Here is a 134,471-nt window from a genome sequence, read left to right as displayed (position 1 = left end):
ACTACTTCTATAACATCATTTTGATTTGTTTTGCACATGATTTCTGTTGGTGTATAATGTAGTGAATAGAAATAACTTCATGGGATACATTAACGCTTTTCACTTCGTCCCTTAGAGAGACTGGCTTTCGGAATGGTTTTATTTACATTCTACAGTATTCTGTAGGTTATGCAGAGCCGGAGTTAGGTATAGTGCCGCTCCTAGGCAGTGCTAGATTTTGCCGTCCCCAAATCCCACAAACAGTTTATGGACAGCTATTATACAGGTGACGTTCAGTTAAAGTTATTTTTAAATTAAATGTTACAATTCAGAAAACAAAATGTTAAATGTTATGATTTATTTAACGACGCTCGCAACTGCAGAGGTTATATCAGCGTCGCCGGATGTGCCGGAATTTTGTCCCGCAGGAGTTCTTTTACATGCCAGTATATCTACTGACATGAGCCTGTCGCATTTAAGCACACTTAAATGCCAACGACCTGGCCCGGGATCGAACACGCAACTTAGGGCATAGAAGGCCAGCGCTATACCAACTCGCCAACCAGGTCGACTCCAGAAAACAGTAAATTACTGAAATCAAAATACATGCATCTTACTTGTGAATTATAAAGACTTTCTTCGGACTTTCTTCACAGAGAAAGCAATGATGGTATTATCAAAGTCGATCTGACGAAGCATATCAGACTCGAAGCAAAGAAACATAATACTCAAACTTATTCATTGTTGAAACAAAATTTATTTTTGAAAGGCAGGCTGTGGTTTTTTTAAGCATGGTTTCTGTTGGTGTATAATTTTTACGAGTATTTCTTACTTCGACAGGAGTATAAAATAAATTGAAAAATAAACTCCAACTCTTTACAGAATAAACCTTTCAAATCGAATTATATAGTAAACATACTGAAAAGTGATTAAATAGCATTGTTGATGATATAGGCCAGTGTTTCTTAAACTTTTTTGAAGTGGGGACCACTTTTTTAAGTCAGAAGAGTTCCGAGGACCACCTTACTCTTGTTCCCTTTGAAAGCAAAGCATATTTTAATACCAATATATTTTAAAATTAAATTAATTAATTAAAATTAATTTACTTCGTTTAACACTATATTAGTATTAACTAATTAAGTTAATGTTAATAGAAAAAAATTCATTTTAGATTTTTAATAAATCAAGGTATTAGAGTTTGGACAGTCTTTAACTTATTAACTAAACAAAATAAATAAATAAATGAATGAATGAATAAATAAATGAATAAATAAGTCAATAAATAAATACATAAATAAATATATGTTGGTATTCTCATTAATGAGATGGATAAGCCTGCCGATTCTTGCGCAGTTGTTCTATATTTTGATATATGCTGGTAAGCTTAAGTCAGAGATCGTTACATACATAGAGTCGATTTCGGTACTTTGGTTTTATTAGAGTTAGTGATGAAAACCCTTTCTCACACAGATACGTAAAAGCAAACTGAATTATAATCTGTAAAGCACCACTGTACAGTTCAATATATTCTCTTTTTACTTGTGTTGAGGTCCAGAAATTAACCATACTTTCTGCTTGGAATTTCATTTTAAGTCGAGAGTTCAATTAACTGTCCTCTTTCACTCAACGAAAGTTTGTTATTTTCAATATCAAGGGATCGCGAACCCATGAAAATTCGTCATATTTACATGGAAAATAAGTTTCAAATTGTGACCTCAGAGTTTCGAGATGCGAACGTGTGTCATTGCATAATTTTCTTTCCAATAACGAAATCATTTTCAATCAAAGAAGACTCTAGGGTTGGAAATAGTGAAAAAACCTCTGTTTTACGGATCTGACCCACAAACCAAGTATCCTCCCGAACACTTTTTTCTCATACAGTCAAAGAATTACCTTGTAGAGAGAGATTTAGTTTGTTTAGTTTTGAGAATATATCTGGAAGATATTCCAATGTACTTAGCCACATGTCGTCAGCTGATGTGCAGGGAAAAGATGGCGAGAAACACCATGTTCATAGTGCTTTAAATCCCTCTTTTTTTTGCTGAGAGTAGAGTGGGAATTCGGTAGACAGGTAGGGTAATAAATTTCATAAAATGTCAGTACTGGGAGTAAAAGTGAAAGGTGACTGTCATGTGTCATTTCCAAACTCTGAAATTTTCAGATTGTGTGATAAGCAATTCGTTTGAATTTGATTTTTTCTTCTTTCTTTTTGAAGAACCACAAGGGCAGACCTCGGGGACACAGGTGGTCCAAGGACCATAGTTTGAGAAACGCTGATATAGGCTATTATATTGTGAATGTAACTGAGAGTTATGGTTATTATTCATAGCGATAAATACCTAATAAACAACAATATGCAATTTGATTTTCAACACTGCATTCTTGTTCATACAAGCAGTTAAATTTAAGCAGTTTCATAGTATAATAATGTGATACCGGCATTATAATATAACTATGCAGCTGCACACTTTCCTTTCACTCTTGCCACGACCGCGACAATGTGATAACAGAACAATATCTGACTTCCACAAGGTGTTCAAGAAGAAACTTCAGAAAAAGATTTACCAACATGTGTTTTAAAAATAAATTTCATTGTAAAATAAAAATGAAAAAGGGAGGGAAAGAGAGAGAGAAAATGCCGCCCCCTGGAAATTGCCGCCCTAGGCAACTGTCTAAGTTACCTAGGCCTGAATCCGGCATTGAGCCTATGTGTATATTTGCAACGTTTGTTGTGTTTTAGTCAACATACAGAAAGTTGTTTTGCCATTGATTTTGCCATTGCGGGTATGAGGAATGTTGTTAATGTTATTTTCATCCCCTCTGTTCGTCTCTCTTCACTCTACAGACATACTATGTTTATGGTTTATGACTACTGTATATTTCGTGTTCTTTCTAGAGTCCTAGGCACGTGACCCTTTCCAGCCCTACTAACAGAATTTGTCTATAAATAGCCACAACCACTACGAAAATCATCATTAGTATTTCAGTTCCATAGATATGGACGTCAAAGCCAAAGTAATTGCACTGATCGAGGAAGGCCGATTTAGCACGGCTCGAGCTGGAGAACGCTATAGAGTTGCGACTAGAACAGCGTCCAGGTGGTGGGCGCACTATCAAAAGCGAGGTTACATAACTCGTAAAGCTGGTAGTTGAAGACCTAAGGCATCAACACCACAACAAGATCTTATGTTAATAGAACGTTCGAGGCGCTTTCATTTTATACTTCTAAAATATTTGTGGCTGGCAGGGAATTTCCTGCTTCCAACAGAACGCTAGTAAAAGGCTCAATAGTGCCAACGTTGTGCTGAGAAGAACAGCGGTGAAGGAAGTTCTGACTGAAGACCATCGAATTGATCGTGTCACATTTTGTCGAATTCATTCAACTATCCATGGAAAGAGATCATCTTTTTGGATGATGTGTTTATGAACTATAGCAGGCCAGTGCACGCATATCGACCGAAACAATCAAAGAGATTTGACCCTGAATATGTGGTCCAGAGACAACGCAGTAGTCGTTTGTCCGTGTCGGTGTGGTACGGATTTCTGGTTATTGTGGCGGTGCACTATGGAGGATTCATGGGCATATGAATGAGCATCAGTACACCAATAAACTGGAAAATGTGATGCTACCTAGTGTTCGTGTGTTTAAGCCTGAAAACAAAATAAAATTCCAACATGGCTTGTCTTCGGTACACACATGCGTCGCAGTGCAGCAGTGGTTCAACATTCACAGGGACGATATCGAGAGGTTCCATGGGTGCCAAGAAGTCCTGACTTAAATTCCATACAAAATGTGTGTACGGAAGTGCAACGCAATGTTAATGTGTAACTACAGAGTCGGTGTCCTAGGATTGCAGATGAATTGTGGAATCTCATTGCAGATGTTTGGGATGATGTTGCATTGTCAGATAGATACAGTAGGTCTATATCCAAAGCCTTGTTAATTCTGTAAGTAGAAGAATGGATGCAGTGATCAATGTCAACGGTTTGTGGACAGGTTATTAAGTCCAGAAGAGAACTGTTGTATATAACTAGAACTACATAGGTAGAAGAACATTTTAATTTGTGATATAAAGAACATTCAGTATTAATTATTTTACTTCAGGAATGTATTTTTCTTTTCTTTTTTTAAAACAAAAATAAACACTGTGGGCCGTATTCATAGACATTCTTAGCGCGGGCTTTCAGTGGATGATCAGCGAACTAACGTTTTTCGTATTCATAAACCAGTGTCAGCGGTATGATATGATATGATATGATATGATATGATATGATATGATATGATATGATATGATATGATATATGATATATGATATATGATATATGATATGATACGATACGATACGATACGATACGATACGATATATGATATGATATGATATGATATGATATGATATGATATGATATGATATGATATGATATGATATGATATGATATATGATATGATATATGATATGATATATGATATGATATGATATGATATGATATTATATATGATATATGATATATGATATATGATATATGATATGATATGATATGATATGATATGATATGATATGATATGATATGATATGATATGATATGATATGATATGATATGATATGATATGATATGATATGATATGATATGATAATATATCATATGATATGATATGATAATATATCATATGATATGATATGATATGATATGATATGATATATGATATGATATATGATATGATATGATATGATATGATATGATATGATATGATATGATATGATATGCATCCTGTTTAGCACGCTCGTAGCCCGGGCTAGCGAAATGTCTATGAATAGGACCCTGTAGCTTTAATAATAGAATAAATAAATAGGTTCTAGTAAACACTAGAATCACTTATAGGTTTTCCTAAATTGCACGAAAATTATTTCTAACTAACAAATCTATTTGTGTTTCTCTTCCCTCATTACTAATTGTTTACCGAAAGTAATTTATAGGTATTTATTTATTTCAATTTAACTGAATGTTCACTTATATAATTTGTATTGGATTACCTTAATCAATTTATATTTATTCTACTTTAACTAACTGTTCACGTTTATATCATCTTACCATTAAGTTCGTATGTATTGTATCTATCTCAATTTTGTTTACTCTTCGTCGTATGTTTTGCCAGGAAGATATTAAAATTAAAAAAAAAAGAACATAAATAAATGAAGTACCGTATGTCTATAGAGTAAAGAGAGACGAACAGAGGAGTTGATAATGAAATCAATAACATTCCTCGTACTGGTAAAAACAATTAAATAACAAATTTCTGTACATCGACAAAAACACGTGAGTTTCAACCTTATAGAATGTTAACAGAAACAGTACGAAAGCCTTTCTCTCCTAGCCCAGCAACTTCGAGTAAACAGCACTCTGTACTGTGATAATCACAACAAAACCGGCATAAGTAACGTTACGAGTTTTGCTGTTCATCGGCCAGTTTTTTCTTTCGTAACTCTACTACTGTGAAAGTAAACTCTACGCGGTACACTTTTATGATCAACAATATTTTGGCACCAAGACTCAATGCGCTGCAGATTGACCAGGTATGGTTTCAGCAGGACGGAGCCACCTCTCACACAACTCAGATTTCTCTCCAAGTCCTGGGACAGATGTTTCCCGGACGCTTAATTTCTTCGCTTGGCGACGTCTCCTGGCCATCACGATCACCAGACTTTGCACCCTGCAATGTTTTTCTCTGGGGCATTTTAAGGCTGAGGTGTTCAAACATCCGCCGAGAACTTTTCCAGACTTAAGAAATGCAATACAGGAAGAAATTATTCTTATTCCTCAAGAAATGCTAGTTAGAGTCATGCAGAATTTCCCAAGTCGCATCCAACAATGCATTGATAGCGAAGGACACTACTTGAGAGACACGTTATTCAAAAAATGAAAAATTCACACTGTTAAGATGCCATTCATATTAGTAATGTTTCCTTATTTTGATCCATCTGCTTTTTATTTAAACTTTAAATTAGGGAGAATGTTTTGCCGCATCCTTTATATGATTGAAGGATTTGATCGCAGAATAGACAGTGAAAAGATTTCGGCCGTAAGCATTATATCGCAATTGGGTTTCATGACATTTACTGGAAAAAAATCCAAGTGGTTGCCATAGGCTACACGTGTTCCAGCTAAACTGCGCCGATTACCTGTCTTAGAGGCGTCGGTTCTGAAAGTGAGTGGAGCTTCAGTGCAAGGATGTGAGAATAATACGGCTTCTGAAAGATATTTTTACAGTCCTCAAGATATTTTTCACTTTCTGGGCTCAAATAAATTCGTCTCTCGTCATTTTTCTTCTCGTCTTTTAAATATTCAAGTAATGGAGATCGAGTTTCTGAAGCACTTTTAATAAAATGATTATATAAATTAGTCAAGAAGAGGAATCTGTGAATATTTGCTTTAGTTTGAGGTTTCTTTTATTATAAAATAATTCTGACTTTGTCAGATAATGGATGTCTTAAATCAACGGTCAAACACTGCACCCTCGGGCTAGCGTCTCTTACCCGCGGACAAGACACTGCCCTAGCGTGCATTTCGTGGCTGCTGATGGGTATGCTGTCTCCCTATCTCTTGTGCACGACGGAACATTTTTGAACTCGTATTAATGTGTGTAATCAATGTAACATGATTAAAGTATGTAGTGCTATTTGAAAAATTGATGATGCCACGTGTATCTTGTACCATAATGTAGTTACATGGACCAAATCTCCACATTCATATTAGCCCCTCGTTCTAACATAACGCTCAAAAACAAAAATTCCAGTACCTATCCAAACAAAAAAGTTATAGTATTTTATATTTATTTATTTAACCTGGTAGAGATAAGGCCGTCAGGCCTTCTCTGCCCGACTACCAGGAGATTCCAACTATAATATGAACAATAAAATTACAATTAGTGTTAACTTTACAATTACAATTACAATAAAATCAAAGTACGAAAAGATTACCTGACTAATGAAAGCTAGATAATTTATCATAGAAAAACAAAGAATATTTTATATTTACTGAATTACAAACTAAACCTAGAATAACAAAATTGTATAGTGATGAAATTACCAGATATTGAAATATTTTGTGATAGATTAAGGAAACTACTTACAAGAAACCATGTCTAAACGAGTTTCAATCACTGACCAAGTGCCTAGTAAATTTGCGTTTGAATTCAATTTTAATTCGACAGTCCCTGATGTGAGCAGGTAGCGAATTCCAGAGTCTTGGCAGGGCTATTGTGAAAGAGGATGAGTATGAGGAGGTGCGATGGGATGGTATCGTTAGTATTGTTTCATGACGAGAGCGTGTGTTCAGATTGCGGTGGGAAAAAAGGTAAGTGAAGCGAGACGACAGGTACGAAGGAATAGAAGAATTCAAGATTTCGAAGAGAAGGAGAAGTGAATGTAAATTTCTTTTCTTATCTAGTTTAAGCCAACCTATTGTTTCCAGGGATGGGGTAATATGATCATATTTACGAACATTGCTTACTAAACATACACACTAATTATGAGCACGTTGAAGTTTCGTTTTGTTGTCGCTGGAAAGGTCAGTCAGTAAAATGTCAGCATAGTCAAAATAGGGAAATACAAGCGTCTGCACAAGGGACTTTTTTAAGCAAGAGGGGAGATGAATATTTATCCTTTTTAGCACATGGATAATAGAATATACTTTTGTGCGAGATCGTGCGTATTTGCTTGGTTTCCGCACAAAACCAATCCGCGGAAAGTGTGAAATTCCACATTCAGTATTCCCAACGTAACACACATAACAATTTCCCTCTTCTTACCGCTTAAGTGACATATTGATTTTACTGCTTTAGGCTTTTAACATTTTATTTTTAGAGACGTTCAATATAGTAATAATTATAAATTGGACACTTACCACTGCAATTTCACCTAAATTGCACTGTTAATTATTTTTTTTAAATATTTGCAAAAATTAGGCTAAGTAAACTCTACAACTCCACTAAAGTTACTGCATTAGTGATGCAAGTAACATTAAGGAAGCCGTGAAAAAAATCAACAAGACTCCAGACGCCGATGTTATTACTGCAATATGTTATATAAATAATATTGTTAAAATATTAAAATGAAAAATAAATCATTACATAACCTTACCGTTTCTTTAAGTTCGCATTTATAGACTGGGGGGAAAAAAAGACAGACGTATATCACGGCCTGCCGGAGTATAGTAAACACAGAAAACATTTTATAGCAACAATGTTGAAGATAGATATTTTTGTTTTGCAAATTTGCCGTCATTGAACAGAAACCAAGATGGAGATTTTATTGCAACTAATTAGAAATTCCTCTTTCAGGTATGTAATAAACGATCATCGCACAAAATAATGTACGATACACGAGCGGTATGTTTTCTTTCAATTCTCGGAAATTAAAAAAGCTCAACTACGTTTCGCTTCTTCAGTCTTTTCCTCGTACATGAAAACTTCAACATACCGCTCTTGTAACGCATATTACTATTCTGCAGGTTTCACTGATTTGCATGTCCCAGTTGAGATTATTATCCATTTGAATGCCAAGATTTTTTACCGAAGAACTGAAAGGGATATGCTTATAATAGGTGGACAAGATAAATAGGATTCCTGTATACAAAAACACATTTTAATACAGTTAATTCAGAATAAAATAATTAGTTTTATTTTCGTAAAATCATTACAAATGTAGACTATTGAAAAAAAATTATATGAGTACGTTATACCTTACAATGCATTACTTTTAGAATAATTCACATCTGGTGCTAAACCAGAGTAGTTACTGCTGACGACAGTACGAACAACAGTTACAGTCGGAATAGGCAGGGACAAACACCTGTGAACCTGTGCATTCAACCACTACATCTGGACACAACACAAGTTTACATTTCTCCAAGCACGGTGCTACGTAGCCAGAAGCAGAGTCACATATCGGCAGTAAGAGAACTCCAGACACGAGCAGAAAGGCTCCAATCTGTGGAGAGAAGAAAGTATTATAAGGGGTAGAAAATCAATTTGTCAATGTAGACCAGAGACCAGGCATGGTTCTGTTAGTTTCCGGCAGCTTATCAACAGCCGAATTAAGAATGATTTAAAGAAGAAAAAGCGCTATGAGATAGAATTTCTTACAATCATTTCAGTTTCTTACACCTTTTTAATTCCGCCAGTCTATATAAGTAATTACTTTTTAAGTGGAAAGTAGAAGTTTATTTATTTATTTACTTATTTATTTATTTATTTATTTATTTATTTATTTATTTATTTATTTATTTATTTATTTATTTATTTATTTATTTATTTATTTATTTATTTATTTATTTATTTATTTATTTTATGCTCGACCATGCCGAAATGTAGTAATTATACACCTGGTAGCAGTCCTTTAATGCATGTCATTAAAGTACAGGTGTTCAGCCAATGACAAGTCAGCTTGTACCGTTATAAAACCGCAATTATCGATTATTCTCGGATATGCAATCGAAAGAGAATTAGCGAAAAGTCACGGAGGCTGGAAATCCAATACCGTCGCAGAAGGTTATGTTCTGTTACTATAATAATTAGAGTTAATTGTAAATGATATTCAAATAAATTCAATTTGTCATCTCGTTTTTCAATTCTAAATCAATTTTCACGTTATACCAGAGTAATCTTCATCTTATTCTGTGCCAAGGTCAATGAAATTCGGCCTCGGAAAAAAATCAATACTTTCGCGTCTGCGAACATCTCACAATTCAGGTCAGTTCGCACATAACCATAATTTTGAATACTTTCAAGTTAGAAATATGGTCGAGCATAACAAGTCGCATGAAACTTGCCTATAATGGTAATTAAGACGCTCGTATGAAAATTATGAAACTCGCTTGCGCTCGTTTCATAAACAATCATAATCGCATCTTAATTACTACCATTATAGGCTCGTTGCATAACGTACTATAAATCCACCACCAACAGAAGCAGGCTTCCAATTACAGGTGGCTTATATAGATACATACACAAAATACATAATAAGAAAAAAAAAACAAACAACACAAACGAAAGAAAGAAAATACATGACGGTAATAGATGCTAGAATAAAATATTGCAGTTAATATAGTGCCAAATGTCAATATAATGATGCAAAATTATTTAAAAACTAGAGTAAAAACATTATAATACACTTCTTCATAATTTAAATATCTAAGGAAATACAATTTTTTTTTCATCTGTTAAACTGAATGTAATTGAGAATCACAGTTTAAAGATAGAGAGTTGTATTACACAGCATAACAAACAATGGAGAGTTCTTGAAGAAAACAGTTCTAGGAGTGGGAATAACAAAAGGTTGCCTATGACGTAATTTTGTTTTTACATTGAACTGAAGGAATTTAAGAAAATCACAGTTATTCAATATACCGTTAACAGTCTCATAGAGTAAAATTTGACTAGTTATTAATCGTCGAGATTTTAAAGTTTTATAATTAAATTAAAAAAGTAACTGATTATATGAAATTCGCTTGTCATAAGACGACACGTGATGTTTTTTAAAATATAAATAACGTAAAACTCTTTTCTGCATCCTTTCTATTTGCATCTGATGGGACTGGAACTGAGGTGACCATATTACAGACGCATACTCTAGCTTACTCCTAACTAGAGTTTTATATAGAGTATCAATAGTATTTATATTTTTTAATTCTTTTTTATTTCTGATTATAAATCCTAATTTTCTATATGCATCAATTACCACGTGATTTAAGTGCATTTTAAAATATAAGTTGTATGTAAAATAAATACCCAAATCCTTAAATGATTCTACTCTAGGTAACTTCACACCATTAATTTCATACAAATTTTGAGTAACTGTCTTATTTTTAGAATGCGTCATAAAGCAACATTTATTAAGATTTAACAAAAGAAAATTATCGATACACCATCTATATAGTCTGTCCAAATCATGCTGTAGATCAAAAACGTCTTGTTGTTTGTCAATGACTTTATACAATTTAACATCATAAGGATATAGTAAACATTTAGAGTGCAAAATCTGTTTATGTAAGTCATTGACATAAAGTAAAAAGAACAAGGGACCAAGATTGGATCCTTGGGTACACCTGAAGTTACCGTTGCGTGAAGAATAACCGTTATACCTTCTATTGTTAAGGTTTATTTTCAAGAGAACTTCAAGAAATTCAATACAGCACAGTCTTACACATTTATACCAGTCAAATTCCACTTAAATTCGCCGGTAATGAAACTAGTATGATGTGGATAAGAACGGAAACTTGCACTTCTATAAACTCCTTGGTATAGTTAAAGGCGTTTTATTCATACAAAAATAAAATATTAGAGTATATGTGTATGATAAAGAACCGAGAAATCTACACTTCCTACAAAGCAGTGACCAGCGTCGGAAAAAATATTTCGAAATTAAATTCATTGTGTTGTAAACAACATTACTTTATTTCTAGTCTGCTTGTTTGTTACACAAGTGGCTTCTTATTGATGAATGGCGAAGAGTCAAGCGGCCATTAGCAAAACAAAAAGAAAGGTTTCCTTTCTGAAAGACATAAATTGACAATTGTTTGAATTTTTTATGGAAACGTGTTCTTCAATTAATAGTTCATGCAGTATATCGTCTACATTGTACATTTGTGGTTCTTTAATCGATAAACCAGTGAGTCTTTAGTCATGACTATTTGACATGTCTCATTTGAAGAGCAGATTTCCAATGCAGCTTTTCGCTCATCTGCTGGTTTTAATAATTATTATTCACACGAGTAGTCCTTTAGAAAAATCATTCTAGACCAGCATGTCAGAAATCAGACTCTAAATGTGCAGTTATGTGCGCGGATCGCCGGTCTGTGCAGGTTGCATCAATCAAGCGTTGCTCTTACCCGTTCTTAGCTGGAGGGGTGTACAATAATCTATTCTGCGCTTCTAGGGTTGGATTAAATAGACAGTTGGACATTATAAATATAGTTAGCAGAACGAAAAAACACAGTTATTATCAGTGTCTATATTTGACTTTAGAAACTTTAGGCTTACTCAGTTATACTTCACAAAGTAGTGGTTTGTAAAGCATAATTTATTAATATGATTTTTATACAGTATTTGAAGAAAAAAAATTTCAGTAATTTTCGAAACGACAAGAAACGAGCAAGTATTTCATTTTACGTAGTAAGTACTAATTATTTTAAAGTAATAGACCCTACTCTTTCATTGTTCGTCAAGCATTATTATTTACTGTGACCATTGGTGCATAAATGTTGAAGAAAATATTATACTCCCAATTAATTACATGCAGTAGCACATTCTGAAGTTTTTACACTGAAATCATTTCTTTACTGTATGTCAATATAAATTAATACTAATATTAATATTAATAAATATAAATTAAGTTTAGAATTTAAATTCACATATAGTTTATTTGAAAACGTTGAGAGCAAGTATCGAAAAGTTGGGAGCGTTACTCAAAGAAATTAAAAGTGTAGTTCATAAGCTGTGAAGCGACGATATTCTCTTTATGTCAGAGTTAAAGATTTAATATTGCCATTATATATTTTTCCAGAAAAATTTTCCGCCTTGCAAATAGTTGTTTTCTTCTCTCCTTACAACCTCAAGAGCCTCACATGTATTCCTCACTATATTCTCATCACTTACCACTTTATGAAATGAAAGTCGTAAGTCGTCTAACCTTTGATGGCTGTGTTAGTACAGACTCCAAAAAACGCCATTGTCAAGTACGTTTTGCCGTCAGAGTACTGATTAAGAAATAAGCGCTGGCAATATCATAATTTGAGAACTTTACTAATCTGATCTAAATTGTCACCTCACAACACTATTACCTCGACATAGGCTGATGAAAGCCTTCCATTTTAAAATAATTATTATTGTTGGCTGAGGAAAACTTTATAACAATTATGTTATATGATTCGTAATTTCTCTTCTCCGTTATCTGTGAATTCCCCACTTTATTTATCATAACTCATTCACAGACACAGCCAAATCGGCACTCGTACTGAAACTGTGTTACTGAAACAAAAGCTGCTGCAGGTATTGTACAGCCCTGTCGCGTTCCCCTCCAAGGCGATTCACTCCCTCCAGGTAGGGGAATAGAGAGTGCACATCGCACAGAGACAGTTGCACAATGTGCAGGGTTTTGACATGCCTGTTCTAAACGCTGGCTCTAGTTCCATCCCTCTTCTTCTAGAGATTCTGTCATTTGAGTCGATTAGAATCATAACTCACTTGTTCAAAAATGAAAATTTTCGCAAATGAGGGAAAACATATTTGTAATACTTGGAGTCCATTTTCTTCACAGTGAAGGTTAATAAATGAAAGAGTAATGATTAAAAACTACTATTCAGATTTGTAACCGTATTTATTTATACAGGAGTAAAAGTTATTTAGCTTTGAAAATTATGGATCATACGAGTTTTGACAACGACCTTTGGATCAGGAGTGTTCTGAGAATGCTCCGTTTGGAACATGTGAGTTTAGAAAGTGATCAGTTGGGATCATGTGGGATTTGACAGTAACAAATTAAAATATTACACAATAACATTACCTGAAGCATATTTTTAAATTCTATGTAAAATAATAGGCCTAGGTGTCCAATTATTAAATTCTTCAGATGAGTACCTACATTTTACAAAATAATATAGTACAATATAAATTGAGGGATCCAGTCAGAGAGAAGCATAAGTCACAAATCTTGGAATAGAAAAATTAGGTATTCTCATAACAGAGTGTGAATTTATGGTAGAAATTTAAATTCCAGTGGGCTAAGCTATTTCCAGAGTTATTGCAATTATGATACAACATTCTAGAGACGAGAAAAAAAACTAAATTTTCTTAGAAAAGCGGGTTCTCTCCTTATTTGAGTAGACCCCTGAATTTGCAACCTACATAATAAATACTGATTATAAATTTTATCAGAACTCAAATTTTTTTACTACGTTCCTTTATATCACAAGACTAACATCTGTTTCCATCAATTCGCACATATCTTCAGTATTGTCCAATTGATTATTATTCACGGCACCACCAATGACATACTGTAGAACTTGAATATATATTGCAATTGTGATAAAACACTTGGCCCTGCTTAATTTACCAACACATCAGTAGGAGCCAAGCAGAATCAGAAAAGAATAATTAACCTTGTTAATTTGGCCTGGTTTCTTTTCGTTATTTCTGGAGCTGCTATACATTTCCGTGGTCGTCCTCTCTCTCCAACCGGTGATACGTTCTCTTCCATAATATTACGCTTACAAAATGCTCTATTACAGCCGTTAAATTCACTGATATTTATAAAAAATAACAAGGCACATTCAAGATATTCATCCACAACCCTATTCTACACAACAAGAAGTAGAGAAGCGGGAGGGAAATACTTATCGGTGATTGGTCGAGAAGTGCTATACAGCAGAACTCACAAGATCCAGTGGATCATGATACTTTTGACACAAACCGGGAGGTTTGTAGCCCGTTTAACTAGCATCATGTAATAAATATGAAAAAATAACCTCTGAATCGAGTTCTACGCAGATAACCGCACGGGAATATAACGGTATCTCAATTTTTCATTTTTTGGAGCACGTGAGTTCTGACTCTAACCGACTCATTTGCTTTCCTACAACTTCCTTTATGTCCAGAAACCCATGAAAAATCGCTGAAACTATTGTCTTTCAGCGTTCCTAACGCCATTACTGTATGGAACTATTGATAAGATTGTTTTAGTACATTTTTCGGTTCTCTCGTCCTCAAGATATACAGATATTTTGTGGGATTATCGTAACAACCAGTGGATTCGACACTGAGCCTTGAAAACATACTAGCATACACGATTGAAACTCACGATCTCGACATTAATACGGCGTTAAAATCGTGTCTTAATTACTGGATAATTCGAAATCGATCATGACTAGTACTCACCATACCGTCCGTGGGTTTTTCTTTCTGCGACTTTATCGATGTTCTTCGGTGGCTTGCAATGAAAACTCTATTTCATAATATTTCAACTTTACAGTGAGGATAAGATTAGACATGACAGGAACTATCCTTTCAGATCCGGTTTCAACTTGCGTATCTTCCAAACATGACGTGAACAAAAACATTGTATTTACATATCTCAAAATATAAATCTAAACTACTATACAGTTCATGTGAAATGGCGCACTTTCTTCCATTACATACTCTACCGGTCAAAAGTTTTCGATCACTTATCACAACTATGGATTTGTGGTTAAAACAGGGATTTCGTTTTGAATATTCTATCATATCTTAATGCTAGAGAGAGAAAATATTTATTTTGTTGGTCTATTTAGTTTTTCCGATGTGTTTGTATATTGAAATAAAGTGTTCAGTTGTTTTCATAGCTGATCGAAAACTTTTGACCGGTAGTGTACTTCAGGTAGTAACTGACGTACAGCTACTATAATTAAATTAGTTTAAAATTAACTTTCTCATCTATTTTTACCCAGAGCACTCCCTTAGGACAAAAATTACATCTCACATCTTAAGGGGAGAGGATGGTATGTTTTGGTGAAAAATGAGTAAATTTTCAAAAAAAAAAATCTTTAAAATACTCTGTGATATGTGTAGAATGCATAGCATAACATTTTGTGGGTATTTGTGCCCTTATCGGATGTTGAGTCGCCATTTTTAAACTCGCCCAATTTTATTGTTGTTTCCAGTAAATTAAATTTTGAAAAAAAAAAATTTCTTTAAAATACCCTTTGATATGCGTGGAATGCATTGCATAACATTTTGTGGGTATTTGTGCCCTTATCAGATGTTGAGACGTCATTTTTAAACTTCCTGCGCTATGGATTTTTAAATCATATGCCCGCTTTTATCGGTTTCCAGTAACTTCATTTTTTTTTTTTGCTACATTGCCAGACAAAAATGGATATAATTTCTGAACTATTAAAGATACATGCATGATATTTAGAACACATATTCTTTAGACTATTAGGAAACTTTTCTCTGCAACAGAATTTTGTTAATTTATTTCATTTTAAAAATACGTCCGTTTGTTTGCAAGAAAGGAAATCAGAAAATTGTTATTAAATTTTAATTGTTTATTTTACAAACGTAGGGCTAATATCAAAATTCTGTTACGGACAGTTTGTAGAACATGCTTTTGCAAATACATTGCAAAAAACTGTTTGAATCTATCTTTAAAAACAGTTTAGATATATCAGTTTTAGTACAATCCTGCATTGGGTGTATTTTTTTCAAATTTGGGCCGCAAAATTTTTTTTTTTTTATATTTTTATTTGGTTGAGTTGCCACAGCTATGAGCCCTGTACATACAAAAAAATTAACATTTTACACCAAATAGGAAAAAAGTTTAAAAAAATACCATCCTATTATCTAATATAATTTGAAATATATTAACATTCTATGTATTTTAGTTTAATTCTGCTACCCAGTTTATTTCAGTGTTTAATTAATAGTTCATAGTATTTTGTTGTTTAATTCGTAAATAACTCTTGTATACATGTAACTCTCATCTAAATCAAATTGTTGAATTCTTTGTAAGTTCATGCATATGTATATACACTTTTTGCTGGTTGTGTGGAAGAGAAGGCCTTACGGCCTTAACTCTGCCAGCTAAAATAAATCATTATTATTATTATTATTATTATTATTATTATCCTCTCCCCTTAAATATTGTCCATCTCCTTTGTAGAATAAGGTAGTAATGTTAATTTCGTGTGAATGGTATTACTCGATCGAGACCAGTGGAGTCCTGCAGCCCGCAGCGCCACTTGTACTGCTCCTGCTTTCGTATAGCGTCATCGCGATAGTTCACATTATGCGCGCGTTTCCACTCGCCTTAGTCGAGTAATAAATGTGATTTGTAAAAGTAAATAGGTGTAATTAAACTTAAATATGACAAAACTCTATAAGAATTTCAACAACTCATTGTAACATGTCTGATATCTATAAGGAAACGAAAAACTAACTTCAGTAAATATATTGTAGAAACACATGTATGATTTGTTTATATTGAAAAGGATTTATTCTAAATAATAAATAATATTTATTCCTACAAGAAGTTGTGGTACTGTTCTGTAGTACACGAAGAGAGTTTTTTCTTTGAAAGATAGCAGACACGGCACCTGAAAAGAATAAAAAAGAATTAAATAGATACAAACTAACGGATTAAGCCGAACTAGAAAACCTTTCAAAATACTACTGGATGAGGCCAGAGCTTACATCAGTAAAATTTTTGGAAATATTCAATATTTTTTTCCTCTATTACTGTATCTTGTACAATAATGAAAATTGGTATATGTAAAACACTGTCTTTCTGCTATAATATACGATTTAAAAAGATTATATATATTTTTTTTTTCAAAATTCAAAATGGTGGCAGTTCACTGTGCAGTGATGAAGCTTTTCCCTCATAATTCATAAACTTATTAACTTTTTCATGTTCTCTCTCTCTATTATTTTGTTGCTGAAACTCGTGTTTGCAATATCATGCTGTTTCAACTACATTTCTTAATAAATAATTTTTTTTTTATTTTATGTTAAAAGAAATACTGATATTTGACCATTTTTTTTTAATTTATTTTTATGAGACAATCTATCAAAGGTAGAGAAGTGATCTTGCATCATATTGTAGATTTGGCATACATAAATACACACAAAAAATTTAATCACGGAATGTTGGATAGTTTTTGAGTTATTACGTGGGAAACTCTTTATCACTGCACAGTGAATTGAATTTTGAAAAAAAAAAATGTAAATCATTTTTTTAAATCGTAAAAATATTTTTTCGTATAGCAGAAGGACATTGTTTTACACATACCAATTTTCATTATTGTACTAGGTACAATAATGGAGGGAAAAAATGTTGAATATTTCCAAAATTTTACTGCTGTAAGCTGTACCTAACCCCTTAAATATTGCTCAATTCCTGATTGGTGATGAAAGTGATAAGGAAAACGAAAATAGATATAATAGAATCGGCCATACTAATAATAATGATGATTTATACTTGCCTCAGCTTCAGTCCATTGAAGAAAAACTGAATTTATTCACGGATTATTAAATTTAAGGGATGCGTATATACTCAACACTGCTATTTTTCTACAATACGGGCTGAATTTGCATCATCAACTAGCCTACTAGAGAACGACCAACCTTTGCAAGTCGTTCCACTCCGTATTGAACAGAATATTTTCAATCCGCACATCCAAAGAACTGCTAAAAGAAATATTCAAAAGTATACTTATACTGCCTTGCGAAGTGCAACGCCGAAAACAAGAAAGAAGGCTGTGGAGAAAGAACGGTTCTTACCCTACGAAATTATAAAGTAATATAACTTCAAAAACAATACGTGTACTAGGATTAAATTTGTAAAGGCCGTACGATATCACATAAGTTCCAATCCATTGTTTGTAGTGATAACTGCATTATAACCTATAAAATATTCAGCAGTTATGGTAAGATAAACTAAAATGCCATCTAATAAGTATAGCAAGCTTCGTCACTGCTCATATGTCAAGAGTGTAAACATTCTCTTAAAAAAACTGCATTTCCTGGTGATTTAGTCAGACTCGTCATTTCGTTTATGCAGCAGCCATAATTGGAAACTGTGACCTATCCACTGGGTGACCAATAAGATAAGTGAAAAGTTCAGTAGGCTACACGAAACGGTGTCAAACAAGATGATCTGCTTTCAGCTACATTATTTAGTTTGGTTATAGACTTTATGCTCGACCATGCCGAAATGTAGTAATTATACACCTGGTAGCAGCCCTTTAATGGACCTCATTAAAGTACACCTATTCATTAAAGTTCAGGTGTTCCACCAATCAGAAAATACCATTGTAGCAATATGAAAGCGCAAGTATCGATTATTCTCGGATATGCAATCGAAAGACAACAATAAATCAATAAATCACCTATATTTGAAATAAAGTCAGTTCTATTACTATAATAATTAGCGTTAATTGTAAATAATATTCAAATAAATTCAATTCGTCATCTCGTTTTTCAATGTCAAGTCAATGTCGACATCTGTTTCTCGGAAAAAATCAATACTTTCGCGTCTGCGCACATCTCACAATTTACGAGGTATTGCACAAGGTCAGTTCCGCTCCTTAGTCAGATGAGAATAACATGAATATGAATAATTTCAAGTTAGAAATATGGTCGAGCATAAAAAGTCGTGTGAAACTTGACTATAAAGGCTGGTTCACAATAAAGCGGAAACGGAAACGAGAACGGAAATATTGTTGAAATAAATGTATTTAAATGTGAGCATTCACAATTAACTATTGTGAATGCTCACATTTAAAGACATTTATTTTAACATTATTTCCGTTCTCGTTGTCGTTTCCGTTCCCGGTTTATTGTGAACCATCCTTAATGGTAATTAAGACGCTCGTATGAAAATTATTACCATTATAGGCTCGTTGCATAATGTACTATTATATTGAAGAAACTGGAGATGAGGGGAAACATTACAACAAAACTAAGGCAATGTATAGCTTATGCTGATGACATAATAACTGCAAGAACAATATCGGCTTTGATAGAAACATTGAAGAATTTAAAATAATAGGCAATGAAATTTGGATTGATAATTAATGAGAAAAAAAAACAAAATTCTTAAAAAGTAGCACAAAGAGAGAAACTTTAGGAGATTTTAAAATAAATGATATAATGATTCAACAAGTTCCAAGTTTCAAATATCTTGGATCAACTGTTAATAACAACACCATTGAGGAAGAAATAAGAGAAAGAATTGTAATGGGAAACAAAGCATACCATGCCAACCTGCAGTTATTTAGAAGTAAATTGATATGTAAACAGTCCAAATTTAAGCTATACTGTACTGCAATAAGACCTGTAGTAACTTATGCCAGCGAAACATGGGTCCTTAAAAACTCCATAAAACATAGACTGCTAATTTTTGAAAGGCAATACTAAGAAAAATTTTTGGTCCAACTAAAATGAATGATGGTACATGGAGAATTAAATATAACAGTGAACTGAATGAGGTGATAAAGAATAGGAACATAATAAATCATATAAAATCGCTGAGCTTAGGATGGTTTGGTCATATAAATAGAATGGAGAATAATAGACTGGTCAAATATACAAATGGAAACCAATAGTTAACAGAAAGCAGGGTAGACCAAAAAACAGATGGGAGGATGATGTCCTGAATAATTTGAAATTGATGAAGGTGGAAAACTGGACAAAGATAGTTGGAAGCCATAAGGAATGGAAGAAAGTTGTTGAGAAGGCCAAAACTTTCATCTGAGAGTTGCAGAGCCTGATGAAGAAGAAGAAGACCTATCCACTGGAGCAGTTCATGAAAAAAGTGTGCACTCACACTTTTTGTTTCGTTCGAGAGTTTATTAAGACATTATATAATAGTTCTTTATGCAAAAAGTGGATAATCTTGATCCACGAGTTTGGTACAACACTTTATGGCATCTTAGCATTATAAATTATAGGAAATAAATTGTGAAATAAATTTGGAATGTATAGTTGACAAAGTCTTCATATGTTCGTATCGATTAGTTTCGCCTGGCATTGGCATTGAATAAAGAGAAATGAATGACCTTGCAGGTTATGTTACAAATGTTCCTTTATTTTGTTAATATAGTTTCTCTGAACCGCAGAACTGTTTTTTTTTTGTGATATTACAAAAGTGATACAAAATTATAAAATACATTAAAAGAGATATGTTACAGTTACATGAGCTTACTCATAGAGGTGCTCATATAACTGTAACATATCTCCTTTAATATAGTTTATCGATTTTATTTCAACAGTGTAATATTGACAAAAATATGTATTTTATCATATGATACAAAATTGTTAAAGATCGGAAATACGTTACCTTCTGTCCTGCATTTCATCTTTTTATTACGTCGCGCGAGATAGCAAGCGTTCCGGCATTACGTCATAGTGAATACGTCATTGCTTTTATTGGCACGCGTGCTATAATAAGCCAGTTACGAATGATATCGGATGTAGTAACAACCTGTTTATAATGCTAGGATGGCATAAAGAATCATTTGAAATCTGGATTTGGGGAAGAATGGAGCATGTGACATCAACAGACAGAATAAGAAATAGACCTGTGTTGGAAAGATTGGGTGAAGAAAAAGTGATGCTGAAACCGACCAGGAAGAGAAAATGGAATTGGTTGGGTCACTGGCTGAGAAAAAACTGCCTACTGAAGGATGCACTGGAAGGAATGGTGGACGGGAGAACAGTTCGGAGCAGAAGATAGACAACATTAAGATATACAGGGACATCACTTTATTTTTACCAACATTTTCAAAATTAACGTGGCTATACTCGGAAAGACTGTTGCCCCCTTCCATTACAGGATTTTGGAGTTGGTAGTGCAATATGTAAACAAATCATTTTACTAGCTATAGGAGAGAGAAAAGTAGTGTATCCATTTATGTTACAGGGAAATACAGTATTACGATTTTCAGTTTGATCATTACTTTTACTGTATTTTATCAAAGAACAGTAGAATAGTAATTTTTTTTTTCACAAACTCAACTCTTCAGGCGGTTATATTCATTATGTAATGTCTACTTCATTCAGCATATTACTAACCTAATTTATTCCTGAGAATTTTGTGAGCACTTCCGTAAGAAACCCCAATTTCTACAGCTAACTTCTTGACCGACTTATTAGGACATCACTGCATCCTTTCCCCTCTACAGCATCTTCTATCACCTTTGTTGGTCATATTACACTTTTCTTCCTCTCTGTACATTCTTTGGTCTAAATTTATCTACCAGATTAATGACATTTCTACGAAAATATTCCGTAATGATATAATCAGGAAATTGTGAAAAAAACTGTAGTTCACATTCGGTTATATTGTAATTTCAGTTTCCGTCATCGTCCTTCATACCTACAAACAGTAAAACAAAACTATTGTTTAAATAATGCTGTTAAGTACCGCACCATATTATAGGGTAACGTACTTTCGGTAACTCTAATCTTCACTTGTGCTCAGTCCACACAGATAAATTCAGTTATGCTACACACGATACCTGTGTGAAAATAAACTTCAATAATAAAAGCTTTTTCTTCTATAGAAAATGCAACATATTTCTGAAACACACTGTACTATGTACTGTTTATTTCACTGCTAGCAACAGCGGCCGTAAGTTTGTGTGACTGACGTTAGCAAGGACAATAGTAAAAGGGGTGGGAGTCAAGTACATTTAGAAACGCAGGTACAATAAAAATTGAAGTAAAAATAAAATGATGTCCCTGTATTATGGATCATACGCGGAGACAAAGATGAAGGCAGAAAATAGGAAAGATTTGAGAATGCTGGGTTTGCAGTGAAATGAATTAATGTCATTGCTTACCAGCTGCTATCCACACTTCGAGCAACAATTGCAATCAGTGTGGGCAGGGATGTACTTCAGGGGTGGCACACATTCCGCCGGTTCTACGTCGTTACACGGCAGGAAGCGGCAGGTGAAGAGGCACACTGGGAAAAATCCATCGATGGGGCTGTAGGTCGGGGCACAGAAAGCTACAAAGAGCATGCACCCCAGAAGAATGATCAACACACTGACCTGAAATGATGTGCTGTCTTAAATTCTTTTTAGCTCAGGTTCTTTTCTCTGACAATAGTTTCTTGAGGCATGTGGACGTGAAGTCAGCAGCCAGCTGGTCCGCCTTGGCTCTTCATGGTTTTTAGCGCCACGTATTGCATACGTATAGTAATTTTAAATTCTGGGAACTCTCACTGTATTTGGCTTAGCAACATGTCATTATTGCTGAAAGAGTCACGGAATCGGATCCTCACAGGATGTGAGTACACTAGGGATAAACAAAACTAACTGCCGCTCTCGCTCGCTATGTTCTTTCGAGTCTCGTCTCGTAACTTTCGTGAGCTTCGAGTCTCGCTCATCATTCTCGAAATAGCATTTGGTCGGCTGGAAAGATTTCGTAACTTTGAATAACATACAGCATTGAAATAAATAACATTAGAGATATTTAGTTGGTACAAAAAGACAAAACAAAACAGTATCATAGTTGTCAAAATGTTCTGGTCCTATTATCAGATATTACCTATGGTTATATAAATAGAAAAGAAATTCTCAAATAAATTTGCATTTTTAAGAAACATAAAACATAACGTTAAATAAAGCGTTAATACTTTTTACTTGAGATTGTAGACTTGATCTCAGACATACGGAAAAAAAATCCTAGCTTTTTAATAAGGACCTATTACTTAAATAAAGACTGGGGAACGGATTATTATACACTGAAAGGTAAAGATGATGTTTCAAATAGGCTACTTGAGTCTTTATACATATATAACAGTTGTTGAAAAAGATTAAAAGTTCAGTCTGGTATAAACAACTGTGACGATTCAAGCTGCTTGACATTCGAGAGTTGACCACTCCTGATGTCTTGAACGTTCGCTTGATTCACTCACAAGCAGTCAACGACGTAGGCAATATTGTCGTGCGGGTTTTCGGCTTTGCGGGCGCTGTTAGTTTTGCTATCTCGATCGTTGTTCAACTCTAGAGTACACTAAGTTAGAGTTGCATAAAAGTTCATCCACATATTATATGTACGGAAGTGAAGACGGCATGACCAATTTGCGTGCGAATAAGAAAAAGGAGACTAATTCATTAATAAATTTCATTTCTAAAATTGAAACACAATGACGATTTACTCATATATTCATCTTTATTTTGTTCATCATTATTATCTTCATCAGATCACCATTATAATCATCTATCTTCAATCATTAAGTCCATTATTTCATACAATTCTCATGCATGTATAGATGTTTCGTTTCGGTTTATCTTTTATTATATATTTTTTATGAATCACCACTATGTATTTACTACCAATGGAACTTCTTGATCATATGGTTAAAATGATTTAGAAATCAGTATATATGGAAGAGAACTAGATCTGGATTTATATTTAATTTATTGTGCATGTCACCCTGTTATTTGAAGAGATATGTCTCAATGAGTTCGAGCTCGTGAACGACAAGTCCAATGACAAGTACATTTTATTGATAACTAAAGCTTCGAAAGGACAGGGAATTTTTTCTCCCACCGTCCTGATGAATTTGGGGAATCCGGTTACAAAACTTAGCCATAACGGCTGCGAATCATCGTGCTACCCACACCAAACCTCCGTTCTTGTTTGATGATGTGATGATGATGATGATTATTATTATTATTGTCATTATTATTATTATTGTTATTATTATTATTATTATTAGTAGTAGTAGTAGTAGTAGTAGTAGTAGTAGTAGTAGTATTGTCATTATTATTATTATTATTAGGAAAATATTTGGGGCTAAGCGGGATGAAGTTACAGGAGAATGGAGAAAGTTATACAACGCAGAACTGCACGCATTGTATTCTTCACCTAACATAATTAGGAACATTAAATCCAGACGTTTGAGATGGGCAGGGCATGTAGCACGTATAGGCGAATCCAGAAATGCATATAGAGTGTTAGTTGGGAGACCGGAGGGAAAAAGACCTTTAGGGAGGCCGAGACGTAGATGGGAGGATAATATTAAAATGGGTTTGAGGGAGGTGGGATATGATGATAGAGACTGGATTAATCTTGCACAGGATAGGGACCGATGGCGGGCTTATGTGAGGGCGGCAATGAACCTTCGGGTTCCTTAAAAGCCATTTGTAAGTAAGTGTTATTATTATTATTATTATTATTATTATTATTATTATTATTATTATTATTATTGGTGGTGGTGGTGGTGATATTGGTGGTGGTGGTGGTGGTGACGGTGGTAGAAGTAGTGGTAGTAGCAGTAGTACGATTCAGAACTACCATGACGAAACGCAATGCAATTTTATTGAAACTTTCCAATACAAGATTTGAGAAAACAGGAATAAATAAATCAGACTTCATAATGAAAGTTAACGTCAAATTTTTACAATCTATACTGTTAACAAATAATGAAGAATGAAGCTGAATTCCTGCTGAGATATTCGTACCCTAAAATAAAATATGACGGATTTGGAAAATGCAAGCTACCAATACACTCATTAATCATCATCATCATCATCATCATCATCGTCATCCTGGCATGTATTGGGCCTAGTGGCCCGGTACGGTCTCTTGCCAACGCTTGAACGGTCTGCCCAAGGATTTCTTGCCCACGGGATGGTAATTTAAAATTTGGCGTGGAATTCTAGAACGAGGCATTCTGATGACATGTGATCTCCAGGTTTGTCTGTATTTCTGTAGGTATTCCGTAATCGGTTCAATCTGCAGTTCTTTCATAATGTCAAAATGTTTAATGTGATCCATTCTCGTGTATCCCGCTGTACGACGCATAAATCTCATTTCTGCCGCCGTTAATCTTTGTGAATCGATATTACGAATCGTCCAAGCTTCACTACCAAAACAGAGTATAGGTCTGGCCAATGTTTTATAAATTCTGGTGCGCGTGTGTTTTTGTACTAAGGTTGGTTTGAATATCTGATTAATTATCCCCATTGCTCTGTTGAATTTAATAATTTTCTCATTCAAATCTTTTTCTTCTTCATATAAAATTTGGTAGCCGAGATAACTAAAATTTTTAACTTGTTCGATGATCTTGTTATTGATGCAAATTTTGCTACGGACACTCATTAATATTCTACGAAATGCTACAAACATCCCTATACTAGGTATTCCAGCAGCCCTAGATATCAGAATATTGTACGTAATGTCAAATTACCAAGAATCTTGATTGGCATCGTAATCTATCTAACTGTAACCATAAGAATGTGCTCTCCAACACTTTTATTGTGGTCCTGCCATCTATCCGCAATATGCGGAACCCGAATCACGCAAGTGAAGTGAGTAGGCATTAGTTACACAACACACATTTTCATTTCTGAATAATAATAATAATAATAATAATAATAATAATAGCCATAATAATATCCCTAATAATAATAATAATAATAATAATAATAATACTAATAATCTGTGGCAAACCAAACATGTAGGCCTAAATATGATGATGAAATAGAAGATTCCTAAATACGATAAAGTAAGTCTATATTAGAGTGAACGTGTATGATTTCATTAATCTTGCACTACTTACGACTTTCAGAGCCATTTTCTCCTGTTCTCAGTAATTTCGAAGCTGTATTCTCGTATATATTGCAATGGCAATAGTTTTACGAAGTTCAGCTAGTCCTTATTTATGCTCAGGGGTTAAGAAACGCAAGCGTCCGTGCGATATTGTCACATAAACTTCAAGGAAACACATGATACAGCTCTTCAGATTGTGTATGTGGTTTAAGCGTGGGCAGACGACGCAGCTCAGCTATCTCATTAACAATGTAAATTACCGTTTGTGGTAATTTGGTGTCTGCCGTCAACGATAGCGTTACACTTACTCGTAAACCACAATATCAGTTTAGTGAAGTCCCAGTTATGTCGTGTCCAGCTTAAAACACCAATAAAAGAAATGGTTATAACTGAAAAAGTTAGCGGCAAACAGAAATAAATGTACGGAATGTTTATAGTGCATCTCTTGCAATTTATGTAACAATGGTGTGGTTGCAATGAAGTTGTAACTATTTAGATTTACAAATAAATTAGTATTAATGCTAGTTTTATGAACGCTTCACGAGAAAATTTCGTGTCTTCCTTGATTAGCAGAAGCGAAGTCTGTGAAGTATATACTCTTTGATACGAAGAATAATCGCTCTCCTGCAGCGTGAATTTGTCGTTCGGATTAACGTGGGATTCACACGGGAAAATATAAAGCAGGGGTCGTCAACACAGAGCACGCTGGGACTAGTCTCCCTTATCCGCGGAAAACACAGTGCACTAGGGTGAACTCCGTAGCTGCTAGCGGGTATGCTCTCTATCTCTCCCTGTTGCACGACAGTGCACACGGGACAGCACCGCATACCCTTTGCACATTTCAGCGAGTGCTGACGATCATTGATATAAAGCATCGAGGTCCGATGATGAAGTCAAGTCATAGAAGCGGCATATCTGTATATCAAGAAACGACATATTCCCTACGAATCCTCTATAGCTTAGCGACAGAGATGTTTCTTTTCGTTATAAAGACCGGACTTCGATTCTCTCTATGTAAAACGCATTCCTGTAAACTCAGCGCATACGATGATTCCCGAGCTATTCCAAGGTGGGACAGTCTCTGAACAGCAACCAATTTCCGTGTCAAAGGGTATACAGTGTCGGATTCGTGAGACGTTCAGCCTTCCAAGACAGGATCCTATTCCTGGCTATAAGAGAATAATGACCTGGGATACAAAGTTCCATCAAATAGGAAGCTGGTGCCTAAAACTGGCAAGCATTTCAAGCGAAAGTTTTCTTTGTATGTATTTATTTACACTGCAAGTGGGCAAGCACCCGGTGGCAGTGGTATACACAATATAAACAATACACAATAAAATTGCAATACACAATACAATTATATACACAATACAATAAGAATACACAATACAGTTTAATACAATAATTACAATTAATAATAAAATATAAAATACCTAATTTTACAATACAACCTACATACATGTATAGGCCCTACATAAGTTTCAATAGTCTTTCACTTTACTCTCATCTCACTCACTGTAGTGGCACTATGACGCATTTCACTGACACTTTAGGACACATTTCACTGACACTATAGAACACATTTCATTGACTCTATAAATTATCACTGATCGGAACTATTCACTGCACTGTAAAACCATAACTTCACTGACTCACCTCGCTTCACTGATACAACAGTTCAAATAAGTCAAATAATTACACCCTTATGCATACTTATAAACAGAACTACATTTAAGCTAAACATTTGTTGTCTAAGGCCCTCTTACACGCTACTTTTAAATAATTTACAATTCAAACTAAGGAAGTAACTCGTCAGGCTAAATAAATACATGTCACCTTAAAATATTAAATGTTAAATGTCACCTTAATTTTAATTTGCACTTTATACACAACTTTTTAAGTTATTCTTGAATCTCCTTAAGGAAGGACAGCCCTTAAAGATCGCTGCAGGTAGGTCATTCCAATCATTTATAGTTCTATTTAAAAATGAGAATTTACCTACTTCCTCATTTACAAAAAGTCCAAGAGAATCAATTCGACAAGCAAGTTGTGCAACTACAACTTCCTCGCAGTAAGATTCACAGAGTTTTGCACAAAAGTCTATGTCTGCGAATATACAAAATTCAAGTATCAGAGAGGATCACGGACGAATATAAAGTTAAAAGACTGGCTTTTGCCTTGAGAGTCTTGGCAAAAGTAGACAAAGATAACTCGTACTTAAATCATGCGACTTTCTTCCACAAAGGCAAATTTCCATGTATCAACAAAAGTCGAGAAACTTATTTTTATTGCACAGAATTTAGTGAAGTGGAAAATCAGCATTCTCTCTTTTCGAACATGAATATGATTCACTCAAAATGAATACTTGGTGCGGTTTGAAGAAATATTGTGTGAGAGGTCCCTTCTGTTCCGCTGATACGTGACTGGCAAGTACCGAAGGCAATATGCGAAAACCGAGGCTTTAGTTTAGAAAAATTCCGAAATTGTGTGGGAAGGGAGATGTAAGTCCGTAGTCCATTTCTTTTAGAGCTCATCTCGACATTCGTCTTAGCGCCTTAGAAAAACCACAGGCAAGATGACTTGTCTCAATTTAGGAGACTAGCCAATTGGTTCTGAAGTCCAGTCAACCCTGAGAGCATTATTTGGGAAGAGTTATTTTTATTGTAATAGTCTAATTTGAATTTCACCACGAGGAAGAAATGTGGGGTTTTTCTGACACAAAATAGCTGGGGATGAGTCTTGATCACCTTGATCCTGAACTCCTGTCCTTCTGCCAGACAAAAGACGCTTGGCAAAGGCTCAGGATCGAGACCCAACCCTATATTATATGCACAAGAGAATGAGACGGACCATGTAGAAAACCACTTACAATACATTTGCAGTTCTGTTTCCATGGTACCATGACTAACATCATATTACAAGAAAATGAAACAATTTTAACTTTATTTGCACGTTTAAATTTGTTGACAGGTTGAGGTACTTTAATATTGTTTATTTCCAAAATACGTCAAGAACTCATTTCTTATTCAGCTGTTTATCTCTGTTGTGAAGTCTGTAATATCAGTATATCCGTTTCAGCTTTCATATCTCTTTTACTTCGCGGAAAAGGGATTTTCCTTCACAACTGAGGAAGCGTAGGAGTACTGACAACTTGCCACGTACCCGACGTGTACGGGGATCACTCCAAAAGTAATGCACAACATTTATTTAAAAATTACATTTTTATCCTACAGCTTTACTATTTTCACAGAATGTTTAATAGATACAGCCTTTAGGAACAAAAGTCGCTTCTTCACATAATCCCCGTCCCTTTCAACTGACTTACGCCACCTTGGAACGAGGGTCTGTATACCTGCACGGTAGAAGTCTAGACCAACACGTCTGAGCCACTCTTTAGCAGCCTGCACGAGGGGGTCGTCATCTTCAAACCTCGTTCTGCGAAGGGATTCCTTCAGTATACCGAAGAGATGGTAATCGCATGGTGCGAGATTAGGACTGTAAGGCGGATGTACAGCAACCATCTTGAAGGAGTACTATCGTGGCGCCACTCACGGGAACGATTTAAATTAAATTTGAATATAAGCGGGAAGGATGTATCTATAACCTCCATAAATTGCAAAGGTATAGAATAAAAAATAAATTTAAAAAAAAGTTGTGCATTACTTTTGGAGTGACCCTTGTAGTTAACATTACATTTTAATTAACTGAAGACATCTCACCAGAAAGAACAAAGTTCGATTCTTCCCACAATTTCTAAGACATGTTATCGCCATTGCGCCCAGAAGGCAGTTTTCGTCAAGAATGCCTATTGCACCGGTAAAATAATTGAGTATTTTTAAAGCATACTACAGAGTGATGCATTTGGGAAGATATAAAATAAAAACGCTGTTACTACTTCTTTTCCAGTAGTTTGTAAATACATTCCAGTGGGGAGGGTGTTTTGCCCATATTAGACTTTCACGTGCCACAATCATGTACACAACACAATTAACATCGTGAGTCTAATCCCTCTCATGTGATCTTATATCTCATGTTTTTTTCAAAAGCTGAGATAGAATTTTTGTTTAGAGATCATTAATATCCCAGGATTGCTGTGCATAGATATCTTTAATTACAAAATATCAAACAAAGAAATTGGGTAGTAAATTATCATATCTGAAGAATTTGAAAGCCACGTAATTGGCCTACCACAATCGCTTCAGTTGATATCAAATGTTATTCAGAAAATCACGAACTTCTTTTCATCAATGATATACTGCTGAAATACCGTGTCCTGTCGCACCTGTAGTTTGAATATCTAATGTCATCTATTTCTGCAGATCGCGTAATGCCTAAACACGGTCCATGCGGTAGGGTTAAGTTTTAGATAATATGTTGACAAGTGTAAGGAATAGCTATCTCTACGGAGATAGACTCTTCTTCAGATTTTGTCATAGCTGCGCTAACAACAGCTTCAGTTTCGATAACATGCCTACGTTCACCAATGTGTGGCATGTTAACAGATCAACTTTCTTTAAATGTGCGACACCATAACATTATCGACTTGTAATAATTCGGAGTTCTCCGAACACAATATTCAAGGCGAAAACAACGTTGAACTGATATTACACTTTAACATTCCGCAAAAAAAAAAATACCTGTAATAGGCATTTAAGCATGGGCGGCTTTTGGGGCAGTGCCAGTGTGCCATGGCACCACCAATGAAAGAAACAAAAAATCATATCCTAAAAAGGAGTTGTAATTGTTTATTTGTACACATTTTATTCGTATTTCATCTGAATGAGCGCGTGCACAGATCGGGACGCACTCTTGCAGCGTTTCTCCGCACGTTGGAGCCAGTTCGGTGTGGCACTGTCTGCGTCCGTATAACACTGTACAAAAGGCTACTGATTCTGTAGTTATATGCGTTTCTTATGGTAGACTCTGAGCCGAATTAAATTTGACTCAGTAGTTAATATTCCGCCCGCTAGATCGTAGTAATGCAGAAATGTCGCTAGATGGCAGGTTTGTTGGAGACGTTAGGCAGGGAACCATCAAGCGCAGACTTTCACGAACACACAAGTTAAAGTTCCGCGCCAAATCTTAATGTAAAGTTACTAATTCAAAACTAATGCACACAACTTTGATTTGAATGTGTAACTGATTATCCATTTAACTATATTGAATGCAGAGATAGTCATGGTTTTTCTTAGGAAGATAATTTTTTTTTTCATATTATGTAACACTATTTGTTAATTTTGTGTAATATTTGTTTTATTTCGCGGCAACTAAATATCGCTACACTGTTGCTAGTATTGATGCTTTTGTTAACAATACATGAGATCTGTGCAGGACATGAACATGTGTTATTCAGGCTGCTGCCTTGGATTCATGGACCTGTTTAAATAAAGTGCAAACATGTTCATTTATTATCTGTATCATTGTTCGTCTCGTATGTTTTTGCCAGTAATTTTACTAGTTATAAAAGTTATTTGTATTCGACTTAACAATACTGAGAAAGTTTTGCATTATCTGTATTTGTAAATTTCGTTATTAGTTTCGGAAATGTTAGCCTATTGTAACTGTTACTAGGTGCATTATTAATTGCACACCTAGTAAAATAGCTGGTTTAATTAATGTGTTTTATTGAACATAATGTAAACGTGAGCTGTGATTTTCACCTTTCATTTGGGTGATTTGCGTGCAACTTTTTTTTTGGCACCATCACCAGAATGCCTCACCGGCCGCCACTGCGATTTAAGTGTAGAACATAGTGCTCTAGACGGAACAGAAATATGTAAAGTGTCTACCATACTCTAAACGGACATCATAACCGTTTTATTATTGCTTTTACTCCATAAACGTACTTACAATTTGAATATTTTACCATATTTACATCTGACATAGCAGTACATCATCTGTTTTGTTCCAGCAAATGCATAAATATGAGTGCCAATAACTTACCATGGCATTTGAGTCACTTCCTCAATAAATTTGTAGATAATACACATCATGAAAACCAAACTTGTAAGTAACTTCAAGCATTTGTGTGTGTTTCAATGTATTCAAGTTCTTGTTTCAGACGTGTAAATGCTTTCGACATTTCATAACATTTTTTTTTTCTAATCTTGTCTCCAAGGATATGAGTATTTGAAGCAATTATTGTAAGTACTATTCTTCACATATTATAGTCCCTTGATTAAGTAATAATGACTATTTAGGAGTGCTAATGATAATGATAAAGAGATAATGAGTAATGAAATAGAAATGAAAAGATATACTAAATAGTCGGAAAAAAACTCGCAGCATAATCTAAACTATTAGCCCTAATTGCACCAAATTTTGCACAGATGATATTATTATAGATCTGTTTATATAGTTTAAATTTTACACATTTTGCCCGAAAATTGTGGAAGTTCTAAAAATCATACATATCCCCTTAAATGATTGACCCCAAAAATTACGATAGCTCTCAATATCTTAATTTAATCAATTTGTTTTTTTCGTGTTACGTGCATCTCACAAATCACTCTAAGAAAACTCATTACATAATCACGACTGGAGAGTAAGGACTACATTTTCACAATCATGCAATCAATATAGTCTATTTCAATCAATATTGTTATTATTTTTTCAACAAATACTCAAAAGTACTTAGAGATCACACACGTCGAACAGGTAGACCCTATTAGTTTCTCCTAACCAATGAAGTAAAGTATTTACATAATAAATAATTGCTTTTAACAAGAAAATGGTTTACATAGAACTAACTTTTCCTATTTCTCTTTTTGTTCCTAAAAAACCCTTCCCTTTGCGATTTGTTTATATATGTACATGTATATTAAACAACTGAATAATTAGCCCTATTACATAGCTAGAAATTTAGTAACGCAAGTTATTGTAATAATCTTTATTCACTACATGTGCATGTACATCCCTGATGTCTACGTTACGACGCTATGTAGTGGATGCGCTATGCGCTCGTGATCAAGATCGAGCTACCGTGATTGGGAGCTAATATCGTCTCATCCCTGTGACTAACCTGTGTAGTACCAGGTACCATGTTTTCCATTGGATTAGAAGCTCAAACGTGGCTAAAAAGGTGGATTTTAAGAGAGTGATGATATCTTGGTATTATACATATATATATTTTTTTGAAGTGAAGAAAAGCTGCGAGTCTCGTGTCTTCAGAGTTGAGTGAGTGAGTGAGTGAGTGAGTGAGTGAGTGAGTGAGTGAGTGAGTGAGTGAGTGAGTGAGTGAATCTTTCAATTTAATGTAAAAGTACAATCTTCTCTAAATGGCGTAGTTAGTTGAAAAATTTAATTAATAAATTATTAATTGCTACTGTAATATTTATTTACGTCATTCAATGGAACCACAAACAAGGAATCAATTTAAGTATAGATTGACAAATCGAACTGAAACCCTGACCGAGTTACTACGTGAGCGCTGGCTGTCTTGGGGAGGAGCAAGTGAGAAAGCAAGGGGGGAAGGGAGAGAGCACTATGCACTATGTACTTGCAGGTCCACTTACAGTTTGTCAAACCTGCTAACAAAAGCATTAAAAGGTTGACTAGTTGCCTACAACTAATGGAACCTTCCAAGCCGACAGTCGAGGCAAAAATGAAGATTCCGTTATTGTGGTAATACTGGAGAGAGGTTCTTCTATTGGTCGCGATGCCGACACACACCCTCTCAGATATTTACGTGGTGATTGGTGACTGAATGACGAGGAGCGAGGGGGAGAGAAGAAAGAAAGAGAGAGATTCCAGAAGTTGGCGTGTTTTATGGGGTTTCACTTGAAGTTGTCAAACTATAGTCATTTTGCTTGTGGCTCAGAGTTTTTTCAGAAGGACCGAGTCTCTTGCAGAATATTTCTTCCAGTTGTCCCTGGCTCAATCGATAATTCGCACTGCAACATGTTTTCTTTGAAAGTAATGCACCTATACACCTGTTTTTGCAGATTTTTGCATTGTTCCTCTTGTGCGCTTGCGCAGTTGTCCTGGTGCCAGTCGCATCTGGTCAAGCGACGCCGGTGTGCCGCATAGCCTGTGTGCCTTCGATCTGCCAGTCTGTGGATGTAGCCACTTGCAACCCCACCGCCAACAACTGTAACTGCTGCGCGTACTGCGTCTCTCTCGCTGGTGAGGTCAATCCGTCTTTGATTTTGAGGGCTCCAAACAAAGTTCACCGCCCAGTTGTCCTCACTTCACCAAATTTCTTGCGTTATGATGACAGAGTTAAGGCCCATTCACAATGAAAATTAAACATAAACATAACGTAAGCATAAAACCTTGTGTCCATGTTATTTAATGAAAGCATTCACAATGAATTACATAAGCATAAACTTAATCTTAATCATAAGACGTTAACATGAAAGTTTGCAAACTCCAAACTTTCATGCTTATGTTTATGCGATTTGGAAACAGTACACAAGCGGAGAGCGTGTTTTCACTTTTTCTTTAACATCTCATGGGCTTTGCCTACAGGCAATATTTTGATCTATTGGCCGTGATGATAGCTAGGCGCGCAACATGGAATCATAGGACGAAAAGTTGATTATTTTAAATCTCCGTTTATTTGATTTCAAGTGTTGAAAGCCATATACTGATGCCATTGTAGTTATTAGAAACATAGATTGAATAGCTACATCGTCAGTCATTGTGCAATTCTCCATTTTTATGTAATATATTCTGTAGTTTTGTTGATTCGGTATGTTTCTTTCCACTCACGTGTTATGTTTACGTTATGTTTAATTTTCATTGTGAATGGGCCTTTATGCACGATAACGTACAAGGTGGGGCATGTGAACCAAGTGTTTTTTGAATGGCTTGTACTCAGTTATTATGAAAGGGAGAGACGTGCGGTATGTGACATTCCATTCCATGGCTCATAGCATTTTTCCTGCAGTCGGAATCGTGTAGCAGTGGACGCATGTTTTCGTATGATCCTTTTGTTAGGAATGACGAGTCGGTGACCATGGTACGGCGTGAGTTTTGCTACAGATTCAATATTAATCGCAATGATTCTGTTGCCGTGCGTGACACAATCTTATGTTGGGTTAACAATCTTTGAACAAAAGGTGCAATACTGAAGAATAAACCGCCCAGTCAGCAACGCAGAGTGCGTACTCCAGAAAATGTTGAGTCAGACAAGTGACACTGCGCATCCCAGGCCGCTCTGCTCGAAGACGTTCATCTGCACTAGGAATAGCAATCATATGACGAATTTTGCATGACTATTTACATTTACACCCATACAAGATGGGTGGCTGTTTACTGTAGAAATTCTATATAATTCAACGATGAATTTCGCACAGGAAATCCTTGCACTCCACGAGCAGTATAAAAACATGATGGTTACAATGAGTGATGAAGCTATTTCCACCTTAATGTAGCCGTTAACAGACAAAATTTTCGGTATTGGGCTGCTGAATTAAAGGACGCGACATGTCAACACATCACTCAAATCAACAGAGATCTCCTGGGAAGAGTAGATGTCAATTTTCGTCACCACCTTCAACAATGCGTCAACGCAGACGGACATCACATTCCAGATGTAATTTTCCGCTCATAATTGAAATGGTATGTTCTCACAAATATTGTTCTACCAATAATTTGTGTTGAAAACAAAAACTGACTATTTTATGATTATTTTAAAAACACTTGGTTGCTATGCCCCACCCTGTAGTTGGGTCATTCCATGCAAAAAAAGTGTGTTTTTTAACCATGACGTCTCAAAAGTTAAAAATATTGTAGTAGATTATTTTTTATGTTCTAAATATGAATTTCCAGCAATACTATATTTAGGCTATAACTTTCATAGTTTGACAGCAATCAGAATTTAAAATATTGGTTTAACAAAGAACACGGTTTCATTTATTGAAGTTTTCTTACTATGTAAAGGAAGATGAAAATGATTTCAATGCAATTCGAAAAAGGAGAGCCTTGTTTATAAATGCCCTTAAAATGAAAAACATATATAATTTTTTTAAATAATTGCCCACCGTAAAATAATTTTAAAAAATGTAGAACACAAAATGCAATTCATTTTTACAGACGAAAAAACATGTATTCTATTCTTTAGAGTATATTGATTCCACTGTGAAATTTTCAGGATGGTGACTTAAGTATCATGTCAGCTTTTAACAAAAATAACTCACCGGAACAAAGGCGCTCAGCAGGTAGGCTCTCCCGTCGTACAGAATGTTACGCGATCAAGGTCAGGGAGACGGTCGTTTGAGATTACTCATCGTTACGAAGTCTCGCGAACGCTGCAACCGCCACACATAGCAAAGCGATTTTCGACCGTCGGAACAAAAATTAATAATTTTATTCATTTAATTATTCACAGGTTTTTTGAGATAAAGTCATAAAACTTGGGAGATGGATTAGGAATAAGATTTTCTTTAATACGAATGAATTTCGAAGGAATTTATTTTGTTGCATTCGAATATAAAAATATTTCTTTTTTTTTTTTCAATGAGGTGTTTTTATGAGTTTGCCTCAATATTATTCGAATTAGTCTTTGTATTAAATATGGTTATTAAGGTTTACAATGGCGTCTGTTTAGTTTCGATGACACTTCATATAGAGTGTCTAGAATATTTTAAATGATGCACAGCATGTAACTGCGACTCATTTGTCAGTCATCCCTATGACTAAAATAAAATTCATGACATCGCTGACATATTCTTAAAATTTTTAATGGAATGACCGAGTTATAAATTTATTCAGCAATTCCATATTTATAAATTGGTTTAATATATTGAAGATACGTTAAATGTTTCGTAGAAAGTACAACTTTGAGCCGATTTTTAGGGGGAAAAGTTAAGATATGCAGTATGATAACTGAAACTGAATGTCACATTATCACACTACCATTGAGACTTAAGAACCTATCTTGACGAGATACGGCAGTTCGATGAATAGGACGAAGAATACGGTTTACCTTTCACACTCACCTTCTCGAATTTTACTTATGAGGGATCTTAAAAGCTATATTGGAGAATATATTCCTAGAAAGTGAAACGGCGTGTGAAACCATCGCATTGGATACAATGGTCAACTTTGCTCGTGGAGTAGTTCACCGAACAGAGAAGTGTCTGATATTACCACGTGTTGTAATACAGATAGTTATGGTTAAATAAATGTGTTAACCGCCCCATAATGTGTGCATGAATTTTGTAATAAGTTTTCACGCAGATACTTTGTGCATTGAAATGTATATTTATACATTTTTTGTTTGCATTTCGTAGGTTTAGAAATCATAACCGTGTGTTATGTGTGTGATTTCAAAAGTCTGCAATACTGTTAAGTGATACCTACGCTATTTTCTCCCTATAGTCTCTGTTTCAGAATGCTTATTCGGAAGACATCGCATTCAATATTTGTTTCTGACTACATCTAGGCCTATAGAAGGAATGATTGTATCTACGAGTCATAATAGTTTGCACAAACCACCACCTTTATGATTTCTGTGTATATGATGGAGGTTCGGATGATTGTGTGTGTGTTCACTTACAATATATCGATAATAGTAAAATTTTGGTAGACCTCTGCGGTGGCTCAATGGCCAGACATCCAGACTGTCACGCAGGCGGCCCGGGTTCGATTTCCGGTCATTCTGGGATTTTTTTCATTGAAAAAATCCATAGTGACACTTGTGGCGGACAAGGTCGCAGTTGGGGTTTTTCCCGGGGTTCTCCGTTTTTCCCAAAATAAGGCATCTACACCATTCCGTCCCATTTCTCCATTTCGCTATCATTCCGTAGCATTCCTCAAACGCCGGCTGGCGACGCATGGAGGGTGCTGACCTAGGGATGAGTGGGGTTGCCTGCTCGAAACCTGGGCACACAGAGAACCTTAGCATGGTCAGCCGGTGTGGGTTTGGGAATACGTCACCAGAGAGTCAGCGCAATAGATCATAACAGGTCGAAGTGCTGGACCATAGTACCCCCTTCTGTTAAATTCAATTCAAAAAATTTTGGTTAACAGTCTGTTTTAACTTGTGGACATCGGTATATTTTATTTTGCGAAGTATACATACGTACTTTAGCTTTGAAATGTATTTGTTTTTCTCTATTTCAGGACGTTGAAGTTCTGCAGACGTAGAAGCGTTCAAAACTTTCGCCGGAAACCATGTTTGGCTAAAGAAATAAAGTGTTCTATTTCAATTCACATTGATAATTACGGAATATCGAGTCCTGTTGTAACACTGTAAATATATATTCTCTCAATAAAACAGGCCTATATTAATTCGCTCCTTTCCTGTATAGAATTACATCTCCAAGCCCTATTCCTACTGTACAAGAAAGTTTTACTCTGGAACCATCTTCATTGTTAACTATACACGAATTGAGAACGTTGAAATGTTTGAATGTTTCACCATATGGAAATCTGGTCAGTATTGACAGATTATTTGAAGTAAAAGTGGACATAAATTCCGAATCCTATGCTTTTTTTATGTGCAATTGCTCTCCCACAAAGTTGAATGTAAACCTATTAATATTTATTTTGCTCCTCCTCTCCTTGTATCTTTTACTGACCTTCACTTTATAATCCTATTGTTTATTCTCCTTTTTCTTCTTTAACTTCTACCTCTTCCCATATTCTTTTCTTCTTTAACCATTCCTTCTTTATTCTTACCTGTATAAAACTATGAATAATGATCTATTTTATAATCAAAATGTATATTGCTTACATCAGATTGCATATACATTATATTGCTTTAATTGTGCCATCTTGTACTACTTTCTTAGGCCTATATTGGATTTTTCATATAAATGCATATTAGATTAAAATGTCTTGAATTCGCGCTTTCTATTTCTATGTGATAAGACACATATTTCCTTTTATCCATTTTTAAATTCACGTCCATTAAAAAAAGCGGCATAAGCCTACTGTTTCGATGTTGTTCTAGGACATTATATTTTAAAACAACTTTCTGAATTAATGATTACATTTGGAGGTGTAAGAAATCCTTTAAAAATACGCTGGCTAACTTGTGCTAAGGTATAATACACCTTCTTTGTGACTCCCGACTATAAGCTCGGTCATACTAAATCAAAGAGATATTCAGCTGAATATATTAACTACATAAAGACAGAAATCGCTGAACTAAGTTAAGGATAATTTAAGAAAGTAATTCCTCATGGAATGCACAAGCTCTTACGATCAATGAGAGACATAAAAGGAATGGTAGTTGATTGCTCCCCGGCTACCAATATCTATGGTTGACGCTTATCCTTTACTCTCTATTGAAGAAACTTTTGAAGATTGCTAAATATAGTGTTTTCAATACAATAGATTTAAGTAACGAGTATTACCAAATACCTATACAAGACAAGGGCAAACTTTTATACTTCATCTGAATCAAACGGATCTTTGTCTCAATTTCGTCATGTAACATTTGGTGTAACTAATGGGGTAGCCTGCTTTCAAAGAGATTAATTACTGATGAAAATTTGACAAATTTTTTTCCATACCTCTGATTTAGAGTATGTGGAAAGAATCAAGAAGAACGTGATAAACGTTTATCTAGATTTAAGTGGCGAAAAAGTATAACAACAAGAAATTTAAAAAGTCCAAGTTTGCTCTATGAAAAGTGACTTCATTAGGTTATTTTAATGAAGTTCAAGGTCTTATAAAAGAGCTTTAATGGACGGCATGCAACATACATTATAAACATTATAACATAACTTTAAATAGTACCTACATCAATAAATAACAGTGAAGTTTCTGAGCAACATGATAACTGAACATCAGTTAAAACGAGTTGTATCATTATTTGTGCTATTATCACAGTCTAGTACAATAGTGGCAAAAAACGGACCGACCCTTGTAGCTGATTTCAGAGTCACAGATTCAAATTTTGCTAGTCACAAAACACATCCATTTTGTATAATTTATTGTAACAATGAAATTTATTGCATTTGTTCGATTCTTACTGTTTTTGTCTCCTTAGTGCCTCAAACTTACACACGAAAAAAACTTTGAGAGTTTTATTTTCATCTTGCATCAATATTACCTTTCAACCTCTATTCGGCAAAGATATCTGCAAATTTTTACATTAAATAGCAGTATATACCTCTGGCTTCACTATCCATATTTAAATTACCACAGTTTGACACAATACACAGCATAGGATTCTTTTGTATCAGCTACAAGAGTGGGCCCGGTTTTTTTTTTTTTTTTGCCACTACAGTGCATACAGTCATGAAGCTCAATACGTGTGGAATATGCATCCATTGACACTTGAACTTACTAGCCAATAGGATCGCTACTATCGCTACATCACAGACCCCTTCCCTAGCAGACAACAAAATGTATTGTACTCTCGTTATCGTGTTCTTTTGGAAAAATTAACACCTTTCGTTATTGAAATATTAAATACATAAGGTTTATTTTTTTTTTCATGAAGTATATATAGTAGTATGTTTTATAAACTCACCTTGCTGGATCTTTCGGAAGAAGGATAGGGGCCTTTTCTCTTACAATTTATAGCACTACAAACGTCTCCTCCTTGTCTCATATTATTATTTCAGTTATTGTATTTTAGCTTACTTACTTACTTACTTACTTACAAATGGCTTTTAAGGAACCCGAAGGTTCATTGCCGCCCTCACATAAGCCCACCAGCGGTCCCTATCCTGTGCAAGATTAATCCAGTCTCTATCATCATATCCCACCTCCCTCAAATCCATTTTAATATTATCCTTCCATCTACGTCTCGGCTCCGCAAAGGTCTTTTTCCCTCCGGTCTCCCAACTAACACTCTATATGCATTTCTGGATTCGCCCATACGTGCTACATGCCCTGCCCATCTCAAACGTCTGAATTTAATGTTCCTAATTATGTCAGGTGAAGAATACAATGCGTGCAGTTCTGCTTTGTGTAACTTTCTCCATTCTCCTGCAACTTCATCCCTCTTAGCCCCAAATATTTTCCTAAGCACCTTATTCTCAAACACCCTTAACATATGTTCCTCTCTCAGAGTGAGAGTCCAAGTTTCACAACCACACAGAACAACCGGTAATATAACTGTTTTATAAATTCTAACTTTCAGATTTTTTGACAGCAGACTAGATGATAAAAGCTTCTCAACCGAATAATAACACGCATTTCCCATATTTATTCTGCGTTTAATTTCCTCCCGAGTGTCATTTATATTTGTTACTGTTGCTCCAAGATATTTGAATTTTTCCACCCCTTCGAAGGATAAATGTTCAATTTTTAAATTTCCATTTCGTACAATATTCTGGTCACGAGACATAATCATATACTTTGTCTTTTCAGGATTTACTTCCAAACCGATCGCTTTTTAGCTATTAACATTTATTACAACCGCTAACGAACATTTCACAGTTCACACAACTTTTCCTTTTCTTCACAACAATGCGAAATACGGCACAGTCTGTTATTCCCATAGACATATTTCATGTCTATGGTTATTCCTAATACTATTAATTGCTAGTCGCTTGGAGCGCTGTATCGCAAGAAATGCAAAACGTCACTTCAAGTTTCGTGACTGTTTGTACTAGACTGTGCTATTTATTATATTTTACATACCTGGTACATAGTATTTTATTATTCTAATTTATGTGAAAGATACAAGTTTCAACTCCATTCGTACTGTACCTGCGAATGAAGGCACAAATGTTTACATTTACATTTTTTGTAAGAAATCTGTACTGGATTTATGCTCAAAATAAAATATGTTCATGTCTAAAAAAAAGTCTACAAGAAAATATTTTTCCAAATTAATTTATCATATCTTCGCCTTTCAATTTAACGAAAGCTTTCTTAATACTAATCTTGTGCAGGACTTCATAGCGTGATATTTTAAGTCGCAATACAATTTTTAATACGACTTTTAAAAGTCAATTTCTTTGACGCAAGTTTCCCTTGTCTACCTTTCATGTATAATTCATAGAAAAGAGTCTACCTTGCAATTAACATTCCGCCTTTCGCATACACATCCCAATGGCCTCGGAAGTTCCCATAGGCCGTCCTACAACTCTCCTTATCGGTCGCAATGCTTATAAAAAGAATTAACATTCACAGGAACAGCATAACGACAGCAACTTGATAGAGAACTGCTTAAAAATGAACTACAAACTGGTAAGTAACCTTCACATTATTGTTGTAAGAATTTAATCTTTTTTTCTCATTTTCTTATTTTATAAAACATATCTATAAAAGATAAATTATGATTCAGTATCAATCCATTTCGAGATATTCACCAAAACATTGCTTTTCATTTCTCACATACCGAAGAATAATTACATTTTGGCATGCTATTCTTCTGCCTGTGTACAGCGATTTTCCTGCACTATTGGACAGATTTTTTTTGGTATTCAGTATGTAGAAGTCAGTTCAAGTGAAAATGATCCACATTAGTGAGTAAAGTATTGAACCTTGACTTAAAATATTAAATAACTCTTTACTCAAAATCAACACTGAATATTTCCTTCTTGAATACTTTTCTTGCATAAAGCCGAGAAACATTAGTACATTATGCAACGAGCCTATAATGGTAGTAATCAAGACGCGAGTATGTTTGTTTATGAAACGAGCGCAAGTGAGTTTCATAATTTTCATACGAGCGTCTTTATTACCATTATACGCAAGTTTCATACGACTTTTTATGCTCGACCATATTTCTAACTTGAAATTATTCATAAGTATTCATGTTATGGTTATGTAAGTGAGGAGCGGAACTGACTTGAATTGTGAGATGTACGCAGACGCGAAAGTATTGATTTTTTCCGAGGCACGAATGTCATTGACCTTGATATAATCTAGAGAATAACCTGAAGATTATTCTTGATATAACCTGGAAATTGATTTAGAATTGAAAAACGAGATGACAAATTGAATTTATTTGAATATTATTTACAATTAACGCTAATTATTATAGTAACAGAATATAACCTTCTGCGACAGTATTGGATTTCCAGCCTCTGTGACTTTTCTCTAATTGTCTTTCGATTGCATATCCGAGAATAATCGATACTTGCGGTTTTATAATGGTACAATGGTGATTTCTCGTTGGCTCAACAACTGAATTATAATGAATAGGTGTACTTTAATGAGGTGCATTAAAGGGCTACTACCAGATGTATAATTACTACATTTCGGCATGGTCGAGCATAAAATATATAACGATACAGACAATAGATACTTCTAAATATTGCTTTACTTACAGGAGTTTGTAGCTCAGTTACTGAAAAACTAGTTCAAATATTCAAATCTTGGCGATCGGGAATTGTGTTTGTGGTGGACCAAGCTAAAGGTCGTTACCGTTTATCTCGGAATTCTCCCGTTTTTTCCTCCTCATTGCAGCAACACTGTCCACAAATCCCCTTTCATTAATATCTCACCTCGAAAAATAAGGCCCCATTTGTATTTGCGTGATGCCAAATCGATCATCCCTCGTGACAGGTGTTGCCCACGGTTTGTCCGAAGACTGATAGATGTCAATGGTGGTGGATTCTCGACGACTCGTAGATTTATTCAAGAGGCATCGTAGCCCACCAGGTTCTTTTATCCACCTGAATGGGATGTAACGACTCGTGTATATCTGTGGGGCACGGCAGACCACTAAAATAATTATTGTATACGAACTGGAGAGGAATGCTTGTTGTGGCGGGTGGTGGAGCTGACTTAGCAGAACAGCATAATCGGCACTCAACTCATTCCATTATAAGTGCACACAAAGCCTACCAGTATTTGGGCTGAAGTGCTTAGATATGCTCCATGTCCCACTTGATAAGCACTTCCATACTTCTGTAAATCTGAAGTCAAAAACTTCTTTAAAAAATTTTAAGACTTAAGAAGTTGCGTATTAGTTACTTTGAAAAAATAAATTTTGTTCTAGCCTATTCATTAAGATATTATGATTTTATTGTATTTTTATTTTTGTATTTATGCAACTAATTTCTTTTTTGCAATTCATTTTGAATGTTCAGATAAGCAATTCTAACATTATTACTTAATACTTACTTATTACATACATATATGTTCGTAATGTAAACTATATTGTAGATTACATTAAATTGATAAGTCACATGACTGAATTCACAACATTTTTAAGTAATAATAATTAATTTCCTTACCAGTTACTACAAAACGTTTTTTTTTCTCGATTACCTGTTGCATTAGTAAACTTTTTCTTGTGGCTATGGAACGGGAGAGGCAGAAAGCACATCTTATTGTTATTTTGTTACTTTGTAAAATTTTCTAGAGCTCCTTCAGTGGAGCAGCGTAACCCGGAGTGAGACAAGTGGCCAACAGGCTTCGAGCTCACTTACTCAGTTTCTTTCAGCCCCGAACCCTTTGTAAGGACGCGTTTTGCGTGCCTTTTAAATTTCTCCTCCCACTTCTCCTCTTTCAATTCAATTCACTAGGATATTTAACTATTTAACGACGCTACATCAACTGCTACTGCCGAGCACGAGCATATGCTCATCTCGCGTATCTATTCATATGTATTCATTTCAAATGTAAATTGTAAATTTAGCGTCGATGAAACTGGTGATAGCGAGATGGTATTTGGCGAGATGAGGCCGAGGATTCACCATAAATTACTTGACATTTAAGTTAAGCTCGGGGAAAAATAAGGAATAGGTCCTTCTCCCCGTTATGAACATTGATCAAAATAAACTTGCAAAACCTGTGCCTAAAAACTTGATCACTTGGTCTTAATTCATACGTCACTCTATCTATAGGTATATAGAGTTTGTCTTCTTCGTCTTCTTCTTCTTCTTCTTCTTCTTCTGCAAGGCTAGGCTACAAAACCTGAACGACGCAAAGACATCTTCCCATCTCACCCTAGGACGGCCGATCGAACGTCTGCCATCTGGTTTATATAGGAATGCTTGTTTTGTTATTCTGCTGTTGTCCATTCTATCTATTTGTCGAAACTACTGCCATTTCATATTATCTTAATTTATCTTAATTTTTTCTTCTAATTTGTAAATGTTTAGCTCTTCTCCAGTGGCGGCTCGTGGGTATTGAATTCAGGGGGGCTGCATACAAAAATAAACCATGCAACTTATCTTATTTAAAGATTAGTTCCATGCGCCTTGTCTTGTAGGTTGCAAACTTTTGAATCATCATCTTATTAAAATCCGATATGTCGTTTAACATAGTCTTTACAATGGAAAACACAGCTAATGCGGTCAGTCTCTCTTCTCTCATCGTATTTCTAAGATAGGATTTCACTCTTTTCAAACACGAAAAGCAACGTTCTGGTTCGGAAGTAGTCATTGGTATGGTGATATCTATGCGTAGTAGTTTCACAACTTCTGAAAACGAGGCCTGTAAGTTCTCAGATAGAAGAAACTGCAAGAGCTTGACTGCGTCACTGATATTTCTGAATTCTTGTCTCTGATACAACACAGTGAGTTCCGTCTTTATTTTGTCTTTATTGAACATTTGAAAAAGCTTCACACATACATTTAGGTCATTTTCAGGAAATGAGCTTTTGTAGCATTCAAATTTTTCTTGACACAGAAGAGAAGATAATATCAGATGATCTATGAACTGGAATCGGTTGTTAGCTTGTGTGATAATGAGGTCACATACTTCCTTAGTTGCCGCAACCCTTGTCTGAATCCCTTCGACCTTACGACGCTTTTTAGAGTTTTCATTTTCACAGATCTCGCTGCTCAACTATGCACTGTTCCATATTATTGTCTGTATGGTGTTAACAAAGCTTGATATGCAGAGTCGGCCTCGGTAGCATAGTCGTTGCGGGTTCGATCCCGGCCCAGGTCGATGGCATTTAAGTGTGTTTAAATGAGAAAGGCTCATGTCAGTAGATTTACTGGCATTTAAAAGAATCCTGCGAGACAAAATTCCGGGACACCGGCAACGCTGATATAATCCCTGCAGTTGTGAGTGTCGTTAAATAAACCATAATTTAATTATTATAAATGCAGATTTGGACCTTAGAAATATCTAACTGGCGATGTTGTAGTTGGTTGTATAATATATCTACATGATACATCAATAAAAAAAAAACTGAGCCAGAAATTGAATTCAGGATCTCCAAGAGCACGCACCAGGGCGCTTGCCTCATTTATTGTGATGTTGTTAGATGTTTCAGATTCCATTATGGTTTGAAAACATTCTAGCAATTGCTCCTTCTTCTCATGAACAACATTTACTGTTCTTATTTTAAAACTCCATCTTGTTGCTCCAGCTGATGGAATTGTCTTTAAAACTCATTAATCTAATACAGACTGAGTGGAGATCAAGAGAAGAAGGCAGGGATATTGGATAAATCAGCAAAAAATATGCGAGCCTTTGCATTTTGTTTAGCGGCTCTTTCCATTTTGAGATTCAACTGATGGGTACTTAATTTCACATTTCTCCTGAACTGTTAAGGTTCTGAACTGAATAGACTGTAAATATTGTACAGAATTAAACACTGTTACACTTCTTATACTCACAACATTAAAGAAAATGTATTTAAAACTGCGCGCTACTGACAAGCTGCTGCAAATTTTGCAGCGCCTGGTGACTCTTGATTCATGGCCAGGGAGAGCAGGGTGAGGGGTAAAACTAACGCGCAAAGCATCCGAGAAGAGACTGGTAGCTCCAGGGGAGGAAGTGGGTTCATCCATAGTCCTTGTCTCTGGCTTCGCTCTGGCAGCACCAGGGGAGGAAGTGACTTCACTTACGATTGCGTGCATGTCAATGAGAGCGGAATTTTAAAAAATTGGAGCCGCTAAATAGAGACTGTATAAGAAATGTACTTCACAACATAAAACGAGACAAGAGTCACAAATGTCTGGGGGTGCTGCAGCTCCGCAGCCCCTCTTCGAAAGCCGCCCCTGCTCTTCTCGTATTTGAACATTGTAAGTATGAATTTATTAAAGATTTTTTTATTTTTGTCCTACAGAATAATTGTACCATAACAGATATTATTCTGTAGGACCAAAAATAAAATCTTTAGTAAATTCTTCTAGCTACAGTGCATATTTCTGTACAGATTGCTGTGCACTTTACTGTGGAATCCCGGCCATTAGTCACTCAGCTGAGTGCGCTCCTTGTATAATGGCAGTTGACTTGAATATAAACGTCAACATATATGCCCAACTTGGAGTCAGGCCACTAAGGGAAATATCACTGGAGGTAGGGGAGTTCGATGCGGTGCTGTGGATTGGACTTTGGCGTAGCTCAATGGTGAGAGCGCTTGGTACCTACGTAGAACCAAGGACCCGGGTTCGATCTCCAGCACCGGAGCGAATTTTTCTCCTCAAATATTAATTATAAATATGGTCTTGTAATGTATACACTGAGATACGTCTGAGAAAATGCATTTCGGATATTTCAATCTTCCTCTTAATTGATCTACTGAGGACCCAATTTTCATTCCCATATATAACAATAGAGGGACTGCCAGTACTTCGTAACATCTAATTATAGTATATTTCCTAATTTTATTTCCTAAGGTTCTTTATGTAGTACCGCACATATGTCGAAATTGATTCAATTTATGTCCTATTGTATTTGTATTTCTGGTGGTGTGGAAGAGAAGGCCTGATGGCCTTAACTACACCAGAATAAATAAATAAAATAAATAAATATGTCTCTTTCTTGTTCATATGAGATCCAGCATCCCAAGTACAGTATTTAAAATTAGGCCTACTCGCTTGTTCCACTATTTCATTATCCAAAGTTATTTTAGATCTTATCGGAAATTTGCCTTCAAATGCCATAACTTTTGATTTTTGAATAGATATTTCCATACTGTAATTCTTAAGGGTCGTATTCATAGACGAGACTTTGGACCAAAGCTGACTTTGGAAAGTACAAAGTCGCCATTTTCCTACTCACAGTCGACACTTTGACGAAAGTAAACTTCAATCGTGACTTTACTTTGAAGTCGCCGAAAATCTAGACTTTGACTTTGACTTTCGTTCGTGGACATAAGAAAAATGGCTAATATTTGGGAAATTATCATATTTGCCGAGAAGATTGATAACATCCAGGAAATTATTGAAGCTCCTCATGTTTCTCGGCGTATTATTAGACATGTACAAAATGTATTGAATTTTATAGAGATAATGAATTCAAATCAAGATACAGATTTGAAAAATAGACCGTATTAAATAATATTCACATGTTTCAACATTCACTGATGAATAATAGAATAATAAAAAAGGATTACCTGTTCCATTAATAATACTCCTATTTCACTTCGATACAAATTAAAGAAACAAATGCTCTATGGGTATAAGGATTAATGGTTTACTATTGATTTTGTATATTTAATTGTATTCTTTATACGTCTTCACCAGTTCTAGTAGCATGTCTCTTTCATAATCTGTCACTGGTGGCATCTTCTTATCTTTCAAGTTATTACAATTATTTTACACTGAAATATTAAAAAAAAAATTCTGCAACAATCGCTTAACGTCTGCCGATGTTCAATTGTTTCACTGATTTGAGACTCAAAAGATGGCTTTGATTGTGGCAATACCTACTCTACTTCAGCTATTCATTAATTTAATTCGTTTAGAAGGCCATGATTGTGATTACCAACATTAGAACAAGATCGTCAAATCTCGACTTACCAAAGTCAAAGTTAAATTCTCAGAAGTATTGTCTATGAATAGGATTTTTAACAAAATTAAACTTTACTACGAAAGTCAACTTTGGGAAGTTTTCATCCAAAGTCTCGTTTATGGATACGGCCCTTAATATCTGTTGCAACTTGTATGCGCTTTTCGAAGCTCATCTTCAGAAGTGGAAAGGATAACCTGGTCGTCAACAAATAAAATTGTAACTTATTTAAAATCACATTCCCTATTATAAAACTTTTACTTAGCTGTTCTTGCCATATATATATATATATATATATATATATATATATATATATATATATATATATATATATATATATATACTAATAATAAATCTGTAGCCGAAATTTTTCTGGTAATTTTCGATTTTCCAAAAATAATTGGTCCTAACATATACAATTAACCACCCTTAAACCGAAAATCGCTTTTTTGAAATTTTTGTTTGTATGTCTGTCTGTCTGTCTGTCTGTATGTTTGTTACCTTTTCACGCGATAATGGCTGGACGGATTTCGATGAAAATTGGAATATAAATTAAGTTCGTTGTAACTTAGATTTTAGGCTATATGGCATTCAAAATACATTATTTAAAAGGGGGGGGGGTTATAAGGAGGCCTGAAATAAATAAATCGAAATATCTCGCTTATTATTGATTTTTGTGAAAAATGTTACATAACAAACGTTTCTTTAAAAATAATTTCCGATAAGTTTTATTCCTTGAGAAATTTTGATAGGACTGATATTTAATGAGATATATGAGTTTTAAAATTAAAATAGCTGCCATCGAAGGCCGTGTAATGAATTAAAAAACAAATGACTTCGTCTATAAGGGGCCTTGGACAGCAACAAGCGAAAGCTATGAAAGATAGCCTACAGAAAATGTTTCTGTGTTTGTATGAAGTAATATCAGAAGCTAAATTAACCGATTTGTATAATTAATTATTAATTCACCATTGGAATGTGTAGTTTCTCTAGATGGACATAATACTATAATGTTATTACAGTAACTTCTGAGTGACTCGAGGACAGGTAAGATTAAAATAGCTTCTTATGCACAGAAAACTTGATAGGCTATTCTGTACATTCGTTTCCTGTATGTTCTAAAATAATTTTTATGTCCAAATGAGTGGTCTCTGGATCAAAATGATCGCATTTTAATTATGCAAATACAATTTAAATTAAGTAACATAATAAACGATTTATCCTTATATCAAACACTAATGTTCCCTGGATCAAATGTCCTATTTTAATTAGGCTATGTAATTACTTTATATTTATTTCTAACGGGTGCAGCGGAGCGCACGGATACGGCTAGTATATATATATATATATATATATATATATATATATATATATATATAGTCTATATCATCATGAACAGGTTCGTTTTAGGTCAAAATGGCCTATGACGGTGAACCTATAGAAGATGGCCTTTCCACCGATGTTTTGGTCGTCCTTGATCTCGATGTCCTGTTGGAGCGTACTGGAATGCTAATTTTGGGAGTCTAGTTCTTTCCATTCTCCGCAGATGCTGTTTCCATTCTTGTTGGTATCTTGTTAATTCCTCTGTTAAACTGGGTATTCCAAGTTTTTCTCTGATGGCAGTATTCCTTTGGTGGTCTAGTCTAGTGACTCCTAACAATGATCGCAAGAATCGCATTTGGACTACTTACTGTATATACAATAAAGTGGGGACCAAGGGACAGCCTTCACGTACTCCAAGATTAATCACTTCTTCTTTGTCATGTTTCCTAATACATATCTGTGTGTCTTTATACAGTTCTTCAATGGTTTTAACTAAGTGTAGTGGGTATCCTCTTTCCTTCATAATGTCCCATAATTTTGTTCTTTATACTCTGCCGAAAGCTTTTATAAAATCGACAAATAAAATATGCGTTTCTAAATTATATTCTCTTCTTTCTGTTCTCTAAAACAGAGTTTTAGTTATAATGACTCTTTTTTTTTTACTTTCTAAACCGAACCGTAGGATATTCCTGTTTGTTGAGAGAGTTGCCTTAGGTATTTTTAAGACAACTTTCTAGTCTAAAGTTTTCTAAAGTTTCTTCGTTAAATACTCAACGATTGCGGCTAGTGTCCTTTTATCTGTCACACTTTCAGGTACTGTAATTCTTTCTCTTGTTCGCAGATTGGAGTCCTTTTGGTAGTGTCTGCAGTTCTCTTGCCTCAGAATTCCGTATCTGGCATTGCATTTCCATGCTATCAACTGTGTAGAACTGCACTGTGTCCCGCAGTAGTGACTTATTGCAAAGTTTCAGAAGTTGTCACGAATTCTCGGAACTGCGACTGCTGTCCTTGTACTCCTCCTATTCTAAGCTGACAACATAGCATTGTAATATTATCTACGGGAATTTAAATTTTCTCGACAATTAGTTCCAAGACTATGTTTTCAACTGTTCACTAGAATCTGTCTCATAACATGGCATCAGCTGCCCATTGATGCAACTTATGTTTAGTATACCTAAGTTTTACAATTAATTATACATATAATTTTAATTTTTAATTCAAATATTATTTTTAATCTGATGATTGCTAATAATCTTTTGGATTTTGGATTTACAAGTAGTCAGAATATTTTAGGTAACCAAGAATGGACAGTTATATCTATTGAGTCTTGAGATTATCTCCATTTTGTCAATATTCTATGTACAAAGGTTTCATACAAATAAATTTAATCGCCTGCTTTTAAGCTGTACTTGTGATTTTACAGAAAAAAAGTTCTTATTGATTTAAAACTCTTCAGCTACATAGGCCATTCATGTATGTCGAGATTAAGGCAGTGCGACAAAGGAATGCATGGAGAATGAAAACAGAATTTTCTGAAACTCTAGATCATAGTATCACAGTCTACTATATACAGTCGCGAAACTCAATATATAGTAAAAATGCAAACATGGGTAGTTGCCCACCACTAGGATCGCTACTATCGCCTCATCATCGCAGATCTCTCTCCTAGCAGACGACAAAATATGTTACACTTTCGTTGTCGTGTTCTTTTGGAAAAATTAACACCTTCCTTCCATTACTGAAATATTAAATGCATAAAGTTAATTTATTATTTTAATGAAGTATATTAAATTCCACCATAAACTCGAAGATACCTGCAAGAAATAAGTTAATATAATTTTTGTTTGTGCAAAACGAACTGAAATTTACTATAATAGCTTCACTCATTCAAGATTATAGCGATAATTAACTATGAAACCAATAAATATTAATTTGCATTTCTCTTTACAACAATAATAATGGAAATATGAATTAATGGAGTAACTTACGTGTACCGGTACTTGTAGTGTAGGCTTACGTAGTTAACAAAGTGGGATGAGGTTAGGCAATAATAATCACACCAGAATTGGAAATAAAACGTGATCAATAAATTTTATTGTAACAGACTTTTTCTAAGTCTCTAGTAAAGCAACAAATAAAAATAACAACAAAATTAACAGCTATAATTAAAAACAATCCTTTGAAAAAAAAAGTAGGCCTAAGCAATAATAATCCCACCAGAATTGAAAATAAAACGTGATTAATAAATTTCATTAAAATAAACTTAATTTTTATACGTATTGAATAACATAAAACATAATAAAATTAATAGCTACAATTAAAAATATATCCTCTGAAAAAAAGTAGACCTAACTTTTATTTCTCTGGAAATTTAGCAGCCTAAGTGACAGAACTTTAACCGCTATCTAATGTCCTTTCGGTTAGACTGAAACATTTCATTGTGAAATTTAAGGATATAATGTGTTCTAACAGTCACAAAGAACTTCAAATTTAAGAGTTTTTTTTTTCTGCACAGCATTCTTGTGGAAACCCAAGAATCTTTCGGAAATCGGAAAAAGGATAACTCTGGCCTCTTTCTGTTACTGTTGCTACAATTTATAGCACTACAAACGTCTCCTCCTTGTCCCATATTATTATTCCAATTATTATATTTTAGCCATTAACATATTTTTCATTACAACCAATAACGAACATTTCACAAGCATCAATGTGAAATACGCAACGAGCTAGCACTCGATAGAAATACGACACAGTCCAAAGTCGACCATGGACAGTCTATTGTTTCTAGTTGCTAACCGCTTGGAGCGCTTTATCACGAGATTTGCAAAAAAACACCTCAAGCTTCGCGACTGTATATAGTAGACTGTGATAGTATTATATACGTAATCAGTGCTGAAACTAACTTCACTTCGTCTCTTCAACTCAAATATTACAAAGTTCGTTCGTGGCTAAATTCAGGTACATTTTTACCTGAATCATGGAAAAAATAACTGAGCTATGACTGACTTCTTACGTCAAAAAAAGTTTGAAAATATTGTCAATCAATCAATGTTCCCGTCATTCCAGAAATAAAGAAAACTCCTCCATCTGACTCTGCTCCTGGCGAGCTCCTTTATCTCTCCCTACGTCTTGCCTCTCCTTTGGATTTCTGCAAAAATTGTTCGTTTCCATGTTATGTCCTTGTTTTAACAGCAAAGGTCGTCATCATGCTACTCAGAGTTTCAAGCATCACTTAATTTAAGGTGAATAGGTGATTTGCACCCGATTCTAGTGTTGAGGCTGCCAACTTCTGGCATCCTGACAAGCCTCTCTACATGTACTGAGGTTGGGTCGGATATTTACTTCCTAAATCCATTTGATATGGCTATACAGCCAATACTCGGTCCCTGGTGGAACTATGATACTGATTAACAGTATCCATCACCAGCGACAAGAATGCATCCACCAGAAATTGCACAGAGTATTTAGAGAGGCTGAAAAATATTGTACGGGTTGCTTAGAGTCTAAATTCCGTTTCTGAAATCTGTAGAGTAAGTAAGCGTATCTGGGTGGAGCCAATAGGAAGCGAATGGGCGGATCTATCAGTGCTGGAGTGTGTTCAGGTCTGCATCGGCTCACGGCCGCTAAGTGGCAAGATGCGCGTGGCAGCAGTTGAGTTCAGATAGAAATGATCTTCTCTCTGCAGTCGCTCGCTCCCTTCAAGCAATGGTTTCTCCCAGATCGGTCATTGGACTTGCCCCCTCCACTCACCTCTTATGCAAAGGACTTGTTTCTTATCCTATACTCTAGACAGAGATTGAAGAAACGGAGTTTAGTACGGTATATAAATAAGAGTAAGGAATAAAAATGTTTTTTGCTTCTCTCTCCCTCTCTCCTCCTCTCCCTCTCTCCCCTCCCCCTCTCCCCCTTCCCTCTCCCCCTCCCTCTCTCCCATCTCCTCCTACCCCTCTCTCTCCGTCTCCTCTCCCTCTCTCCATCTCTATCCCCCTCTCACTCTCTCTCCCCCTCTCCCTCCATCTATCTCCACTTCTCCCTCTCTTTCTCCCTCTCCCTCTCTCCCCATCTCACTCTCTCTCCTCTCCCTCTCTTTCTCTCTCTTTCCCCCCCTCTCTCTCTCTCTCTCTCTCTCTGAACCAAAGTATTTCTGAGTTTAGATTTTCACGACTGTTGTGTTCAGAAGGTACATCTTAAAACTGTTCCAACGCTCCGTAACTACGTACAGATTCCATCAACAGAACAAATTAATACTACTTGAAGAACCACCTACTACGTTATGTCCTAGATCATATATACCACAGATAGGTCGGCCTTATAGACTTTTACGTTAACAACTTTTGTCAGGTTTACTACGCTGCCATCTAGTTAGTACATAAGGAGTGACGTCATAATTCCCATTTGAATTGCATTAGCGACTGTACTGCAATCTCGTGTTCGTTTACGGCGGAAGGGTGGCGATCCTGGCGATTGTTCTCTTCAAAGTGCAAACGATTTTAACATAGCAATGACCTATCTGTTACATATATGATCTATGGTTATGTTGACTACTTCAAACAACTTGTTTATAGTAATCCGCAAAATGTTCTAAATTTTCTTAAGCCATTGTAAATCCCTTATTGCATTCGTAACAGTAAGAGCAGTTCACGCCTGCAGAGACTGACATTATTCTAGGAATAAATTTGCAAAACAAGATGCAAAACCCACACAAAAATAGTTCAACTGAGCAAGGTGGCTCAGACGGTTACGTTTGAGACTCACATTCGGAAGGTCCCGGGATCAAACCCCATGGCCGGCCAGTCCCACTGAGGTTTTTCATGATTTTCCTGTCAAAAATCCCAGATTGAACACTTGTATGCCATAATTCATCACCGCCTCAACCATCAATATAAACATTAAACAAATATATAAATCAGTTACATGAATACAAGTCAACTATAACACACAACAATAGAAACAAAAGGTTAACAAAAATCAACGCTTACCGATGTACCCAAATATCCTGCACATGCGATATGATCATAGATGTTAAAGCGTGTTTAAATGTATATAAGAATAATAGTTCAATGGCTTTGTTATAGGTATTGTATTTGAAAATACATGTTTCCAAAGCAACCCTTAAGAAACAATAAGTGCTGTTATGTTAAACCAGATTCTTTTGTGCGAGATCGTGCATATTTGCTTGTTTTCCGCACAGAACCAATACGCGGTAAGTGTGAAATACCACATTCAGTATTCCCAACGTAACACGCACAACAATTTCCCTCTTCTTACCGCTTAAGCGCGACATTCTTTTTACTGCTTTAGGCTTTTAACATATTATTTTTAGAGACGTTTAACAGAGTGATAATTATAAATTGGAAACTTACCACTGCAATTTCACCTAAATTGCAATGTTAATTATTGTTTTTAAATATTTGCAAAAATTAAGTAAAGTCTACTACTCCACGAAACTTATTGCATTCCTCATATAAGTAACATTAAGGAAGCCGTGAAAAAATCAACAAAATTCCAGATGCCGATGTTATTACTGCAATATGTTATATAAATACAGTAATATTGTTAAAATATTAAAATGAAAAATAAATCATTACATAACCTTACCGTTTGTTTTAAGTTCGCATTTATAGACTGGGGGAAAAAAAGACAGACGTATATCACGGCCTGCTGGAGTATAGTAAACACAGAAAATATTTTAAAGCAACAATGTTGAAGATAGATATTTTTGTTTTGCAAATTTGCCGTCATTAAACAGAAACCAACATGGAGATTTCATTGCAACTAATTAGAAATTCATCTTTCAGGTATGTAATAAACGATCTTCGCACAAAATAATGTACGATACACGAGCGGTATGTTTGTTTTCATGTTCTCGGAAATTAAAAAAGCTCAACTATGTTTCGCTTTTTCAATCTTTTCCTCGAACATGAAAACGTCAACATACCGTTCTTCTAACGTATATTACTATTGTATATCTATTTCATCTATAAACCAGGACCTGATTGTAGTTCTGTAAGACCTCTAGCTGAAAAATTTCCCTTCTGTGACGTCATCAAAGATGATGTTTGCTCGAACTTATACCTCTGTTAGTACTCGGCCAATTTCCATGGGAATTGTTTCATTGTATTGTAATTACAATTCTATGAGCTGGATAGAATTTTTTGTAATTTATTTTCAATTTTCAATTGTTGTCTAGTTTGTTGCTAGAACACAAGTTCTTGTATTTTAACTCTGTATATATTGTAACAAATTCAGTGCTAGTAATGGAGATAAATTCTTCATAATAACATCATGATATCATAAATAAAATGATACTATATTATGATTAAAAAATACGGCGGCGATTATATTGAAAACATTTTTTGTCTCAAAAGAATTCTTACAAGTTGAAACCGAGCTCATAACACTCCTACAACAGACTACACCATTTTCTCTACAAATGTGTGAGGATTCTGAAAATTGTTAACAATATTATACTCCCCAAAAGTCATTAAGATACTTCTGTTACTTTTCTGGCATCAAACTTACCACATATTACCACACAGCTGCAGATCTGCTTGGTAATAAGTGATCAGTGCTGCCAACTCAATTTTTAAAAACCCGCTAAGAAACATTGCGCAAGTCGTTAAACTGCAATATTATCATCGTAAAATTCGATTATTTTGCCGCTTTGAGTGCTAAAAAATCCAATAAATCCTTGTATTATTAACAATACAAATTTCGTATATTTTACCCGATAAACTAACACTGAAAAACGCCAGATCTAGCTGAAAAACATTGGCAACACTGTAATGATAGAATGGTCATTGGTGTCGAGTGTTTCCCCTAAGTAATAAATTAAATGCAACATACTAATATTTTTTCAACATGCGTGTACATGGATTCAGCCCCCCTATGAGTCTTCGATCGATAATTTTGATTTGATAATTGATGTAGAATTTAAGAGTAGTTCGAGAGGCTGAATTTTATGATAATAATAAAAGCAACATATTTTTCCACTTCAATAAGAATTATACCTATGTATTTGAAAAGTAACATTGCACTATTTTAAACCTATAAAATCGGACTGTTATTAGACGAGAGTGTCCACACCTGTGGAGTAACGGCTAGCACGTCTGGCCACGAAACCAGGTGGCCCGGGTTCGATTCCCGGTCAGGGCAAGGTACCTGGTTGAGGTTTTTTCCGGGGTTTTCCCTCAACCCAATATGAGCAAATGCTGGGTAACTTTCGGTGCTGGACCCCGGACTCATTTCACCGGCATTATCACCTTCATCTCATTCAGACGCTAAATAACCTAAGCTGTTGATAAAGCGTCGTAAAATAACCTACTAAAAAAATAGACGAGAGTGTGAGAGACGGATACACAGACGTCGACTTATTCGGTGTCTGGTAGAGTTACCGGGTAGCTCAGTTGGTAGAGCGTTGGTATGTTTAACCAGAGGTCCCGGGTTCGATACCCGGCCCCCGGAACAATTTTTCCCTCGAAATTATTCAAATCAACTTTACAGGGAGTTATACCTGAAAGGTTGATTTGCATGATTTTTTTATGTACGAATATACAGGGACATCATTTTATTTTTACTAACATTTTTAATATTAACCTGGCTATACCTTTGGATCAACACCGTTTGCTACCCCCTTCCACAACTGCAGTTCGATGATACTGGCGAAATATGCGAACAAATCACTTTGCTAGGTATAGGAGGGAAGAAAAGTAGTTCATCCATTTACGTAAACTAGGAAATATCGCGCTTTTGAGTTTGATTATTTGCATTAGGTTTTTGTTTAATCTAAATACAGTATAGTATTAACAATGAGTGTTTTTACTGACGAACTGAGCTATCCATTCGGACGTATTCATTATGCAGTGTATATTATACTATCTACAGCACATTAGCGTACAATATAGATAATGAAGTTAAATTGAAAATAATCATAATATGGATATTTAAATTCATTTTTTTAAATGGTGGCCGTTCATTTCGATAAAGGCTTCAGTTCTAATGTGCATATTATCGCACTATAGACTATTGTACCTAATCCCAATTACCAGTTTCGTCCTTCGTAACTAGTAACTCTGCCCGATCCGAAAAGATAGAATTACTCAGACATACTATCTACTGTCCGTCCAAGTGGTCGTAGAAAGGGAGGAAATCGCGTGACAGTTAATTATTTAACGAGGCCCTTTTATTTAAGTTGTTTTAAACAGTTGTATAATATTACGCAGACGTCCAATTCCTAACAGAAATTAATATTCTCACAAAAGAGCTAAGACGACAGCCCAGCCACTAGCTGGCGAATAAAAGCAGGTGGGGGAAACCGGGATACGACGTAGGCAAATGGACGACAGAACCTGTGCGAAAATGATTCAATATTGAAAGCTCTTTCGTCACTGGAAAACGCGAACATATTTTTGGAACGTACTGTTTACTATAACTGTAAGGCTACTATGACTATATATGCGGTCTTGGATCTTTGTGCAGGGCGGTTGAACTTCATTAGTAGAAGGGGTGGGAGTGAAGTACATACAAAAACTCAGGTACAATAAAAATTGAAGTAAAAATAAGGTGATGTCCCTGTACGAGGTTGCTATCGAACACCATCGATTTGCTGTAATACTAAACACAAATTATATCTTCATATATCATATATACAGCGTTCCTTTCTATTTTATGAGTTGTAACATATTTAGGACTGAAAGAGTTCCTAACAAACTTACTCATATAAGTTTACACTGCTCTTAAACAAATAATAATAAAAATTTAGAAACAACTCTGATAAGGGTCTTGACTGTAGCACAATGATTCGAATGTTTGAGCAAAGCGAGTATCATTGATGAGTCGCCACTTCATATACAATAGTGGCAAAAAAACCGGACCGACCCTTATAGCTGATTTCAGAGCCTTGTTCACTCCAGAGCGTCGGTGCATATTCCTTGGACTTTCGTGGTTCGAATCCTGCCTGGGAAGGAACCTTTTTTTTTCGTTCCTTATTCAAATTTATTCCCAATACAGTACTTTTCGATTACAGCGATATTTTACTACTTAATTAACTTATTATTCCCAGAACATGAATTTTACCAGCTTCTTTTCTAATGGCTTTCGAAATGGGCTACGTCAATAGTCAAAACAACAACAATTTCAATAGATTACTCGCTATCTTGTGAATGCGGGCGTGGCATGCGCAGTGGCTCATTTCGGGGACTGATTATTCCGTCGGTCCGGTTTTTTTTGCCACTACTGTACATAATTATATTTAATATATAAAACTCTGTCTTCAGGATTTCTGTAATAATACTAACAACGTTTTTGTAAGTATCAACTATTTCAAGAGAAGACATTTTACCTTTCATGGTTGTGAAATTTTGGATGTTATTTCTTTTCAAATTGTTGTGAAAACATTTAAAGTTTTGCCATAAACTACGATTTATTATCATTTTATAAATTGTCGTAATATAGTTATGATTATGAAGTCATTATTTTCAGTCTCATTGTAGCGACACGATTTTCTTTCGACATCACACGATGTTATCGGTGTGACATTTTGAAATAGTTTATATTTGTTATAATGTTGTTGTGTATTATCTTGTATCTGTTCACTACTTAATTCATATTGCACTTCACAGAGTTTCGAATATGTAGGACTTTGTTGTTTTGTCACAAACACTGTTCAGTTTTAGTTTAACCTTCTATTATTATCAAAAAATGATTGTGTAGAATTTACAGTTATCTCTTAACACGAAGGTAAGTATTCAGTACTCATGGTTGTTGGATCGGAAAGGTCTAGACATATACAGTGAGTAACAAAAATATTCGGACATCCGTCAACTAACAATTCAATGACATATATTTACATATAAATATATAAAAATAAGCTTTTCTTATTTTTTCCCTAAAAGTATCCCATTTCATATAAAAATTTTCAACACAACAATTCCTATTAACTTAATTTCCTTCTAATTATTCAAACATAAAGGAAAAAATTCGATTTCTAATACTAACAAAAATATTAGGACACTTTTTGAAAACAAAGAATACTATTCCAGCTCGTTATTATTAGTACATTGTAGGACCACCCTTCTGTTTAATAAATCTTTCAGTCGGGGTGGCATGCTATGTACTAATTTTTTTGTTATGTCTATAGAATTTTCACCCATTCTTCTTGAAGTCTTGCTTTTAGCTCTTCTTTAGAAGAAACAGGCCTTGATCCAACCCTCCTGTTAAGTTCTTCCCATAAATGTTCAATAGGGTTCAAATCCGGCGATTGTGGAGGAGGATGAAGCACTTTAGGGCATTTGTAGAGCAGATATTCTTGTACAATATAGGAGTTATGCTTGGGGTCGTTGTTCTGGTAAAACATAAATTCCTTTTCAATTCCAAGCTTTTCTGCACTTTTCACTAAATTGTATGCAGGAGGTTAGGTAGTCTTCCTTCTTCATGATATCCTAGATGAACACCAATTCACCAATCCCAGAAGCTGACTTGCACCTCCATATCATCACATTTCCTCTACCGTGTTTAACAGTAGCTCGTAAATTCTTGGTTTTCATTTCCTCCTTAGGCTTTCTCCAGACCATTTGCCTACCATCGCTGCCAAAAACATTGAATTTGCTCTCATCAGAAAAAAGAGCCTTTTCCCACCAATCTTCGCCTTTATTTTCATATTCCTTAGCAAACTGAAGTCGTTTACGTCTGTTCCTTTCACAAACATAAGGCTTTTTTCGTGTTATTCTTCCGTTGTAGCCCCGTTTATGTATTGCCCTCTTAATTATTTGGGCATGCACTTTTTTACCCGTAGCCGATTCAATTTCAGAAACTAACTTCGGGGCACTTATACGAGGGTTCTTTTTAATCTGTCTGATAACAAGAGATTCTTCTCTGTCTGTGAGGACTTTTCGGCGACCTTTTTGCTTTCTCAGCTCTATTCTGTCCTCGTTTTTATATCTGAGAATTATGTCAGACACTGTACTTTTCTTCATCTGAAGTAAATCTCCAATGTTTCGAATGGTTTTCCCTTTTTCGTGATGGAATATCACTAACTGCCTTGATTAAATGTTGTTTGCTTACCTTTACGCCCCATTTTGTGTTTCGTCTTGCTGAAACGACAGCACAAGTAAGAAAGTACTCTCGCATATTATTGAAACTCGATACCTCCACCTACTGTGTAATGTAAGTGATCAACAGAGGTGTACAGAATAGGACCAACAGGACTTTCCGAATATTTTTGTTACGCAGTAAATTGTATATTTGTTTACCTTTATATAAATATATTAACATACCATTTCATTAGCAAGCTCTTTTTATGTCCATGTTGTGCAAATTGGTTTATTTGACGTAACCGCAAGCGTAATTTCTGAGTTTTTGCAAACACGTTTATTAACATACACATAAACATATGGAATATTAAGTGTCCGAATAATTCTGTTATTCACTGTACTTTTCAACGAAGTGTTCAAAATAGGGATCCTCAAGTTAATGAAACGGAATATTCGCACATATCATCAGACACAATTCATAATAAAAAGTGGGCTCATACGAAATCGAATCACTGAACAATTTCAGATGCTCGATGTGTCTTTTATAGTTACTATGGTTTTCTAAATCACGACGCTTATTAAATTTCATATCTAACTTACACACTTCACAACATAATATGTTTTTGTTCCTCGACAGAAAAATATTCATCTCCAAAGTCTTTTACAAGCAAAGGTAAAGTTACAGATTTTAATGATGGCATTTTAATACATCTTCACAGTACCGTTGCTACATCACAGCTGAACTCCTGACGAAAAGTTTACTTTTTAAACAGCAAATAGGCGTGCTGTGTTGAAACAATCTATTATAATGTAGTAAACAATACAAAACCCGCACCCATTTAACTTCGAATGAACGGGGCTCCCTTAACACGACGTTTTTCATTTTGCGTATGAACCTCAAGGTACATCAATAAAGTAAATAGCTAACGTCATCCTATAGCCAGTGTTCCTTAAACCTGTAGCCGCCTCTAAGCAATGTTTTGATGTCCAAACTTTGTTCCGTATTTATGACTTACGGGGTTTCTGACCTATTTAATTACTTGAATAGTCATTATAATAGTCAATAGCATAATGCAGCCGTGGCGAAAATGTAATCGTATGCCGAGCCACTGTGTAACCTGCAACGTGCAAAGCACCTATGGAGGGAGGCGGACATCCGAAGGGGAAGTGAAGCAATTCTCTGACTTATTAACAGATTTTCATTTTCTATACGTCAAGCACTTAAATATAATTTTATAGAGTATAAGCTTACAAACTAATGTTTAGTACGTGTAACGAAGAAAGAAATGAACAAGAAAACATAGGACACATTATCACAATCTAAAGTTAACTGTCTTCAGAATGTATCTGAGACAGAGTTTCAAAATCAGGAATTATGTCACTTACTGCCAGTCGTAGTTGATCACGAAGGTCTTGGTCTACCAGTCGTAATCTAAATTAGGTTTTTACTATTTTCATTGTTGAAAATAATTTTTCACAAACGTAAGTTGTAGAGAACTTGGCTTCAACAGAGCAAGCGAAAGAACGAAGCTTCGGATATTTATTTTTTGGCAAAGATTTGAAAAGTTCAACATTTGTCAAGTCCTTTGATCTAGTTTTCATTGTAACATTACATTGTAAATCTGCGAGTTTAAATTGAAGACCTAATCGCATTATTCGTACATCTGCTGAAAAAGGATCGAAATAATAATAATAATAATAATAATAATAATAATAATAATAACAACACTTAACCTTTTAATGTTTCATGAGTGACATGTAGTATAATGCTGTTTTATGCTATACAACCGTTTTCCTCGTAATACTTTTGAACAAATCATACATTTAATATTCTCACCATATTGGCAGCAAAAAAAGAAATGCGTCCTCCCATCCTACATGAAACTTTCGTTTATGCAGAGGTACATGGTTTTGAGAGAGACATTGCGACGATACGCCACTCGCAGGTCCGAGACAAATACAAATGGAACGGAGTTTGACTCCAGTGAGTGAGAGGGTGGTGGTTGGGGGAGCAAGAGACATGCACAGCTATCATTGCGAGCCACAATGTGCTCGTGAGTTACATTTTCGCCACGGCTGGTCTAATGTACTGTACATACGCATTTCGAAGCTGACCTAGATTCAATTTCCTATAACAAGTCGAGGTGATGTATCTCTTTGACTGTTTTTATGTTTGTTTTCCAATCTCTCTCTCATTCTCATTCTCTCCTCTCCATCTCCCTCCCTCCCTCCCTCCTTCTCCCTCCCCTCTCTATTTCTCTCTCTCTCTCTCTCTCTCTCTCTCAGTGAATGGGAGTATGTCTTTGATACTGTTTTTGGCCTGCATCGTCACGCCAATTCCGTCATAAAAGAGGCCCGCCACTTCTAATAATAATTGATCCCTGATCAGCTTGAAAATGAAAAGAGTGGACCAATAAGTCCAGTAGTTGGATTGAAGTACAGTAGAACTTGGTTATAACGATATCCAAGGGACCTTAAACATTATGTTGTTATAAACGAGTGTCGTAGTAACCGAGATTCACATTATCAATCTAGTGAGGTGGAAAATGAAAAATAACAAATTTAATTAGACTTATTTTAGATTTATGTATTGACTTTTAAGCCTACAATGAACATAATAAAATACACGTAGGCCTACAATTATAAATACAGTATTCTGTATTAAAACAGTTTGTTTAGTACTCACCAAACTACTTTACTTAGAAGTGAAGTAATCAGTCATTTTACTATGTTGTCTTCTACTTGCCCAATACATACTTTCTAGGGCTAAATTATGTTCTATGTTCATAATTTAAGTTTCAATTTCACTGCTCCCTTCCCTAGCTTCATAGAACATGTTCATAATTCTAATGACTTCTAAAGCGTCACTCACTTCTATTAGTGGCCATACTGCGTTAAAACGCGTGCACTTAGTGAAAACGTCCTGTCGAAACTGATATAATACCGCATGAATTCGGGCAGGTTACAATGGGGTGGAGAATCCGCCTGCGTTTCAGAGGTCTATGACAGAAGGGGACTGTAAAGAATTTGTCAGAGTCAGATTTCAACACAATATTTCTTAAAACACTTTGGTTCTTAGAAAATAATATTCAAAACTGAGGTTGAAAACGACGTTATATGCGAGGTAGACGCATATACATTTGTCGTATTAAGCAAGGTAGAAAAGCATATGTCTTATGGGGAATTAGTTGGGACCACAGAATATTTGACGTTATAGGCGAGGTGTCGCACAAAACGAGGTCGCTATAACCAAGTTCTACTGTAATTAAACGTAGGCTGTATTTAAATAAACGAAATTATGACTTACTTGCAAAATACATTGAATCCCTATACAGACCGGTCCCGGGTAGTATTGTTCTATCGGGTTAATGACGGTAGTGAGGAGAGTCCGTCCCTAGGAAGCCAATCGGCAAAGGGTGGAATGGGACCGGTCTGCATAGGGCAGATGCACGGACTTGTTCGTACTCCGTCGTAAGACTATTCGCCGCCCGACAACACTTACAGTTATGTAGAGGTTAGAGTGGAACCGATCTGCATAGAAACTCTCGGTAATTTCTTACTTTTCCTGGGTATGAAGGTATTTTGATTTTCTTTCGCCATTATCGAACCCACGTCCCTGTGATTAAAAGACGTCATGCATATAATTGAGATAGTATAGTAGCTGAACTAGGGTAACGAATATCGTTGTAATCATTACATTCGTTAGATACTTCTGACGATACTGTATTAAATATGTCGTAAAACTGAACCTAATTTTGTAGTTCTTGGAATCTTCAGTTGTGTTTGTAATAGTATAAGCATCGGAAGTTTCATAACTTCTTACCAGTTTTATGGATTATAAAAGTGACTAAAATGTAGCTGTTTTTTAATTAGACTGTTAAAATGACGAATTCCGCAGCAACATCTCAGGTTATTTAGCGTCTGAATGAAATGAAGGTGATAATGCCAGTGAAATGAGTCCGGGGTCCAGCACCGTTAGTTACCCAGCATTTGCTCATATTGGATTGAGGGGAAATTCCGGAAAAAACCTCAACCAGGTAACTTTTCCCGACCGTGAATCGAATCCGGACCACCTGGTTTCGCGGCCAGACGCGCTAATCGTTACTCCACAGGTGTGGACTACTATTATATTATATTTTATATACCTGGTACATATATTATTTTATTATGCTAATTTATGTGAAAGATACAAGTTTGAACTCGATTCGTACTGTACCTGTGTATGAAGGCACAAATTTAGTTAATGGGTGCAAATGCTAATTAAAAGCATTTTAATGTTAGGAGCACAGCATTACGAATTTATAGCTTTAGACATTTATAACTTTATTAATTTGATGTGTTGATAACGGATGTATTACTATAAGTATCTGCCTAAGTTTTTAATTGGTTGTGAGGGCTCTTGAATCTCAGGAAGAAAAACTTTTCCAGCAGCGCAACGTATTCAAGACTAATTTACAAACATGTCAAACGAATTATTCTTGCAACGAAAACGGATGCTCCCTAGACCAATTTAGTCGTATTTAAATTATGTAATTACTTCATAGTTTCATCTGGTGTTGTATGACGTTATGACTGAAATACCTATAATATTAATTGTTTTTATTGATAACATTCGGCCATAACTGACCGAGTATATAAGATCTCGCGCTCAGAGGGGTGGATTTCGGGGTTTGAGATGGCCTACAAACCACAAGTCATGCTAAAGATGTTGGTTTGTTAATTAATCAATATGGAGTATTGTGCACTACATAGAACTGTTACATATTAAATATACATTACCATAGCTCACCAAATACGTAATTAAGCAATAAAAATTATGTTACTGAATAATTATTAATACTTAATATGTGCCGCGTGTATATTTGTAAAATTATTCCGTCTCTGGCTTTCATTCTTTCATAAAAAACGCAACGCAAATCAGACAGCAAATTTCAGCACGATACCTCCAAGTAGCATTAAATTTAACTACAGTACATATAGCTGATTATTAGTTTCGACAGTATATAAAGTTTTCTATGCGTAAGGGTCTGTTTAGTGCTACCTTATATGCATTTGTGCCCAGTCCTCGATTCACTCATAAGCTTCTGAAATGACATAAAGCCTACGTCCGTCTAAAGGAACTACACTTTCCAATGATGTAAGAATTATTTAAATCTATTAAAATAGTTTCTTGAGATTGCCTCATACAAACACACAAACTCTCTCTCTTTATAATATAATAATATTTAGTATCATACCATCTGTATATTAATCCGATTGTTGTCCAAGGATTCCAAGGCCGTCTTAAATAAATGCAGAGTCATTTGTTTGATCTTTATTACTCGTATATTCGTAGCTAACGTCGCATATTAATCTCACGTGGCCAGGATATAAAAAGCATTGTTATTTTAAAACAAATATATATACTAGGTTCAAAAAGTTTCCGGAATTTGCTAGTATCATAGAAACCACGTACCTTAAACACTATTCTACAGCATTCCCTTCAAAATAGTTGCCTTCCGCAACAACACACTTTTGCCAACGTGTGTAGAGTTCCTGGAAGCCATTTTGTGAAACTCGTTTTAGTGCTTTCGTCGCGTTTGCGATAACCTCTTCAGCATTGAATCGCCGTCCTTTCAGATGACTTTTCAGACGGGGAAACAGAAAGTAATCAGGTGGTGAGAGATCAGGAAAGTATGGTGGGTGATCCAAAGCAGTTACGTTGTGCCTGGCAAGAAAATTCTTTACAATAATTGCGCGATGAGCAGGTGCATTGTCATGCATAAGGAACCAGTTGTTTTCCACCCACTTTTCTGGACGTTTCCTTCTCACTGAGTCCCGGAGGCGACGGAGGATTTCTACGTACAATTCTTTCGTTACAGTACGGCCTTCTGGAATGAACTCATGGTGGATGAGACCCTGAGAGTCGAAGAAAACTTCCAACATAACTTTGCCTTTGGAAGTGTCCCTAGGAAAGTTTTGCTTCCGAGGAGATGTTTTCGATTTCCACTCAGATGACTGTCGTTTAGGGACTGGGTCGTACAAGTAGCACCAAGTTTCATCACCAGCAATAATTTTGTTTAAGAAATCACCATCTTAATCAACCATACTGATCATGTCCCCAGCAAGAGTCATTCTTGTTTCTTTCTGTTCTGCCGACAACATTTTCGGAACTAACTTCTGAGACACGTAATGCATGTTGAGATGCTTGTGAAGAACATTGTGTACACTTCCGACTGATATTCCGACCTCTGCTGCTATCTCTTTTATGGTTTTACGTCGGTCGTCCCTCACAACATTACGCACACGCTGACCGATTGCTTCATTTGTTGCAGTTGTTGGTCGGCCGCTGCGTACGTCATCTTTGATGCTATCGCGGCCACCAGAAAAGCGTTTATGCCAGGCATACACTTGAGTTTTTTTCATTGCTGCTTCGCCATATGCTTCTTCCAACAATCTTAATGTCTCTGCAGGAGTTTTGTGTAACAAAACACAGAACTTGATGTTTGTACGTTGCTCTGTGGACATAATCACAAAATGCGACGAACAAACAAAACACTATGATAAACAATTGCCTACAACTCAAAACCAACAATCGCCATTATCAACAAACTTTAAGGAAATGACATCATGAATGTTACCAACAAAACAAATGTATAATATCCCTTGTTATATATTAATACGAAAAATGGTAGTAAAATTCCGGGAACTTTTTGAACCCATATGATAATGCAGAATTCCTGCACGGAAATATGTACTTCGGTACATCATAGACCCTAGTAGTATCAGTCCTATCAAAATTTTGCATAGAATAAAAGTTATAGGAAATCGTTTTTAAAGAAACTTTTTTTATGTAACATTTGTAAAAAAAAATGAGTAATAAGCGATATATTTCGATTTATTTAATTCAGGCCCCCTTATAACCCCCCCATTTTAAATAAAGTATTTTGAATGTCATATAGCCTAAAATCTAAGTTACAACGAACTTAATTTATATTCCAATTTTCATCGAAATCCGTTCAGCCATTATCGCGTGAAAAGGTAACAGACAGACAGACAGACATACGAACAAAAATTTCAAAAAAGCGATTTTCGATTTCAGGATGATTAATTATACATGTTAACACCAATTATTTTCGGAAAAACGAAAATTACCAGAAAAATTTCGGTTACAGATTTATTATTAGTATAGACTAATAAACGGGTAGAATAGTTGGAAGAAAATAATACCTAATCGTTTAAATAATTATTTCCATAAAACATGTCGAAAATTGAAGTTCAACATGAAATAGTTCACAAGAAAATATCACAGCGTGATATTTTAAGTTCCGGTTCCAATACAATTTCTAATACGTCTTTAAAAGGACGTTTCCTTCACGCCAGTTTTCGTTGTCTATCTTCACGAACATTTGATGTATAATTCCTAGAAATGTGCCTAATCTTGCAATTGGAATTCCCCTTTTCGTATACACGGACCAATGGCCTTGGAAGTTCATATATCCTACAATTCTCCTTATCGGCCGCATTGCTTATAAAAGAATTCACATTCATAAGGACAGCACAACGAAAGCAACTTGGTAGATACGAGCTTAAAAATGAACTACAAATTGGTAAGTAACCTTCAAATTATTATTGTTAAAAGAATTTGACCTTTATTTTTTCTCTCTTTCTTATTATGTTATAGATATCTGTAAAAGAGAAATTATGATGCAATATCAATCCATTTCTAAATATTCACCAAAATATTGCTTTTCGTTTCTCACATACCGAAAAATAATTACATTTTGGCATGCCATCTTTCTGCCCATGTATAGCATTTTTTCCTGCACTATTTGACAATTTTTCTTGGTATTCAGTATGTAGAAGTCAGTTTACGCGAAAATGATACACATTAGTAAGTAGGCTGAAGTAATAAACCTTCATTTAAAATGTTAAATAACTCTTTACTCAAAATCAACCCTAAATATTTCCTTCACTTTTCTCGCATAAAGCAGAGAAGCATAATATGTAACGATACAGACCATACACTTCTAAATGTTGCTTTACTTGCAGAACCTGGCAGCTAAGTTACTACTACTTCACGTTGACCCATATTCAAATCTTGGATCGGGAATAGTATTTGTGGTGGGGATTCTCCCGTTTTTTCTTCCTCATCGCATCAACACTGTCCTTTCATTAATATCTTGAAAAATAGGGCCCCACTTGTATTCTTACATCGAATGTTTTTTAATATCTCATTCTAAAGTTTGGAAAAAGGAGCGTGTATCGGTAATGAAATGTCAGCCACACGTTCATTTACAATAATCATTATAACTCAATAATGAATTGCCACTGGAGGTTTTATGATTAGCTCACTGAATATGCCATAAGGACAAAATGTCATAAATCGTTAATATAAAATAATATAACGAGAATTATAGTGAAAAAAACATTACTGGTATCAGTCGCTAACCCTCCACCCCTTTGGTATGCGGCTGTTAGTATAAGTACCATGATTATTTTGTTAATTGTAGGTTATGAACGACCCAGAAAAGATTACAAAAGAAAGAAAATAATTTTAAGATTAAAATAGATGAATCTAATCTAATTATTATGCTAAGCTGGTATTAATGTTGGCTATTTATATAGGCCTACGTGATTTATTTAAACTTAGGCCTACCTGTAGGCTTTAACATTCTCGGTCGTTTCGGCTTTATTTTCATTAAAGCTGCTCGAAAATCAGGAACAAAATCGTCGTCTTTAAAATGATCAGAGCATAATCTGCTTGTATCAGGATTGAATTTATCTTGTCTTTTGCACGCAATTACCCATTTTTTTCTAATTTCTAAATCTTTAGGAATGGTAAAGAAAGACAACTCTTTATTTTTATCGTTAGAATTGTTGCATACCGCAACAGCACACCTTTTACCTGGCATAATGCATTCAGAATAACATAAACAAGAAAAAACACGAGAGACATTGCTTCGAAGCATTTCAGCTTTGGCGCGCTCAGCTATCTTGTGATGTCAGAATCGCTCTCTTTATCCCGTCGATCCGTCGCCAACCTATGAGAAATTTAGAAGCCTTGGTCACCTTGTAACTGTGACGACTTTAACTAAAATAAAATCTGACTTACATAATTCGTCCTGAATTTTCTTAACAAATTAAACCGTAATTTAAACCAATTTTAGCTTCGGAATATGTATGATAAGAACTTTCTTGTGTTAAATTTTAACTTACATTGTTAACATGGGTCATTTTCATCATACGTCGAAACATGTTAACAAGGTACGTTAAAATTTAACACAAGAAAATTCTTATCATACATATTCCGAAATGATACAGTGTTAAAAGTTGTGTAATCAAGATGTATATACCAATTTTACCATTTCTATCTGTATCTTCTAATCACACTCTTCATCACTTTCTTCTGCACTTTCAAGTCCTTTTTGGCTTTGCTGAGATACAGATACATTTATTTTGCAACCGCGAGTCCTCGGTTCTTCATCAGATACCGGAAAAGAGCGATAGTATTTTTGGTACATCGAAGGTATGTACTTCAACAGATACAACATGTCTGCATTTTTCTTTGGTTTTATAGGTCTGACAATGGTATATAAACGTTCTGGAAGTGAAATTAGTTTTTGAGGTCTTCCTGTTTTTTTGTGATTTACTTATGTCAATCACAGAGAATTCCATATAATCCCGCAGTGTCAATTTGAAATAAATCCTATGTGATTGCCTTTTTTCAGTACCGCAGCCATTGCATTTGCAACCAATTGACTAGTTGTCTATCCATGCAGACTTTTCTATTTGTGACTAACTGCTCCAGGTTCTTTGTAGCTATGAACTGCTGATGATTCACTTTAATTACAGTAAATGGAGCTTTATTTTTAGCAGATTGCATAATGTCGATCCTATCTTCAGGTACATATATGTGATATTTTTCTAGATTTAGCTTCAGTTATTCCAAAATCTGCATCATTAGGTAAAGGCTTGTACATTGCTATTTTACGATGTATAAACATTTTCTGGGGTCTGTAAATCTCCACGGACTCTGATAATCTGAAAAAGAATATTTAAATATAATTACGGTATTATATTGATTATACAATTGGTTATATTCAAATTCAAATTCAAATTTACTCACAATTTACATTTTAAATGATACATATGAAAATATACCCGAGCATATGCTCGTGCTCGGGTACAGTCCAGTAGTCTACATAAATTTTACAGAGATCAATAATAATGTTGGTGTTAGAAATAATAGTAATAATAATAATAATAATAATAGAATATCCGTGACGGAGATGATACAAAGATAGTAATACAAATTAATTCATTAATAATAATAATAATAATAATAATAATAATAAAACAAAAATATTTACAATAATAAAATAAATACTAAGACGGATAATAGTACATTATGCAACGAGCCTATAATGGTAGTAATTAAGAAGCGAGTATGGATGTTTATGAAACGAGCGCAAGCGAGTTTCATAATTTTCATACGAGCTTCTTAATTACCATTATAGGCGAGTTTCATACGACTTTTTATGCTCGACCATATTTCTAACTTGAAATTACCGGTATTCAGATGTATACATTTTATTTGTATCTGACAAGATCGGAAGTGACCTTGTTCTAGGTCGTGAATTGTGAGATGTGCGCAGACGCGAAAGTATTGATTTTTTTCCGAGGAACAATAATGTCATTGACCTTGTGTAAAACCTTTAAACTTGATAATATTATAATATTATAATCTTGATTATTGAATTCGACATTGAAAAACGAGATGACAAATTGAATTTATTTGAATAGTATTTACAATTAACGCTAATTATTATAGTAACAGAACATAACCTTCTGCGACAGTATTGGATTTCCAGCCTCCGTGACTTTTCGCTAATTCTCTTTCGATTGCATATCCGAGAATAATTGATACTTGCGGTTTTATAACGGTACAAAGCTGACTTGTCATTGGCTGAACACTTGTAAGCTGAGTTATCATTGGCTGAAGACCTGTACTTTAATAAGTAGGTGTACTTTAATGACATGCATTAAAGGACTGCTACCAGGTGTATAATTAGTACATTTCGGCATGGTCGAGCATAAAATAAAATATAAAACCACTAGCGAGAGTTAACACAACTTAAATAAGCATATAATAACCAGAAAAAAGCGACGAACTCGAAAATCAAACAGAAAAGTTCGTTGTATCGCAGACGACAGCAACCGCCGTATTGACATTGTGCTATGCATTATTGGTAGAAGGGGGGGGGGGCGAAGGTCTACGTAACTGCCGTTCTCTTCGAATCTTCTCATACAATCATGGGAAGTTAATGCTGAAAAACAAAATGTCTACGAGTCAAACTGTTCATTATTACCAGGATAAATACAAATAGGCCTAATACTGAAATATATTAATCAGGTTTCAGTTATAGATCTCCCCTTTTGTGCAAGAGGTGTCATATCAAAATAATTTATGAATGGCGGGGAAAATATAAATTTCAAGAACTCTCTAGTGACAGAGATAGTGACAAATACAATCAAGTGTATCTGTGGCGATGCTAAGAAATCTTTTATTAGAAATATACACTGTTATTAATTATTATATATATTTTTATTACAATGTTTTATCTTATAGGTTACATGCATCAGATAAATACAATAAACATTAGTAACATATAATGCTAAGTAACACTTAAAATAATAATAAAATTTATCAAATATCATACAAACATTTTCACTTTATTTTTAAACTTAAGAATGTGTAGTTTGTTTAGGTCTGGATTATTTTTCAATACTGAATTGTATAGTCTTGGTCCATAATTCCTACTGTGTCTTAATCCAGCTGTAGTGTGGTTATATAGTTCCATGTGATAGTTACGGCATATAATAATATTTTGTTATATGACTTAACGCAATCAAAGTATTTTCATTTTTCAGAAAGAATATTATTAAGTAAATGATTTAGATAAAAAAAGTGTTTATTATGTTCATCAAATCTTACCTTTCTCCTTCCTATCTGATGCATTTTTGGTTGCAACATATTCGCTTCCATCTGAAATAAGGACCAGCAAAATACATGTTTGATTGAAATTTAAGGATAATCTAATAAGAGGCATGAATGATAATAATATTCATTGATGTAATTATACAAAACTTTAAGATTATTGGCTTATCTATTAAGTTTTATCCTAATAACCTTAAAATTTGAACTACTACAACAATAAAATATTTGTACATTTGCGTTAAAAATTTGATAACTAACTTGCATAATAATGATAAGAGATAGTATTAAAATGTAGGTGTATCACATTTGGTATCACATACCTGAATCACTACTGTTACTTAATTCATCTGATGGAATATAGTTTGAATCAGGATCACTATCTATTCCTTCAAAGCATTCCTTTAATTTGGCATTATTATTATTATTATTATTATTATTATTATTATTATTATTATTATTATTATTATTATTATTATTATTATTATTGAGCATTAAATCCAAATAATAGTATAATACTAGAAGCACGTTTAAAAATGTAGACATTTGTTTCATCACACAACTATGCAATTATTTCCTTTATACACATTTTTTTACAGTACGGGCCAACATTGTAAAAAGAAAATCCCACTCACTTGAACTGGCCTCTGAATATTCTGAAAGCTTTATTGATTTATTCAGAGGTATATCTTAGTACTGCTCTCTAGCGGTCACTTCAGTAAATACTGACTTGCTTGATTGTGCCTCTGAAAGATAACATCATAATGCCTTCTCCATCATCATGTAAGTCAAAAGTAAATTTTAGTGACACGTGGATTGGCCACCGAACCGTCCTTTATGCAATTAATTTCTTTGCCGGTTGCTACAAAACGATTACCCGTTGCATTAGCATACTTTTTTGTGTTTATGGATCTGATGAGACTGAGAGCGCATCTTATTGTTCTTTTTTTTTTTAACTTGGTTATTTAAATATTTAACGATGCTATATCAACTACTGGCTTGTTTAGCGTTAATGTAATTGGTGATAGCGATATGGTATTTGGCGAGATGAAGCCGAGGATTCGCCATAGATTACCTGACATTTGCGTTATGGTTGGGGATAATAAGGAATAGGTACATCTCCTCGTCATGAACATTGATTAAAATATACTTACAAAACCTGTGCCTAGAAACTGAATCATCTGGTCTTAATTCACATGTCACTGTACTTATATAGAGTTTTAGTTACAATAACTTTATTACCTTCTAAACCGGACCGTAGGATATTCCTATTTATTGAGAAAGTCGCCTAAGGTATTTTTCATACAACTTTCTAGTTGAAAGTTTTCTAAAGTGTCCTCGCTAAGTACTCGACGATTGCAGCTGATGTTCATTTGAGGTTTCATGAAGTCGGCCTTAAGTATTCCTTTTATACATGAGCCCATCCCCGATGATCTCATGGGCTCCCTCCCGTCCAGGTATAAACATTTTCCTCCCCATTTTATGCAGACTTAGGACTGTCACATGGGCTCACTCCGTATAAACATTTTCCTCCCCATTTTATGCAGACTAAGGGCTGCCACATGGGCTCGCACCGTATAAACATTTTCCTCCCCATTTTATGCAGACTAAGGACTGCCACATGGGCTCGCACCGTATAAACATTTTTCTCCCCATTTTATGCAGACTAAGGACTGCCACATGGGCTCGCTCCGTATAAACATTTTCCTCCCCATTTTATGCTGACTTAGGACTGCCACATGGGCTCACTCCGTATAAACATTTTCCTCCCCATTTTATGCAGACTAAGGACTGCCACATGGGCTCACTCTGTATAAACATTTTCCTCCCCATTTTATGCTGACTTAGGACTGCCACATGGGCTCACTCCGTATAAACATTTTCCTCCCCATTTTATGCAGACTAAGGACTGCCACATGGGCTCGCACCGTATAAACATTTTTCTCCCCATTTTATGCAGACTAAGGGCTGCCACATGGGCTCGCTCCGTATAAACATTTTCCTCCCCATTTTATACAGACTTAGGACTGCCACATGGGCTCACTCCGTATAAACATTTTCCTCCCCATTTTATGCAGACTAAGGACTGCCACATGGGCTCGCACCGTATAAACATTTTCCTCCCCATTTTATGCAGACTTATGGCTGCCACATGGGCTCACTCCGTATAAACATTTTCCTCCCCATTTTATGCAGACTAAGGACTGCCACATGGGCTCGCTCCGAATAACATTTTCCTCCCCATTTTATGCAGACTAAGGACTGCCACATGGGCTCGCTCCGAATAACATTTTCCTCCCCATTTTATGCAGACTAAGGACTGCCACATGGGCTCGCTCCGAATAACATTTTCCTCCCCATTTTATGCAGACTAAGGACTGCCGCATGGGCTCGCTCCGTATAAACATTTTCCTTCCCATTTTATGCAGACTTAAGACTGCCACATGGGCTCGCTCCTGTCCAGGTATAAACATTTTCCTTCCCATCTTATGCAGACTTAGGACTGGCACATGTGCTCGCTCCCGTCCAGGTATAAACATTTTCTTCCCATTTTATGCAGACTTAGGACTGGCACATGGGCTCGCTCCCGTCCAGGTATAAACATTTTCGTCCCATTTTATGCAGACTTAGGACTGGCACATGTGCTCGCTCCCGTCCAGGTATAAACATTTTCTTCCCATTTTATGCAGACTTAGGACTGACACATGTGCTCGCTCCCGTCCAGGTATAAACATTTTCTTCCCATTTTATGCAGACTTAGGACTGGCACATGGCCTCGCTCCCGTCCACGTATAAACATTTTCTTCCCATTTTATGCAGACTTAGGACTGGCACATGTGCTCGCTCCCGTCCAGGTATAAACATTTTCTTCCCATTGTATGCAGACTTAGGACTGGCACATGGGCTCGCTCTCGTCCAGGTATAAACATTTTCTTCCCATTTTATGCAGACTTAGGACTGGCACATAGGCTCCCTCCGTATAAACATTTTTCTTCCCATTTTATTTAAACTTTAAAATGTTTGATGCAGAAGCTTACTTGGTGCAGAGTCATTTCGTCAAAAAGAAAAAAAAAGTGGGGTAAAATCTGAAAAGGTAAAACTTTGAAAGCAACACTTCTAACAAAGTCGTAGCTTGTTATTGAATGTGTTTTATATTCCATCATTTTATGCAAGATGAACGTCTCTTTTTCGTGAGGTTTATTACTCTACTTTTTCGTTTTCTTTTATCTAATTATTAGATAAAAGAAAACGAAAAAGTAGAGTAGTAAACCTATTAGAAGGTTCGTGTCACTTTAAATGTGTTTTAAAACTTCAATCAACTGAAAAATATGTGGGTGCGGCTTGTATAATAGTCCATTCAACTTAGCATGGAGCGCTTCGCAGTTATTTGTAGTACGGTCGGAGCTTTCTGAGAACTGTGTCCACATTTCTGGAGGGAAAGTACTGTTTTCATCTATGTAATTTTGTAATACGTACTCAACGACTTTCGGGGAGAAGAAGGTTGGAGCGACTTCACTTATCGTTCCTTTCTTACCACCTCTGATTTGGAGCGACTTCGTTAGCAACCCTTCTTCTATCTGTAACACTTCCAGTTACTACGATGCTTTCTTTTGTTCGCAGATTGGAGTCCTTTTGCTGGTGTCTGCAGTTCTCTTGCCTCAAAATTCCGTATCTGGCATTGCATTGCCATGCTATCAGGAGTGTAGAAATATGAAGTGTCTCGACGTAGTGATTTATTGCAAAGTTTCAGAAGTTGTCGTCTCGGATTATCCGAACTGCAACTGCTGTCCTTGTACTCCCCCCATTCTAAGCTGACAACATAGCATTGTCATATTATCTACGGGAATTTAAATTTTCTCGACAATTAGTTCTCAGACTATTTTCTCAACTTTTCACAGGAATCTGTCTCATCACGTGGCGGTAGCTGCTTCCCATTGATGCAACACATGTTTAGTATATGTTTCGCAGTTAATTATACATGAAATTTTAATTTTTAATCTGATGTTTGCTAATAGTCCTTCTGGATTTACGAGTAGGCAGGATATTTTAGATAACCAAGAATGGACAGTTATATTTTTTGAGGTTTATATTATCTCCATTTTGCCATTAGTCCATGTACAAAGGTTTCATACAAGTAATAAATTTAATCACCTGCTTTTATGCTGTACTTGTGATTTTACTGTAATAAAGTTCTTATTGATATAAAACTCTTAAACTACAGAGGCCATTCATACATGACGAGATTTTGACAATGTGACAAAGGAATATTTGGGGGAATGAAAGCAGAGTTTCCTAAAAGTAACTTCACTTCGTCTGTTCAACTCAAATATCACATAGGTAGTTGAATTCAGGTCCATATTTACGTGAAGTCATAGAAAAAATAACTGAGCCATGACTGACTTCTTACGTCATAAAAGTTGGAAAATATTGTCAATCATTAATGTACCCATCATTCCAGTGTGGAATAAAGAAAACTCCTCCATCTGGCTTTGCTTCTACGTCTCTCCCTACGTCTTGCCTCTGCTTTTGGTTTTTGCAAAAATTGTTCGTTTCCGAGTTATACTACTGAGAGCTTTAAGTATCGCTTAATTTAAGGTAAATAGGTTATTAGCGCTTTGCACCCGATTCTAGTGTTGAGGCTGCTTCTGGCGTCCTGACCAGCCTCTCTACATGTATTGAGGTTGGGTTGGACATTTCCTTTCTAAATCCATCTGACATGGTTACACCGCTCAGTCCCTGGTGGAACTATGATACTGATTAACAATGTCCACCCCAGCGACAAGGATGCATCCACCAGAAATTGCACAGAGTATTTAGTTGCAGTCGAGAAATGTCCTGGACAGAGAGGCTGGAAAATATTGTACGGGTTGCTTAATCATGAAGTCTAAATACTGTTTCTGAAATCTGTAGAGTAAGTCAGCGTATTTGGGTGGAGCCGATGAGAAGCGAGTGCGGGAGTGTGTTGCGGGCTGCATTGGCTTGCGGCCGCTAAGTGGCAAGATGCGCGTGGCAGCAGTTGAGTTCAGACAGAAATGATCTCCTCTTTGCAGTCGCTCGCTCCCTTCAAGCAATGCTTTCTCCCAGATCGGTCAATGTACTTGCCCCTTCCACTCACCACTTGCGCAAATGACTTGTTTCGTATCCTACAGTCTAGACAGAGATTGAAGAAACGGAGTTTAGTACGGTATCTCTCCCTCTCTCTCTCTCTATCTCCCCCCTCTCTCTCTCTCTCTCTCATTTTTCTGGCATCAGACTTACCACGTATTACCACACAGCTGCAGATCTGCTTGATAATAAGTGATCAGTGCTGCTAACTCGATTTTTAAAAACCCGCTAATAAACACTGCGCAAGTCGTTAAATTGCAATATTATCGTTGTAAAATTCGATTATTTTTCCGCTGTAAGTGCTAAAATATCTAATAAAGCCTTATATTAACACTACAAATTTCGTATATTTTACCCGATAAACTAACACTTGAAAACGCCAGATCTAGCTGAGAAACATTGGCAACACTGTAGCTAATTATAGAATGGTTATGGATGTCGAGTGTATCACTTAAGTAATAAATTAAATGCAACATACTAATATTTTTTTAACATACGTGTACATGGTTTCAGCCCCTCTGGGAGTCGATTTGGTAATAAAATTGATGCAGGATTTAAGAGTAGTTTGAGAACCTGAATTTTATAACAATAATAGAAGCAACACATTTTTTCAGTTCAATAAGAATTATACCTATGTATTTAAGGAGTAACATTGCACTATTTTAAACCTATATACTCGGGCTTTTAATAGACTAGAGTGTTAGAGAGGGGTACACAGACGTCGACTTATTCTATTTAAAGATGAGTTAAGATTAAGATTGCACTAGGCCAGGCATTTCCAACTGCTGACTCTGTGACGTCACACGTCTCTGCTTTCGAGCTCCTTGAGAGAGGAAGCATAGAGCGTATTCCGAATCTCACCGGACCCGTGGACATCAATGACGTCACGCTGCAGCAAAATAGGAACAAACCTGCTGGAAGGTTCAATGGCTATCATGGCGACTGTACAAGTTGTTGTGCTACGCTAGCAAGATTTTGTGAAATTTCGATACTGTCATCTCGCTCAAAGAAAAGAGAGCTTAAACAATTTATTTCTTGAACCAGTAGTAATAACTGGTCCGTTGACATGTTCGTTCATAAGCCATTAATATATTTTTTTTATGTTATACTCATTACTAGGGCTAAGAATTGTATGCCATTTCATTGCGCTTCATACGCCTCTGACTTTAGGTACCAGTACGTAATTGCGTTGGGGTGGGGGATTTCAGTGTGTTTCAATCAGCAGTGAACTTTAGTTGGTCGGTTACATTACGACCGAATACTGCTATTCGTTACAGGCAAAATTCAACATCTTGTAAAGAAGAATAATAGCGAGATGCCGAGGACGAAATTTGTGACTTAATTTCAAATGGGGAAATTTGTAATAATGATACACATTTTGAGATAAATAATGCTTGTGTAAACTATTTCAAATGTCCTCCCATTGTTTCTGCAGAAGTGGAACGAAGTTTCTCTAGATCAGGTCTGTACAAACAGCGCTCAACGAGCGCGCGCGCTTCTTCGGAGCGGGAGAGCGGTGTTTACCGCTCGCCGAAACGGAGAGGAAGATACGTCAGAGTGACATAGACTTGCTAGAGGTAGAGGAGAGGGAAACGACCACTCAGTTATCTAGTGGAGTGCAGTGTGTAGGCCTACTCTCAGTAACTGTTTCACGTTGCTTACCTATTGCTACAGTACAGTATGGAGGAATCTGAAAGACGGAACATAACATTTAACGATTTACAGCTCGAACTTACTGATCTTCAATGTGACCTAACAGCTAAAGATCGTTTGAATAATACTACTAGCCTGGTTGAGTTTTACAAGACTAAACATTAGCAATAATATCCACGACTACACAAGCTGGCTGTGAAAATGATTGCTATGTTTGGCTCAATATTTATATTTGTGAGCAACTGTTTTCTATAATCAACTTTAATAAAGGCAGACATCGAACATCTGTAACTGATGATTCATTATGATCAATAGGCTACTGTTCCTTTCAGATGCCAACAGCATAAAACCTCGTTTTGATGTACTGATAAATAAAAATATAACAAAATGATATTGTACATTTAAGTAGCTATAGAATTTCTATTACTTCTGTAAAATAAATATTTCTTTATTAATTAATAATAGTCCAAGATAGTTTTGAAAACACTGAACGGGAATTCATTTCACAAACACTCCTAATAGTACTTCCTTTTGTGTATATGTTGTACGAGATTACCCCTTCTTCCAGTCCACCCTTATACAGAGCGCAGCTAATATCTGCATTCCGCTCATGAGCTGTGAGCCGGCTCGGAGAGCGCAAACCTTGTGCAGGCCTGTTCTAGATATAAGGCTGTGTTTTCTAGCAACAGGCAAACATTATCTTTTGAAAATTTGAAAATGTGGCTTTTTATTCACTGCAACAATATGTGAAATGAAAAATTATATAAAACAAAAACGTAATGCATTATCATATTAACATAGTGAAATAATAAGGCTGATACTTATCAATGTCATATTAGGTGTATTTTCTACAGATATTAAATAGCATGTAGTCAATGATATTGTGTCGAAACTGAATAGTTGGAGCACGAAATAAGAAAAAATGTAGCAAACAAGATGAAAAAATACTGGATAAACATTATGGATATTTACCTATATGTAACATTTATGACAATTTCAAATGAGGAAATCTATAATAATGATACAAATTTTTAGATAGATAATGCTTGTGTAAAATATTTCAAATATGTCCTATTGTTTCTGTAGAAGTGGAACGAAGTTTTTCTAGATGTAAGGCTGTTTATTTCTAGCAACAGGCAATCATTCTTCTTTGAAAATTTGAAAATGTGATTTGTTATTCACTGCAACAATATATTAAATTAAAAATTATCTAAACAAAAACATAATACACCATCATAAAATAAATAAGGCTGATACTTGTCAATGTTACATTAGGTGTATTTTCTACAGACAGAAAATAAAATGTCTTTAAAATTTTTCTTTAACGAAGAAAATGATGTCTTTAAACTTTTCTTTAGCAGATAGTTGTGTTTCGAAGTCAAAGGAGTGGTTTCATCCACCCAAATGCTGAGGACTAACTTACCGTGATGATAAGCATGAGTTCAAACGAACGAAAGACACTGCGTTAACTCACCCAACTCTGAGACTTATTCAAAGTTAAAGGCGCACGAAGCGCACTGGTAGTATAACGGCATATATTTTCTCAGGCCTAGTGATTACAAACAATACAGCAGAACACACCGCCATGACATAACAGTGCACGATGTCATTCGTCCGCTAATTCCCGCCCTATACAAGAACCAATCAGATTCACTGATGGAGGCTGATAGACACTGCCACCACCTCTGCAAGCTGATGGAACTGTTGCGACAACGCTGGAGCATCAGTGACGTCATCGCTGAAATTCAGAACACCGTGATGCCATCAGATTTCTCAGCGCTGAGATTCGGAATATGCTGATAGCTATACTAGCAAAGTAGGGGAAATGGCAGTGGAAGGGATGGAGATGTTTAAATAGAGGAGACACGACATTACCCTCTCTCACGTGCTCTACTATACTTCGTTCCATAATGTCTGACAGGAGGTGTAAACATTGCCTGCAGAGAAGGAGAGAAGTAGAATTGCTATTCAACCAATAGCACAGGTTTCATTCCACGCTTATCTTGAAGTTGGGCTTTCTGAAGCGTTCTACCCCCGCCCAACTTCAAGGCAAGCGTGGAATGAGAACTCTGTCATTGGTTGAATAGCAATTATACTGGCAATGTTTGCATCTCCTGTCAGACATTATGGAATGAAATATACACTTCTGCTTCGGAGACAGAATTTGCCAATACTACTACCTACTGGATTTTAAGGAACCCATAGGTTCATTGCCGCCCTCACATATGCCCGCCATTGGTCCCTATCCTGAGCAAGATTAATCCAGTCTCTACCATCATATCCTACGTCCCCCAAATCCATTTTAATATTATCTTCCCATCTACGTCTCGGCCTCCCCAAAGGTCTTTTTCCCTCCGGCCTCCCAACTAACACTCTATATACATTTCTGGATTCGCCCATACGTGCTACATGTCCAGCCCATCTCAAACGTCTGGATTTTATGTTCCTAATTATGCCAGGTGAAGTATACAATGCGTGCAGCTCTGCGTTTTGTAACTTTCTCCATTCTCCTGTAACTTCATCCCTCTTAGCCCCAAATATTTTCCTAACAACTTATTCTCAAACAACCTTCATCTCTGTTCCTCTCTCAAAGTGAGAGTCCAAGTTTCACAACTTCACAGAACAACCGGTAATATAACTGTTTTATAAATTCTAACGTTCAGATTTTTTGACAGAAGACTAGATGACAAAAGCTTCTCAACCGAATAATAACAGGCATTTCACATATTTATTCTGCGTTTAATTTCCTCCCGAGTGTCATTTATATTTGTTACTGTTGCTCCAAGATATTTGAATTTTTCCACCTCTTCGAAGGATAAATCTTCAATTTTTATAGTTCCATTTCGTACAATATTCTGGCCACGAGACATAATCATATACTTTGTCTTTTCGGGATTTACTTCCAACCCTATCGCTTTACTTGCTTCAACTAGAATTTTCGCGTTTTCCCTAATCGTTTGTGGATTTTCTCCTAACATATTCACGTCATCCGCATAGACAAGTAGCTGATGTAACCCGTTCAATTCCAAACCCTCTGTGTTATCCTGAACTTTCCTAATGGCATATTCTAGAGCGAAGTTAAGAAGTAAAGGTGATAGTGCATCTCCCTGCTTTAGCCCGCAGTGAATTGGAAAAGCATCAGATAGAAACTGGCCTATACGGACTCTGCTGTAAGTTTCACTAAGACACATTTAATTTACCAATAAGGGATGCAAAATACTGGAAAGATTTTATATTATTACCAGTTCACATAACGCAAATCATTTTGCCCCTTTCAGAATTTCAGTCAACGGGTTACTTTCATAAACTTTAACAAGCTTTCTTAACAAAAATTCAATATTCCCTTTATCTTGAATGGAATATTACATAAAGAGAAAAAGGATTCCATTACATGATATGATCTAATAATATGTCAAGACCCATTTTTAGGAACCGTTGATTCCAGTGATGGAGGCTTTTATATTATGAACAATTAGATATATTTATGTTCTAGCTTTTTCAATTGTTCTATTCTCATAATAGGTATATCATGAATCCATTGTACTGCACCAGCATAGGCCTACATTTCGGCACTTGTGTAGGTCGCAGCTTCACACTAGAGGACTGATAAGTATGTTTCCTCCAGGTCATAATATCGTATATAAATCCTCATTCTCAGTTACAGTATTTTTAATGCTTGTTAAATAAAAATTATATTATTAATTAAGTATTGAATTTCAGTCAGAGATATTGGAGTGCCATAGGGGTTTAGTAACAGAGTTCTTGACTTCGACGTAACATATTTATAGGATACTGACAAGGAAAAACCAGTTTTCTTCACGATAGTGCGCATTATCTGACTTTTCACGGATGTTTGATATTCATTTCCTAGAAGGACTGATTGTAACCTTCAATAGAATTCCCCTATTTGTCTACACGGTTCACTTACTGATGTGAAAAGTTTCTTTATCATGTTTGTGTGTTACCCTCATTCTCTATAAAAAGACAATACATAACCACAGCGAAAATACAGTGACTGAAGTTTGGTAGATAAACACTTGACAATGAATTCCATGCTGGTGAGCATTATTTTAGTAACTTTTAAAGTTCCTCCTTATGAGAAGTTTATAGAAAAAATATTTTGAAACTATAAGCCGCGGCCCCTTACTTCTAGGCCTATTTGGGTGGCCCCAGCTTGTTATAGGAAAACAAGTGGAATGCGGCCCTCTTTCAGAGTGTTCGTAATTTAAACGCCATAATGTTGTGCAGCTAGCGATTTTGAGATTATAAGTTTGTTGTTGATAGGAAAGAGATGTCGGAAGAAAACATTAATCTGTGTTATTCTTTTTCCATACTAACAAGCAGTATATAGGATGTAAACGATATGAACTGCCAAAAAATACTGATGGTAGAATATAAATAACTGAAGAAATAAGTGAAGTCGAGAGAGGAAACAAACAAGTAACGCGTACAGCGGTGACATACAGATGAAGAACTGAACAACTCAATAAGGTTTCTTATGCAAAATTTCGCTTGCTAACGATAAACGGGTGATATGTCCACTGTAATTCAACGACAAATGTTCATTTATACTTTTAGTGCAAATTTTAACTTTATCTGATATATTAACTTATTTCAAGTCCATAAGTATTATACAGAGTGCTCTAAAATTCCCCTTACAAACTTCTAGGACTTGTTAAGGGGACTGAGTAGATAATATTTTGAATTGGAACCCATATCCGGAAACGTACCGTTTCTGTGCTACAGCCGTTTGAAAGCAAGCACTGCCTGAACGTACTTCACATGTCGCAACAAGTAATAGCTTCGCGATTCGTCCGCCTGCAGCGTTACATGATGAGGGGTGCTTACGTCAGATCCTCCATGGCCTCCATGATCACCGGATTTGACTCCATTGGACTTTTTACTCTGGGGTTGTATGAAGAATTTGGTTTATGAGACTCCTGTAGAGACAGCAGAAGATCTGGTGGCACGAGTTGTTGTCACTGCAGGAGAGATTGCAGATGCACCAGGTGTGATAGAGCGCGTTTACCAAAACATCATTCGTAGGTACAATGCGTGCAACGAAGTTTGTGGTCGCCACATCGAACCGCATTTGTAGTGGATTTGAATGTTAACCATCATTTGAAAAAAACAACAGTTTAAGTTGAACTGTAAACAAAAGTGTTTGTGACAAATGATTCAGTTACCATTTTGTTTCTTTGGTTATTAATGAGTTGAATTGTAAAACAAGTGATGTACTGGTTCACGCCTCATAATAAAATAAATTACTTGTGAAAGTGGTCGCGTTAAAAACATGTTTTCAAAAGGCTGTAGTACGGAAACGGTACGTTTCCGGACATGGGTCCCAATTCAAAATATTATCTACTCAATCCCCTTAACAAGTCCTAGAAGTTTGTTAGGGGAATTTTAGAGCACCCTGTAGATCTATTTGTAGCTATGTCTCACTACATGTTGTACCTTCAGCATAGCGTACCTTTGAACATTTTTTCTTTTTTTTAATTTTGCTACTATCTAGAAGACTCAAACTGGAGTAGATTGTAGAGAAAGCCTCTAAGTAGCTCTGGTCGTAGTTTCGGTTTGATTTACTGCAAAGTGTGAATTCTGTGGACAAAACAATTTTTTTAGTACCAAAAGTAAACATTTATTTCATTGATATGTTTTCTAACACAAAACCAGATTGTATTTGTTACTATCTATCAAGTACAGTGCGTTCCCTATCGTCTGGTGAGTAAAAATATTTTTTAATTTTCTTGATTTATTCGAATCTCTAGTTTTGGGAGCCACATTTGTTTAAACGTACACCCTCTTGTACCTTTGAACACAGAACATCTTACATCATGGAAGGTGTTCCAAGGTACACAATACTATTGGTTTTTGTCTTTCTTTTACATGTCACGAAGTAAGTCTGGAGTTAAGAATCCCCCAATTGATCCGGATGCTGCCTTGAGGAAAGCTGTTGCAGCAGTTATTGCTCCTCCAGAAAATAAAATCACAATCAGAGAAGCCTGCTCTGGTTTATGATTGCAAATACATTTTAAATATGATCGTCAGTTCTTACAACTATATTCCCACCTATATTACATGTGTTCCAACTTACGAGAGGCTATGTTCCAAGTTACACGAACCTGTTGTACCTTTGAACACATTACATATCCCTTCATTTTATTTTTTCCATCCTTAATAGTTGTGTAGAACAGGAAAATATATGCAAGAAGTTATAAAGGAATCTTCAATAATTATTTCAAGCATTTCTCATTTAAAAATTTTCATTTTCCAAAATTTAAAAAAAAAAAATAAAACATGAAAAGGGTTTAAAGGTACAACAGTCTCCATTCACAGGCGAATCTATAAGTTACAAATCGAGTTTTTGAGGTGCCTGTACCTTCATTACACTGCTTAATGGGCCACACTTTTTTCAGAAGCATTCGTTGTTTTATTTTCGGTAATCAATGTGTTTATCACATATCTTTTTAATGGGTTAGACCTAATTTACTTTCCACTATTGAAGTACTTTGTCTTCAATTGACATAAGAGAATGTCAGTCTTATATTCTTGTGGTAGACGGTTGAAGTTTGGGCCGGTGACACACTCTTCAGGAAAAAGAAACAAACTTGAAAAGTCAAATGGAAAATGTTCACTTTCGAAACAACTTAACACTAATTTTGCAGATTCTTGCGCTGTTCCTATTCTGCGCATGTGCAGCTTTTGACATAAGAGAATGTCATTCTTATATTCTTGTGGTAGACGGTTGAAGTTTGGGCCGGTGACCCACTCTTCAGGAAAAAGAAACAAACTTGAAAACTCAAATGGAGAATGTTTACTGTCGAAACAACATAACACTAATGTTGCAGATTCTTGCGCTGTTCCTACTATGCGCTTGTGCAGCTTTCCTGGTTCCCGGTGTGTCTGGAAATTGCGCGTTCGTCTGCACGTCTTCCTTATGTCAAACTGTGGATGTCCGCACTTGTAATCCCCACGCCCCCTGTAGCTGCTGCTCCTTCTGCCGTGAACATGCTGGTGAGTATGACTTTGCCCTTTGCTCCAAAACCCGCTAGAAGCATTATATAAGCATTCGTAATTCATTCTAAATTTTCTGTAATCTTTTAATTTTGTTACATGCATTGCGATCATTCCTCTATTATCGACTAATTATAAACAATACGCCGGCAACCGATCGGTCAGATCCTAATAAGAAAATGACCAATCGAAGATAGGCCTAGGGGCAAATAGACAATTAAAATCCTAATATTTCTCTATTGTCATTAGGTTTAGTTAAGTGTTACCAATATATCCTAATAAACTTCAGGAATAAAATACAAGGGAATCTACAAAGCAAGCCCACAAATAACTGGTGTCAAGTAAAACTGAAATTTAAAAATTGGCGGTAAGCCTATACGAATGCTTTCATATTACCTGTCTTTACTGGCAGGCTCCACCATTTACAGGGTTCCTTCTGAAATGTGGACATAATATTTTGATAATAAATAACTAAACAATAAGAAACTAAACCTAAACCATCCCAGCCCAACAAAATTCTAATTAAATTATGTCTAATAATCAAAAATATTATAGATAGGCTATTACAAATACAAGAGCCAACGAAATAAATCGATTAATTTTTATATAACCATTAGTTTTGTAATAATCTCAAGGCGTTTCCATGATTGTGACTTGTTTGCATTACTGTGCACGTTAGGTTTGTTTTTGTTTTGTTTTTCAATAATAGCGTCTCCCACGAAAAAGAGTTTTCTACAATAGTGTGTAAAGTTGCATTTTATCGTTGCGTAAAGCGAGCCTTTAAAACACTAGTGCGTAAAAAAAGTAAGTACCTAATCACTTTATGCACTGCTATTCATTTTACATACTGCCAAAGGAAATGCAACATTCAGTGAGTAAATGTCATTCAGAAAGAAATTAATGCATTACCTCTACTTTCATGACGTAAATATTATACGTAACACACATAAGTAATAAATGTAACATTCATATTTATATTTAGCCCTATAATTCTGAAGTTACATATGTAGTACTCATTGCAACAAGAAAGATTTCAACTTTTCCTAACCGCTTTGTTGATTACATGCCATTGGAGTTACGGCGTAACCGCTATATGAGTAGTAATACCTTGCAGCCTGGTGGGACAAATACGGTCCCTACTAATAAGATCACTGAACATGCAATATTCAAGAATTGATGCTTCCACACTAAAATGATATAGCCCAAAATAACATAATCTTATTCGGTCACTAGCAACCTATAGAACCGAAACAGGCTCAAATAATCATCGTCTTTTTCTTAACTTACTTACATTACTTACTTACTTACTTTACTTAGTGGAATTACTTCATCATATTCTAAATGTATTTATGTATTTATTTTCTTTCTAGGACAATAGAATTTACAACGAAGGTAAAGAGAGCAGAAAAAAACTATATTGTCAGCAAGTGACTCAATTATAGCAACACTACAATTTAATGCAGTCCATTCCGCTGTAAATTTTCTGATAATAAAATTCTTTTCATTTCGATTTTTATTCCGTTGTTTTACTCTGTCTCTAAATTTTTGTATTTCACTTTCACTCCCATTGTTAATATGAATTCATCGTACTTACATTTCCATTAAATATATACACAATAAAGTTTTTTGCAGTGAAATTTTTCCTGATCTAGGCTATTGGTTTGCATGGTTGTTTCTAAGGGAGCTTTTCCACTGGAGTAACCCTTGGTAACCGCAATTGAGTCGAAGTTGAGCTGTAGATGCAGCTTAATTGCGTTGAAGATTCATGTCTGTCTGCACTACAGTAGCTCTGAGCTATTGAATGCATATTCATTTAGCTTGTGAGCACGCTGCTTTGTAAATGCAAACAGCAACTTTGAACTGCAGTCACCAAAAGACACAACACAACCAGTTGCTGTCAACTGAAATCGCGGTTGACTTGAGATGGAAAGAGTGGGTATAGGAAGCGGAATTCTCGTCACCGGAACTCTCGTCACTGTACCACCTAGTCACTGTAATTTTGTCACCTGGTGTTTAGGTCACTTCGACTTTTTGGTCACCCGACTTTTTGGTCACCGTCTGCTGTAAGTAAGTAACTGTATATCTAATTTCATCGTATTTTCCATTCTGTGTTTATCTGAAAACGTTTGGTAGTAAACCTTGCAGTGACATTAAAGATATTAACTTCAATCATATTTGTCTCTCTGACCATCTTATATTGTAAGCGCTAGTGTTCTCCAACAAAAAGAGCTGATACTACCGGGTGGGGCATAGGAACCAAGTGTTTTTAAAATAATCATAAAATAGTTAGTTTTTGTTTTCAACACACTTTATTGGTAGAACAACGTTTGTGAGGACATTTCAATTATGAGCGAAAAATTACATCCGTCTGTGTCGACTCATTGTTGAAGCGCTGACGAAAATTGACCTCTGTTCTTTCTAGGAGATCTCTTTTGCAATAGTTTTTAATAAATTAATCGATTTCTATTAAATTTCGATCCGAAAAATTCTAACATATTCTTCAATTATGATATGGGCTGAATGTTAGTCGCTTCTTCTTTGTAACTCAGGGATGAAAAAGGTATGAATTGTCTCAATGTAACGCACAGAGTTTACAGTAATTGTAATCCCATTTTCTTGAAAAAAGTAGGGACCGATGACGCCAAACTGTCCCACCACGCACCAAACTGTTACTTTAGAACTATGCATAGGTTTTTCGTGTACATGACGAGGATTTTCAGCATCCCAATACCGAAAATTTTATCTGTTAACGGCTCCATTAAGGTGAAAATGGGCTTCATCACTCATTGCAACCATCATGTTGTCATATTGCTCCTGGAGTGCAAGCATTTCCTGTGCGAAATTCACTGTTGGGGGTAATCCTTTACATTGAATTTCTGCACAACGACCCATCTTGTATGGGTGTAAATGTAAATCGTCATGCAAAATCCGTCTTACCGTACGATTGCTGATTCCAAGTGCAGCTGCACGTCTATGAGCGGAAGTACCTGGGCTCCGCATTGTCGCTTGTCTGACTCAAAATTTTCTGGAGTACGTACTCTGCGTTGGGGGCCGGTCGGTTTATTCTTCAGTATTGCACCTTTTGTTCAAAGATTTTTAACCCAACATAAGATTGTGTCACGCAAGGAAACAGAATCATTGCGATTAATATTGAATCTGTAGCAAAATTCACGCGGTATCGCGGTCACCGACTCGCCATTCCTAACAAAATAATCATACGCAAACTTGCGTCCACTGCTCCATGATGCCGACTGCAGGTGAAATGCTATGAGCCACGGAATGGAATGTCACATGCCGCACGTCTCTCCCTTTCATAACGACCGAGTATAAGCCATTCCAAAAACACTTGGTTCCCATGCCCCACTTTGTATATTGCCACAATTAATTTAATAGATCCTAATTGTGACAACATAAAATGCCTATTGTACTGTTTCATTGATCTTTGATCCACTCTATGAATGAAATATTAGTGTCGATAAAACACGGAGCGCTATTCCTGTTAACAAGTGCGGCAATAAATACCTGACATTTGTTGTCATTTGAGTTTGTGGCTGCAATACACATTAAGTGATAAACAATGACTGCCTGTACCTACAACCCAGAGTAACTGCGTTCCATTTCCAGCAAGGGAAAATGAAATTTCCCTAACCCAAGGCGATTGGATTTAATATTTCACCTGTCTCGTGTCTGTTATTTATTTCCTTAAGTGATGTCCTTGCTTTATGACACCAGTTGCATTAATAACGTACATATATGTATTATTGAGACTAAATCTTCATACTTCAGCTAAAAACACAAAATTATATATTTGTATTGTGACTCGTATGGCTTCTGATTCTAACGGCGTGGAGAGCAGAAGCACTAACCACCTAATGTTAATGGTAATAAATCTATTAAATCTAACAACATAGATTTAGTGCAATTAAAATCTCTGGCAAAAACAATGTCAGCATTCAAATAATTTTATTTCGCTTCAATTGTTCATACATAAATGACATTGGAACAAATATAACAATTAGGGCTATATATTTTTAGTATGCTTATTGAATAAAACGTGATAATACACCGTGTACTTACAAGAATATAGCAGTTTATAGTCATTATATTATCACTCACATGAGGAGTAGAAAGTTGTTTGACGTCTCAAATGAAAGAGGAATAATAATAATAATAATAATAATAATAATATTTATTAATACTATACACTTGAGCTACATTAGGCATTGCAGCCCGAAAGAGCAGAAGCTCGTGCTCGGGCGCAGTTCAGATCAGTTATACAAAATATATCACAAAATTACGAGAGTTCATTGAGCACAATACCATTAATAAATGGTAAAATACATACAGCATGTAATAACAGGGTCTATATACAAATAGAAAATACAGAAGTACATGGATATTAGAGTAACAATTTTAACTCAATTAGCTTAAACAATTAAATAATTAATCTGATTTGTTTCTTAAATCTATGTGTGTTAAGTGTACTTAGCTCAGGGTAAGCTCTAATTAATGTATTATATATTTTGGGTCCAAAATTTCTGCTGTGTTTTAATCCAGCAGTTGTGTGGCATTTGGGAGTATTTAGAAAGAAACTGTAGTTTTGTCTCGTCTGGTATTCATGAGGATCATATTTACAGAGGAAGGAACAGAGTTTCAGTTGTATCCATGCGCAGATAGCTTTCCTTTGTTTTGTTTCCTTGGCAGCGATAATAACAAAGATGATTACTCCTCAACAGAAAGCATTTTGTATTGTAAATCGGTTATGATAGTTCAACTTGCTTTTCGTAGGCAGTTTATCGTGATCCCTCAAATGCCAACAACATCCGTCGATGGCATAATCAGTTGACAACGAATTACGTACTTAGAATGGCTATTTCCTCAACTGGAGGATGAACCAAGTAACATCATTTGGCAACAAGATGGCGCACCTCCACATTGGCATTGGGATTGTACGAGATTGGTTGAATGATGTTGTCACTGACCGCTGGTTTGGTCGCCATGCACCCGATAACAGGGCTTATCTCCAGTGGCCTCCAAGATCACCGGATCTCACCCCATGCGATTTTTTTCCCTTGGGGTTTTGTAAAGGACCAAGTCTACGTGCCTCCATTGCCTGCTAACCTGCCCGAGTTAAGAGACAGGATTCGAGGAGCTGTTGCTGTCATCCCTCCAGTCATGCTGATTAAAGTATGGGAGGAATTAAACTACAGTTTAGATGTGTGTCGTGTAACACGCTTTCTTCTTTTATGTACACCCTGTATAATGTGGATCATGATTGCCATTACGATTACTATGTTTGTACTGTGCTCTTGTGTTCGTAAAAGTGGTGGTGGTGGTGGTGGTGGTGGTGGTGGTGGTGGTGAAAGATTAAGAGAATGTTGAAATGAATACAATGATGTTTGTAATGACAAAAGATGAGAAAAAAAAGGAAAAATAATTATATTTATGTTGGTCAACAGCAACTTTGCATGTAACAGAAAGATAAGCGGTAATGGTCTACACCAGCATCTTGGGATTTCCTTGAATGTCTTGGTGAAAGTAGAAGTCTTTGCGCAAAGGAAGAATATATACCAGAGGTACGGCAGAGGAAATTCATGTTTTCCAAATAAGAATAATTCAGTAGATTTACAAGTTAAACAGAATTCAATTACATGTAAATAAAGTAGTATACGAGTACAATACAGTTTTGTTCACTATTGCACTTTTACTACGTCATACTACTTTTGATCAATGAAACAGTACGAAAAGACGTCTGTCAAACAATTATGGCTGCTTATCGCACAATTTTATCGCGTCCCTAGCATTTGTTTAATTTTATCGCTTCCCTAGCATTTGCTTGTTTTTATCAGTACCCTAGCATTTTTTCTTTGTTTGCCAACATTTCAAACTGCAAATCCTTTACGGTACTATAAAACATGATTTGCGATCGTCATGTGTTTCCTGCATAGATAGTCGACTGAAAATGACGGATCCTTTCAAACATTTTGGTGAAGGTAACAATAGAGAAATAGGATTTTAGTAAGTCAATTAATATCTATTTTATTGTATTAGAGTAGAGGAGAAGGTGGTAATATGGGCTACCTCGTTTTTTACTATATATGGTGTTATTACCTAGCGAAAAAGCTCTCAAAGTAGATCTCTTGTCCATCAGTCTGCGTACACAAAGACAGAAACCAGTTGCCTTTGTGGTGTGGATGTGCTGTGTTCTTTGTGTTTTTCATCGATTTTAAAGTTTTTGCAGGTATGTAGTTTCAATTTTATTGAAAGAAATACATTTATTGTTTAGAAATCACGCTTGATGTGTTCCACTGGTTAAGAATAGCTCCATTACATGGCATAAGAGTAATATTTATTTAGAACAACAATTGCCATACATAATCTAAGAAACATTCATGGGTCGATGCTGCTAATATGGGCTACCGCTGTGTGTCAAATATGGTATAGGTAGCCCATATTACCAGCACATTAACACGTCCCGTATTTTCACTGTCGTGATTTGCGTTATTTGTTACAGAATGTTGCCATTCATGTGACACAGGTTCCCTGCTTATGTTTCTTTGTTTTTTTTTTTTTTTCAATTTTATTTTCAAATTTTTGTGGTAGCCCATATTTAGACCCTACTATCTATAGAGGACCAGTTCGTCTTTCTTTGAAAAAGCAATTATATGCAAATATCTATTGCAACTATTGACCTTTAAGACTGGAAAAATTGTATATGAATAATTACTTTGTATGTCAATAAAGATTTCCAAGCAATTTGCCACACTATTTTCCATTATTATGAGAAAAACAAAATGGTAGCCCATATTTCTACCTTCCTCTAATCTTTATATACTTTCTTCTGTTTATTACCTCCCTACCATTTGTTTCTTTGTTTTCCAACATTTCAAACTGCAAATTCTTCGCAAACAATAAAACATGCTTTGCGATCGTAATTTGTTTACAGCATAGACAATCAACTGAAAATGGCGCCTCCATTCAAACCTTTTGGTGAAGCTAACATTGGTGAAATAGAATTTCAGTAAGTCAATTAATAAGTTATTGTATTGCATTAGAGCACTTTATTTCTTCTAATCTTTATATACATTCTTCCAATCGTGTAATAGTCAGTTAAATCCCACTCTAGTTTTGATTTTCTCTAGATAAATCTGCTCGTGTTCCACTCGCAGTTTTATCGATCAAATCAAAACCTCTAGTGAGATTATTGTTAATTCCGAATTATCTTCGAAAAATAACGTCCGTCAAGCAACGCTCTTCCTTTTGTATACACTCTCGCAACCTCACGTCGAAATTCTGCATTGCTTTTCCCAACATTTCTTCCTCCACATTAGCGATTTCCTGGCCAATGGAATTTTTCAGTTCCTGGATGTTGCGGGCTTTGTTTCTGTAGACCTTTGATTTGGGTAACCCCCACAAAAAATAATCACATACGGACAAATCAAGTGAGCAAGGCGACCAATGGATATCACCAAAACGGGACGGCAATTACGAACTTTGTTTTAATATAAGTTTCAAAAATAAACACTCGATGCTGCAAGGTCCACTGCGCCATGGCTACTGAAACCAATGTACATAATCTAAGCTGTCTACTAGTAAGCGGCGGAAACCCCCCCCCACCCCTCCTCTTTGCCGAGTACTAGAGTCTGTGTGATGTATCTTGTCTCACTGTGAAAAGAGAGAGAAAGGAGATATGTCTTACTTCGTCTGTATTGTTATGGCGATGGGGGAATGGAGCGATGCCGTCCATCCATCCAGTGGCGGAAGGGACTAGTTTATACATTCTGTAGCACAAAATAAAATAACAAAATATCTTTCTTCGTACTGTGTAGTTCCGTCACTGAGCTTGTCTTTCAAGAAACTGAGTTCCGGTAGCCTGTACAATAACAAGGTTTTGAAAGGAATCCTGAAAATTTACAACCATCCTATAAACTCCACCCTCATTTGAAGGGACTTGGTTTTATTGCTACTGAGACAAGATAAATCTTACCAGGTATAGCCGGACTAAAAACTTGCGTTTCCTCTATAGCACCTTGTATTTCACAATTGAATATGTAGACTTATTTAACATTGTGAAATGTTATTGGTACGTTTTTATTTATTATATTACATTGTAATACATTTATTCCGTTCTATCGATCCTACATCACAATTATAGCTTTGGAACGGGAAAAAGAAATAAAATACTAATAAAAGATAATATATAAGTCTTAATACAAAGTATGTAACTGGATATTTATATCAGTCGGGTAAGTATGAATATGGAGAATAGGAGAGGTGGAGGTCTGACTTGTGTCTTTTATTAACATTATAATGATAATATTTTAATAATAACCCCTAAATTCGCAACGTATCCTATAGGATACAACAGGTTAATAGGCTGTGTATGCTATAAGCTTAATTTTAATAGAACAATAGAAAAAAAATTGGTAGGAAAATTAAAATTTCACAATTTAAATTAAATTTGCTTGGGATCAGTCACTTGGTTCTTCATGAAAGCTCGTTTGAGACGAGATCGAAAATAGTCATAACCTTGTGGATATTCTCGACCATGGCTTCATTAAAGATCGGACGTCCTCTCTCCTTTCTTCGTGGAAGTTTTCTTCTTGTGAACTTTCTACCCGTGCTCAAGCAGGTAGGCTACGCATTAAATGAGAAAGATCTCTTCCAACGAAATAGAGTTAGGAAATGATGGAGGCAGCATTCCCTCGCTGAACCGCTATTCCAATGCGTTGACGAAGGAAATTGATACCTCTAGGATCGCCGGTACGGGACAGTAGGCGTGTACCAATTTGGGTGAGTAGATATTTAGCGTCTCTACACCACGGACCAAAAGTCTCAACTGCAAAAGCGACGAAGATGCAATTTGATATTAAATGTTCATATTTGCGTCGTTTAGCAAATACTACACTATACTATAATATTGTACAACATATAATATATTAACATTACGATAGTTGTTTTCTTTACAGTCCGACATAGTTTAATAAACCAGTGTGAGAAATGAAGTTTTGCCAATTTAAGGGTTAAACTTCATTAGGGAAATTATGTAGCCCTACTCAAAATGTAACGCGAATATTTCTAAAATTTGTAAAATAATATTACAAGATATCCTTTTATGCATAGCCTACCTGTCATCATTGTAGTACCGGGTACCTTCTTTTGCGAAACGAAAATATATAGCTTCAGAAGAGTTAACACGATAGTTGGTTATATTAACTTCCAAGGGGAAAATTGTCAATTGCAAGATAGGCACTTTTCCAGGAATTATAAATTAAATGTTCGTAAAGGTAGACAAAGAAAACTGGCATGAAAGAAATGGACTTTTCAAGTCGTATTAGAAATTGTATTGGAAATTTAAAAATCACGCTATTATATTTTGTTGTAAACTATTTAATGTTGAACTTCAATTGTCGACATGTTTTACGGAAATAATTATTTAAACGATTAGTTCTTCCAACTATTCTATCCGTTTATTAGTAACTAGCCGTACCCGTGCGCTCCGCTGCACCCGTTAGAAATAAATATAAAGTAATTACATAATTAAAATAGGACATTTGATCCAGGCAACATTCGTGTTTGATAGAAGGATAACTCGTTTAATATGTTACTTAATTTGAATTGTATTTAAAATATTAAAATGCGATCATTTTGATCCAGAGACCACTCATTTGGTGCAATGACAATTCCTTTAACATGTTTCTTAATTGTTATTACCAATTATTTTTGGAAAAGCGAATATTAACAGAAACATTTTGGCTACAGATTTATTATTATGTTTATATTATATTATATTATGAAAAAGTGTGTTGATAACGGATGTACTCGAATTAGAAAGTTTTTAATTTGTTGTGGGAGCTCTTGAATCTCAGGAGGAACAACTTTTACAACAGCGCAACATAATCTGCTTGGCTCATTACCCAATTTTTTTGCATTGCATTTATTGCATATGTATTTTATGTATTTTGACACGATTCAATTGAGCATAGTTAAAATTTGAATTATAAAATAATGGATTGCTAAGCAAACGTACTATTACTGCATACTAAATCAATACACTCTCGTTGTTCGTTAATTCTCTGAGATAAAAATGAATATGTTCATAAACATTATTTTCAGAAATACAGGAAATGAATATACAGAATAACCTATCAAGTGTTCTGTGCATAAGAAGCTATTTTAATCTTACCTGTCTTCAATTCACTCACAAGTTACTGTAATAACATTATAGCATTATGTCCATCCAGAGAAACTACACTTTCCAATGATGAAATAATAATTAATTACACAAATCGGTTAAATTAGCTTCTGATATTACTTCATACAAACACAGAAACATTCTCTGTAGGCTATCTTTCATAGCTTTCGATTGTTGTGTCCAAGGCCCCTTATAGACGAAGTCATTTGTTTTTTATTTCAATACACCGCCTTAGATGGCAGTTATTTTAATTTTAAAACTCATTTATCTCATTAAATATCAGTCCTATCAACATTTTTAAGGAATGAAACTTATCGCAAATTACTTTTAAAGAAACTTTTGTTATGTAACATATTTCAGAAAAATCAATAAAAAGCGAGATATTTCGATTTATTTAATTCAGGCCCCCTTATAACCCCCCTTTTAAATAACGTATTTTGAATGCCATATAGCCTATAATCTAAGTTACAACGAACGTAATTAATATTCCAATTTTCATCGAAATCGGTTCAGCCATTATCGCGTGAAAAGGTAACAAACATACAGACAGACAGACAGACATACATACAAACAAAAATTTCAAAAAAGCGATTTTCGGTTTCAGGGTGGTTAATTATATATGTTAGGACCAATTATTTTTGGAAAATCGAAAATTACCAGAAAAATTTCGGCTACAGATTTATTATTAGTATAGATTTACTATTTTTTAAAAATACATACTGGGGATAGTAAAGTTTCAAAGTAGGAAGGTGACAAAGGGGCCTCCTGAAGCGCGAGATTCCCCTCAGCATCCACCCTTATCCGACCCTGCTAAAAGAGAATGAGCAAGTTCATTAAAATTACTCCTGAAATGATTTAGTGTAATACCAAGATAAATATAAATATATCTTTGTACAATATGGGCATGGTTTCATATATCACTATACTTGTGAAAGAGTGTCGTAAATAATACAATGGAAATCATTTATCGTAATATTAAATTTTTTCTTATTAATGTAGGCCTAAGTTTATGAACCAAAATCTGAAACAAAATTTTGGTATTTATTAGGGTATTACCACAGTCTACTATATACAGTCATGAAGCTTTAGTTTTGAACGTGCTAGAAACAATGGACTGTGACGGTTCTATTTTGCATTGCCTGTAATGAGGCGATATTAGCGATCCTAGTGGTGAGCAACTACATAATGTTTGCATATTTACTACGTATTGAGCTTCGCGACTGTATACACTAGACTGTGGTATTACATTATTTATTGGAGTATGATGTTTCTTTAATGACACCATATATATGTATATGACGTAGGAGAACTCTGCCTCCCAGAGAGCATCTGTCGTACGCACCGAAGTTAAAGGGTCGATTTCTAAAGCACGGACGAATTCGTGGTTCCAAACCTCGGCTTTTAAACCGCGATCGAGGTCTGAATCCTTATGCGATTTCTAAAACGAAGTCGAGACGCGGCTTGAGAAGAAACCGAGGTTCGTGGGTTTTATATATGGCAACGCAACTAAGAATCGATTTTTATTCCTATACTCATTCGATATTAGAAATAAATTAACATGGGGATTAATATTTTTATTAAATTGCAGTAAGTAACGTTCTTTTGTTCTCAGCTAAGGTATTGTTATATTTATGGAATATACGTGCGTTTCAAATACTAGCATTACTTAGTATGTAATAGGGAACGGAATTTTAGGTACCAGAAATATTACCGAAACAATTAGCACAAGTCGAGCGTTTATATTGTAGTTTATTGTTTGTTCACAACTACTACCAACATTAACAACCTGAAAACCCGGTTCTAAGGAATTAATAACGTAGGCCTAAATATTAATTGGATTAAAATTTCAATTGAAACTAAAATGTAGTAAGGCTCTGTTTTCACATATAATAGGCTAGTACTACGTGGAAAGCCCCAGTAGCATAAAACTTAAAATAAGAAGACAAAATCACGTTTGCTTCATATTCTTGTAGGCCCACAACATTCTCGAGTATTAAATGAAATGTCCAAAACTACTGTAAAGTGTAAGAATTAAGATATATCGGCCTCTAGGCATAAAGGTACAGTGCGATCCAAAAGTCCCTCCGCAGCTCCATTAGTTATAGTAAAACTGTAGACAGCTGGTACGTAATCTTGTAGAACGTTGACACTTCCTCATTAATTCTGGTCTGACAACCTCACATCCCCAGTCAATCATATGCTTAGCGGCCAGTGCTGCCACTTAAATTCTCTGCCTAGTGGATTCTCGGCTGCACCGTGGCTACAGAAGCACTGCGGAGAAACTTCTCGCTCGCACTGTATAATAGGCTATAAAATATTATATCTTACTTCCCTGAAAGCAACAAGAAGATGTAAAAAATTGTCAACCTGTCGCCTCTAGCATTTCGTTGCAGATTATTATTTAGCATTCTTCCTATATTTGACATTGATTTCTTCGAAAATCGAAATATTCGCCTGAAATTATCGTCGTTGCATAGTTACAAAGGATTATTCCTCTCTCTCATCACCCTAATCCGGAGATTTAATACACGTAGACACAAATTTTCCTTTGATAATCATCCAGCTCATCTACTATCTCCATCTTGTATACATGAAGCCATGGTTTTAAACCTGCCCCAGTCGTGGTCTCTGCTTCAGACCATGGTTTCAAGCCATGGCTCAGAAAAATGAAAAAGACCTCGTTTTATAAATCCAAACGCGGTTTAAAGCCATGATCGTGGTCTAGACCTCGTTTTAGAAATCGACCCAAAGTGTTTGTCGGGCGTTGCATAAGCTGTTCACCTGTCTGTTCTGAGCTACTGAAGGGCATACTCATTCGTTTGTAATGTAGTATAAGGTATTATATCTTTCTCTAATAATTGTTTGCAAACAGTGAATAGATTAATCACTTGTACGTAGTGTGGTGTAATCTATTATGTTTCTTGGAGTTGCTTGAGAACAAGAATTAATTGCTCACTCGTGCGAGATGGTGAGTTTTTATAATTGTTTGAGAATGGTGTAAACCTTATTGTAGCAAGTTTTTGTAGTTTTAAGCTGTACAAAATGGTTAAGAAAATATCCAGCGAGTCAATTAGAACATTTCGCAAGAAGAGGTTAATCGAGTAGGTATTTGAAAAGAATCTTCGGAAATGTCAAACATGTATAGAAGCAAGAGGATATCACTTTGAACATCTTTTGTGGTATAGAGAAAATGTACTTGTATTTATTTTTAATTTGTTTATAAATATTTTGTCCACTAAATACATTTTAGAGACTGATTTCGCAGTAATCTTGTGAGACGTATAAGAGGAAATGATGCCTAGTATGAGGGAAGCGTCATATATGGAAGATGCTATATTATGTACAGACACAGAAAATTCAGATGATGGAAGAGTAATGGAACGGAAAAAAATTCTCTCCGGCGCAGGGATTGGAACCCGGGTTTTCAGCTCTGCGTGCTGATGCAGACGCCGGGATGGAATCCGGTGTGGCTTAGTGGATAAATCATCATCACGTAGAGCTGAAAAACCCGGGTTCAAATCCCGGCCCCGGAGAGAACTTTTCTCCGTTCCATTACTCTTTCATCGTATGATGACGCAGAATATCTGCATGGAAATATCATATGTACTTCGGTACATTAAAATAATATATATAAAATTCAGATGACCCGAATTTTATTTCTGGCCCTGTATATTAAATTTGATTGCACTGGTTTTATTAATATATTAGTGTATTTGCTTTAAACCCATAATCATTGAGTTTAACATTGTAACATTCTAATACAATATGTTTAGCCGTCCTTAAAAGTAATTTCGCTGGCTCTATCACACTTTCATGCGTTAAAATCTTGGTTCTAACACGAAATCATTGACTTTCCGAGATATTATAGTCAGTTTATTAATCTTGTGTGTTTCTCGATACTAGTGCCTGATTACTCGGTTAATATTTTCCATTTCTCTATTATAATTTAGAATATTCGCTGCTGTGTCAAAACTCATCTCATAACCATATAGTTAGGCCTACTCACACGTTTTATATAACAATTACATGATTATGATTAAGTATAAATTCTTGTGACAATATGAAGATAAACGAGGAAAAAGAGTAAAAGAAGGCGAAAAGAAAGGTGTTGATTACTATTGCGACTATGATGGTGAAAACGAAAATAAAATTAAATAATATGGATTATTAAAATTACAATAAAATTACAATTCTAATCACTTATGTATTCCTATAATGTCATTCATAAAACACACCATTCAACTGAAATCTGTTTATATGATCTTAGTTGTTGTTCTCCATTATAATGAGAAGTATTCAAGCAGCATTACTAATAATAATAATTAGTAGTGGGCTACTGCGTTTTCCTTCAGTGTTAGATTAAGTGCAGTTCATCTCAATGAATATATAAGCAAGAAATTTCTGGCTCATTTTTATGTTCAGATATGTCTAGTAATATAATACATATACATATAAGTTCAATCACATACGTAAGTAATCTTAAACAATTTATTACATTCACAAGAGTACAACATAAGCTAATTACGATTCATAACTGATTCATATCTTTCCCTTCCCTTTTATTTCAGTACATCACAGCAGAAGCCAAAAGCATATGTTCTTGATAATGATTAATTGTCAATATAAAACACAAGACATATCAACTTGTAACATAGTGTTACACTAATTATATAGTATTTTAATACATTTTATCCTTCGTAAATTTTAAATCTATGATATATCTTCATCTTCATTCACAATCAAATTTTAATTGATGTTTTTAACACCGCCGATATTTGCATAATTCAATTGCTTAATACAACTACTTTCGTTTTCTCTCAAACTTGTATTGTAATGAAATTAATTATAACAACCTATATTAGCTTCATACATAAAACTCACGACGGTTTCATTAACCATGTACATTATACCGGTAGTCTGTCAATTTATTCAAGTTTCAGATCACGCATTTTATTATATCTGATGATGCCAAATAAGGCGAAAACGTTAATATATATTTAATACTTTCATAGCAAATAAACATTTGCAAAGAGATATGTCTTATGATTGAACTTGTATATATATATATATTTGTATTATAAAGAAATTTCTGGGTTTGGAATTTAATATTCACTTAAACAGGAAAATAAATGCTGCATATATTACTCCTAAATTGAGCACTACCTGTTACGCATTAAGATATATGTACACCCACAAAACGCAAAAAATGATGAAAAATTATAATTTCAAAATATAACTATTTTAATAGAGAATTTTCTCCCCTTTAATTTGATATAGGAATTTTCGATTTACGCCTTATGGTTTTTCAGATAAGTCCCATTTTCCAAAATGCTGCGTCATCAGCCACGGTCACTTAGGCTACTTTTGGAGTCCATTACTTTTGGAGTGATCTTCGTAGCAGTCAATCCCCTCGTCCAGCATTGCTTGTAAAATAAACTTCTTTCTAGTCCCGAAATAGATGCATAGATATCTGGGCATGATCATTAGATTGAAAAAACTTTTTTACATAATGATGTAATTTATAATCTTTTACTGTTAGTCATAAAACTGTAAATTTGTGTGTCAATGATGTTGTACGTCATTTTAATAAGAGTCCAAAAGTAGAAATTACAATTCTAAGGAGGATGGGCATGAACCCTGGGACAAACACCATCGCAGGATTTGTTGCATCAATGAAAATGGGACAAAAATGCCAAAAAAAAAAACATTCAACAACTGCAGTTAAAACAAGGCGGACGTATTTGAGAGGCAGAAAGAAGCTGAAACTGGACCGACATGAAGCTACTTAAGGGGTGACATATGACGATGGAGTCTTCTAGGCCTGAAAGTTTGTGGTTCACTTCCTGTAAATAGTATATTTAGAATATTTAATTCTTTCAAACATGATATCTAAGTCAAATATGGTGATACAAAGAAGATATTGGTGTCATTTTTGAGCTTGAAATGTCCCCCAGTGCCTGACAATGACATTAATATAATTAATAATTATTTATTGATTTTACATGGTTTATCCAACGTAAAATATCATTGTAATTTACATATATGGTAATATTTAATTAATATAAATAGAAATAAAAAATAGCTCTATGTCAGGCACTAAAGAATACTTTTAGCTATAAAACAGTGAAAAAATTGTGACTCTATCTTAAAAACTGCATGAGCTATCCTGTTTCAAGTTGCATGTCAAAATTATAAACAAAATAATTTTTAAAAACAATTTAGACATAATTTCAAGGGATCTGTTCACTTCATTCTCTTTGTGGTACCATTCTCAATTGTATAAAAATTTTACAGAGCAAAATTATACAAAACAAAATTTGTTGTATGTAAAGGTGTACCTTAAGATCCTTTTTCCCTATTAGCGACATAAACACCCTTATGGTATACCACTGCACTAGAGGAGTGATAAGTAGGTTTCCTCCAGACCATAATAGCGTATACAAATTATCATCCTCGGTTACAATATGATCAATGTTTGTTAAATACAAATTATATTATTAACTAGCCGTTCCCGTGCGCTCCGCTGCACCCGAAACAAATAAATGTAAAGTAATTACATAATTAAAATAGGACATTTGATCCAGGGAACATTCGTGTTTCATATAAGGGTAAATCGTTTATTATGTTACTTAATTTAAATTGTATTTGCATAATTAAAATGCGATCATTTTGATCCAGAGACCACTCATTTGGTCATAAAAATTATTTTAGGAAATATAGGAAACGAATGTACAGAATAGCCTATCAAGTTTTCTGTGCATAAGAAGCTATTTTAATCTTACCTGTCCTCGATTCACTCAGAAGTTACTGTAATAACATTATAGCATTATGTCCATCTAGAGAAACTACACTTTCCAATGGTGAATTAATAATTATGCAAATCGGTTAATTTAGCTTCCGATATTACTCTTACTTCATACAAACGCAGAAACATTCTCTGTAGGCTATCTTTCATAGCTTTCGATTGTTGCTGTCCAAGGCTCCTTATAGACGACGTCATTTGTTTTTTAATTCATTACACGGCCTTAGATGACAGTTATTCTAATTTTAAAACTAATTTATCTCATTAAATATCAGTCCTATCAAAATGTTTCAAGGAATAAAACTTATCGGAAATTATTTTTAAAGAAACGTTTGTTATGTAACATTTTTCACAAAAATCAATAATAAGCGAGATATTTCGATTTATTTAATTCAGGTCCCCTTATAACCCCCCTTTTAAATAATGTATTTTGAATGCCATATAGCCTAAAATCTAAGTTACAACGAACTTAATTTATATTCCAATTTTCATGGAAATCGGTTCAGCCATTATCGCGTGAAAAGGTAACAAACATACAGACAGACAGACAGACAAAAATTTCAAAAAAGCGATTTTCGGTTTCAGGGTGATTAATTATATATGTTAGGACCAATTATTTTTGGAAAATCGAAAATTACCGGAGAAATTTCGGCTACAGATTTATTATTAGTATAGATAACGTGTTGAACTTCCGTCACTGCTATTGCAGTGCCGTGGTGCTTAGTAACAAAGTTCTTGACTTTGACGTAACATACGTAGTTGCAGGATAGTGATGTGGAAAATCCAGTTTTCTCCACGATAGTGCGCATTACCTGACCTCCAATAGAATTCCCTCCTCTGTCTACACGGTTCAATTATTTGTGCGGAAACTTTCTTTATCTTATTTGTGTGTTACCCTTCTTCTCTATAAAAAGACGATACACAGCCACAGCGAGAATACAGTAACTGAAGTTTGGTAGATAAACGCTTGACAATGAATTCCATGCTGGTGAGTATTACTTCAGTAACATTGTCTTCTCTACCTTTAAAGTTTCTCATTATGAGAAATTTATAGAAAAAATATTTTGAAATTGTAAGCCACGCTTCTGACTTATAGGCCTATTTGTGTTGCCCCAGCTTACTATATGGAAATAAGTGGAATCCGATCCGCTTTAAGGCCCGTAACACACTTAAGGAGTTTTCGCTAGCGAGAAATGTGGTGCGAGAAAGAGGCGAAGAGCCTTCCTCCACACACTTGGCGAGTTCTCGCTATCACAGATCACACCTCGCTATGATCATCTATGCGCTGCCTTCATGCAGAAAGCATTTTTCTGATTATAGCAATGACTCGTTGGGGGAAATATTATAGGTTATGTATTTACGTATATTGTCGTACTTAAATATATAACCTGTAAGTATATTGTCATACTTTACAAATTATATACGAACGCTATTTTGAATCTGAGTATTCAGATGATGAGGAAATGGAGTTACATGAACATATTTTGTTAATGAAAAGAAAAAGTAGTCCTAAAATTAAAGCCATAAATATCTGAAAATCACATTGAAATTATGTAAACTGTTAAGACATATAGATACATTATTTCAAATGTTTAATTGAAATGAAATGAAATAATTAGCCTAAAAATGTCCCGTTAAGGGCAAAGGCCTCCTCCTATAGAGGGAGAGCTCTATTTGTCTCACGCGGTGAGCTACTCCGCGTAAGAGTGGAATTGTTCACTTGGTTCACATTCTGCAATGTTTGGTATTGTTCGCTTGTTTGTGTCGCACTGGTTTTAGTCGCTGTTCACTTGTCTTCTTAGGTTTTTCCAGTCTTCCCTATGTCTTGCTCTGCTTGACCAATAGCTTCCTACTCGTTCACTGAAGAGGTCGGCCCATCTTCTTTTTTGGTCTTCCGCGTGATCTCTTGCCTATGCGGGGATCCCATAGTGTGACATTCTGCGTCCATCTTCCGTCTCTAAGTCGTGCAACATGGCCTCCCCACTTCCATTTGGTGTTGGTGGCTTGCAGTGCTGGATCTTTAATTGCTGACATCTTTTGTAGCACTTCGTTTGGAACTCTGTCCCTCAGTGATAAGCCTAGTATCCTTCTCAGTATCTTTCTTTGGCATATTTGGAGACTGTTACGAAATTTGGCAGTAAGAGACCATGTCTGACACCCATATAACAGTGCAGGAGTTACGCAGGTCTCCAATATTTCTACTCTTAGTTTCTTGCTGAGTGTTCCCTCCAGTACGATGAACTTGAGACTCCAGAATGCCTTCCACGCGAGAGAAATTACTATTAAATCTCATCAAAATAAAATATAGCCCTATTTATTTTCAGATTCTGATATTTGTCTCCAGATCTTCTTTAAGTTTCGTGTTTTTATACTTTTCATCCCGTGTATTATATAAATAGGCGTACGGGTGACATTGTACAAGTTCGATAAATTTCTGACTGCAAATACCAGCCACTTTCCTCATTTTCAAATAAAAACAATACAATTCATCGCCACCTGTGATATCTTTTTCTACATTCAATCGTCCTCAAACATCTTTGATAAATGTGTCAAGAAAATTTGCTGAGCTACCAATTTCAGCGAGAAACTCGCGCGAGGCTTTTGCCTCGAACGAGAATATCTTCCAGTGTGTGGACGTCCATTTGAATCCATGTTACCAATCTTTGAATTTTCTCGTAACACATTTCTCGCTAGCGAAAACTCTTCAAGTGTGTTACGGGCCTTAGAGTGTTCGTAATTTAAACGTCAAGCTAGCGTACAGCTAGCGCTTTTGAGAATGTACGGAGGTTGGTGATAGAAAAGATATGTCAGATATCGGAAAGAAAACATTCATCTGTGCTGTTTTTTTTTTCATACTAGCAAATAGTATACATGAAGTAAACGATATGAACTGCCAAAAAATACTGGTGGTAGAATATAAATAACTGAAAAAAAAGTAAAAGTTTACCTTCTTCTTTTTGTTCTTCTTCATTTAATTAGGTTTCCCCTGTTTATCAGACCTCACTGGGGAGTATTGGACCAGCTATTGTCCATCTCTTGGATGGTCGACCGGGAAGTCCTCTCCCTCGTGGTCGTTCTTACTTCTGATCTGTCCAGTTCCGGTCCTCATATTTCTGTGAGCAAATTTCTTTTTTACCTCAGGCAGGCTGCTAACCTCATTCATGAACCCCCCTCCCGGAGAACCAGGGTTTTCTTTTTGGGTTTCCTTCCCCTAGAAGCCTTCACAACGGCTTACAGAGTCCCACCCACATTGATTGTAGCCAGGATTGAAATTCCCTACGCCTACCCTCCAGAAATCCTGGATGGGGGTAATGTTTTTCTGTCGGAAATGTCTCCCATAGCTGACATGTCCCATTTTTTAGCTTTTTCGCCCTTGCATTCTTAGCATTATCCAGGAGCCACGATGAGGACGTGAGTGCATAGGATCTGGTGGGAATATGTAAATGACATTTCTTTGGTTTTAGTGGTATATAACCGACAACAGGATATATGTTCTCGAAACCACATATTACCCCTTTCGCCCCCTGTTTTTCTGTAACTACCAAATTGTTTCCATAATAAAATACGTTTTGTGAGCCCAACTTTTTTGAAAATGAGAATGAACACTCATTATTTGCTTTGTCCGTTACGTACGATGAACCAGTCATTGTGTACTTGAATTTCATTGCTCTAGTTAATTGCGATGATACCCTTCTTCCCAAACCAGGATACATATTCAATTGTGTCTCTGTTGTGTTTTGGTATGTGTTGTAGTTGCAGTAAGGTCGTTGCCAATGGCATTCGTTTTCAGTCGAAATGTTCAGAAATATTATACTACTACCTATCTTAAAAATATGGTATTTTACTAATTAAAAAATTGTAAGAAAAATTTAATTTCATTAGACATTTTTGTTCAGTAGACCGATATATACTGTCTATATAATTTTCGCAGTTTATATCGTATACAGTCTGTATTTTTCTATAAAAATATTGCTAATATATTACAGATTATATAACATGAATATTTCTGTTTCTTGCGCCCACATGATCTTACACTCACGTTATTTGGCCAAGTTAGGATTTTTAATTTGACATATCTGCTGTAAGCAATGGTACAGTAAATTTTATGTTTGAGTTGAGTGAGAAGGTCCCATGGAATGATACCTCAGAGTTATCGGTCAATAATCTCTCTCCAAGTATTTGATAATTAGGGTAAGGTTACCTAATTCCATGGTACGTTTTTTTTCACTGAATATGACATATTTGGGTATCTTGCTAGGAAGTTCACCGATATCTCAAAAGTAGGGTAAAGATGCACTCTTTCGAGAAAGATGTCTGGCGCTATGGTCGAACGGCAAAGCTTTGACTGACATCCAATTTTAAAAATTTATCACGGGATTAGGAGTATTACGGAAATAGGGAAATTTACCGTATATGGTTAGAGCACACTGCTGTTAGTGTTGTTAATAGACAGATTTTTATCAACAGTAATCTCACTAGAGGTTTTGATTTACCTAGAGAAAATCAAAACTCGAGTGGGATTTGATTGACTATTACACGATTAGAAGAAAGTATATAAAGATTAGAAGTAACGAAGTACGCTAATACAATAAAATATTGACTTACGAAAATACTGAAATGTCTTCAAATGTATTATTGTACCACTGTATTCAGCTAGATGGCAATAGTGTGTTATGATTAGCTGTTTTCTTGTTTTCAGTTGTGCCAACTATAGAATCTTCATTGAACTCTGTGCAGATTACTAGTCAAGAAGGCTTTGTTGTTTTAGTTTCATTTTTATTAAAACACTTGCATTCCACTTCAATTATCCGGATCCCAGTTATCAATCTCACTTGACAGATGATTTTCAATAAATCTTAGCTTAAACAATCTCTGATACGTGACTATCCTTAATATTATGTAGCAGAAGCTATAACATAACCTAAATATAATAAACAAGTGTTTGAAAAGCTATAATTAGAATTTGCAGTTCATTTTTATGTTCAGATAGGTCTAGTAATATAGTACAAAATATATATATAAGTTTCAATCATAAGACATTTCTCTTTGCAAATGTTTATTTGCTATGAAGGTATTAAATATATATTAACGTTTTCGCCTTATTGGGCATCATCAGATATAATAAAATGTGTGATCTGAAACTTGAATAAATTGACATAATAACAGTATAATGTGCATGGTGAATGAAATCTTCATGAGTTTTATGTATAAAGCTAATATAGGTTGTTTTTTATTGCTGTAATTATTGTATTACTGTAATAGTATTATTGTATAATATATATCACTGCCTCAGGGTGTATACCCAATTGTAGTGTTATTAAATACAGACATTACATTATATATGGGAATGTCTTATTCTTACACTAGCCGTACCCGTGCGCTCCGCTCCACCCGTTAGAAATAAATATAAAGTAATTACATAATTAAAATAGGACGTTTGATCCAGGGAACATTCGTGTTTGATAGAAGGGTAAATCGTTTAATATGTTACTTAATTTAAATTGCATCCAAATAATTAAAATGCGATCATTTTGGTCCAGAGACACTCATTTGGTGCAATGACAATTCCCTTAACCTGTTTCCTAATTTTTATTACATGCAACCATAGTTTAATGAACATTGACATCATTTAGATTTAATGTGTATATTTTATTTTACTTGTTATAGGTTTCCATTGAATTATGGTAATAGCTTCTTTTTAACCCTTGTTTTCTACGTATTCAGTAAATGGCGCTTGGCCCACTATGGTTGTGAACCCTTCAAATAACTTTATATTATATTATATTATATTATATTATATTATATTATATTATATTATATTATATTATATTATATTATATTATATCAGAAGTTACTGTAATAACATTATGGCATTATGTCCATCTAGAGAAACTACACTTTCCAATGGTGAAATAATAATTAATTATACAAATCGGATCGGTTAATTTAGCTTCCAATATTACTTCATACAAACATAGAAACATTCTCTGTAGGCTATCTTTCATAGTTTTCGATTGTTGCTGTCCAAGGCCCCTTATAGACGAAGTCATTTGTTTTTAATTCATTACACAGCCTTAGATGGCAGTTATTGTAATTTTAAAACTCATTTATCTCATTTAATATCAGTCCTATCAACATTTTTCAGGGAATAAAACTTATCGCAAGTTATTTTTAAAGAAACGTTTGTTATGTAACATTTTTCACAAAAATCAATAATAAGCGAGATATTTCGATTTATTTAATTCAGGCCCCCTTATAACCCCCCTTTTAAATAAATTATTTTGAATTCCATATAGTCTAAAATCTAAGTTACAACGAACATAATTTATATTCCAATTTTCATAGAAATCTGTTCAGCCATTAACGCGTGAAAAGGTAACAAACATGCAGACAGACATACAAACAAAAATGTCAAAAAAGCGATTTTCGGTTTCAGGGTGGTTAATTATATATGTTAGGACCAATTATTTTTGGAAAATCGAAAATCACCAGAAAAATTTCGGCTACTGATTTATTATTAGTGTACTGTAGATTATATATTCTCGTGGTAGACGGTTGAAGTTTAGACAGGTGACTCACTCATAAGGATGGAGAAACAAACTTGATAACTCAAATACAATAAATCAATGGAGAATATTTACTCTCGACAACATGACACTAATGTTGCAGATTTTTGCGCTCTTCCTATTGTGCACATGTGCAGCTCTTCTGGTTCCCGGTGCGTCTGGACAGGGATCAATTTGTGATTTCACCTGCACGCCTTCCATATGTCAAACTTTGGATAGCCGCACTTGTGAAACCAACTACCTCTGTGTCTGCTGTTCGTTCTGCCGTGGATATGGTAGTGAGTATGACTTTGCCCTTTGCTCCATTAGACCAGGGCTGGGCACCGGGAGCGATTCGAAACTCTAATATTCATCTGTTACCACATCAACGCTGCGCGGTATTCGGCGGGGAAGAAAGGGATTCAAGAGAAGACATATCCCTCCCAGTGAGAGAGTAGAATTCGCTCTTGGTGCGCAGCCCCGCATTAGACTATATACAGGGACATCATTTTATTTTTACTTCAATTTTTATTGTACCTGAGTTTTGGAATGTACTTCACTCCCACCCCTCAAACTAGTAAACTTCCAACCGTTCACCACACAGAGCCGAGGGCGCGTAAGCAGTACTGAGTTACTGAGTATAGTACGTTTCAGAAATATGTTCGCGTTTTCCAGTGACGAAAGAGCTTTCAATATTGAATCATATTTTCGTACGGGTACTGTCGTCTGTTTCCCTATGTCGCATCCCGGTTTCCCCCACCTGCTTCTGTTCGCCCCTTTGTAAAGTGTAGTAGCTGGGCAATCTTAGCTCTTTTCCGAAAACATTAATTTCTGTTAGGAATCGGACGTCTATGTCATATTATTCAAGTGTTTAAAATAACTTAAATAAGAGGGCCTCCTTAAATAATTAACTGTCACGTGATTTCCTCCCCCCCCCTTTCTACAACCCTGCGACAAAACCACTTGAACGGACAGTAGATAGCATTTCTGAGTGATTTTATCTTTTCGGATCGGGCAGAAGTGAAGATTGAATTTACAGTGCGTAAGGTACTCTTTTATAGAGTAGGTACAGAATTATTTCAACATGAGTTACTAGTACGAAAGACGAAACTGGTAATTCGAATTAGGTACAATAGTCTATAGTGCGATAATATGCACAAAAGAACTGAAGCCTGTATCGAAATGAACGGCCACCATTTTCAAAAATGTGTTCAAATATCCATATTATGAATATTTTTCAATTTAACTTCATTCTCTATATTGTACGCTAATGTGCTGTAACAGTACAATATACACTGCATAATTAATACTTCCGAATGGATAGCTCAATTCGTGTGTAAAACACTAAGTGTTAATACAGTACTGTATTTTGATTAAACAAAAACCTAATGAAAATTATCAAACTCAAAATTGCGATATTTCCTAGTTTACATAAATGGATGAACCACTTTTCTTCCCTCCTATACCTAGTAAAGTGATTTGTATTTTACGCCAGTATCATCGAACTCCGTCGTGGAAAGGGTAGCAAACGGTGTTTCCTGTTTCAATCGTTAATATAAAGGTATAGCCAGGTTAATATTAAAAATGTTAGTAAAAATAAAATGATGTCCCTGTATAAGCATTCGTAATTCATTCTAAATTTTCTCTAATCTTTTAACTTTGCTACTGCATTGCGACCATTCCTCTATGATCGATTGATGATAAATGATACGCCGGTAAGCTATTCAGTCAGATCCTACTAAGAAAATGAGTAGTCGAAGATGGGGACAAATAGACAATGAAAATCGTAATATTTCTTTGTTTTCATTAGATTTAGTTAATGTTACCAATGTAGCCTAATAAACTTCAGGTATGAAGTACAAGAGAATCTACAAAGTATGATCACAAATAACTGGTGTCAGCCGTAAGCAAAACTGAACAATTGACTGTAGGTCTGTATGAGTGAGTACCTTCATATTACCTATCTTTACCGCCAGGCTCCACCATTTACACGGTTCTTTCTGAAATGTGGTGGTTTTGTAATAATCTGAAGGCGTTTCCATGATTGTGATTTGTTTGCATTACTGTGCACGTTACGTTTGTTTTTGTTTTGTTTTTCATTGATAGCGTCTCCCATTAAAAAGAGTTTTTTTTCTGCAATAGTGTGTAAAGTTACATTTTATCATTGCGTAAAGTGAGCCTTTAAAATACTAGTGCGTAAAAAGTTAAGTAGCTAATCAATGTATGCACTGCTATTCATTTTACACACTGCCAAAAGAAATGTAACATTCAGTGTGTAAATGTCATTTAGAAAGAAATTAATCCACTACCTTGATCTTTCATGACATAAATACTCTTTATCGAATAAGCCACACCGGATTCCATTTCAGATGCCGGATCGAATCCCCTCAGTTTAAGTTCTACCTGTCGACCTGGTTGGCAAGTTGGTATAGCGGTGGCCTTCTATGCCCAAGGTTGCGGGTTCGATCCCGGGCCAGGTCGATGGCATTTAAGTGTGCTTAAATGTGACAGGCTCGTGTCAGTAGATTTACTGGCATGTAAAAGAACTCCTGCGGGACAAAATTCCGGCACATCCGGCGACGCTGATATAACCTCTGCAGTTGCGAGCGTCGTTAAATAAAAAAACATAACATTTAAAGTTCTACCTCTCAGTTTTCCCTTTGGTGGCCTACCTTCATGTGCTGTGTCACAGATATGTGACAGTGGCACAATGTCCAACACAGTGTGTACAGAGGTGCACTCATTACGAGTGACTAAGTGATCGAGATCCGACGGGATGAGCGGTAGAGTTAGAATTTGAACTGAGGGGATTCCATCCGGCATCGGAACTGGAATCCGGTGTGGCTTAGTGGATAAAGCCTCATGACGTAGAGTTGAAAACTCGGGTTCGATTCCCGGTGCCGGAGAGAATTTTTCTCTATTCTATCAATTCTTCATCATATGGTAACGCAGAATTCCTGCACGGAAATATCATATGTAATTAGGGACATCATAATAATATGATATGCATAGGTAATCAGTGATTCAAGACGGCGCTCATCCCGTCGGATCCCGGCCACTTAGTCACTCGTAATGACTGCACCTCTGTACATAGTGCGTTGGAGATTGTGTCACTGTCACATATTCTGTGAAATAGTACATGAGGGTAGGCCACCAATGGGAAAACTGAGAGGTAGAACTTAAACAGAGGGGATTCGATCCGGCATCAGAACTGGAATCTGGTGTGGCTTAGTGGTTAAAGTGTCAGCATGTAGATCTGAAAATTCGAATTCGAGTTCGAGTCCCGGAACCGGAGGTAATTTTTCTCTGTCCTATCAATCCTTCATTTAAGAAGACAGTTTTGTAAAAATCAACCGCCGCGAGCATCGATGCAAATATGGCCTGAAAGAAAGTTCATTTTTAACAAGAAAGGTGATTGCGTTTGAGGAATGGGATTGACAGCATGTGGAGATGGCTTTCAATCGGAAGTCAGGGAAATTAGAACACTATACACGATTTCTTTTCACGTACTCAATCGCTCAAAATCTCTTTTCAGTTCACCCTTAACTTGGCAACGCTTCATTTCTCACACTAGTTTATTAAACCTTGTCCGACCGTAAAGAAAACAAATATCGCAATGTTCATATTTTCATATGTTGTACAATATTATAGTATTGTGAAATTTTAATTTTCCTACCAATTTTTTTCTATTGTTCTATTAAAATTAAAGCATCTAACCTATTAACCTGTTGTATCCTATAGGATTCGTTGCGAATTTAAGAGTTAAAAATGTCCTGTAAGTGGCGGAGCCCTGGCTGTGAAGATGGTTAGTTTAAGGATGGTTCACAATAAACCGGGAGCGGAAACTACAACGAGAACGGAAATATTGTTAAAATATATGTACTTAAATGTGAGCATTCACAATTAACTATTGTGAATGCTCACACTTAAATACATTTATTTTAACAATATTTTCGTTCTCGTTCTCTCTGTCGTTAACATTCCCGGTTTATTGTGAACCAGCATTTACACTGCAGACCCTGGACGATACTGCTGTACGGGCAAAGAGCAGCGCTCACATGGCAAGCTCTTGAGCTGCCTCGTGTGACGTCAGCTGTCATGAGACCAATGGAGTTACGGCGTAACCGCTACATCAGCAGTAATACTTGGCACTCTGGTGGGACAAAATACGGTCCCTACTAATAACATCACTGAACATGCAGTGTTCATGGATTGATGTTTCTACACTAAAATTATATAGCCGAAAATAATATAATCTTGTTCGGTCGGTATCAACCTATAGAACCCAAATAGCCTCAGATATTTATTCTCTTTCTCTATGTTCTTACTTACTTACTTACTTACTTACTTACTTACTTACTTACTGGAATTAATTCATCATATTCTGAATATATTTACTTTGTTTCTAGGAAAATAGAATTTACAGCGAAGGTAAAGAGAGCAGAAAAAACTACACTGTCAGCAAGTGAGTCAAATATAGCAACACTACAATTTAATGCAGTTAATTCCACTGTAAATTTTCTGATAATAAAAGCATTTCCAAGCCTATTTTTATAGAGTTGTTTTACACTGTCTCTTAACTTTTGTATTTCACTTCCACGCCCATTGTTAATATGAATTCATCGTACTTAAATTGCCATTAAATATTCATTTCACAATAAAGTTTTTTGCAATGAAAATTATTGCTGTATTTGTTTATATGGTTGTTTCTAAGGGGGATTTCCCACTGGAGTAACTCTTAGTAACCGCAAATGAGTCGAAATTGAGCTTAATTGCGTTGAAGATCATGTCTGGCTGCACAGCAGAAAGTTTGAGTTATAGAATGCATATCATCTTTATATTGTGAGCACGCCGCTTTGTACATGCAAACAGCAACTTTCAAGTGCAGTCACCAAAAGACACAACACAACCAGTTGCTGTCAACTGAAATCGCGGTTGCGTTGAGATTGAAAGAGTGGGAATAGGAAGAGGAATTCTCGACACCGGAAGTCTCGTCATTATACCACTTAGTCACTGTAATTTTGTCACCTGGTGTTTTGGTCACTTCGACATTTTGGTCACCGTCTGCTGTAAGTAAGTAATATCTAATTTCATAATATATTCAGCGCTCTGTTTATTTGGAAACATTTGCTAGTAAACCTCGCAATAACATAACAGGTACTAACTTTAATCATATTTGTCTCTCTGACCATCTTATATTGTAAGCGCTAGTGTTCTACAACAAAAAAGAGCTCATACTACATTTCCGCAATTAATTTAATAGATTCTAATTGTGACAACATAAAATGGCTGTCGTACTGTTTCATTGATCTTTGATCGACTCTTTGAATGAAATATTAGTGTCGATAAAACACGGAGCGCTATTCCTGTTAACAAGTGCGCCAATAAATACCTGACATTTGTTGTCATTTGAGTTTGTGACTGCAAGAAACATCACGTGATAAACAATGACTGCCTGTACCTACAACCCAGAGTAACTGCGTTCCATTTCCAGCAAGGGAACATGAAATTTCCCCAACCCAGCATTCAAATAATTTTATTTCGCTTCAATCGTTCATATATAAATCACATTGGAACAAATTAATATAGCACAAGAAAACGGATACAATCCAAACATAATAGACAACATCATAAGAAAGACAAAACAAAAACTTAACAAACACAAAAACACGCAAAACACAACACAAACACAAGAACACAAGAAATACTTCATACTAACATATGAAAACAAAAGCGCACATAAGATCGCATCTTCATTCAGAAAGCAGAAATACAACATAACATACAGAACAGAAACCACACTACAAAGACAACTCAACACACAAAAAACACAAACAAATAAATACAACCACACAGGTGTATACAAACTCACATGTAATAGTTGCGATAAGTTCTACATAGGACAGACAGGCAGATCATTCCAAACACGCTACAAAGAACATATTAAAGCAATAACCAGAGGACACAATACATCTACATATGCCGATCACATAACCAATGCTAACCATACATACAATAACATAAATACAGACATGGAAATACTACACATACAACCCAAGAACCAAAAACTCAACACACTAGAACAATATGAAACATACAAACACACTAAAACACACCCCGATCAAACTCTCAACACACTGATCAATTTCAGTACACACACACTATTTGACTCCACTCTTCAACACCTTACAACAATCGAACACACCCACATAACAGGCAGAGAAGTTCGAGATGACGCCGTGATCTTGTAGGCTCTGAGGATGGTGCGTGAAGCACTGAAACAGCTGTAAGCTGGACAAATCTTACATAATTAACACGAATAAGTCCACTAGTTAATCAATTAATAATAATTAGGCCTATATATTTTCAGTATGCATATTGAATAAAACGTGATAATCAGGGAACGGACTTTGGAGCAGTGAAAGCTAGTATTGGCATCTATACAGCCATTTGTTTACAACCCTTTATACCAAGTCCTCCCCTCCATGACATACTCGCAGATCTCTGCACGTCAACAGCAGGTGAACGGGACAGTTGTCGCATAAGAACGTCAACATGCAGGTTTGCAGTTCGGAGTAGTGAAGTGCAAGTACAAAGCCGAAAGTGAAACCAACTAACAATACAAAATTGAAAGACTTTATTTGTAAAAGCTCCAGATCGAGTATAAAAATTCAGGAAACAATTCCCTAAATTGTCGCTTCCCCATGTCCAGTTCTTACGAGAAGGGGGTCATGGTTAGAAGCTTTCAATTATCACGCACATCATCTCCAATCTGTGAAGAAAGTGGTCCAGTCTTTCGATCCCGATGACGCGACTGCGATTCAAATACGCCAGGAACTGCTAAATGATAGAACTATCGAAAAAGAAGTCATGGATATTAAATCAATTTTTTTATATATTTATCGGATGCCATTATTCAATTAGAAAATTCAGGAGTAAAACTAGTTGAGCAAATAAATATTATGAAGAGTATTGCAAATAAACTAAGTGCAGTAGAAGGTGAAGTAGGAAAACGTGTTGGTGAAAAAATGAACAGAGTTTCGGTTAAAAATGATGGGTACAGTATTCTTAGTCGGATTTCAGATGTACTAACAATGACGTCATTCAACATGTGAATTTAATTGACGTATCTTGTTTCAAGTACTCTCCAATTGTCTCTGCAGATATAGAGCGGAGGTTTTCCATGTTAAAAAATTTCCTTCCTTGCAACAGAGCAAAGCTGTCTTTTGAAAATTTGAAAGTGATATTTACAATTTATTATAACAAGTCACAGTAGAAATAACGTTTCATCACCAAAACATAGCATTAATTGAAAATGCCATTTCGTTTGGTTCTACATTTTGTTCAACATTTAATGATACTGTATTAGGCTATATTGTAAATATTGTATGTTGTGTATATATAGTAAATACTGTAGTATACCTTATATACATATTATCATATTTTATGATATTGTAAATAAAGGTTTTAATTTAACACGCCCCTGACAGAAAAACACACATATTCAGAGGCGAGTTCCATACAGAAGACAACTGTCTATCAGCCATCAATATTCCACTGACACGCGAGGACGCAGAGATTGATATTAATTAGATATATTTGTAATGTTTATTGGTGTCTTGTGCGTTGCCAAAAAAACACATGTAGTTCGAAATGAAATGCAGATTATGTATGTAGACCTCTGTATGTCATTAAACTATAGCATTTGTTTATTCTGAAATACGTTTACAGCACGTTGCGTGTAAGTTTGTATGAAGTGGAATGTACTCGTCCATGCTCTGTGACGCAGCTCGCTTGACAGTCAATGAGCTACGAATATCTATACTACGTTTCACCATTCCTTATAATACTCAAAATCCCTTTCCCTGGTGATAATATAATGTGGATCATAATTGTCATTACGATTATTATTTTCATGCTGTGGTCATGTGTTCGTAAAAGTGGTGGAAGATTAAGAGAATGATGAAATGAATACAATGATGATTGTAATGACAAAGGATAAGAAAAAAAAAGAAAAATAGTTATAATTATGTTACTGTCAACAGCAACCTTGCATATATCAGACAGGTAAGCCGTTATGGTCTACACCAGCATCTTGGAAGTTCCTTGAAATATCTTGGTGAAAGTAGAAGTGTTTGCGCAAAGGAAGAATATATACCAGAGTTGCGGCAGAGGAAACGCATGCTTTCAAAATAAGAAAAACTTGGTAGATTTACAAGTTAACACCTTCAGGCCTGATATACATTATAACCTACTCTACATTGTTTCTTTTTTTATCTTTTGGAATGTCTTAGATACTTTCAAATATTTTTAAAAATTCAATGTGATAGAAATGGAGAATATTATCTTTGAAACATTTCTATACCTGAATTAAAAGTAAAATTTAAAATTTTGGGGCCCCAGGGGTCAAAATTGCCCCCAAATTTTTATTTTCTGTGAAGACGTGATTTGGGATTTTTGGATCCCCAAAATGATTATGTCATCAGTCTTTTTTTTTTGCATTTTTTTAATATAAATTCAGGACTGAAGGGGTTAAACAAAATTCAGTTACACGGAAATGAAGCTTGTACAATAAGTTTTGTTGATAATTCTGAATTACCTCCGAAATATATTATCCGTCAAGCAACGCTCTTCTTTCTGTAGCTATACTCTCACGCAACCTCACTTCGAAATTCCACATTGCTTTTCCCAACATTTCTTCCTCCAAATTAGCGATTTCCAGGCCAATGGAATCATTCATTTCCTAGATGTTGCGGGCTTTGTTTCTGTAGACCTTCGATCTGAGTAACCCCACAAAAAATAATCACATATGGAGAAGTCAGGTGAGCGAGGCGGTTAATGGACATCACCAAAGCGGCACGGCAATGACGGACTTTGTTTCAATATAAGTTTCAAAAATAAACATTCGATGCTCCAAGGTCCACGACGTCATGGCTACTGAAACTACATAATCGAAGCTATCTACTAATCCATATCACATATATAACAGATTCCTCATCCCTATGTTAAAATCGGTAGCACTTTGAAGAGAACAACCACCAGGATCGCCATCCGTCCGCCGTGAACGAACACGAGATGGCAGTACAGTCGCTAATACAATTCAAATGGGAGTTACGACGTGACTCCTTATGTAATAAGTAGATGACAGCATAGTAAACCTGACAAAAACGTTTACCGTCAAAGCCTTAAGGCCGAGCAATCTGATCTAGACTACCAATAAGCGGCGAAAAACCCCCACATCCTCCTCTTTGCCGAATACTAGCCGGTCGAAAAACATGCGTTTCCTCTGCCGCACATTGTATTTCACAAATATTTTTTTTTTAATCTTACTTGGTTTTTAACGATGCTGTATCAACTACTAGGTTATTTAGCGTCGATGAGATTGGTGATAGCGAGATGATATTTGGCGAGATGAGGCCGAGGATTCGCCATAGATTACCTTGCATTCACATTACGGTTGGGGAAACCTCGGAAAAAACCCAACCAGGTAATCAGCCCGAGCGGGGATCGAATTCGCGCGCGAACGCAACTTCAGACTGGCAGGCAAGCTCCTTAACCGACTGAGCCACGCCGGTGGCTTCACAATTTAATATGTAGTCGTATTCAATATTGTGAAATGTTATTGGTACATTTTTATTTATTATATCACATTGTAATACATTTACTCTATTCCATCGATATTACATCAGAATTATAGCTTTGGGGTCAGGAACAAAAAATAAAATAATACATAGTCTTAATACAAAGGATGTAGCAGGATTTAACTATTTCAGTCGCATAAGTATGAATATCGAGAATAGGAGAGGTGGAGGTATGGCTTGTGTCTTGTATTAACATTAAAATGAGAGTGTTTTAATATTAAACCTTAAATTCGCAAAGTATCCTATAGGATGCAACAGGTTAATAGGCTATGCTTTAATTTTAATAGAAGAATAGAAAAAAAAATGGTAGGAAAATTAAAATTTCACAATACTATAATATTGCACAACATATAAAATATGGACATTGCGATAGATGTTTTCTTTACAGTCCGACACATTTTAATAAACTAGCGTGAGAAATGAAGTTTTGCCAATTTAAGGGTTAAACATCGTTAGGGGAATATGTCTATGCTTACTCACAAAGTAAGGCGAATATTTCTAAAATTTGGAAAATCTTTTTACAAGATATCCTTTTATGCATAGCCTACCTCTCATTATTGTAGGGCATTCTTTTTTTTTTTTTTTTTTTCGTTGTTAGTAACTCTATAGCATCTATTACATGCTTTATGGTTGTGCTAACAGATGGAGTTACTTGTCAACAATGTGACGCTCAAACGTGTGTTCAGGTTACTGTCCAGCGACAGTCCTGACGTATTTTTATATTGTGATGATTGGTTAATTTATATTAACCCGGCACACTCACAATCTAGACATCCAGGGAATTCCTCTTCTTCAAGAAAAATTCACCGAGAGCCTAGCCCGGGAATCGAAACCCGGGACCTCCTGATCTGGAAGCCAGCATGCTTACCAACAGACCACGGAGGCAGTCAGGGCATTCTTTTGTGAAACGAAAATATATAGCTTCAGAAGAGTTAACCCGGAATAGTAATCCATATTTCATTATCATTATTAGAATGAAAGTACCTGAAGTATACCATAATGCTGTTTATGTCGTTAATAGGAGATAAGGATCTTACTGCATAACAGGTAGTGCTCAATTTTGAAGTAATATATTCTGTATTTATTTTCCTGTTTAAGTGAGCATTAATTCCAAATCCAGAAATTTTGTGCTTATTTATTCACTGAGATGATTCCACTTAATCTAACACTGAAGGGAAACGGAATAGCCTACTACCAATTATTATTATCAGTAATTCTGCTTATATACTTCTCATTATAATGGAGAAGAACAACTGAGATAATATAAACCGATTTCAGTTTGAATGTTGTGTTTTACGAATGACATTACAGGAATGCATAAATCATTAGAATTGTAATTTTATTGCAATTTTAATAATTGTTTTTTTTTTTTCGTTTTCACCATAATAGTCGCAATAGTAACCAACACTTATACTTAATCATAATCATGTAATTGTTATATATATAACGTGTGAATAGGCCTAACTATAATATGATTACGAGATGAGATTTGACACAACAGCCAATATTCTAAGTTACAATAGAGAAATGGAAAATATTAACTGAGTATTCAGGCATTCTAGTATTGAGAAACACAACATGATTAATAAATTGCCTATAATACCTCGGCAAGTCAATGCTTTCCTGCTCCAACGAAGATTTTAACGTATTAATGTGTGATAGAGCCTGCGAAATGGCTTTTTAAAGACTGTTGGGTATATTGTATTACAATGTTATAATTCTAAACTCAAAGAATGATGGGTTTAATGCAAATATATTAATAAAACCAATGAAATCAAATTTAATGTACAGGCCCAGAAACAAAATTTGGCCAATCTGAATTTTGTTTCTGGGTATGTACATAATATAGGATCTTCCATATATGACGCTTCCCTCATATTGGGCATCATTTCCTCTTATATGTCTTCCACGATTACTGAGAAATCAGTCTCTAAAATCTATTTAGTGTACAAAATATTTATAAAGAAATTAAAAATAAATAAGTTCATCTTATCTATACCACAAGAGACGTTCAAAGTGATATCGTTTTGCTTCAATACACGTTTGACATCTCCGAAGATTCTTTTCAAATACCTATTTGATTAACTTTTTCTTGCGAAATGTTCTAAATGACTTGCTGAATATTTTCTTAATCGCTTCGCATAACTTAAAACTACAAAAATTTGCGACAATAACGTTTACACAATTCTCAAACAATTACAAAGAAACTCAGTATCTCACACTACACTACACACGAGCGAGTAATTCATGTTCTCAAGCAACTCCAAGAAACATAATAGATTACACCACACTACGTACAATTATTAATCTCTTCACTGTTTGCAAACAATTATTAGAGAAAGACATAATAGCTTATACTACATTACAAACGAATGAGTATTCCCTTCTGTAGCTCACAATAGACAGGTGAACAGCTTATGCAACGCCCGACAAACACTTTAACTTCGGTGCGTACGACAGATGCTCTCAGGGAGGCAAAGTTTTCGTTCGTCCCGTGGCGTCATATACAGAGGAATGTGTATCATACGTAATGTATAAATGTCACAGAAGATAAAAAGAACGTGTTACAGCATTTAATGTAAATATTGCAAAATTAATCACATTTACTGAAAGGATTATATTTCATTAAAGAAAAATCATACTCCAATAAATAGTATAATACCCTGATAAATACTAGAATTGTGTTTCAGACTTGGGTTAATAAAGTTACATTAATAAAAAAAAAAGATTTAATATTCTGATAAATTATTTTCATTGTATCAATTACGACACTCTTTCACAAGCATACTGGTATATGAAACGATGCTCATATTGTACAAAAGTATATTTGTATTTACCTTGATATTACACTAAGTCATTTCAGGAATATTTTTAACAAGCTTGCACATTCTCTACTAGTAGGGCCGGATAAGGACGGATGCTGCGGGGATCTCCCGCTTCAGGAGGCCCTTTGTCGCCTTCCTGCTTTGAAACTTTACTATCCCCAGTACGTATTTTAAAAAATAGTAAATTAGTAATAAACGGATAGAATAGTTGGAAGAAAATTATACCCAGTCGTTTAAATAATTATTTCCATAAAACATGTCGAAAATTGAAGTTCAACATTACATAGCCTAGTTTACAAGAAAATATAATAGCGTGATTTTTAAGTTCAAATACAATTTCTAATACGACTTTAAAAGTCCATTTCTTTCACGCCAGTTTTCGTTGTCTACCTTTACGAATATTTTATATATAATTCCTTGAAAAGTACCTATCTTGCAAATGGAAATTTTCCCCTTTCATATATCCTAAAACTCTCCTTATCGACCGCATTGCTTATAAAATGAATTCACATTCACAAGGACAGCACAACGACAGCAACTTGGTAGATACGAGCTTAAAAATGAACTGCAAACTGGTAAGTAATGTTCACATTATTGTTGTAAGAATTTAAACTTTATCTTTCCTCACTTTTTCATTATATTAAAGACATCTAAAAGAGAAATATGACGCAATACAAATCCGTTTCGAGATATGCACCAAAATATTGCTTTTCATTTCTCACATACCGAAAAATAATTAAATTTTGGCACGCCTTCTTTCTGCCTGTATACAACGAGTTTCCTGCACTATTGGACATATTTTCTTCCGATTCGTATGTAGAAGTCAGTTTATCTGAAAATCATCCACGTTAGTAAGTAAAGTAATGAACCTTCATTTAAAATCTTGTGACTTTTATTTCTTAATAATTCACCCTACAACAATGGTTACTCCACTCAACGCAGGCGTTATTACACTCCACACGACGACAATGACAATACACGTATATTATTGAGAAGAACAACAATGCACCCCTAATTTCAATTAATGTTCACAAAGCACAAAGTGCAGAACAAAACTGTCTGTTCTCAGTTCACAATTCGCTTGCCTTGGCTAGTTCTTCTAGCTCACTGTTCAAGTTCACTGCACGTCGAACACAGATCCTCCGGATACATAGCCTTCGCTTGCAGTGTTACCAAGTCAGCGGTTTTGTAGCTAAATCTGGTGTTTTCATGACTATGGTCAGCTACAGAATTCTACTGTCAGCGGCTAGCTATTTATTTGGCGTTTTTTGATGATCCCGGCTGACGGAGACGATATTTTTAAGTTTTTTTTTTTCTGTAAAGATGTTATAATTGTTTTTATAACTACTTTCCGACAACAATATTAGTTAATCGTAAACCAGAGATTAATAAGGTATTATCACAATTTTTCATTGTGCGAGTATAATGTTTTATGTTAACTCGATTTGGTACAACCATGTCCATTTCCTGCCTCATCCATTGTTGTTGTACAAATAAGGTATGCCACATTCGTTGAACTCTTAGTCTAATCATGTAGGCATTGTTTTTGTAAATGAATTGATATGTTTGATCATAAAGAGTAGATAATGAACTGTATTATTTTAATATAATATAACTTATATTATGATTAATTTATTCATTCATTCATTCATTCATTCATTCATTTATAGTGTTCTGCCCATGGGCAGGTCTTTCACTACAAACCCAGCATTCTCCAGTCTTTCCTACTTTCTACTTTCCTCTTTGTCTCCTCATATGATCCATATATCTTAATGTCGTCTTATATTATATATTTTTTAATTTATCATTCCGCATTGCAGTTTATGTAACAGACATACTTAAAACCAGAAAACCAGGCACGTCTCCAGCTCATTGTGAAATCAGATTTCGAACGGACTGGTGTGATTGTGAATGTGATTATTTCCGAAGTGTTCAGTATATTGTTCTTGATCTACTTCATTCAATTTTGAAGAAATATGTCGCATAAAACTCCATACGTATAAAAGTTTAGAGATGTGTGAAAAAAACATAATGTGTTGAAAGATTGGATGGAAGAAGTTGCCGGTGATAGTTGGAAAGCTCGGTGTAAATGGTGTAAGGTGATAGTGAATGCAAAAATATTCAGATTTAATTGTCCATGCAATTTTGCATAGAACATAGAACCTACGAAGTGAAACACACTTTCCATAATTTAGTCTATATTTTTATAAAATTCTCCAGTTCCTAAAACTGTATAATTTGTATTTCAAATTTGGAAGTGATGTATTAAGAAAAATCTGGAGTTTTTCAACTACAGTTTAGCGATTCTTTTAAGCTTGTGCAGCGGTAAATGGAATTCTGAATTGGCAACACTGTTCGCCTGGCCACTGCCACAGTTAGGACTCACTCAAGTTCACTGCACGTCGAACTCAGATCCTCCGCTGCCCAAGAAAAAACTTGAAGGCTGACTGAAGACTAACTTTCGTCGGCAACTCACGGTGTTATTTATTTACCACGAACATCTAGAATGTTCTGCGTCGTGAAGCTTCTGGACTTCCACAACAATTCGCTTCCAGGTACTTCCTTACTTCCGCCCCACCACAGTCGCTTTTCTCCCCCCCCTTTGCTCTGTACCGCTGTTAGCATCAGGGGTTCGTGTTTCCGTTTCCCCGCGCCTTCTTTCTCGCCAGATGCGCGCGCAAGTCCGCGACGCGACCAGAATATTCCAGACGAGTGCCACTGCGTATATTAAATAATTCTTTACTCAAAATCAACACTAAATATTTTCTTCTTGAACATTTTTCTTGCATAAAGCAGAGAAGCATAATATATAACGATACACTTCTAAATATTGTTTTACTTACATCTCAGTTACTGAAACGCTAGTTCATGTTGACCCATATTCAAATCTTGGCGATCGGGAATTGTATTCGTGGTGGACGCTTACATTTTCCCCGCTAAAGTAATACTGAAAAACGTCAGATCTAGCGGAAAAACATTGGAAACACTATAAGTGATAGGTAAAACACTCCATATCTATTAAATAAATAAAATGTAACATACTAATATTTTTTTCAACATTCGTGGACCTAGGTTTAGGCCTCTGGGAGTCTTCGATCGATAATTTTGATTTGGTAATTGATGTAATTGATGCAGGATTTAAGAGTCAATAAGGATTATACCTATGTATTTGAGGATTAACATTGCTCTATTTTACACCTATAAAATCGGGCTATTATTAGACGAGAGTGTTAGAGACGAGTACACAGACGTCGACTTATTCTGTTTAAAGATGCGTTAAGATTGAGATTGAACTGGGCCAGGCATTTCCAACTCCTGGACCTGTGACGTCACACGTCTCTGCTCTCGAGCTCTTTGAGACGGGAACCATAGCTATTCGAGCAAACTAGGATTGGCAGTGGAAGGGGTGGATATGTTTAAATAGCGGAGACACGACATTACCCTCTCTCACGTACTTCGTTCCATAATGTATGACACTCCTGCCGCTAGAGGAGGAGAGAAGTATAATTGTTGTTCAACCAATAGCAGAGGTGCCATTCCACGCTGATCTGGAGCGTTCTAACCTCCCCAACTTCAAGTCAAGCGTGGAATGACACCTCTGTCATTGGTTGAATAGCAATTATATTTCTCTTCTGCCGACAATGTTTACATCTCCTGTCAGACATTATGGAAAGAAGGACAGTGACAGTCTAGTATATACAGTCACGAAGCTCAATATTAATAAATATGATCCCTAGATAGTTGCTAACCACCAGGATCACTACTATCGCCTCATTACAGACCCTTTCCCTAGCAGACGATAAAAATGTATTGTACTTTCGATATCGTGTTCTTCTGAAAAAATTATGACCTTCCTTCCACTATTGAAATATGAAATACATAAGGTTTATATATTATTTTCATGAAGTGTATATAATATTTTGTAAACTCATCTTCCTGGATCTTTCGAAAGAAGGATAACTCTGACCTCTTTTTCTTACAATTTATAGTACTACAGACATCTTCTTGTCCCATGTTATTATTCAAATTATTGTATTTTAGCCATTTACAGTTATTACAACCGATAACGAACATTCACAGTGTACACAACTTTCCACAACAATGCGAAATACGGCACAGTCAATGGCTTTCCGATCAAGACCAGGCCGTAATATATGTTCGCATTTTTTATTTCAGTGTATGGAGCTCAGTGAAATATTATATTATAATTTTATTGCGTATCATTGCTAAGTTTTATTTAGTGTAATGTATCCTTAAGTTCCGTTTACTTCTTGTTGCATAATATGTTGCAGAAATAATTACAAAACTGTGTTATTTTAATGTGAAGAGAATTTTACATGTTAACATAATCTGTTCGCATCAACATTTTAGGTTTAGAATGGAAACAATTTTGAGGTTTAATAAAAAAGAATTTATATTGTGATTTTAATTTAGCACATCTACTTCTTTAATTGTAAGCAGAAAATTTACCATACCACTCCTATAATCTATGTACGATTGTGTTACTTCGTCTCTTAGGTAGTAGATAATACAATAATTCAGTATTCAATTGTAGTATTAAAATATAGACAAATTGAATGTCCGGGGTATTATACATGTCATTATGCTTAATTAAAATACATAATTGCAAATTTAGGAATATAAATTAATTATAGTAAACATAATCTATAATTTCGATATGAATGGCAGGGCATTGGAGACCACTAAAATTAGACAGAAAGGGGCAACTGGTACAGTAAACATAACCTACAATTTCAACATATCTAAATATCCGTGCGGTTCAGCTGAAAATAATTGAATCGTGCATAAATGAATGTACAAGAATTTCCCAATATTCAATGGAAATAAAGGCAGGTATTACACATACGAACATCGTAATTTTCACACCAAAAATAATATTAAACCTTAACTCGCAAGTGAATTATGTCTGCAATGTCTCCTAATCATTGTTTTAAATCATATTAATGCAATTTCACTACATTTTAGAGAAATATATGTTACTCATTATGTATTCCAACTAATTTATATGGTTGAAATACCGCCCTTCGTGATCGGGTTAAGCGAGTTACATGATCTGTCTTATGGCCTGTATTAAATCACGATGGCAGTGGCACAGTCTATTGTACCTAGTACTCACAGCGCTCCAAGCGGCTAGCAACTATCGCGAGAAAAGCAAAAAGTCATCCCAATCTTCGTGACTGTATATACTAGACTGTGGTATAGTTCTGCTCAGAGAGGGGAAACGTCACGGTAGGCCAGTTGGAAATGACTGCACTTGGCGATTCGTGTCCATATCTCGGAGTCAGAATTTGCCAATAAGGAATGCAAAATAAAGGAAAGATTTTACATTATTACTAGTTCACACATCGCAAATCATTTCGCCCATTTCATAATTTCAGTCAACAGGTTACTTTCATAAACTTTATCAAGCTTCCTTAACAAATATTCAATATCCCCTTTATCTAGAATGGAATCACTACGTAAAGAGGAAAAGGAGTCAATACATGATATGATCTAATATTATTAGATCATATCATGTCATAGTTTTGTTAAGGTTGATGTCATTATCTAATTCAATGGATCACTATGAAATTTAATGTTGTTCTTACGAAAAATGGTAAAAAGGAGAATTATCACCACGAATACAGTATTCCTTTCCTTTATTTTCTATAGAAATTGCACTACATCTTGCAGTTATAGACTCAATTAGATCATTATCTAATCCTTAACAGAAATGTGACATTCATCGTTTTTCCTGCAAACTCTTCATATGTGAAGACCAATTTTTCGGAAACGTTGATTCCAGTGATGGAGACTTTTATATCATGAACAATTAGATATATTTATATGTTCTAGCTTTTTGAATTGTTCTTCTCTCTTGATAGGTATACGAGTGTCATGAATCCATTGTACTGCGCCAGCATAGGCCTACATTTCGGTACTTTTGAGTGTTGGCCGCAGCTTTACACTAAAGCAGCGGTCATGAGCATAGTGCACCCTCAGGCTAGCGTCTCTTATCAGCGAATAAGAGCTGCACTAGCGTGCATCCATGACTGCTGACGAGTATGCTTTCTGCCTCTCCCTTCTGCCCCACGGAGCATATTGCGATATACTGCTTACCCGTTACCCATTTCAGCGAGTGCTGGCGACCACTGCACTAGAGGTCTGATAAGTAGGTTTGCTCCATACCATAATATCGTATATAAATCATCATCCTCGGTTACAGAATGTTCAATATTTGTTAAATACAAATTATATTATTAATAAAGTGAGTTCTACTGCAGTCAGCGCTCAGGACAAACGTGTGGGAGAAGCTCTGTTAAGGTAAGCGTTCACTACATCGTATCGCACGCATCGGACGAATCGCACGGATCGGAAAAAGACTATCTTTGCTGTTATTGTTATGTAACCGCGTTCACTACATCGTATCGGACTCATCGCCTCTCGGCAAATCCGTCCACGTTTCTCGGATGGGCAACTTTTCCGATGCGTGCGATTATGGCCTTCTTTAATAAATAAATTTTAATTGGTCAACTGTTACTATTATGTTGTGCCATGTTCAGTGCCGCGCCAAAATGGCAGACGGAAAACTTATTTCGCGTGTAGAAAATTGCGAAGAATTATATAATTTGAGGCGTTCCCATTACAGTAATCAAGTCGTTTCTTGCAAATATATTATGTAACCAATATTTCATTCGTTTCTTCCTCTTCAATTAAGACGCATGAAGCAATTACAAATTATTATTCGCTAACAGACGTAATTAATAGACCTAACCTCAACTCCTCTGTTTTCAGCAAAGTCAATATCGTACGACGTCATGTTTTAAACAGCTGATAGGGGAATCCGATGAGGCGATGAGGTGAAGCCGTTACAGTGAACGCACCGCACTTAAAATATCCGTTGCGTGCGATTCGTACGAGGAGTGCGATACGATGTAGTGAACGCTTACCTTTAGTTAGAAGGCTATATAGTGAGGTCATAGACCGGAGTGTAGCGAATTCCGAACAGAAAAAATGGAGGTTACAATGAAGGAGTTGAAAGAAAAAGTCGAGGATTTCAGCAGGAAGATGGAAGAAATGCAGCTAGAAAACAAACAAATGAAGAGGAAATTAAAATTCTGGGAGGATATGCAGAGGAAGAAGAGCTTAGTATTTTCGGCGTAGAGGTAATGCCACAAGAAAAGAACGAGGCAACGTACGACACTGTAGTCAAAGTGTGCTGGGAGATTTTCAACATGGACGTGAGCGACGGACAAATAGGGATATCCTGAACTAGCACCAACAGATAGCGCACGTGTACTTTGAAGTATGCACTTTGCGTGTGCATTTGTTTTTCGGTATATAAACATTGAGGATATACGTATTGTATTAGTATATTAAATACTCTTAAAAACAACTAAAAATGACACATTTTTGTTATGTCCCTAAATGTAAAAACCAGAGAAAGCTTTTTGTCTTCAATCAGGTCCCAAAGTATTCTGAATATATGCCTTGAACCTTAAAAAATATAAGTAATTAAATTGCGCCTCGAAAGTGATAGCTATTAAATAAAAGTAACTACTTCAAGTAAGGAATTGTTGACTAGAGTTTCATTTTGGAAGAGGAAAAAGAAAAATTAATAAAAATATATGCAATCTCGATAGCGTGCTATGTTAGCTTAGATTATATACAGTAGTTGTAGGAGTCTCCGAAGTTTACGCCTGCAGTAAACTCTCGATAAACTGTAATGTTTATTACCCAGGAGGATCCGTAGTGAAATCCATTTCGTGAATAATGTTTTTAATGTACTGTACCCTAATTATTAAAACCATGTTTTAACTTCAAATTTTCAAAATCATCCTACATAGTATTCAAAACTGCATGTCCTTAACCTACGAAACGCAGACTAATTGTGATAATTACTGCGATCACATTATATTTTCCTATTAAAAATTTCATTTGATCTTTCTGCAACTACAGAAAAAAATTCAAGGAATTCAATCTCGATAGTCCCTTCCCTATAAAAAAACACATTGGTGGCTGCATATCCTGATTTTAGCGTACGGTTCTTAAATACTAATGATTAAAGAGGGCAATATTCGCCTTCGACATAGTTCATATTTTTTCAATCGTTCATCTCATTCTCGAAGTTCTCGTTTAAGTTCATGAACATTCAATTTGCTCGTATCTATATTCTGCATACTGCAGATTTCCCCACCAATCTCGGGGAATCGCTCAATATTATACAGGTTTACGTTATTATTTATTGTAAATTAAATTAAATTATGAAGTAAGAAAATATTAAATTATACTAGTTTATACAAAATAATTGTAAATATAATTTTGACACGCACAGAAAATCAACAAGCAGGAAAACGTAAACAACTGTAGCATTATTACATAACATAGCCCTACATGTTGCGCCGCATAGAACGCTCCTGCCATCTAGCGGTAAAACTTCGCATAAGACATCCCTATTGAAGAAGCCTACAGGGTCGGAAGAGGGTTGAATCGACCTATCGTGGTCAAATTCAAAAACATGTTAACAAAGAAGAAAATTCTGTGTAGAAGAAAGTGCTTAAAAAACTGAAATATTCGACTCGAGTTGGGCTACGATTATGAGACGAGATGTAGAAGAAGATTGTTGCTACCGTTTATGTGGGCGGCTAGGAAGAACGGACATTTCGCCAGGCTGTATGGAGATAAATTGAACATCAATAATGAGAGTTTCGATCTAGAATTTTGTTTAGAAAATTTAAATCAAAAGGAATTGGAGACCGAGGATATGGAAGGAAACAGGAGGGATTTGAAAATGAAAATGAGGAAGATTATAAACAAGCAAATGGGCGGAAGAAGTGAGATTAGTAGCCAAGAAAGTGTAACAGAAGTTTCAAGAAGGGATTCAATTGTAGCCCGACCACTGACATTAAAACCTGCGCCATAAACCAGTGTTCGTTCGTGCGCAGGTTATCATGGTGGGGGATCTGTTGTGTTGTAGATGCGCTTTCTGATCGACGTTTCGCAGCGAGTACGTTCTACACTATTCGAAACAGCAGTCGTGTCCGCGTCCAATCTTTTACTTTTCAATCAACTATTAATATTCCATTTCGACTTATTGTGTATAGTTAAAACAGACTGTAATTTATAACAATGGAAGGGAAACCAAATGTGCGCGGCAGGCTTTTTGAAAAGTGACGCGCGCAAAATTATTTATAACGTTGCGAAGTATTTAAGGGATTAGGTACAGCTTACAGCAGTAAAATTTTTGGAAATATTCAACATTTTTTTCCTCCATTAGGTACTGTATTTTGTACAATAATGAAAATTGGTATGTGTAAAACACTATTCTTCTGCTATATTTAAAAAATATTTTTACGATTTAAAAAAATTATTTATATATATATATATTTTTTTTACACATTCAAAAAGATGGCAGTTCACTGTGCAGCGATGAATCGTTTCCCTCATAATTCATACACCTGTTAACTTTTTCATGTTCTCTCTCTTTTATTATATTACTGAAACCCATGTTTACAATATCATGCTCTTTCAACTACATTCCTTAATAAATATTTTTTTTATTTTGTTTTAGAAGAAAGTACTGATACTTGACCATTTTTTAAATTAATTTATTTTTTATCAGACAAACTATCAAAGGTATCTTGCATCATAAATACACAAACAATTTCATCACAGAATGTTGGATAGTTTTTGAGTTATGTGGGAAATGCTTCATCACTACACAGTGAAATGAATTTTGAAAAATAAAATGTAATTTTTTTTAAATGGTAAAAATATTTTTTTTTTTTTCATTTAGCAGAAGGACAGTATTTTATACATACCAATTTTCATTATTGTACAAGATACAGTAATGGAGGAAAAAATGTTGAATATTTCCAACATTTTACTGCTGTAAGCTGTACCTAACCCCTTAAAAGAGAGAAAAAATTTAAGTTGAAATATAATGTTGTCACATCAACAAGGAAGCTACGGGAATTTCGACCATCTTGATAAAAAAACGTTTTGAAGGAAGGGGCAGTGTCATTGTCTACCACAGTTGGAGTCTGACCAGTGTAACCCGGCCTAGCGAGCTGCTCGTATAGTGATGACGTCTCTATCTTCATGGCCACGTGAGTATTGGAAGAGTCAAAGGTCTTATTGTAGTTCGTCCAGCTATATAGTGAGGATCACGTAAGTTCAGTTCCCAAACAGCAAATATTTCCGCCTTGTCAGTGTTGCCAACTGTTACCAGATATCACCACATGTAGTAAAATCACGATCCTATGTACTGAATGACTTCTTTACTCACCGTACTTTACCTTAATGTTGGAAGGTTATTCTAAATAGTTTAAATAATAATGAGAAATGTATTGCTATGTTCTATTCTTTTATTCCTTTACATTATTATTAGTATTAGCATTAATAGGTTACTAGACGTAAATATACAACAAAGTATAGTATATAATATTCAAGAATCAAATCTGTTCCAAGACCAATTAAATTATTGTCACTTCACTTCAAAGATTCCAGCGTACATATACTGTACTTCCTAAAGGTAGATAAATTAATAACCAATTGACTTTTGGTTGGAATTCGAATGAACTTCTGATTATCTTTTGAAATTAGTAAGGAAATGGATAATACAACTATGCTAAAACTGAAATAATAATAAATCAACTTACAAAAATAATTTTGGTCCTTAAAAGCCATAAGTAATTTCACTTCTAGATACCTTTTTAAAGATTTCATTTGTTTGTAAATTGCTTAATAATGCTACACTTACACTTATTATTTCTGCAACTCCACGTCTGTCATTGAAAAAATGTATGATACATAACTGTGAAGTCTCTTTTTGGCTCTTGTGTCCTAAATTTAAATAAGAAAAAGCAAATGATTCAAGAAATGTGAGCTGGTGAAAATTAAATACTCAATTAATAAAATAATTACTACCAAAAGAATATTTTATTAATTCTATACAAAAGATGGATTACACAGAACAGATGGCCAGAAATCATAGATTTATACACAACATACAGCATGAAACAATCTTCAAAAAATGCTTTTTGTACACAATAACATCTTTCAAACGAAGTGAAATAGCCAATAAGTTCAATAAATATTATGCTAATAAGTAATAACTATAATTAATAATTATCTACAAGCTGTAAAAGGGAATAAAATAGTATATTGTTGAAATTAGGGGGTTATGGTTTATTACGTGTATTTATAATTTTAATTACTTTTACTACATTTAATTATATTTTAATTTCTATTAGATTAGTTGGTGGTGTGGTTGTTAGTTTTATCCGTGTACGTCAGACTATTAAGGAAAAACTGAAAGAAATATTAAATCTACTATCTACTTTATATAACAATATTTAATCAAGAACTGAATATTACTATTAATTTAATAACATAAGACCCAAAACATCTCCAAGTCCAGACAATACTCATGCTGATTTTCTTAAACATGTTGGCAAACAAGCAAACTCACTACTTTTATCTTGTAATCTCATCTAAAATACAATATCTGTCTGGAGAAAATCTATCATAACATCAATTTTGAAAAGCAATTATTCAACTAATATCTTTTCGAGTTATCGACAGATACCACTTACTAGTATGATAGCCAAAATTATGGAAGAGATGATTTCATAGATTGAATTGGTTCCTGGAATCTAGTAACTAACTTTCATTTTATTGGGTTGACTTTAGAGAATTGCATTCAACAAATGGACAGATTTTAA

General features: G+C 35.4%; 2 long non-coding RNA genes across 4 annotated transcripts; one reads left to right on the top strand and one right to left on the bottom strand.

Annotated features, from left to right (window-relative positions):
- Nucleotides 1-8,631: 8,631 nt before the first annotated feature.
- LOC138704294 (uncharacterized) lies at nt 8,632-26,256 on the bottom strand. Its single transcript, XR_011333304.1, has 3 exons — nt 26,085-26,256; nt 22,351-22,563; nt 8,632-17,100 (listed from the first exon to the last, which is right to left on the bottom strand). It is a non-coding gene; the product is annotated as an uncharacterized lncRNA (long non-coding RNA).
- A 5,698-nt stretch (nt 26,257-31,954) lies between these two features.
- On the top strand, nt 31,955-114,827 carry LOC138704266 (uncharacterized). Of its 3 annotated transcripts, XR_011333293.1 has the most exons (6): nt 31,955-32,080; nt 34,018-34,198; nt 38,144-42,175; nt 76,583-83,778; nt 110,404-110,578; nt 114,689-114,827. It is a non-coding gene; the product is annotated as an uncharacterized lncRNA (long non-coding RNA). The 3 variants fall into 3 exon arrangements; XR_011333295.1 differs by lacking the exons at nt 31,955-32,080; nt 34,018-34,198; nt 38,144-42,175 and adding an exon at nt 68,457-68,573; XR_011333291.1 differs by lacking the exons at nt 31,955-32,080; nt 34,018-34,198; nt 38,144-42,175; nt 76,583-83,778 and adding an exon at nt 104,566-104,722.
- Nucleotides 114,828-134,471: the final 19,644 nt, after the last annotated feature.

Source organism: Periplaneta americana, chromosome 1 (genome assembly GCF_040183065.1).
Source record: "Periplaneta americana isolate PAMFEO1 chromosome 1, P.americana_PAMFEO1_priV1, whole genome shotgun sequence".
NCBI lineage: Eukaryota > Metazoa > Arthropoda > Insecta > Blattodea > Blattidae > Periplaneta > Periplaneta americana.
Note: the sequence above shows the minus strand (reverse complement) of the source record. Positions and strands in the feature narration are given on the sequence as shown.